We start from the raw sequence: 133,571 nt of genomic DNA, 5'->3' as shown, positions 1-133,571 counted from the left end.
AGAGAACACCAAGATTGGCAAATTCACCACTGGCGCCCTGTGCTCTTCACAGATGGAAGCAGGTTCACACTGAGCACATGTGACAGACGTGACAGAGTCTGGAGACGTTGTGGACGTTCTGCTGCCTGCAACATCCTCCAGCATGACCGGTTTGGCGGTGGGTCAGTCATGGTGTGGGGTGGCATTTCTTTGGGGGGCCGCACAGCCCTCCATGTGCTCGCCAGACTGCCATTAGGTACCGAGATGAGATCCTCAGACCCCTTGTGAGATCATATGCTGGTGCGGTTGGCCCTGGGTTCCTCCTAATGCAAGACAATGCTAGACCTCATGTGGCTGGAGTGTGTCAGCAGTTCCTGCAAGAGGAAGGCATTGATGCTATGGACTGACCCGCCCATTCCCCAGACCTGAATCCAATTGAGCACATCTGGGACATCATGTCTCGCTCCATCCACCAACGCCACGTTGCACCACAGACTGTCCAGGAGTTGGCGGGTGCTTTAGTCCAGGTCTGGGAGGAGATCCCTCAGGAGACCATCCGCCACCTCATCAGGAGCATGCCCAGGCATTGTAGGGAGGTCATACAGGCATGTGGAGGCCATACACACTACTGAACTTAATTTGGATTTTTGTTATAAGGACATTACATCAAAGTTGGATCAGCCTGTAGTGTGGTTTTCCACTTTAATTTTGAGTGTGACTCCAAATCCAGACCTCCATGGGTTGATAAATGTGATTTCCATTGATCATTTTTGTGTGATTTTGTTGTCAGCACATTCAACTATGTAAAAAAAAGTATTTAATAAGAATATTTCATTCATTCAGATCTAGGATGTGTTATTTTAGTGTTCCCTTTATTTTTTTGAACAGATATATATATATTATTTATTTATTTATTTTTACCTTGATTTAACTAAGGCAAGTCAGTTAAGTTAAGAACAAATTCTTATTTTCAATGACGGTCTCGGTACAGTGGGTTAACTGCCTGTTCAGGGGCAGAACGACATCTACCTCAGTAACTTTAAGCATCAGCTGTCTGAGCAGCTTACCGATCACTGTACCTGTACACAGCCAATCTGTAAATAGCACACCTCATCCCGATATTATTACTTACCCCTCTTTCTCTTTTGCACCCCAGTATCTCTACTTGCACATCATCATCTGCACATTTATCACTCCAGTATTAATGCTAAATTGTAATTATTTTTTGCCTCTAGGACCTATTTATTGCCTCCCTCCCTACTCTTCTACATTTTCACACACTGTACATAGATGTTTCTATTTTTATTTTGTGTTATTGACTGTATGTTTGTTTATGTGTAACTCTGGGTTGTTGTTGCACTGCCTTACTTTATCTTGTCCAGGTTGCAGTTGTAAATGAGAACTTGTTCTCAACTGACCTACCTGTTTTAATAAAGGTGAAATAAAAAAATAACGTACAGTCTGTGTCTGCTTGTGGGTTTGTGTCATTTTGTGGGTTTGTGTCAAGTCTGGTACGCTTCTAGTCTAGTAGGCACCACTCTCACCACTTTCCACCCTCCACCTATTGCCCTCTCCCAGGGTTTCATGGAGTACTACTACATGTTCTATGGTTACTATAACAACACCGTGGCAGAGAGCAGTGGCTTCCACTACAACCTGCCCAACCTCCTCACCTCCGTCATCTACTTCGCCTTCTGTCTCATCTGCATCATCGCACGGTACCTTCTGGAATGCCCTACACTTCCATCTGCATAGAAATAAAATGGACATTACCCCTAATGACATACTGACCCCCCCCAACTCTGATTGGTCCCCTATACAGCATGGGAAGTGCACTTTGCATTGCTGTGGCAACAGGCAGAGGTGCTGCCGGCAGTTACAGCAAGATGGTGTTCACTGGCTGGGACTACGGTTGCCAGGGAGACCGGGCCACCAAACTCAAACAAAAGCATCCACTACCAGCTACAGGTAGTCACTGAAGATGCACTCCTCTTTCCCCCCCTCTAATTTCTCTGTATGATATCTCCCCTCTATTCCTCCCATCTCCCCTCCTCTATCTGTCTCCTCCCTCTGTCAGGTGGACCTGGAGGAGGAGGCTACAGAAAATGGCTTTGTCTCTAACCTTAGGTCAGACAGTGGGTCTTTGTTCTCTACGCATCAAACTCATGCTCGTCTCCCTCGCCCTCATTGGAGGAGCTTTCTTTGGCATCTTCAAGGCTACTGTCTTTAGCAAGGTAAATCAAAAACACAAAGAAACCCCCCAAAAATATTGATTTAATTGGCCTTTCATCCTCTCCATGTCATATTGAGTAGGTACAGGGAGGTGGGTAACTCAACAAATGGGAGGCCCATATCTGCATAGACTCATATGGTCAGCATGGGTTATTTCCATGTGTTCAGATTCCTGTACATAACATTCTGACTGTGTTTGTTGCATAAACATTGCTCTCCTCTGTCTCCCTGTCCTGATCGTGTGGTGCTGTGTTACGTAGCAGCTCTAGCCGCAGTCTATGGGAAGAGTGTTGATCTGCTAAAGGCCCAGCTTAAACTGGTAAGTGATGGATGGGGAGAAGTCCTACATGACATGATAATGATGCAAAAAATATATGTTTGAAACAATACCATGTCTATGGCCCATACTCAAGCTTAACCTTGAATAACAGTGTGTTTAACTCTAACAGGAGGGACGTGATAAGCAGTTCCTGATAAGCAGATTGAAGAGCTGAGTAGAGAGATGGGGGTTCCAACAAGGGACCAATTGGACACATTTGACACTGGTGCAGCAAACTGACTCAGACACCAGGCTCAAACCCACGGCCCATATCCCGGCCCAAGGCACTTCTTGCAGATTTGAAAGGCTTAGATAGGTTTTGCATGTGGCAATAGCACAAAGCACATATCTACACCTTCACAAATCACTTTACAATTGTCACTCTCTAGTGTAGGATAGCTACATTTGAGGCAAAGTTGTACTTATTATGATTGAGTGGTGGTTCTCACCTAGCTACGGTATTTTAAGATGAATGCACCAACTGTAAATCCCTCTGGATAAGAGCTTCTGCTAAATGACTAATCTAAATAATCTAATTTAGTTTGTTACCCTATTTCTCTCTCATAATACCTGTAACATCAATTGCCATGTTCATTGCCTTTGCATTCTCTTCCTCACCTCTTGCCTAAACATCAGACTGTGACCGTGTTTACACAATGGTTATTCGGTGTGAAAGAAGTCGCCCTAAAAAAGAGGCAAGTGTCTCTACAAGCCAGAATGTTGAATACAATTATATTTACACTTATCGGTTGTCCGTCCTTTTGACGGTAGGTAGTGGAGATAAAATATCCACAGGAAAGTAATGTTTACCCGACTTTTTGCTGCGACGGTAGGTTCTGTCGCTTGTATTTCAATCTACAGAGGCATTGTTGCACATTATGTAAACTGTAGCCGAACATTGTCGACCGAAGCACGTTCCCTCGCAGTCAGCTGGGTGTAATTTGTGGAACGTCCCAGCAGGAATCTGTTCCAAAAAGTTCGTAAATAACAAGGTTGCCAGCAAACAACGGATACAAAATTGTATAGCGGCAGAATAAGATACCGGGTAGGGAGTGGGATATTTCATTCAGTTTCTCACTCACCACGTTTTTTCCGAAAAATGTCTGTCCTCACTCTGGTAGCCTATCGACAAACATTAAGAATAAGCTACGTGGTGAGTTGATGCCTATTCGGCAGCTAGTTAAATAGGTGAATTTATCACGCTACGTTGAAAACAACATTATACTTTACGAAGTTTTTGGAAACGATTCATGTTGGAACGTTCCACAAATTATACCCACCGATCAGCTTGAAGTGCTTGTGAAATTTGCCAGTTGATTGTGTGGGACATCGTTCAGTCTGTGATTCAGTTAAGCTCGACCATTACTTGCATATTGTGCAAGTGTTTGTCATGTGCCAATACTGAAAATACAAACGAATATGCAGACCAGTCCAGTGTATTGAAAGTCAGGTTAACACTTCCCTGTTGATATTTTGTCTGTTACTTCCCAAAATAAGAACACAATCAGCGGACAACAGGTAAAGCAAGTTGAAATAAAGATGATTCAACATTCGGACTTGTAATGGGACTGTTCGGGAATGCTGAACCTACATGTTCGATACAAGAGTGTAAGTCTTTCACTCTCGGATTCCAAAAGAGGCTACCTCTACCCCACCTTTATAACATTAAATGTGTTTATTTTTCTAAATTGATTTAAATATTGTTTACATATATGTTTAATGTTCTTCAGTTTAACAAGTTCTCTCTCTCATATATATATATATATAGAGAGAGAGATATATAGATCAGTATCTTGTGTATGTAGATCTCTGAAATAAATACAAAATTATAAGGAACAAAATGCTATTATTATTATTTCTGTCATGTGCAACGTGCGCCCCCTGCTGACCCGTGAGAGAACTTCTACAAAATCGATTTAGGTACGTAGACGTTATGACGTAATAATATTTTCGGGTGTATGTTTCCGGTTGTGGTTGAATAGCTCTTTGGTTGCTTGTTTACCTTTCAGATGTGTTAAATATATTTTTCTTTGGTTTTATGCAAATATTTTATTCATTCGGTAACAGCTGTACAAAACCCAGTGTCAGAATTACATCTCTGCGATTGAAATAGCTGTTAAAATGTTGTTGTTTTTACAGGAAACAGGTTGAGGCTAGCTAACGTTAGCTAGCTAGCGAACTGGAGTTACAGTAGAGACTGACTGAATTGCAAACAACAGAAGTCAGGGCATGTTACGTTTTTGACACATTGTTGTTTAACTGTGCAAGCCCTGGTCAAAACAAGCACTCAACTTCAGAAGAATGAATATTCTACCTAAAAAGAGCTGGCATGTTCGCAACAAGGACAACGTCGCGCGCGTGCGCCGGGACGAGGCACAAGCCGCAGAAGAGGAGCGAGAGGTCCAACGCCGTGTGGAGCGAGCAGAGCAGGAGGTAACCATAGCAACGTTGCCTCCCCAAATTGATACATTCCTCATAATTGATTTAGCATGGTCTGAAGTGACAACCAAACTTTGTGTGATACGATGTATGACAGGTGCGATTTTTTTAAAGAGGAGAGATGTAAGAGGCATTGTTATAATAGTATCAAGTCATAAAAGTGCATATAAATGTGTATATATACTTCATTATTGCAATTGAATGTTATGTAGGTAAGTAATCTCTTTGCTGTAGGCGCGAACAGAGCACCTGAGACAGAAGTCAAGAGCTGCACTTCAACAGTCTGGAGCATGGAAGGATGAAGGAGGGGAGAGAGGAGGGGAGGGGAGTGGAGGAGTGGTGGAACACCTCAATCTATTTCCTCTGGAGGAGTCATCTGAGAAGAAAGGAAATGCAGAGTACCTCAAAGACCAGAAAGATGAAAAGGTGACCTTCCTGTCATTCTGTTATGCTTTTCCCCCTTCACCTGTGTAGAAATCAAGTTTCTTTGTGCACATGGCTACTGTTTTTTTCATCCCGCTCTAGGTAACACACTTCAAAGCTTTTCTCTAGTGGATCTAGCCAGCCAATGACAGTGCCTGTTTTATTTAGTCCAGAGACATTTCTAAACAGAGATTGGCCAATTCGGTTTAAGATTTTGAATGTAAATGGGTACCATGTTGGCAATTTGAGAATGCATATTGGAATTTAAATATCATGGAGTGTTCAGTGCTAATATGGAAGATTTTTGAACAGATTTAATGGACTGATGCTTATCACATCAATGGAAGGATCAGAGAATGATCTGTGAATAAATGTATTGAACTTTCCAAATAGTAATAGCTGGTCCTGATTCCTCCCGTCACAGATTATTACTTTGAATGATAATATTCTACTTATTCTAATGCTATGGTGATTCTGTTGTTGTAGGAGCGTGAGGAGCGTGCTATTGGTCTGCTAGTGTCCCTAGGCCCCCAACCTGGGACAGAGGTAACTCCATGGTACATGAAAACAGGTCACGAAGAAGAGAAAGATGAAGAAAAGGAGAAAGAGAAAGACAACAAAGGAAAGAGACTGCCACTCAGTCAAGAGGAGAAGGAGAAGAGAGACAGACGACTGAAAGACATGCTGGACCCCTTGAAAGAGATGAAGAAAGCACTGGCGGTGAAGGATAGAAAAGAACATAAGAGTAAGAAGAAGGAGAAGAGGGATAGAGGGGAGAGGAGAAGCAGTGGTGGAGAAAGGTGAGAAGTTTGAGTCTTTATCAAGACTAGGTGTTTTGTGTGTATGTCTGGGGGTGTTTCTTTGATCAATCATAAGGCCAATTAGCTTTGACCTAAAGGGGCAATCAGCAGTTGCTACATACATTTTTAGAATTCTAAATTAATGATGTGTACCAAATCATTCTTGAAGAATATAAGTTATAAATGCCTCATTAGCTTCGTTTAACTGTCATACCGCATCAGAACTCTGTTTGCAAACCAAGTATATGTAAAGTAATACTATATTGCCCCAACTTTGTTATAACTATAATTGTGTGTATGGTCAGTCCTTGCATCCATAGCTCTGTTTATAATTTTGTCTATGGTCAGTCCTTGCATCCATAGCTCTGTCTATAATTTTGTGTATGGTCAGTCCTTGCATCCATAGCTCTGTCTATGAATTTGAGTAGTAACACTTCTTCAGCTTTTTACCGAAAAGGGCAGGGTGGCTCTTTGTTATTGTTTCAACTCCACTTGGATGCATATCCAAGAGACCAAGTACACTGAGCCAAGTGGACTAGAGCACAACCAAGTGTACTGAGCCTCTGGATAAACATGTATGGTTGATGGTAACCACCTCTTCTCTCTTTTCTAGCTCTATTGAAAGGTTGCGAGCGGAGCGACTGCAGAGAGAGGCGGAGGAGAAGAGCAGAGCCCAGGCCCTGCTGGACCAGAAGAATGGAACCGGGAAAGAGAAGGAGCGACCAAGGGAGACAGAGGAGAGGGAAATGCCGTACAACAGTGCTTATTTCCCAGAGCTGGCCCGCAAGAGGCAGAGGAAAGACCGCAATGCCTGGAGAGATGGCATCTTTTGAAGTCATACATCATGCAGTCTCATTGTTTGGGCAACAGACATAAAACATTGAAGCATTCAAGAAACATTTATTAGTATGTGAAAGACGCCGAAGACTTCGACAAGGACTAGAGAGCCTGGAAGGTTATTCAGTTGTATCCTAAGCAGACTCATTAATGTTTCTTGTCATTGAATGAACAATGCTATTTCTAATGAGGTAGAAAAAGAAAGGAAACCAATCAAGAGATTTGGGACAGCTGAGTGTAGTGTTGGAGTCTGTCTGGCACCCTGCTCAAGTGTGAGAAAATACAGAGATAATTTTGCTCCACAACACAAGACCACTGTTCAAGTTGGAGTGTGTTTGATGTTTTACTATTGATGGCAACATTGTGTCACAATTGTAATTGTGTCAATTCAAGTCTGTCAAGTCTTTTATGTTTCTGATAATAGCATGTGCCAATTTAGGAGGTGTGTGTGTACATGCATCTGTTCTATTTAACTATCTGATGTAGACAGAGTTTAGGGTGGTTGGCCCAACTATTATTGCACATTTTCCATTTCAATTAATTAAATAAAAATGTTAGGCCTGTCAAATAACAAAATCCTGTGTTCTCCGTTATTTAGCTTGTTTTATACATACCCCATATCCATGCACCACCCGAATGATTAACCTAAAACATTTGAATATAGCAATTTCAATAGATTGTGCTACAAAACAGAGTTGCGGCAGTATAATACATTCATTTGTCTAGCAGGTGCACACAGACGCCCAGCACCGCGAAATAAAACGGGCCCGAGACGGTAGAGTGTAGAAGCGAGACACGCACTCGCATGAAACCACGGGCGAACCATGATAATGCAAGCTCACTTTTGTCTGACGTAGCGGATGTTTAACGGGAGATAAATACTACAGTCGCCCTCAAACTGGTGTCGGAGGGGAAAGAGCCGAAACGGGGAAAAATAGCGGATGGTTTGACCTCATTGGGGTTATTTGTTTTTGTGGAGAGACCACTGATGTCACGGTTCTGGATTTGATGGGTTGGGTTGGCAGGACGGGATGCACAAAAGAGCGTCTTTTACACGGTGTTTAGTAGCGGACCTAGGAGAGGGGGATCAAACGGAGGAGGGGAAGAGGGGAACACAACAACAAGGAGACGTTCTTTATTAGCGGGGGAAGACAGCGCCAGACCAGTATACGGTAGCGGAGAGAAGGAGAAGACCGAAAGCGTCGCTCGAATGATTGTGCTGTGGTGGATCCCGCGACGATGCGACGACACTGCTGGGTGATAGTGCTGGCGGGGATGTTGTCGTACTTCAACCCGGAGAGAGCCCTTGGAGCCCCGCAGAGAGAAGGTGAGTGGTGTCGGTGAGCTGGAATGATATTGACGCTGGGAGAAAGAAGAGAGGGGAGGTGGAAAAGGGGATAGATGAGAGGGTTATGAATAGGTACTCGGAAATATTACGGCCAAAACACACCGAGACAGCCTCAACAATAACACGATATATTTTATCTTTCTAAACTGATATGATTAGGCTATGGTAGGCAATATGCCTTTATAACACTGGGGAGGAAATCAGAAAGACAATGGCCACATTATTATCACCAGGTAGCCAGGAGAATTCGGTAGGATCTGCGACCCTATTTCGGTGATATTTATCAATAGCCTCGATGGCATGTCAAAACGGAAATTCGCCCAATGAATATTAAATTAATCGCCACTATATTATTCATGTGTATATCAAATCTATATTGTCCCACTTGGGTTTAATGATAAAAATCTTTGAATTTCCATTTAAAATCCACAAAATCCGTTTTATTTTGTCCTCCTTTTATTAGGCATCGCAGTGTTTTGTTTGTGTATTGTCGTTTGCAGTCATGGTGTTCTGGTGTATTGTTTTGATAAGAGCCGTAAACTGGAGCTGGTGGAATAGGCCCCTGCTATGTGTACCTATTTATATGCAGTGTATGTCTGGACAGCTGTCTAGGGATAGAATAATAGAATTGCCCAGGAATTGTGCATCTATACTGCCGATGGACAGGCTACATAAAATATTATTGTCTTCTACATAGACTTATGTGACAGAGTTTGAATTTCACATAGGCCAACATGTTTTTCCTATTGTAACAGTTTTCAATGTAATTCTACTGCCAGGCCATAGGCTTGCATAGGCTGCAGATTACACATTTATGATGAGCCAATAATTCATGTATCTTTCTCAAATTCATACTCATGATTTTTAGTAGCTTTTCTTACTTAGAATTTACATGTCACTCTTGAATGTGTTAGAATAACATGGACCATTATATTTTTAGGCCTTCGTAGAGGTTTGAGTGTTTTTCTCATAAAACAGCTATTGGAGGATGGAATCATACAACATATGAGCTCAAGACATCCTTAATGCTAATTACAATGTTCAATGTTCGATGATGTTATTTATATATTTTCAAGCAGTGATCAAAGTGCTTCATGAATGTCTTTTTAGGGGTAACTTGCATTTTCCACTCATGAATGATCTCATGAAAATATTCCATTGATCAGAAAAGCCCATTTGTGATTGGATTCCCTTTCGGTGTGTTATTGGACATCTCTGTAAGAATTGTGTACTGTCTAGAGGGAGAGGCAGAGGAGAGGATGTGCCAAAATGGTTCATCACAGTTAAGCTTACACATTGATCTACCAAAAGGGTAAACATCAATTAAAGCCTTTTGTTTGAACTATTATTGGAGTGTTGATGCATCTTCACGCCATGCTTTCAGTAATCAATGAGCTCATGAAATGGATGGGGAAACGGACATTTGGTTTTGCATTATTCATTACTGTGTCCTAATAGTGAGTCAATATCTAGAAGTAGTGATGAATACAGGGCATGATAGATTAGGATGAGCAGGGGAGAACAGAGTAGCTCTAGTACTTGCGTTTTCTGGTTCCAATGACACTGAAAATGCTCACACTGTGGTTGATATTCATAAGTACTGTACTGAATTGGCACTTGACCTGCAAGTGTATTGACAAGTATGTGTACTCAGAGGTTCACCTTCGGGAGTTGGAGAAGTGTTTTTGTAAAATTGTATATGGGGAAAAACAAATAATATTGACAACAAGTTCATTTAGAAATATGCATTTTTGATTGTGGTGATGCTGGTTTTGATTTGAGGGTTTAATATTTAAAGATACAACAAACAAGTAGTAGCCTATTGTTGTGAAGGGTTTTTAACCACCCTGCACTCCCCCTTCTCTTTTTCACAGATGGTTCGCTCCTCACAAACGGCCAAGTTGAGGTACAAATATATTAAAAAAACGCCCCAAACTCCTCCTTCTCACCTAGGTAGCCAACCTCCCTGATTTGAGTGATTCTTTTCCAATTTTCCAACCCTCCCCCGGTAGCAATTTCCCCAAAATGACAACGCCACCCCTCCCTGCTTTTCAACTGTGTTTCCTGGAAGGAATGTTTTTTTTGGTACCCCCCTCCCTCCTCCCCCTCTTTCCTAACTGGAATGGTAGACTTCCCTGATTTTAACTTTAATTCCGATCTCTCCTCTCGTTTATTGATTCCGAAGATGGTTTCCTGACTTTCCTCCAAAGTTGATTTCCTTTTCCTGCTTCTCCCAAAACTCCAATGACAGTTGTTCATTGGGGATCCTCCGCTTTGTCTCAAACGTACCTCTATTGAAACAATTCCAACGGTTTTCCTCCTCAATCTCAATATGTAACAATGACTTTGACCCTTTTCAACCCAATTCTCTGAAGCCTCTCTTTCCCCCACTCACTCATCTACTCACCAACACTTCAACCTAACAACTGTGTGTTTCCTTCAGGAAATATTACCTGGCCGATTAACCGTATTGACCTTTTCCTCTCCTCCTTTTCTCTCCCTCCATATCTCAGTCTCTCAATCCAGGGCTGCGTCTCTCTCTTCTCCGCCCTACGTCGTCATTCTCATCTCTTGCTCGGGGCTCGTCTCCTTTGTTTTACTGCTCTTCACCTGTCTGTGCTGTAAGAAGGGAGGAGTGGGATTCAATGTAAGTCTCCATCATGTAAGAGACTTATTCACACGTCTTGTCTATTGTGTTGCGCTGTCTGCATGCATGTTGTGTACAGTCGAGGCCAAAAGTTTTGAGAATAACACAAATATTCATTTTCACAAAGTCTGCTGCCTCAGTTTGTATGATGGCAATTTGCATATACTCCAGAATGTTATGAAGAGTGATCAGATTAATTGCAAAGTCCCTCTTTGCCATGCAAATGAACTGAATCCCCCAAAAACATTTCCACTACATTTCAGCCCTGCAACAAAAGGACCAGCTGACATCATGTCAGTGATTCTCACTTTAACACAGGTGTGAGTGTTGACGAGGACAAGGCTGGAGATCACTCTGTCATGCTGATTGAGTTTGAATAACAGACTGGAAGCTTCAAAAGGAGGGTGTTGTTGGAATCATTGTTCTTCCTCTGTCAACCATGGTTACCTCAAAGGAAACACGTGCCGCCATCATTGCTTTGCACAAAAAGGGCTTCACAGGCAAGGATATTGCTGCCAGTAAGATTGCACCTAAATCAACCATTTATTGGATCATCAAGAACTTCAAGGAGAGCAGTTCAATTGTTGTGAAGAAGGCTTCAGGGCGCCCAAGAAAGTCCAGCAAGCGCCAGGACCGTCTCCTAAAGTTGATTCAGCTGCGGGATCGGGGCACCACCAGTACAGAGGTTGCTCAGGAATAGCAGCAGGCAAGTGTGAGTGCATCTGCATGCACAGTGAGGCAAAGACTTTTGGAGGATGGCCCGGTGTCAAGAAGGGCAGCAAAGAAGCCACTTCTCTCCAGGAAAAACATCAGGGACAGACTGATATTCTGCAAAAGGTACAGGGATTGGACTGCTGAGGACTGGGGTAAAGTCATTTTCTCTGATGAATCTCCTTTCCGATTGTTTGGGGAATCCAGAAAAAAGCTTCTCCAGAGAAGACAAGGTGAGCACTACCATCAGTCCTGTGTCATGCCAACAGTAAAGCATCCTGAGACCATTCATGTGTGAGGTTGCTTCTCTGCCAAGGGAGTGGGCTCACTCACAATTTTGCCTAAGAACACAGCCATGAATAAATAATGGTACCAACACATCCTCCGAGAACAACTTCTCCCAACCATCCAGCAACAGTTTGGTGACGAACAATGCCTTTTCCAGCATGATGCACCTTGCCATTAGGCAAAAGTGATAACTAAGTGGCTCGGGGAACAAAACATCAATATTTTGGGTCAATGGCCAGGAAACTCCCCAGACCTTAATCCCATTGAGAACTTGTGGTCAATCCTCAAGAGGCAGGTGGACAAACAAAAACCCACAAATTCTGACAACCTCGAGCATTGATTACGCAAGAATGGGCTGCCATCAGTCAGGATGTGGCCCAGAAGTTAATTGACAGCATGCCAGGGCGGGTTGCAGAGGTCTTGAAAAAGAAGGGTCAACACTGCAAACATTGACTCTTTGCATCAACTTCATGTAATTGTCAATAAAAGCCTTTGACACATTATGAAATGCTTGTAATTATAATTCAGTATTCCATAGTAACATCTGACAAAAATATCTAAATACACTGAAGCAGCAAACGTTGTGGAAATTAATATTTGTGTCATTCTCAAAACTTTTGGCCACGACTGTAGATCAATAGATATAGGCATCATATTACACATTGGCCCTTAGGGAAACTCTAAACATTGAGCTGTAACAATGTTAAAGCATATGGGAATGTCCTGATTTGTCATGGAAGGGCCCTGCACCACAGGGGCGGTGGGCATCCACATAATTCAAACCCTCTATGAATCTATTGTCTTTGAATCTGTCATCTTTGGATGGTTCATTGTTTCTTTGGCTGCATGTGCAGCACCACATTTTACCAGAAGTATTACAGATGTTGCATGAGCCAGAAAGCTTAGGGTCTGTTTACATTTAATAGATTTCCTCATATTAAATCCAGATCGGTCTTTCTTTGTGACATTTCAGCCAGCACACTGGGTGCATCTCAATTATCTAAAGTGGCTCCCCTCCTTCATCTTAACTGATGTGAAAACACAGGCAACGAGGGGAAAGTAATATGGTGTCTGCCCACCAGTTATTTGTTTACACTTTTAGAAACGTAAACCACTTTAGGGTATTGACACACCCACTAGAAAAGCGGTCACCAACCTTCATCCTGGAGAGCTTCGGGTGTGTAGGGTTTTGTTCCAGGACAGGCCAGAACTAACACACCGGATTCAACTAATCAACTACGGTAATAAACAAGAGTTTAATAAGCTGAATCAGGTGTGTTGGTGCTGGGCTGGAACAAAAACATACAAGCCCTGTATCTCCCGGACCAGGCTTGGTGATCACTGCTTTTCAAACTTACAATATCTCTAAAGCTTCTACGCTTCCTCTGTTCTTTCCTGTCAAATCAGGAGTTTGACAATGCAGAGGGGGAGGAGTGTTCTGGGGGTTCTAGCCCCGCCCAGGAGGACAGTCTGTCCTCTTGCCCCTCCCTCCCGGAGGTCTACACCCTCCCACTCAGGGACAGGGCTAACTGCCTCGCCCTGCAGGATGGCTCAGGTAACTAAGGCAGACTCTCTGAGGCTGGAGCAGATGGCAGTATATAGCACATGAATATTAGCAAACTTGATGGATATCAGAAAACCACAAATCATGTATCTTTCTCTTTTCATCTCCTCTATTCTGTCTCTAAAGACTCTAAGTCGAAGTACTTCCGTAGGCACACTCTCAACTACCTTCAGGAAATAGGAAATGGCTGGTTTGGAAAGGTGAGATCACCAACTCATACCTCCACCCTCAGTTGTGACGTCATCATGTAATGGTGGTAGCTGGATCTGGCAGTTCTTCCAAATGTCTTTCAACCCCATGTTTCCTCTAAAAGACACATCCTTTTAACAGCTTCTCAGTAAATCTAATATTGGCTTCCTACCAGCTCTCATGAGTTATGTCTTCTTCCTGCACCACTATATTTCTGATCTCTCTCTTTCCCTCTCTTCTCTCCCTCTCTCTCCTTCCTTCTCCTCTCTTTCCCCCTCTCCCCCTCTGTCCCACATCTCTTTCTCCTTCCATCTCTCTCCCCTACCTCTCTCCCTCTCCTCTCCTCTCTCTCTTTCTCTCCCTCTCTCTCCTGTCTGTCTCACATCTCTCTTTCTCCTTACCTCATTTTTCCCTCTCTCTCTCTCTCTCTTTCTCTCCCTCTCTCTCCTGTCTGTCTCACATCTCTCTTTCACCTTACCTAATTTTTCCCTCTCTCTCTCTCTCTCTCTCTTTCTCTCCCTCTCTCTCCTGTCTTTCTCACATCTCTCTTTCTCCTTACCTCATTTTTCCCTCTCTCTCTCTCTCTCTCTCTCTCTCTCTCTTTCTCTCCCTCTCTCTCCTGTCTGTCTCACATCTCTCTTTCTCCTTACCTCATTTTTCCCTCTCTCTCTCTCTCTCTCTCTCTCTCTCTCTCTCTCTTTCTCTCCCTCTCTCTCCTGTCTGTCCCACATCTCTCTTTCTCCTTACCTCCTTCTCCCTCTCTCGCTCTCCTCTTCCCCCCCTCTCTCTCTCCCTCCTTCCCTCTCTCTCTCCCTCCCTCAGGTGATCCTAGCGGAGGTGCTGTGTGACTGCAGCTCCTCCCAGGCCGTGGTGAAGGAGTTGAGGGTCAGTGCCAGCCCTCTGGAGCAGAGGAAGTTCTTGGCTGAGTCTGAGCCATACAGGTCAGAGAAACTGGCATTTTGTGTCATCAGACACTTTTATTTAAGTTATTTGTTTTTGTGTGGTTTCCTGAGTGCACAAAACATTAGGAACACTTACCTAATATTGAGTTGCACCCTCCTTTTCCCTCAGAACAGCCTCAAGTCAGGGTATGGATTCTACAAGGTGTCAAAAGCTTTCCACATGCTGGCCCATGTTGACTCCAATGTGTCCCACAGTTGTATCAAGTTGGCTGGATTTTCCTTTGGGTGGGGGACCATTCTTGATACACACGGGAAATTGTTGAGTGTGAAAAACCCAGCAGCTATGCAGTTCTTGATACACTCAAACCAGTGTGCCTGACACCTACTACCATTCCCCATTCACAGGAACTTAAATCTTCTGTCTTGCCCACTCACCCTCTGAATGGCACACATACACAATCCATGTCTCGATTGTCTGAAGGTTTAAAAATCCTTCTTTAACTTGTCTCTCCCCCTTCATCTACACGGATTGAAGTGGATTTAATAAGTGACATCAATAAAGGATCATAGCTTTCCCCTGGATTCACACCTGGTCTGTCTGTCATGTTACGAGCAGGTGTTCCTAATGTTTTGTTCATTCAGTGTATTATAAATCACAGTTCTTGGGATTAACTTCACAGTTAACTCCCAACCTGTATTTCACTCTGGTTGATTTGGTGCTGTTTGAAAAAGATCTACATGGACCAAGTCACATCAGTAGATGTGTTTAATTGTCGTGTGTCATATTGAGATGCTGGTAGTTAGAGACTGCATGCTGCATACAAGTGGTGCAGTGTTAGAACTGTAACATGGAGTGACAGATGACTACTGGTCTGACCTATTTATTATGCTCAACTTAGATTAAAATGACACTTGGCCCGCCATCTCTCTCTATCTCTCGCTCTCTCTCATACACACAGTTGCCTCTTTCTCTGTCACATATAGAAACACATGTTTCTCTATCATCTCTCTCTCTCGCTCCCCCTCTCTCTAGTTCTGTCTGTTTTCTATCGTCCTCTCCCCCTCTCTCTAGTTCTGTCTGTTTTCTATCATCCTCTTCCCCTCTCTCTAGTTCTGTCTGTTTTCTATCATCCTCTCCCCCTCTCTGTAGTTTTGTCTGTTTTCTTTCATCCTCTCCCCCTCTCTCTTGCTCTGTCTGTTTTCTTTCATCCTCTTCCCCTCTCTCTAGTTCTGTCTGTTTTCTTTTGTCCTCTCCCCCTCTCTCTAGTTCTGTCTGTTTTCTATCGTCCTCTCCCCCTCTCTCTAGTTCTATCAACCTCTCCCCCTCTCTCTAGTTCTGTCTGTTTTCTTTTGTCCTCTCCCCCTCTCTCTAGTTCTGTCTGTTTTCTATCGTCCTCTTCCCCTCTCTCTAGTTCTGTCTGTTTTCTTTTGTCCTCTCCCCCTCTCTCTAGTTCTGTCTGTTTTCTTTTGTCCTCTCCCCCTCTCTCTAGTTCTGTCTGTTTTCTATCGTCCTCTCCCCCTCTCTCTAGTTCTGTCTGTTTTCTATCATCCTCTCCCCCTCTCTCAAGCTCTGTCTGTTTTCTATCATCCTCTTCCCCTCTCTCTAGTTCTGTCTGTTTTCTTTCATCCTCTTCCCCTCTCTCTAGTTCTGTCTGTTTTATTTTGTCCTCTCCCCCCTCTCTAGTTCTGTCTGTTTTCTATCGTCCTCCCCCCTTCTCTCTAGTTCTGTCTGTTTTCTATCGTCCTCCCCCCCTCTCTCTAGTTCTGTCTGTTTTCTATCATCCTCTCCCCCTCTCCAGTTCTGTCTGTTTTCTATCGTCCTCTCCCCCTCTCTCTAGTTCTGTCTGTTTTCTATCGTCCTCCCCCCCTCTCTCTAGTTCTGTCTGTTTTCTATCGTCCTCCCCCCTCTCTCTAGTTCTGTCTGTTTTCTATCGTCCTCTCCCCCTCTCTCTAGTTCTATCATCCTCTCCCCCTCTCTCAAGCTCTGTCTGTTTTCTTTCATCCTCTTCCCCTCTCTCTAGTTCTGTCTGTTTTCTTTCATCCTCTTCCCCTCTCTCTAGTTCTGTCTGTTTTATTTTGTCCTCTCCCCCCTCTCTAGTTCTGTCTGTTTTCTATCGTCCTCTCCCCCTCTCTCTAGTTCTGTCTGTTTTCTATCGTCCTCTCCCCCTCTCTCTAGTTCTGTCTGTTTTCTATCATCCTCTCCCCCTCTCCAGTTCTGTCTGTTTTCTATCATCCTCTCCCCCTCTCTCTAGTTCTGTCTGTTTTCTATCATCCTCTCCCCTCTCCAGTTCTGTCTGTTTTCTATCATCCTCTCCCCCTCTCTCTAGTTCTGTCTGTTTTCTATCATCCTCTCCCCTCTCCAGTTCTGTCTGTTTTCTATCATCCTCTCCCCTCTCTCTAGTTCTGTCTGTTTTCTATCGTCCTCTCCCCCTCTCTCTAGTTCTGTCTGTTTTCTATCATCCTCTCCCCCTCTCCAGTTCTGTCTGTTTTCTATCATCCTCTCCCCCTCTCTCTAGTTCTGTCTGTTTTCTATCCTCCTCTTCCCCCTCTCTAGTTCTGTCTGTTTTCTATCATCCTCTCCCCCTCTCTCTAGTTCTGTCTGTTTTCTATCATCCTCTCCCCCTCTCTCTAGTTCTGTCTGTTTTCTATCATCCTCCCCCCCTCTCTCTAGCTCTGTCTGTTTTCTTTCATCCTCTTCCCCTCTCTCTAGCTCTCTGTTTTCTTTCATCCTCTTCCCCTCTCTCTAGTTCTGTCTGTTTTCTTTTGTCCTCTCCCCCTCTCTCTATTTCTGTCTGTTTTCTATCATCCTCTCCCCCTCTCTCTAGCTCTGTCTGTTTTCTTTCATCCTCTTCCCCTCTCTCTAGTTCTGTCTGTTTTCTATCGTCCACTTCCCCTCTCTCTAGTTCTGTCTGTTTTCTTTTGTCCTCTCCCCCTCTCTCTATTTCTGTCTGTTTTCTATCATCCTCTCCCCCTCTCTCTAGCTCTGTCTGTTTTCTTTCATCCTCTTCCCCTCTCTCTAGTTCTGTCTGTTTTCTTTTGTCCTCTCCCCCTCTCTCTAGTTCTGTCTGTTTTCTATCGTCCTCTCCCCCTCTCTCTAGTTCTGTCTGTTTTCTATCGTCCTCTCCCCCTCTCTCTAGTTCTGTCTGTTTTCTATTGTCCTCTCCCCCTCTCTCTAGTTCTGTCTGTTTTCTTTTGTCCTCTCCCCCTCTCTCTAGTTCTGTCTGTTTGCTATCGTCCTCTCCCCTCTCTCTAGTTCTGTCTGTTTTCTTTTGTCCTCTCCCCCTCTCTCTAGTTCTGTCTGTTTTCTATCGTCCTCTCCCCCTCTCTCTATTTCTGTCTGTTTTCTATCATCCTCTCCCCCTCTCTCTAGCTCTGTCTGTTTTCTTTCATCCTCTTCCCCTCTCTCTAGTTCTGTCTGTTTTCTTTTGTCCTCTCCCCCTCTCTCTAGTTCTGTCTGTTTTCTATTGTCCTCTCCCCCTCTCTCTAGTTCTGTCTGTTTTCTTTTGTCCTCTCCCCCTCTCTCTAGTTCTGTCTGTTTGCTATCGTCCTCTCCCCCTCTCTCTAGTTCTGTCTGTTTTCTTTTGTCCTCTCCCCCTCTCTCTAGTTCTGTCTGTTTTCTATCGTCCTCTCCCCCTCTCTCTAGTTCTGTCTGTTTTCTATCGTCCTCTCCCCCTCTCTCTAGTTCTGTCTGTTTTCTATCGTCCTCTCCCCCTCTCTCTAGTTCTGTCTGTTTTCTATCGTCCTCTCCCCCTCTCTTTAGTACTGTCTGTTTTCTATCGTCCTCTCCCCCTCTCTCTAGCTCTGTCTGTTTTCTTTCGTCCTCTCCACTTTCTCACTAACAAACCCACCTAAGTAAACCTACACAAACAAATGTGCCCAGATGTTATCCCCCTCTCTCCTCTTCCCTTGCTCACTTTAACTGCATATCCTCTGCTGCATTGCCTTTCTCGTTTCATCATCTTTCTCTCTCTCCCCTCTCTCCCTCCCCCCTCTCTCTACCTCTCTATTTTCTTGCCTTCAGGAGTCTCCAACATCCCAACATTCTTCAGTGTTTGGGCCAATGCAGCGAGAGCATTCCCTTCCTGCTGGTCATGGAGTTCTGTCAGTTGGTGAGGGCCATGTTGTTTTAACTACTATTATGGGATGGAGAAGAAGAGGAGGGCACATTGTAGAGGAGATCCAAAGAGAGGCAATTTTGTTTTGGAAAGGATACATTTACTCCCTTCCTCTAGGATTGTTTGCTCTCATCATTGTGTTTCCATCAGAGACTGATTGGACAATGGATGATTCAAATGGATCAATTAAGTGACAAACACCAGACTATAGCTTCCGTACATGGAAACATATGTTTGGTTAGTTTCCTTTCCCCCCATCAAATAACCATGTAAATACTTGGTGATGTGATGTTATGCCAGTTGTTTCCAGCTCCAACACTCAACACCTGCTGCCTCTGTTTGTTTGCTTTCATTCTTGCTCTTTAATCAAAGACCGATTGAGACCTGAAATCCCAAGTGATTGGACTCTCTGGCCAATCAATGACTCAAACAGATCAATGAACGACCAGGGACGGGAGAGAAACAATACCGCAGCCCTTTACCAGAATAACATAAGCTATAAATCCTCTGTACATTGAAACACACATCCCTTTATCATTTGAAGTATCTTATTCTCCTGTCCTACCACCAGTACAACCTCTCTCTCTCTAGTGATATTAACTCATTACCAATTCCCCTTCTGCTTTTGAGGACCTTCGGGTTCAGGAAAACACTTAGGAGAGGGTATTTCTCCAGCATAAATGTACAAATGTACTTGATATATAGCTCAATATGTCTGGTCAAAGTTATAAACTATGTTAATTGTTCTTCTGATTGTTTTAAGTATCACATACTGTACATGATATTGGTAATGCTCATTGATGGTGTAATAAATTAATGATATTGGTAACACTCATTGACGTTTTAATAAATTTATTATATTTGTGATGTGTTACCAGGGCGACCTGAAGAGGTACCTGAGAGCCCAGAGGAAGTCAGATGGGATGACCCCTGACCTTCTGACCCTGGAAATGCTGACCCTGCAGAGGATGGCGTTTGAAATCACCTCTGGCCTGCTGCACCTCCACGAGAACAACTACATCCACAGGTCTGTGAGGTCATATCCTGGCTCTCTCTTGCTCCAGTGGGGTTCCAATAGCTCCAGTGATTGAGTGGTTGGTAATTGAGTGATTGATAGTAAAGGGATTATGATTGTTTTCTCTCCAGTGATCTGGCTTTGAGGAACTGTCTCCTTACCTCTGACCTCACTGTCAGAATCGGAGACTATGGGCTGTCTCACAACCACTACAAGGTATGTTTGAGTGTGTGTGGGGGCGTTCGCGCTTATCCATGTACTTTGCTTGAACCACCACAACCTGTAGACAAGTTATACCACTTTATACCATGGCATTGTTGAATAATCGTTTCTGATAGGCTTGTATGGCATTCTAGAGAGGGCAATATTTCCCTATAATCCACAGTATATTTGGATGATAGAATTCAATGGGTATAGTTATTACATGTTCTATGCTTGAGCTGCATTTGAAAGTAAAAGTTGAACCATTATTGGCATTGTTGGATTCAATTTTCATGCTAGGACTCAAATTTGGTTAGCTAAACTAGCAAGTCTGTTTGTTTGGTTACCATGGCAACTATGGTCTCTATATAGTAAACTTGCTAGGTACTTCAGTGGATGTTGAACACATTTTCTACCTGCAAATGAACACATTTCTAGCTATAAATGTTTTAAATTATAACCATGGGGCTCTATGCGTTCTCTGCAAAATAATGCAACTCCGTGGAAGGTCAGTTCTGCTCCTTTAGCGTGTCATGGAACACACCTTCCAGGTGTTTGATTATCTTCCAGAAAACACATAGCCCCTTGTTGATTATCCCTAACGTATTGGATGTCCCTAATGGCTTATCTTCAAGTCCATGCATCCCTCTGTGTGTGTTTATCTGTGTAGGATGACTATTACCTAACATCAGACAAGCTGTGGATTCCCCTGAGGTGGATAGCGCCAGAGCTTCTGGAGGAGTACAGAGGATCTCTGATCGTCACTGACCAGACCAAGACCAGCAATCTGTGGTACGTACCATAACACAACCTCTAAAATGGACAAATAAACAACTGAATGTTTCAATAAGCTGTATTCTGTATTCCTTATCTAATTTGATTATTTCTCTATCCTCCAACTCTCTCTCTACTCCTATTTTCTCCTATCACTCCCCTCTCTTTCCCCTCTTTATCCCACATCTCTCCCCTCTTTATCCCACATCTTTCCCCTCTTTATCCCACATCTCTCCCCTCTCTTTCCCCTCTTTATCCCACATCTCTCCCCTCTCTTTCCCCTCTTTATCCCACATCTCTCCCCTCTCTTTCCCCTCTTTATCCCACATCTCTCCCCTCTCTTTCCCCTCTTTATCCCACATCTCTCCCCTCTCTTTCCTCTCTTTATCCCACATCTCTCCCCTCTCTTTCCCCTCTTTATCCCACATCTTTCCCCTCTCTTTCCCCTCTTTATCCCACATCTTTCCCCTCTCTTTCCTCTCTTTATCCCACATCTTTCCCCTCTCTTTCCCCTCTTTATTATACTTCTCTCCCCTTTCTCTCCTTTCTCTCCCCTTTCTCTCCTTTCTCTCCCCTCTCTCTCCCCTCTCTCTCCACTTCTCTCCCCTCTCGCTCTCCTCTCTCTCCGACTTCCCTCTCCTCTCTCTCACACTTCTCTCCCCTCTCTCTCCCACTTCTCCCCCACATATTTCCCCTCTCTTTCCCCTCTTTATCCCACATCTCTCCCCTCTCTTTCCCCTCTTTATCCCACATCTTTCCCCTCTCTTTCCCCTCTTTATCCCACATCTCTCCCCTCTCTTTCCCCTCTTTATCCCACATCTTTCCCCTCTTTTTCCCCTCTTTATCCCACATCTTTCCCCTCTCTTTCCCCTCTTTATCCCACATCTTTCCCCTCTCTTTCCCCTCTTTATTATACTTCTCTCCCCTCTCTCTCCTTTCTCTCCCCTCTCTCTCCCCTCTCTCTCTCCTTTCTCTCCCCTCTCTCTCCCACTTCTCCCCCACATATTTCCCCTCTCTTTCCCCTCTTTATCCCACATCTCTCCCCTCTCTTTCCCCTCTTTATCCCACATCTTTCCCCTGTCTTTCCCCTCTTTATCCCACATCTTTCCCCTCTCTTTCCCCTCTTTATTATACTTCTCTCCCCTCTCTCTCCTTTCTCTCCCCTCTCTCTCCCCTCTCTCTCCCTTTCTCTCCCTCTCTCTCCTTTCTCTCCCCTCTCTCTCCCCTCTCTCTCCACTTCTCTCCCCTCTCGCTCTCCTCTCTCTCCGACTTCCCTCTCCTCTCTCACACTTCTCTCCCTCTCTCTCCCACTTCTCTCCCCTCTCTCTCCTTTCTCTCCCCTCTCTCTCCCACTTCTCTCCCCTCTCTCTCCCCTCTCTCTCCACTTCTCTCCCCTCTTGCTCTCCTCTCTCTCCGACTTCCCTCTCCTCTCTCACACTTCTCTCCCCTCTCTCTCCTTTCTCTCCCCTCTCTCTCTCCTTTCTCTCCCCTCTCTCTCCCACTTCTCCCCCACATATTTCCCCTCTCTTTCCCCTCTTTATCCCACATCTCTCCCCTCTCTTTCCCCTCTTTATCCCACATCTTTCCCCTGTCTTTCCCCTCTTTATCCCACATCTTTCCCCTCTCTTTCCCCTCTTTATTATACTTCTCTCCCCTCTCTCTCCTTTCTCTCCCCTCTCTCTCCCCTCTCTCTCTCCTTTCTCTCCCCTCTCTCTCCTTTCTCTCCCCTCTCTCTCCCCTCTCTCTCCACTTCTCTCCCCTCTCGCTCTCCTCTCTCTCCGACTTCCCTCTCCTCTCTCACACTTCTCTCCCCTCTCTCTCCCACTTCTCTCCCCTCTCTCTCCTTTCTCTCCCCTCTCTCTCCCACTTCTCTCCCCTCTCTCTCCCCTCTCTCCACTTCTCTCCCCTCTTGCTCTCCTCTCTCTCCGACTTCCCTCTCCTCTCTCACACTTCTCTCCCCTCTCTCTCCTTTCTCTCCCCTCTCACTCTCCTCTCTCTCCGACTTCCCTCTCCTCTCTCTCACACTTCTCTCCCCTCTCTCTCCCACTTCTCCCCCACATATTTCCCCTCTCTTTCCCCTTTTTATCCCACATCTTTCCCCTCTCTTTCCCCTCTTTATCCCACATCTTTCCCCTCTCTTTCCCCTCTTTATCCCACATCTTTCCCCTCTCTTTCCCCTCTTTATCCCACATCTCTCCCCTCTCTTTCCCCTCTTTATCCCACATCTTTCCCCTCTCTTTCCCCTCTTTATCCCACATCTTTCCCCTCTCTTTCCCCTCTTTATCCCACTTCTCCCCTCTCTCTCTCCTTTCTCTCCCCTCTCTCTCCCCGCTCTCTCCCACTTCTCTCCCCTCTCTCTCCCCTCTCTCTCCACTTCTCTCCCCTCTCGCTCTCCTCTCTCTCCGACTTCCCTCTCCTCTCTCTCCTACTTCTCTCCCACTTCTCTCCCCTCTCTCTCCCCTCTCTCTCCTTTCTCTCCCCTCTCTCTCCCCTCTCTCTCCACTTCTCTCCGACTTCCCTCTCCTCTCTCTCACACTTCTCTCCCCTCTCTCTCCCACTTCTCCCCCACATCTTTCCCCTCTCTTTCCCCTCTTTATCCCACATCTCTCCCCTCTCTTTCCCCTCTTTATCCCACATCTTTCCCCTCTTTTTCCCCTCTTTATCCCACATCTTTCCCCTCTTTCCCCTCTTTATCCCACATCTTTCCCCTCTCTTTCCCCTCTTTATCCCACATCTCTCCCCTCTCTTTCCCCTCTTTATCCCACATCTCTCCCCTCTCTTTCCCCTCTTTATCCCACATCTTTCCCCTCTCTTTCCCCTCTTTATCCCACTTTTCTCCCCTCTCTCTCCACTTCTCTCCCCTCTCGCTCTCCTCTCTCTCCGACTTCCCTCTCCTCTCTCACACTTCTCTCCCCTCTCTCTCTCCTCTCTCTCCGACTTCCCTCTCCTCTCTCACACTTCCCTCTCCTCTCTCACACTTCTATCCCCTCTCTCTCCCACTTCTCTCCCCTCTCTCTCCCCTCTCTCTCCTTTCTCTCCCCTCTCTCTCCCCTCTCTCTCCACTTCTCTCCCCTCTCGCTCTCCTCTCTCTCCGACTTCCCTCTCCTCTCTCTCACACTTCTCTCCCCTCTCTCTCCCACTTCTCCCCCACTCTCCCCTCTCTCCCCCACTTCTCCCCCCACTCTCCCCTCTCTCTCCAACTTCCCTCTCCTCTCTTTCTCCCATTTCTCTCCTCTCTCTCCCACTTCTTTCCCACTCTCTCCCATTTCTCTCCCCTCTCTCTTCCTTTTCTCCCAGGTCTCTTGGGGTGGTGATCTGGGAGCTGTTTGAGTTTGGTTCTCAGCCTCACAGGCACCTGAGTGATGAGGAAGTGTTGACCTTCGTCATCAGAGAGAGACAGATCACCCTGGCCCAGCCACGGCTCAAACTCTCCCACGCTGACTACTGGTCAGTGGGCCATTTCTTGACTTTTGGTTCTCTGATGATATCTGCATATGATGAAGAAATGAGTCGATTACAGATGTGTTACTTTAAAGGCCTACTTTGTCAATAGATCATTAAGGTCATAGCTAATATATGCAATCCCCTCAAACCTATTTTTTGGGGTGGAGGTAGATCAGCTTTAATACTGCAGATAGATTGTAGCTTCCATCAATGTAATTGTCTGCGTCATTTCCAATCCCCCTTATCTTTGTGTTTGTCTTTCCTGTCTTTCCTCTTCCAGGTATGAGATCATGCAGTCCTGCTGGCTCCCTCCTTCCCAACGCCCTTCCATCGCTGAGGTATTCCTCCTCCTCTCCTCCCTTCTGGCTGCTGAGCGAGGGATGTCCCGGAGGAGTGTGGGAGAGGACGAGGAGGATGAGGAGTATGAGGAAGGGAGAGGAAGAAGAGGAGAGAGCGATGAGTCATTTGAAAGACGGTGGGATTCTCTTCGTCCTCCGGCCTTCCAGGCTGCAGCGAGTGAACGACAGAGAGAGAGGGAGTATGGGAGGGATGACAGGGGGAACTCCTACCCTCTACTGGACCCCGTGGGGAACTGCATCACCCCATCCTCCACAGAACTTGATGACATCCTGACAGTCACAGAGACCAGTAAAGGGTTAAATTTTGAGTACTTCTGGGAGAAGGCCCATGCGAAGCGGGGCTACCAACCACTTCCTCCTCCCCAGCCAATCCCGACGGTCAACCCCTCCCACAGACAATCCCTGGACACACCCACTGTTGTCCCTGTGATAAGTGCACGTAGCCCCTCTCTCGCCAGCGAGTACTTTATCCGATTGGAGGAGCACACCCCTCAGGATAAGTCCCCATCTCTTAAAGGGAAAGCGCATTCTTTCTGTTCTGACTCGTTGTGTCCTGGAGATCTGGAGCTAGTGGAGATACGCAGCGGAATGCTGGGCAAAGAACGTCCGCCGTACAGTTCTGATGAGGAGTTCACCGGGCGAGGAGGGAAATCCATCCAGACCATCCGATCCAGCGAGGTCCAGCTAAGGGTCCCCAACACTGGGGTGGCAGAGTTCAAAGACACCTCCAGTAGGGTGACTGACTTCTCTGTGGTGGATTTAGGAGATGAGGAGGAGGAGGAGGGGGGTGAAGGAGACAGTAGGTCATCCATTGGTTCTCAGGCCCCTGTCCTGCCTCCCAAGCCACGTTCTATGTCAACCTCCTCGGGCAACCACCTCCACTCGCGCCCCCTCCCTGCTCCTCCGTTGGGCTACCACCGAGTAGGGCTTGGGCTGGGTCACTATTCCATGAGTGGTAAGATAGAAACGATGGACCCTCTGACGGGCAGCTGCCTGCCATCATCATATGATCACTTAGGGTTCCACCGTCCTCGTCAGACCATGCCCCCCTCCCCGTCACTGTCCCCCTCCCTACCCCAGTCCAGCCACCCCATCTACCCCACTCCCCAAACATGTCCTCCCCCTCTCCCACCCCACTACAAGCCCCAAAGGGGCCTGTATCACAGCTATGGTGTAGGTAGCTACTCCAGATACAGTAAGCCCCAGATGTACTCTCAAAGAGAGCCACTATCCTGTGACGACTCAGACCGACAAGGTGGTGTACGGCGCACAGCATCCTTGCACAACACAAAGGGAACATCCAATTACCGCTCAAAAGACTTTGACTCTCCTGTACGACGTCAGAACGTATTTCGACCTGTTTACCGCAACATCTCCCATTCCGAGTCCGGGGGCCCCAGAATTGAGAGGCACTCGTCCTCCAGTCCCACCTATTCAGATGAGGATGACTCCCCCTTTATGTCCCCTGAGAAACCCAGTGGGGGAGGGACAACCGTCCCGACTTCTAGTTTGTCAGAGGATGCGGATCCGGCCACAGCCGAGCTCTTCTCCAGGGGTATGAAGAGGACCCAGTCGCGCCTCGCCACCATCCTGCCTGCCATCTGGAGGGAGGACGCGGAACTGCAGGCGGATAGCGTAACCGACGCCAAGATATCCCCCATGCACCTGTTTCTGACTGAGATCTCTAGTGTGTCAGAGTCAAATGATGCCAAGTCCAAGGAGGGGTGGACCTCATGGGAGGTTGACACAGAGCGGGAGAAGAAAAGTTATGGGGAGAGGTCAGGGAACTTCCTCCAGCCCTTGAGAGGGGGGATGCGTCGGTCCCGGTCGCTGGCCACAGAGCTGGGTTCTGCAGAACAGACAGACAGACAGAAACACACAGACAGAAACACACAGATGGGGACAGAGGTGGAGAGGGTGAGGAAAGGCTCCATCCAGAGAGATCTATTCCTCACTGAGATCACAAACACAGGAAGGATGGATGCAGGCATGGAGAGAGATCCGGTGAAGTTCCTCCACCCTCCTGGCTCCCGATCTCGTCCCTACACCTACACCTGCACCCCTGGCCTCCCGTCCTACGCTGAGGCCGAGGAGGCATACTCCAGGGGCATGAGGAGATCCCGATCCCTCCTCTCCGAAATCACAGTGGGGAGGCAGGAGTCGGAGTCACAGGAGACCAAGAAGGGACAGATGACCAGAGAGGAGTTCCTGAAGGAGATCCAATCAGCAGAGACCTTTTTGACGGAGATCATATCTAGACAAAATGCAACCGCCTCCAACAAGCATTGCGAGGACTTGTCTCATTCACCCACTCCAATGTCACCAGAATACGAGTCAATATGCATAGATCCTGACTCCTCTCAGACCATCCGTTTCCAATCAGAGAGTTCCATACGTACATCAAACAGAGGCAAAGACGATGTAGCACCGGAGGCCATTTACGCCCAAGTGACTAAACGGGCAAAAAAGAGTGAGATGAAGGTCACTATACGGCCTGAGATTCCAGTACTGCAAATAGGATCAAATAAACAGTCTGTCAAACAGGAAGAGGAATGTCCCACAGACACAACCTGCCTCAAGGACTTACCCAGCTCACTCACAGATCCCACCGCTGACACCAACTCTCACCCAGACTTTCAGCCCCAGCCTGGTGACTTTGTGTTCTCAGAGATAATGCCAAAAGATGGCCTCCTCCTTTACCAAACATTCCCCAGTACCAAAACAGAGGAGGACGTTTCAGAAGGTCCAGCCTTACCTGTAAGAGAAACACAGAGAGTCAGAGAAAGGGTCGCGCTCTCAAGACAAGCTCAAGTTCAGTCTTTATCTCAAGACAGTGTTACTGGAGGAGTGGAAGAATCTGAAAAGAATCCCTGTGATGATGAGTCACCTATTTATGTAGATGAGAAAGAGAGCAGGGGTCAGAATAATGTTGGGGAAAGGAGTTGTGAGAGAATGAAAGGTGATGCTGAGGTCAGAGATACAGGGCAAGGATGTCAGAAGCAGGGAGTTGTTGATGACATTTTACATGACTTAACAACAGAGACATCAGAAACAGATAGAGCATGTCAAATTGAATCTAAAGGTCACAAGGAAGAAGGGTCAGAGAGTTCAAAAGGTTGTGACAGTCAAATGAAGAATGACACATCACATTCAAATCAAATCAAATCAAATTGTTCTAATGCTCAGTCACATGACCCAAATGTTGAAAGCTATTTACAAATCAACAAACAGAATTCACAGATCAACCAAGAAGGAAGGTCAGACCCAAGTCAAAAGAGTCCTGCAGCCGTTCCCACCACCCCAGACTGGGACCCATCCTCTGACCTCTCTCTCTCCACCATGACCCCCTCAGACTCATTCCTTTCATCTTTGACCCCCAGTTCAGCCGACTGTCTGACCCCAGGTGACCCGTGTGTTGGAGGTGAAGGACCAGGTGGTTGGGGGGTGCTGGGGACAGAAACCCCCCACAGAGACTCTGCCTACTTCTCTGACAGTGACTGGGAAGGGGAGGGGCTTGGCAGGAAGAGTAGTGATGGACTGAACGTGACCAGACCCGGCAGTGGACGAGGCGGAGAGAGGGGGACGCTGACAGGAATAGAAGAGAAGACAGAATTAGAGGATGAGGGAGAAACTGGGGGAAAGAGTCCCTTGAAGAGGATTTCAAATAAGGGAATTGACATTGAGAGGGAAAGGGAGACAGTTCTTGAACAGAATGCTCATGTTCAGGATATCTCTCAAAACAGTGATGATGGATATAAAGACATGTTGAGTATTCAGGAGAACGATCTCAGTCTGAAAGAAGTAGAACATAAAACAGGGTTAGAATCAGAACAGAGAGAAGACTCTGGAATGTTCCACAATGAGAGTGGAGAGTCAGATGAAAAGGGCCTAGTCCATCCGGGACTCCTGTCTGATAACTCACAGACCAAGGAGAACAATGAGTTTATAGCTAAGCTGTTCTCTAACTTAGATGATGCACCTCTCAAAGGGTTCTCTTACAATGATGGAACTCAACTTTGTAATCATTACACAGAAGGTGTGATTTCTCATGTGGAGTCGAATGATTTTAGATTCCATGACTCCACAGACAAAGACTTGAAATTGCCTTCTAATAGTACCCCTAAAACAGACTGTTTGAAATTAATATCTGCCATTCAGACAAAGGATAACAAACTTGAGGATGAAGAACTCCCAGGTATTGAAGAGAGAGAAAATGATAATTCCATGAAAGACACTACGGAACCAGTGACAGCATTACATGGCGACCATGATAACAGAGAATCCAGGCTATCTAGGTTCTACGGTATTCAAACCAGCGAGGTCAAACTCAGTGACGATATTCCAGTAGTACTGGATCCCAACGACGGAGAGAGCACCAATGACGAAGAGAGCAAACTGGCCTCTTCTTTCTGGGCCGAGGGGGTCACTGAGGTGTCTGAAAGAGAAGACGGACAAGATCTGGAGATTCAACACACCGACGCCAATGAGCTGGGCCTGAGAAACTTGTGTTACTCAGAGGAAAGCGAAGACGAGAGGGCCAAGGCCAAATCAGAGACAGAGAAACAGCTTGCTGCTGGAGAGCTGTGTAACGCCATGAAGGAGAAATCTCCTCAGAGAGGACCAGTGACGGGGAGCCAGAGTGGGTCTTTGAGCAGGGATGGATCTGCTGAGACTGTGGACAGGGAGTCATCTAAGGATCAGGAGATGAAGGCTAAAGAGCTGTGGAACACTCTGGAGGAGGGGGAGGGGAGAGGGGGAGGAGTGGTGAGGGGCGAGTTCGACTGTCACCGTTTCCAGCAGGGAGACCTGCACCTGTGGCCATCAGAGAACGACCAGTGGGCCTCGCCGGAGAACAGAAGCCAGGAAGCTGAACTCGGATTGGAATTCTTCTCAGCGTTCGGAAAGACCTGGGAGGAGAGGGGGCAGCTGGTGGTAGGCCGGGAATTCTGGGAGGCTGAGGAGAACGATGAACTGGCGGGGAGTGAGCCTCATCCAGCCGTCCTCCAAGATAGTGAAGATACTTCTAATGACGAGAGGCAGGGACGGGTAGCCAACCTGGAAATAAAGGGAGAGTTGTCCCAGAAGCAGGTTCTCTCCAGTAGCATTGACAGTCAGCTATCCCAGGCACTGGATGTACAGCAAGAGGAAAATATAGAAAATCCAGATAGGTTTGATGATGATGATGAGCAAAATGTTGAAGGTGATCAGCTAGTGGTTGAGGTGGAAAACCGAGAAATCCCAGAGCATGAGACCAATGCAAGAGGGAGGGAGCAGTTCAGGTCACTCACTGAGATGGGTGGAGACAGTGGAAGTCAAACTGCATCTCTTCTGAACGACTTGGATGGAAACATTGCTCAAGATGAGGGAAATCAGAACTTCAACAGGTTGAATCATCTCAGTGAAATCCAAATGGAAGAAGGGGCAATGGCCGAAAATAACATAGAAAAAGAACAGGACTTTGAATTAGACAACCATCTTGCTCCCACAGTAAAGAGTAAATATTTGGGTGTATCTATCTGCCTCACTGGAGTACCACAGGTAGATTTGTCAGGATTAAAACATATTGAGCCAAGCATACGCATTGAAGAAGCTGACTCTACTCGCCAGCTTATGGGGGAGGACAGAGAAGGGGGAGTAGACATTGTAACCACAGGTGAGGATTTGAGAGACATATCTCTTCTATGCGACCTGGTGTCTTATCCCAATGATAATGACTTGGAGGATGTAGCCTCTTGTACAGATCTGTCTGGTTCACAAGGAGACAACTTTCAGTTCAGTTCTGTAGACTTTCCCAGCCCTCCTCCTAGCATGGATCTAGATATGCAAGAAGACAGGCTGCAGAGTTTAGATGATTCTTTTCCTAGTCCCCCACCTTCTGTCATAGAAATAGACGACGATCAGGGTCTTATAAACCTTGATTATTTAGGCTCAGATTTTATTACCAGTGCGGAGAGAGACCCAACAATGCCCCCCACTCCTCACACTGATATCCCAGAGCCGCCCCCCTTACCACCCGCCACAACCCACAGCAGAGGGATCTCTGCAAACCTCGACCTTTCACCTGTACATCCAACACTTCCATTATTCTCAGGTGAAAGCCAGAACCAGAGCCGCCTTACATCAAACATATCCGAGGATGACAGAAATAACCTGTCCCAGAAAAACACAACCACCACACTCCCGTCATTCCTCCAGAGTCCCCTCAACACCATCCCAGAGCTGTTGATCTCTGAGTGGAAGGATTTGGACGAGGAGCCTCTGGAAGATTTTGAGAAACTGGAGCAGCTGTGTTGCATATCTGGCGATGAGGAGGACACCCTGGGTGACCTCTTCCTGGGGAATCTGGAGCTGTTGGAGTCTATGAAGAAGACCTCTGAGCAGAAAACTAAGGGTTCTGGAGAGAGCGATAAAGGTGAAGAGACCTGTGGGACCTCCATGCCTGAGGGGAAGAGGAGAGTGGAACAGAAAGAGGAAGTTGACGGAATCTCTGAGAGCGCTGACTGGCTGGCCAGGTCGGTTCCATCGGCGGTCCAGGACGTCCCAACTGGGGCTAAACTTTCACCTCAGGAGGAGAGGCGTGAACTACAGTTCCCATCAGCCCTTTCACCATGTCATTCTCCAGACTCCAAGGACCAGAGGTCGCTTTCAAAGATGCCCACTAAAAATGGCCTAATGATGCAGGTGAGCATTAGCCTTGCATATTAACCCCAAGTTGCACAACTTTGTAGATGTATGAAAGTATAAGCCTACACAATTTACAATATCCATTTTCCTGAATATGTTTAAACATTTATACCCCTATTATCTTCTTCTGTTTCCCTTTCTTCAGGTGTGTGAGGAGAGACTGCAGTTCTCGCTCTGTGAGAACGTTAAAACGAACGTCCTCCGGGTGGCGACAGTGAGCGACAGCGTCATTCTCCGCCCATGGGGAGACCAGCCCTTAGATGGGGGCGGAGACGCAGTCAGTGTGAAGGATGTAGGAAGGTATGCTCTCTCTATCACAGGAGGTTGGTGGCACTTTAATTGGGGAGGAGGGGCTTGTGGTAATGGATGGAACAGAATTGGTGGAATGTCATCAAATACATCAAACACATGGTTTGATGCCAATCCATTGGCTCCGTTTCATCCATTATCATGGGTTGTCCTCCCCTCAGTAACCTCCACTGCCCTCTATGTATTTTGAGATTTATTTAGATTTTAACTGTTGTGTTGAATGATGGCAGGCAGACAGATAATAAAAGAAGAGATCTTTTTTTCTGTTCTTAGCGAAGAGGAGCCGGACACCGAACCCAATTCTGAACCCCAGAGTGAGTCTGATGCGACTGACAGTGAACCACTGACTGTGATCCAGCAGCCAGAAGTTACACCCCCTCAGCCTGTGGCAAACCAAGCAATGAAAGGTACCTCCAGGCCTTTTTTTGTGTGAAAATGTGTATGAATAGGATGCATTGTTGACATTCACCCACTCTGCAGGTGTGTAAATGACATGTTCTAATGGATAGATTGGTGCTTTCTGACACCATCTTTCATGTCTGACTTTATCTATTCCTCTCTTTTCTTTCACAGCCAAACTGGCTCGCCTGTCCCTCTCCCTCTCCCTCCCTCCTCTCCCTCTTGCTCTCCCTCTCTCCTCCAGTCCCAAGGGAGGGTTCAGGGAGGGCGGGCTACACAGAGACAGGAGTGGGAGACGGAGGGGTGCGTCCCCTGGAAGTGACCCCGATGAGGATGAGGAAGAAGAACAGGAAGACGAAGGCTCCAGGAGGGTGATTGTTGTCACTGAAACAGATGTTGGCAAAAGGGTGGGGCTCAGGAGTCTGCTGAAGTCGCCAAGGGAACCGATAGACAAAGAGAAAGACAGAGGGAGAAACGTGTCCTTTTTTGATGATGTCACTGTCTATCTCTTTGATCAGGTGTTTGTTTAGTTTCTCCCCCCCTCATACATTGAGTCCCATGTTACACTTGGGCTTTTAACACTTTCACTATATTGGATGTACATGTACTGTCTCTGCTCCTTTTCAGTCCCTGACTCCTCTCTGTTTCTGAAACAGGAAACTCCAACCAGTGAGCTGAGTAGTTCCACCTGCACCAGTACAGCTCCAGCTCCTAACAAAAGCACTAAATTTGATTTACATGGTACGTACTACGTATGCATGCATGTTGCTATTAGAAACCATATAATGGTCCTGTATATCATTCCCTTCTGAGAGCCAATAAAAAGCTTTTGATGAAATTACTACAATAACAAACACCCATTGGACAGCTCCCATCTGATCCCCACTCACTGAAGTTGAGAACCCCTCACACCAACCCCTTTTCTAAATATGCACCCCCAAAATGTATCTCTTGTAATGATCCCCCACACGCTGTGACATGGGGAATGAAGTGGGGACATAAATCTGGTGCTCAACAATGACCGTCTAAGATGTGTTTTCCACCCTGTCTCCAGCAGCCGTCCGCTCTCAGTCTCTCCCACCGATCGCTTCATTTCACAGAATAATGAGAGTTTTGGCTGATCCCCTCTGGGTGTTTTGAATAGACTGTATATAGAAAGGCATCAACACCAAAATAATCTACTTTCATGATCTCTGTCAGCCTGCAGAGTTGAACAGTTCAAAGCTTTGCAATGAGAGAAAGTTTATTTTTAACTTGGGAGTGTGGGCCTTTTTGTGCTTCGGTTCTACAAGAGGATGTTTGTACACACGTATAGAGTATATTAACTAATGATATACCATTTGTGTAATGTTTTTATCGTACATATATATTTTTAATAACATTTACAGTTGTATGCTTTTGTTTATGTCTTGTGCCGCATGGGTCAATTTGATTTAATGAAATGTGTTAGAATGTATCCCCTGAATTCAAATAGTATTTACTCCAACCCTAGTACAGTGTGTTTGTGTATGGCATAGTTGTAGTGTAGTAATTCCTTAATTCCCTTACTTACACCATGCTCCTGTCTTTCTACCAGGAGCAAACAGCAAAGGCAAAGACTCCAAAAGAAAAGGGGACTTGTCAGTCAAACCGAGGTCGCCCGTGGGGGCCAACCCAGTGACATCCTCGCGTTTTACCGTCAGCCCAGCCGATGACCCCCACTTGGTGTGAGGCAGGGTTCTGGAATCCTCTGAGTTGTTCTGTAACCCTCAGAACAGGGACCTTCTGAGAGTGGCCAGTGGATTCCTCTCCAACCATAACTATTCTCAGAGGCTATTTTTTTATCGATCAGGCAACGGAATGAAAAGACCCCCGTTCTAAAAGCTGGACACATTCCAGGTTTAACCAGCTACCAGTCCTTGTACGAGAAAGGTTGTTGATATAATAACTCCTCCCTTTGCCACTGTAACCTAGGGTCGATTTATAGACACTGGCTGGAAGTGGTTGATGACAAAGGCAGTTTGTCCTAGGCGAAGAACAGTCTGGAGCTTTGTAAAATCTGAAACGGATTGACGGCTATGCAATGGGAGTCATTGTGTACCAGCTTACCTTCTCTTTACCTGCTTCTTTCGGTTGTCTTTACCCAGTATGTACTGGGGGATGCACTTTCTTTTAGTCATGTCTATGTCTATGTGGAAGCTTGGATTGAAATCTTAACTTTGTAAAAACGATTTTCATTGCAGTCAGTCATACTTGTAGGCAGCAGTTGGGGCCAGAAAACAATCTTAACTCCTGTATTTGAGAGTACTCATTCAACATTTGTGTACAAAGATAGTGTATACAATATAATTTTAGAGCTGTTTAATTTAGATGTATTCTTAGACTGCACGAAAAGATGAAAACAAGCTATGTTTCTCTATAATTTTATTCTAAAATACTATGTGTAGCTATTATTTATTTAATTTATTCATTATTTATTTAAAAAAAATATTTCCATGCTTTGTAAATATTGTTTATTTATTTTGGTGCAATTAATTTATCTCTCAGAATTGTTTGGGACAAAATGCATCTAAGTAATAGCTTCTCGATTTAATTATTCTTCATAACAAATAAAGCAAGATATTTTCCCCAACCCCCAAAAAGATTGAGTATAATTTCATGTCTTTATAACTGCCATCCTGTCCTCAACTTGTAGGGTTTCCCAAACTGGGTCCTGGGCCCCCCCTGGGTGCATGTTTTAGTTTTGTCCCAGCACTACACAGCTGATTCAAATAACCAACTCATCATCAAGCTTTGATTATTTTAATCAACTGTGTAGTGCTGGGGAAAAGGGGGTGGCAGGACTGAGTTCGGAAAACCCTGCTCTAATATATATATAACATGTTTCATTATTTTCTAATATGATTCAATGTATAGTTGTCTTGTCATAATTTTACTTTGTTTGAGTACAATTAATGTATCTTAGCATGATAAAACGGAAGCTTCTCATCGGTAAATATCTCCAAAGTTCATGTATTTGTTGATTTACATTCATTTTCTACTAATAGCAACCCATCATGCAGTCAAGCTCCAACTAGTCCCTTTGTTTAGTCTGTTTCAACATCTGTTTAAAACCTGTATTGTTTAAAGAATGGGTTTCATGGGATGCTGTATAAAACCAGGGGAAATGAAAACAACATAAAAACTGTGAAACATTTATTGAACTGTTTGATGAAAATAAATTGTACTGTCTTATATTCTTAAATCAGATTATTCCTTTTGCTGTCAAAGGAGACTGGACTGGTGTTCAATTTTTTTTCTGAAATGAAGGATCAAACTACTGTATTATGTAGCAAACAATGGATGGCTCAAGGGATGTTGCATAACAATAGCTCATCTTATTTCCCATCCCCCATCTCTGGTTATGGAGGCCTGATGCTTATTATGAAATTGGACCAAAGGATGGTCAATAATGGGTGAATAACTAATCTCCAAAATACTCTACCCAAAGTAAATCGCGGAATGTCTAGCCATTGAATATAGAAAGCATTAAGACTGGAAATATGAGTGCGATAAAGACCATTCACATTTATCCAGGTCTGATACTGGCCTATACTACGGATAAAAACAGCAATTCCCATAAAGCCTTGCTGAAGGCTCAACGTTACAAACGTTCGATTATTTATGGTGATGCCTTTCGTCTGCGACTCTCTATAGAGGCGACGTTGATAACGCAAGCAAATATTTTTTAACGTCGAACCCATTTCGAAAGTTGTTGGATTTGTAGTGTTTCTTTTGACGGTAGGAGTTTGGAACTCCGAGGGTAAGTTCTCATAAGTTTGTGCTGTATAATTTCAGCTAACTTGCGAACGTTTCCCTGTTATTTAACTAGCTAGACTTAGCTAGCTAACTGCTGTTATAGCCACGGTTATCCTTCGAGGCCAGCTTTTAATTATTTTTTTAGTCAACCTTTATTTAACTAGGCAAGTCAGTTAAGAACAAATTATTATTTACAATGGCGGCCTAACCGGGACGACGCTGGGCCAATTGTGCACCACCTTATGGGACTCCCAATCACGGCCGGTTGTGATACAGCCTGGACTCAAACCAGGGTCTATAGTGACGCCTCTGGCACTGAGATGCGCCACAGCTAACGTTAGCTAGCTACAAATTAATCAATTAACCATAACCAATTGTTTTATGGTAAAGATTCTAGATTCTCACATTTAGACATTGCACATGTTTTCACTCTAGGTCATTTACACACGTGTGCGTGCTCAGCTGTGGGCTAGTTAGGAATTGACTTCATATCCCTCCCCATGTCACACAGCCTTGTCCCACATTGTTGTTCCTTTCCTGCAGATGTCGTTGGCCGATGAGCTCCTGGCTGATCTGGAGGAGGCGGGGGATGAGGGGGAGGATGGGCTGTACCCGGGGGAAGAGGGGGAGAGTGATGGGGAGGCAGGGGAGGGACAGGTAGAGGGAGGTTTGGAGGACATTCCAGAGGAGATGGAGGTGGACTACAGCGGAGCTGAGAGTGTCTCGTCCATCGCTAAACTGCGCAACAGCAAACAGGTCAGGACAGTGTGTGGAGCTGCTTGCAGTCAATATACTAGAACAGGGTTTCCCAAACTGGGTCCTGGAGCCACCCGTGAGAGCATGTTTTAGTTTTGCCCTAGCACTGATTCAAATAACCAACTCGGCAAGCTTTGATGATTTAGTCAGCTCTGTAGTGCTAAGGTAAAAAACAAAACGTGCTCCCAGGGGGGGCCCAGGACTGGGAAACCCTGTACTCGAACATATAAGCTATTTCCAAGGTTTGTTTTGAAAACCCACGATTTGTTTGTTTACAGTTCTCAGAGATCATGGACAAAATTGCAATCTATGTCGAGAAGCAGCGCAAGAACTCTGAAGGTGATTGTTGACTGTTTCTATGTTTTTGTTGTCACATACAGCGGATAGGGTTGTTTTACTGGGTCAGTTACTTTGCCAATGCTCTAACCTCTAGGCTACATGGCGCCCTATTGAAGACACAGCAGGCTGTTTAGATGTCTCGTTCTGTGGTTGATGTTCCACTCTGAATACAATGGATACTGATTCTACTTCAATGGTTTCTGATCCTCCATCTTGTGGTTTTACTGAATCTCCTCTCTTCCCTTTCTCTTCAGTCTCCGGTCCAGTGGAGGCAGACCCAGAATACAAGCTCATCGTTGCTGCCAATAACCTCACAGTAGAAATTGAGAACGAACTGAGTGAGTCCACTATGTTCATAAGTGATTGTGTCAATATGCTGCTGTAATTTGCTTGCATTGCGTTGTCTAACGGCGTCTTTGTTTGTCTTTGTCAGACATCATTCACAAGTTTGTACGTGACAAGTATTCTAAGAGGTTCCCTGAGTTGGAGTCCCTGGTGCCCAACTCTCTGGATTACGTCCGCACTGTCAAGGTGAGCTGGTGTTAGAGGAGAATTCTCTTCCACATCAAAATGTGTCTACATTGTTTTAAACTGTTGTCTACTATTCATGTCCCTGCTGTTGGGCTGAACACTGTGTGTAGGAGCTGGGGAACAACCTGGACAAGTGTAAGAACAACGAGAATCTGCAGCAGATCCTGACCAACGCCACCATCATGGTGGTCAGCGTCACAGCCTCCACCACACAGGGGTAAGAGCAGGGACACGTCACAGCCTCCACCACACAGGGGTAAGAGCAGGGACACGTCACAGCCTCCACCACACAGGGGTAAGAGCAGGGACACGTCACAGCCTCCACCACACAGGGGTAAGAGCAGGGACACGTCACAGCCTCCACCACACAGGGGTAAGAGCAGGGACACGTCACAGCCTCCACCACACAGGGGTAAGAGCAGGGACACGTCACAGCCTCCACCACACAGGGGTAAGAGCAGGGACACGTCACAGCCTCCACCGCACAGGGGTAAGAGCAGGGACACGTCACAGCCTCCACCACACAGGGGTAAGAGCAGGGACACGTCACAGCCTCCACCACACAGGGGTAAGAGCAGGGACACGTCACAGCCTCCATCGCACAGGGGTAAGCGCAGGGACACATCACAGGAGTAAGAGCAGGGACAGCTGGGTTGATTCAGTTGGAGAGGTCCACCAATGGGACTGAGAACTTATTTGGTGGAGCAGACATTTACAGAATGTTCAAATAGAAATATGATCAATAGACCTTACATTATCTACACAACAGGGAACCGTAACATCCATTTGGTTACAGACCACCTTTCCATCTCAATGATGTTGTAATATCAACATGACTTGTTTCCAGGACGATGCTGGGTGAGGATGAACTGAAGAGGTTGGAGGAGGCCTGTGACATGGCGCTAGAGCTGAACCAATCAAAACACAGGATCTATGAATATGTGGAGTCCAGGATGTCATTCATTGCTCCTAATCTGTCAGTCATCGTTGGAGCCTCGACCGCAGCCAAGATCATGGGTCAGTGATTATAAGGATTTAGTTTTTTATATAATTTACACGATTCTCCCAATCATAAGGTCATCTTCCTCCCTGTGGTGTTAGGTATTGCTGGGGGCCTGACCAACCTGTCTAAGATGCCAGCCTGTAACCTGATGCTACTGGGAACCCAGAAGAGGACCCTGTCAGGGTTCAGCAGCACCGCTGTGCTCCCACACACCGGCTACATCTACCACTGTGATGTGGTCCAGACTCTACCCCCGGTCAGTGCACCACACTTGGCGCTGTGTTCCCAAGAGCTTTGTTTGACTGTGTCTTTACCTAAGCTAACAAGAGTTATCCCTGTGTTGTAGGACCTGAGGAGAAAGGCAGCACGCCTGGTTTCAGCGAAGTGCACCCTGGCATCTCGAGTGGACAGCTTCCACGAGAGTGCAGACGGCAAGGTGAGAACTGGAAGAGGGAAGAAAGGAGTAAATAAACATCTGTTACATATTAACTCTGGTGTTATTCTCTCTGTGCAGGTGGGCTATGACCTGAAAGAGGAGATCGAGAAGAAGTTTGATAAATGGCAGGAGCCTCCACCAGTGAAGACTGTCAAACCCCTGCCAGCACCGTTGGACGGACAGAGGAAGAAGAGAGGAGGGCGGAGGTATTTACTTTAGGGATGTGTAGATAACTGGTCCTGAGTTGTCATTTTTTTTCAAAGTGCAATGTTGAACAGTATTGATGGTCTCATTTATTGTCTGTCCTTGTCCAGGTATCGTAAGATGAAGGAGCGTCTGGGTCTGACAGAGATCAGGAAACACGCCAACAGGATGACCTTCGCAGAGGTCAGAACAGCTGATCTGTCTTTCAAGATATATTTTACTATGTGTAATTACAATAAATCTTTTTAACCAACCACCCTCTGTCTCTGTTTCTCTCAGATTGAGGATGATGCGTACCAGGAGGACCTGGGTTTCAGTCTGGGCCAGCTGGGGAAGTCGGGCAGTGGACGCGTCAGACAGGCTCAGGTCAACGAGGCCACCAAGGCCAGGATATCCAAGTCCCTACAGAGGAAGCTGCAGAAGCAGAACATGACGTACGGCGGCAGGTCCACAGTTGGCGGCAGGTCCACAGTTGGCAGCAGGTCCACAGTCGGCGGGAGGTCCACAGTTGGCGGGAGGTCCTCGGTCAGAGACAACTCCTCAGGAACCAGTTCCAGCGTAGCCTTCACTCCACTACAGGTTGGCCAAATTGGTTTTGTTTTCACATGAAAAAAAGCTACGCTCACATGAAAAAAAGCTATGTATTTGATTTTATGTCAACAAATGAAGCACTTCATCACCAGTAACGATAGCATTTACCAGCAGGGGTGGCCTCCTTGTTTCTGTTTGTTGTGGAATTGAACTTGAACTGAACTCTGTGTTCCTCAGGGACTGGAGATTGTGAACCCGCATGCAGCAGAGAAGAAGGTGGCTGAGGCCAACCAGAAATACTTCTCCAACATGGCAGAGTTCCTCAAGGTCAAGAAGGAGGGAGAGGGAAAGTGAGGAGTACACATCCAATTTATCATACACATCCACACATATACTTACACACAGGAGACTGATATACAGACATACCAACTTGTATTTCAAAATGAAAGCAGATGGAGTGAAATGCATTCACACTGACTGATTGATCAGGTGTCATTGCATAACCATGGGGGAGAAGATCGACCATGACAGTGAAGAAAAATATATTGTTTAGATTGTATATTTGTTTTAGCATGTTGTGCTTTTTGAAAAATGTTTTGACTTGTTCCATTTTAATAAAATTAAACTAATACTTCCTTGTCTCATTACTGAAAAGTGCTTTTGAAAAGTATTGAGACCCCTTGACTTTTCCCACATTTTGTTACGTTACTTATTCTAAAATTGTTTTTCCCCCTCAATTTAATCACTACCCCATAATGACAAAGCAGAAATGGGTTTTTGCAAATGTATGTCTGTGTGTACGCACACACACACAGAGTACCAGTCAAGTTTGGACACCTACTCATTCAAGAGTTTTTCTTTATTTTGACTATTTTCTAACATTGTAGAATAATAGTGAAGACATCAAAACTATGAATTAATACATGGAATCATGTAGTAACCAAAACAGGGTTTAACAAATCAAAATAGATTTTAGATTTGAGATTCTTCAAAGTAGCCACCCTTTCCCTTGATGACAACTGCACACTCTTGGCTACTTTGAAGAATATAAAATGTTTTGATTTTAACTTTTTCATTACTACATGATTCCATATGTGTTATTTCATAGTTTTGATGTCTTCACTATTATACAAAGTAGAAAATAAAGAACAAGTAGGTGTCAGCTTTTGACTGGTACTATATACACTGCTCAAAAAAAAGTGAACACAAAATAACACATCCTAGATCTGAATGAAATATTCTTATAAAATACTTCTTTACATAGTGTGATTTTGTTGTCAGCACATTCAACTATCAATGGAAGTCAAATTTATCAACCCATGGAGGTCTGGATTTGGAGTCACACTCAAAATTAAAGTGGAAAACCAACACTACAGGCTGATCCAACTGATGTAATGTCCTTAAAACAAGTCAAAATGAGGCTCCGTAGTGTATGAGGCATCCACGTGCCTGTATGATCTCCCTACAACGCCTGGGCATGCTCCTGATGAGGTGGCGGATGGTCTCCTGAGGGATCTCCTCCCAGACCTGGACTAAAGCATCTACCAAGTCCCGGACAGTCTGTGGTGCAACGTGGCGTTGGTGGATGGAGCGAGACATGATGTCCCAGATGTGCTCAATTGGATTCAGGTCTGGGGAATGGGCGGGCCAGTCCATAGCATCAATGCCTTCCTCTTGCAGGAACTGCTGACACACTCCAGCCACATGAGGTCTAGCATTGTCTTGCATTAGGAGGAACCCAGGGCCAACCTCACCAGCATATGGTCTCACAAGGGGTCTGAGGATCTCATCTCGCTACCTAATGGCAGTCAGGCTACCTCTGGCGAGCACATAGAGGGCTGTGCGGCCCCCCAAAGAAATGCCACCCCACACCATGACTGACCCACCGCCAAACCGGTCATGCTGGAGGATGTTGCAAACAGCAGAACGTTCTCCGCGGCATCTCCAGACTGTCACGTCTGTCGCATGTGCTCAGTGTGAACCTGCTTCCATCTGTGAAGAGCACAGGGCGCCAGTGGCAAATTTGCCGATCTTGGTGTTCTCTGGCAAATGCCAAACGTCCTGCACGGTGTTGGGCTGCAAGCACAACCCCCACCTGTGGACGTCGGGCCCTTATACCACCCTCATGGAGTCTGTTTCTGACCGTTTGAGCAGACACATGCACATTTGTGGCCTGCTGGAGGTAATTTTGCTGGGCTCTGGCAGTGCTCCTCCTTGCACAAAGGCGGAGATAGCGGTCCTGCTGCTGGGTTGTTGCCCTCCTACGGCCTCCTCCACCTCTCCTGATGTAATGGCCTGTCTCCTGGTCACGCCTCCATGCTCTGGACACGACGCTGACAGACACAGCAAACCTTCTTGCCACAGCTCGCATTGATGTCCCATCCTGGATGAGCTGCACTACCTGAGCCACTTGTGTGGGTTGTAGACTCCGTCTCATGCTACCACTAGAGTGAAAGCACAGCCAGGATTCAAAAGTGACCAAAACATCAGCCAGGAAGCATAGGAACTGAGAAGTGGTCTGTGGTCCCCACCTGCAAAACCACTCCTTTATTGGGGGTGTCTTGCTAATTGCCTATAATTTCCACCTGTTGTCTATTCCATTTGCACAACAGCATGTGAAATTTGTCAATCAGTGTTGCTTCCTAAGTGGACAGTTTGATTTCACAGAAGTGTGATTGACTTGGAGTTACATTGTGTTGTTCAAGTGTACCCTTTATTTTTGAGCAGTGTATAACAAAACTGTTTTTGCTTTGTCTTTATGAGATGTGTGCTGAGTGATAATTTGTATTTAGTCCATTTTAGAATAAGGCTTTAATGTAACAATGTGGAAAATGGGAAGGGGTGTGAATGCTTTCTGAATGCACTGTAGCACTGGATTGCTTTGTTTAAAAAAATGTATTTAACCTTTAACTAGGCAAGTCAATTAACACATTCTTATTTATAATGATGGCCTACCATATGTTGCTTTGAGCAACATCAAAGTGTTTTAGGAATTTGCTATTTATGAAATAGGTTTATGGATCTTCTAATACAAAATAATTGTTACATATTCATAAAAGTATTTTATTGAAATTTTACAATCCTGTTTTTACCCCCACATGACCTCCTATGCATAAACGTGACAATTTAATTTGATAAAACAGCCTGTAAATAGTTTATTTTCTTGAGAAATTCACATTTCAGCCTTCCCTTTCTCAAAAGCCCAAAAATAGAATTTATAAAAGGCAAAACTCAACTTCTCTCGATTCCTTTTTCCAAAAATCTCTTTCAGGAAAGAACTGAAATGTCTATCTCATGGACAACCTCTAAATGAACTAAATCACTGGAGACCGCACATGATAGTTTAACCATACACAATTGATTCATCCATCTAACCAAGTTAAATTCACCAACAGCTTTTTCAGAACATTCTAGGTTGAATGGTTGATGCATGCTTCATATTCTATTAAACAGTATTTCAGTAAACAATTTAACTTGGTATAAACGAGTAGTAAATTGAATGCAGTGTTGCAAATCAGTGAATGAAGCTCTATTCAATCTACCGCTGAAGTGTTGCGAATTGCGCAATAAAAACGTAAAAGTAATTCCGATTGATGCGACATGTACAGCATTTTATCGTGAATGCAGTCTGTCAACGCGGGAACATTACCTTTACATTTTTATTAAACTCTAGCGCTGAACTTCTGAGATACGGATTGAACAGAGCCCTGAATGGCAGAATCAGGCTTTGTTAAAATAACGGTCTTTTGGAAGCGATTTAAAATAACACCGAATAAAATTGAGTTGAACAGATTACTACATGCAAGGCTGAGAACTGTTGACACCCTTTTGAGTAAATATACACCGACTCAAAGGGAATTATCCTATTTCTGTTCTCATCCTTCCACTAGTAGTTATAATTTGAAGGGCAATAGTGGCTGGTGCTTCATGGTATAGAAACCATGAACATCATCAGGCAGACTTCATGTCAACACAACTGCTTCTTTCAGGTACAAATCCTTTATTAGCTAATCTCACAAACATAATGCCCCAATGACGATGTGTTTCCTTTCACAGTTAAACTTTAAAATATTTTATTTGTAAAGAGAGAGGGAGGCAGAGACCAGTTCAATTGCATAGCAATTTAATCCAATGTCCAATAATGCCTCTCTATCCCCATCAAAAGGAAGAGGCCATGTGGTCATTCTCAATCAGAGCGTTTTATCGACCAAGACGACATCAATAAAACTATTGATAATCACTCACTATCTCTAATAGTGAACTTAATCAACAGGCATCATAACATCTTAAAAGGAGCCCTGTCTGCTGGCTAGCTAGACAACTGTATGTCTCCATTCTAAACCACTAATTACAGTCAATTCAAGCAAGATGGGCTTTTTTCACTTGTAACCAAATCCAATGTATGTTTGCTTGTTGTTGTTTAGTCCAAGGCTTCTATACTCCAGTTGGTGGCAGTACAGAGTTTGTTGTTGTTGAAACAGAAAGAAAAACAAAACCAACATGGAACATGCATGGAGCTTCCTAATGTAATGCCACATACTGAGTGCTCAGACAGGCACAGATCTGTGACGACTCCCTACTCCCCCCTAGTACACTACTTCTGACCAGAGCCCGTTATAGGTAGGGGTTCTATTCCCCACTCCTAGGGCTTTGGGCCGGAGTAGTACACTGTGGGGAGTAGGGTGCCTTTAGAGGCTGCCTATACAGACAACATCCTCCATTTTAGGAGCAGGGTTCTACTACACATCACAATCTCTATCCACAGCATGGAGTTAGGTCAGTCTCGGAATGTCAACAGCAGCACGTTTCTCCTCCCTCTGTCACTGCAGGTCTCGGTCTTCCAGGTACCTGTACTCAAAGGTGAACCCCTCCTTCTTCCTCTGACCCCACTTCTCATAGTCAAAGTAGATGTAAGTGCCCTGAGGGAGGAGGACAGTATTAATCACTCACTCATCATTGGCTCATTGTTTTATACAGACCCATGGTGCCTCCAACAATAACAGCACAGGAGGTACCAAGGTTCTACTGTACCTGTTCAAACTCATCAGTGATGGTCTTGGGTTCTTCGTGCCTTTGGAACCACATCATGTACTTGGTGTGGAACCTCCACGACTGCTTCTTCAGAGCCTTGGCTGACAGGTACTGAGCTTTAGTGCCCTGATAGAGAGTAAACGAGAAACACAGAAAGGGGAGACTGAGCAATTGGACCCTACAGTGACAAGGCAAGAGCGGACAGATGGGGGATGGTGTGTGTGTGTTACCTCCAGGTAGTAGAAGATGAAGAAGAGCGTCTCTGTGGACAGTCTCTGGTAGAACTCTATAGAGTCTGAGTGGTGGGGGGGCATCTGATGATGGAATGGCAGGGTGGGGCATGGGTTCCTCATCAGGTATTGCCTACAGGAGAGAGTAGCACAGACATGCATGTTAATATCTCCTCAGAGAAAGCCCAGTGTCTACACCCCAGTATTCCAGCGGACGGCGTTGTTACCTGATCCTCTCGGAGTCTGAGGGGTGCGGCATGTGTGTCCAAGCAGACTCCTGCATGGTCTGCTGGTACACCTGGTCCTTGGAGAGCGGAGTGGGACCCAGGGGACACACCCCCAGGGAAGGGGGGATGCTCACCTCCGACAGGGAGGGCTGGGGGGCCGCGGGCGTTCCGGGGGCAGCCGACGAACCAGAGAAGATGTCTGAGGAGAGGATTGGTTGAGTTACAGCTGGTGTGGATATCATCAACAGACAGACAATTAGAAATGATGTCACCTGCAACTGGCATGTGCCTTGTCAAATTGCATGAATGTTTATTTGTGTAATGCCTTCAAGATGTGATTTGGAACCTGTTAATTGAGTGGATTCTTACCTCTGTCTGTGAGGTGCAGGTTGGGGATCTCTCCATCTAGACCTGATCCTAATGCTGCTCTCTCAGCCATCGCCTTCAGAGAACTCAGAGGCTCCGGGGCCTGAGGGAGGGAGGGAGGAGAGATGGATGGAACAGAGAGAGAGAGTGGGGTGAGGGGGAGTTTGGAAGGACAAGGGGCAAAGATAAAAACAGAATTTATGAAAACCAATACACAATTCAACAGTTCTTCCACCATGAGATACTAGTAGAAGCCTGGTACCAGTCCACCATCCATTCCCTGTATGGTGTGAAGCAACACACTCCTACCTGCAACTAGAACCTCCACGGCCAGCCACAGTGACTGCACCAACAATGACCAAATAAACCTGCCAATTCAAGATCCCACGGAGTCCTTACTAATTCAACACTATACACAATCTTTACAAATACAGGCTCTTCAATCATATATCTTGTATGTTCTTGGTGTGTGGTGTAGGAACTAATCCAGCCACTTGGCAATGTCAATTTCCCCGTGACACAGATGTTTTTTTGGCTAGCACTGATATCTGACTACCTCAACCTTCTTTCTATAATTTTGGTGTGTAAGCGTGTCTGTGTCAGAGTTAGAGATTGTGTGTATTTAAATCTGTGTCATCTTTCTGTTTCCTGTGTTAGTGGCTTTGTGGATGTGTTTAGGAGTGAGTGTGTGTGCAAGTCGAGTATGAATGTGTATATTTCCGTGTGTGTGTGGGTCTCTACCTGACACTGCTTTCTCTTTCGTGTGTTAGTGGCTGTAGCCATGGCCCCTGGTGGCTCTGGGGCCTGCGCTGACATTCTGGTCTCCATCAGTATCTGACGGAGGTCTGTAGGAAGCTGGGGACAGAGGGCAGTCTCTACAGGTTAATCTAACCTTATTACAATGCTATTATACATGTTAATTAACTAACAAATAACAGAAACAAGGTCATTTAGGAGATGCTTCATCATTGGAAATCTCCCGAATAGCTGACAAAATTTGGTGTGAATGGTGTGGGAGTTGATTTCAACAGCACATTTTGTGAATTTCTTTTTCTTTATGTGGAGAAAGTTTTGAAAATTGTGTTAATTTCTAAACTATCAGTATTTTTGTGAGTTTGTTTCCAAGTTGTATTCGTATTATAGACAACCACGGTCAAAATGGCTGCTGTGGAGGTTCTAGTGTTCACCAAATATTGTGTTCTCATACTGTTAAATGGCCAACTGTCTCCATCCCTCTGCTGAACTGTATAAAACCCCTCAGAGCTGAAGGGAAACAGTGGTAGGAGAGGAGGCCATTTAAGAACATCAGGACAAAGTGTTCATCTCTTAGCCTCACATCTGTCTGTCCTTCCCCTCTGTCTCCCCTCACCTTGAGGCCCTCAGAGGCCTGTGTGTAGGAGTGGGGTCCGTTGAGGAGACTCCCTCCACCGGGGATACTGTCAGAAAACGAGGGGGACGGAGAGCTGGGGGGCAAGGTGATGGAGCTGATGAGGCTGGGACCGTTGTCCATACTGAGGGAGAGAGAAGACAGAAGGACATTTTTATCATCTAAAAAATGAACAGGTGATTGTGGTCTTGGATGAATTTGATATCACTTACTGCTGACTGGCTGAGGAGGTCAGCGAGGAAGGCTGGCTGCTCTGTGATTGGCTGGGTGTGCTGAAGGCGGACTCTGCTGTGCTCTCTGCCACCACAGCACTGTAACCTGAGCCATGGGAAAGATGGTGGAAACATTACTACTAATGCTCAATCCCACATCCAGAAAAGGTGCATAAAGAAACAGACAAACCCAGACAGCCACACAGACAGTGAACATACTTGTGCTTCCGTTCTGCTTCAGTCCACTGGGCGGTCTGGCAGGGGCTGCGTTCGACCCAACTACTCCTCCGATTGGCCCCATGCTTCCTCCGTTTCCTCCCATCATCCCCACTGCCCCCCCAGGGACAGCACCGACCGGGCTGAGAGGGATCAGAGGGGGCCCAGGGATCACACTCTGCCCAGGCACCAGGCCCAGGATCCCCCCAGTCAGGGAGCCGTGTGCTGGGCTGGACCCCAGCAGGCCCAGGCCTGTCCCAGCCCCGTTGGTGGTCACTCCACTGGAGCAAGAGGTGGGGATGGAGGAGCTCTCCACTGAGACACTGGATTGGGTAGTGGTACTCAGACCCAGGCCTCCCAACGAGGCTGCCTGTGCGTAAGGGGCATGGGTGGACCCAGAGAGCATGGTGTTCAGAGAGGCAGACATCCCAGTCAGGCCCAGACCAGACATTGAGTTGGCACTGCTTGTCCCAGTCATGCCAACTTTAGCCAGGCCCAACCCAAGGCCTAGGCTGGAGTTGAGGATATGACCAGGCGAGACCTGGGGTAGGGAGTTTTGGGAGGCTGAGATGGGTGTGGTGGGTGTGGGGAGAGAGGGGGCGGTGGAGAGAAGGGGGTGGCTGGGTGGGCTGGGGGTGCAAGGTTTTGTTTGGGGTTGTTGTGGTTGTTGCAGTGGCTGCAGGACTGGTTGCTGTGGAGGTTGAGGCTGATGTTGTTGTACGGCGCTGCTGAAGCTTCCTATTAGACTGTTGCTTGTGGGAACCCCAGGGTTGCCTCCGACAACGGCGGCCATGGAGACAAGAGAGGAGGAAGAAGAGGACCCGGAATTGGCGGACGAGGAAAAGGACAACAAGGAGGAAGCGCCGTTCTTCGCAGGAGACTGAAAATGACACAGCATCAGTTTAGTACAAACAGAACAGGGAAACAGAGAAACTACATTTCTGAAGAAATCCAGTTCTCTATTGAGCTATAAACATATATTGTAGAAGCTCGGTCTCACCTGACTAACGTCCCTGTCTGTCGACCGCCCTCTCTTCTTATCGTCCTCAGAGTTCTCCTGCAGAACCCATGCAGGCACAAACAGTGCATGTGTAAGTATCAATGTACTTTTATGACACTGATCAAGTAAGTGATTGTAGTTTCTATACAAACAACCAATCAGTGAAGGTAGATGTGCTTACAGCAGTGCAGGTGGCCGGGGAGGGAGGGATGGGGGAAGAGGAGGTGGTGGAGGTGGGAGTGCTGCTCGAGTGGAGGAACATCTCATCCTCTATGTTCCCCAAGCCCGTTGGAGAGGTGGCCACCAGCGCTGCAGCTAGAGGGGGAGAGAAAGAGGGAGAGAAAGAGTGAAGGGCATAAATCAGGGAGAAAAGGCTACTGGTTTATTTCAATGATAAGATTTTCAGGGGAACTCTAATATATAAATGTTGTTTTCAACAATCATCAACATCCAGAGCCACAGAAACACCACAGATCAAGCTCTCCTAAACCAACAGTCAACCCAGCTAACAGATGTTGATTAGAGAACATCCATCCACCCAGACCCAACAGACGTTCATGAGGGACCATTCATCCAGACCCACAGCTGATAGCATGAGCATCATCATCATGATCATCCCAGGACTCGTCATCGAGCTCCTGGCTGTCCATGGGCGACTCACGGATGTCCTCCAGATCCAGATCGTCGTAAATGAACTCGTTCTCCTCAAAGTCTGGGTCCTGTGACGACTCCATGTAGTACTCCACGTCGTCCTTGATCTTCTGTATGGAGTCCACCTGCACCGAGTCGTTGTCTAGCATGCGCAGGATGGTCTCCAGCATGCGAATGTGGTACCTATGCCTTTCTATAAACCTCTTTAGCTCCTCAATGCGATCCTGCTTCTACGAGACAGCCAGAGAAACAGGCACACGTGGTTATAAACTGTTCAGGTGACTTTTGTAATGCAGGTAGAAGTCTTTCTTAGGCACAGATGTCAGATCAACTTGCCTTGCCCAAATCCTTTTAGGGGGAAATGCAAGACTGACCTTAGATCAGAGTCTAGGAGCAACATCATCCAACCCAATATATGATTCATTATTATAAACTGGGTGGTTTGAGCCCTGAATGCTGATGGGCTGAGAGCTGTGGTATATCAGACAATATCAGATATATATCAGATGTGTGACAAAACATGTATTTTTACTGTTCTAATTACGTTGGTTACCAGTTTATAATAGCAATAAGGCACCTTGGGGGTTTGGGTTTGTAAGAACAGCCCTTAGCCATGGTATATTGGCCATATACCACACCCCGGGCCTTATTGCTTAATTAGACTACATACACAGAAAAAGTTAATGTATAGGGAATGAGATGGAAGGAGACTGACCTCTTTCTCTCCTTTCTTCTTCCTGGTTTGAATGAAGAGGGATTCCACCTCACTCTCAAACTGGTCCACCTGCATATTTAGAGTGTCTATCGTATTCTGGGGGAGAAAGAGAGAGAATGGGGGAAAAGAAGAACAGATCACCACCCAGAAAACAAGGCAGAGCCAGTGTGAACCATCCACCCGACCCATCGTTCAGGAGACACTACCACTATGCATGAGTCAAAATACCAACGGCCCAGAGGCTGTTACCGTTAGCCAGTTTCCCGTCTCTTCTTTCTCCCTCTGAGCTGGGTCCACTTTCAGGGCGAGCCCCAGGCCTTCTTTAGAGTAGGCCTTCGTCTTTGTCTCCCGCTCTACCACCTTAAACCGCTCCATTTGCTAAGGAGAGAATGGTCAGATGTTATGTCAGACAGGATTACATACCCTCTCCATGAGCACTGAGATGAGTTGAAAGTAGGGCTGTGATGATACCAATAGCACACAATTTTTCCATGGCAAAAATATACAAAACTAAAGCAGACCAAACTCTGGTCAAATCAAATTTTATGTCACATGCGCCGAATACGAGTGTAGACTTTTCATAAAATGCTTGCTTACGGGCCCTTCTCAATGATGCAGAGTTGAAAAATAATAATAAAATAGTAACACAGGAGGAATAAAATACACAAGAATGAAGCTACAGTACATGACCAGAAGTGTGTGGACACCTACTCATTGAACGTCTCATTCCAAAACCATGAGCATTAATATGGAGTTGGTCCCCCCTTTGCTGCTATAACAGCCTCCACTCTTCTGGGAAGGCTTCTCACTAGTGTTGGAACATTGAAGCGGGGACTTGCTCCCATTCAGCCCAAAGGTGGTCGATGGGGTTGAGGTTAGGGCTGTGCAGGCCAGTCAAGTTATTCCACACTGATCTTGACAAACCATTTCTGTACGGACGTTAATTTGTGCAAGGAGTCATTATCTTACTGAAACAGGAAAGGGCCTTCCCCAAACTGTTGCCACAAAGTTGGAAGTCTAGAATGTCATTGTATGCTGTTGTGTTAAGATTTCAATTTACTGGAACTAAGGGGCCAAGCCCAAACCATAAAAACAGCTCAGACCATTATTCCTCCACCATCAAACTTTACAATTGGCACTATGCATTGGGGCAGGTAGCGTTCTCCTGCCATCCGCCAAACTCAGCAGATTAGTCTGTCAGACTGCCAAATGGTGAAGCGTGATTCATCACTTCAGAGAACGTGTTCCACTGCTCCAGAGTCCAATGGCGGCAAGCTTTACCACTCCAGCCAACGCTTAGCATTGCACATAGTGATCTTAGGCTTGTGTGCGGCTGCTTGGCCATGGAAACCCATTTCAAGAAGCTCCAGACGAACAGTTCTTGTGCTGACGTTGCTTCCAGAGGTAGGTTGGAACTTAATAGTTAGTGTTGCAACCAACGACAGACAAGTTTTATGAGCTACGCGCTTTAGCAATTGGCGGTCCCGTTCTGTGAGCTTGTGTGGCCTACCTCTTCACGGCTGAGCAGTTGTTGCTCCTAGACATTGCCACTTCACAATAACACTTACAGTTGCCCGGGGCAGCTCTAGCAGGTCAGAAATGTGACGAACTGACTTGTTGAAATGTCACTGAGCTCGTCAGTAAGGCCATTCTACTGCCAATGTTTGTCTATGGAGATTGCATGGCAGTGTTACACTTTATACACCTATGAGCAGCTGGTGTGGCCGAAATAGCTGAATCCATTTATTTGAATGGGTGTCCAAATACTTTTGTATATATAGTGCATATACAGGGAGTACCAGATCAATGTGCAGGGGTACAGTACAAGGTATTTGAGATAGATGTGTACAGAAAATGCAAAGTGACTAGGCATCAGAATAGATAATAGTAAGAATAATGAACAGCGTAGCAGCAGCAAATTATGAGTGTGAAAGTGTGTTATGTTGGTATGTGTGCGTATGTGAATGTGTTTGGGCTGTGTGAGTGTCAGTGTAGTGTATATACACTGAGTGTACAAAACATTAGGAACAGTTTCTCTTTCCATGACAGACCAGGTGAATGCTATGATCCCTTATTGATGTCACCTGTTAAATCCCCTTGAAATCAGTGTCGATGAAGGGGAGGGAGACAGGTTAAAGCAAGATTTTTAAACCTTGAGACTGATTGTGTATGTGTGCCATTCAGAAGGACAACGGGCAAGACAAAAGCTTTAAGTGCCTTTGAACAGGGTATGGTAGTAAGTGCCAGACGCACCGGTTTGAGTGTGTCAAGAACTGCAACGCTGCTGGGTTTTTCACACTAAAGTTTTTCCTGTGTGTATCAAGAATGGTCCCCCACCCAAAGAACATCCAGCCAACTTGACAACTGTGGGAAGCATTGGAGTCAACATTGGCCAACATCCCTGTGAAACCCTGACACCTTGTAGAGTCCACGCCTGAAAAATTTAGGCTGTTCTGAGGGCAAAAGGGGGTACAACTCAATATTAGGAAGGTGTTCCTAATGTTTTGTACACTCAGTGTATAGTGCGTATATATAGTCTTGTGAGTGTGCATAGTCAGTGCAAGATAATAAGTTAACCAATAGCTACCGTACTATCTGCATTGATCCTTTCGCACTAACTCTTTCGACCCAACACATACGCTGCTGTTACTGTTTATTATATATCCTGTTGCCTAGTCATTCAATAATTTCAAATATTTTACTAAGCTACAGTTCATATAAGGAAATCAGTCAATTGATATGAATTCATTAGGTCCTAAACTATGGATTTCACATGACTGGGCAGTGGTGAAGCCGCGGTTGGGCATAGGCCCACCCACTGGGGAGCCAGGACCAGCCAATCAGAATACGTTTTTCCCCATTAAAGGGCTTCATTAGTGACAGAAATATCCCCCCCCGACTTTGGCGGCAGCTTATGGTAGAGAAATTAATATGAAATTCTCTGGCAACCGCACTGGTGGACATTCCTGCAGTCAGTATGCCAATTGCACGCTTCCACAAAACTTGACATCTGCGGCATTGGGTTGCCATTTATTGTACCCAGCACAAGGTGCACCTGTGTAATCATGCTGTTTAATCAGCCTCTTGATATGCCACACCTGTCAGGAGGATGGATTATCTTGGCAAAGGAGAAAAGCTCACTAACAGGGATATAAACAAATTTGTGCTCAACATTTGAAAGAAATAAGCTTTATGTGCGTATGGAAGATTTGTGGGATTTCTTTATTTCAGCTCATGAAACACGGGACCAACACTTTATATGGTGTATTTATACTTTTGTTCTGTGTATCTGGTTGTACACATACCTCATACCCCTACACATACTCATGTACATAGCTAAGTTATTGTTACCTATTGTGTATTTATCCCTCATGTTATTATTTTTCTACACTGTTAGTCTACACTGATTGTTCACAAAGCATGTGCCAAATAGAATTGGGATTTGAGATGGGGTTAATGCAGATAGTCTATAGAACCATTTAATTAACTATTTAGCAGTCTTATGGCTATGGTCCTTTAAAACCCTACTGTATGTAAAATATTGTGTGCTATAGCTTGGAAAATAAATAAAATGTCCCTCTGGACAACATAATGATATATATATAGATATATATATATTATTTTATCCGCTTCGTGTTTTGTTTCCTTGCCACGGTATCGCAACACTGGTATCGTCCTGGCCCTAGTTGAAAGGTAAACACAATATGTTGGAGACCTAATCGCCCTTTTCTCCTATCAGTGTTAAACAAAGAAGCTATTTTGGAGAGTATTACCGTCTCTATGACCTTGCGATTATCCACGAGCTGCCTTTTGTCTTTGATCTCATTTGATGCCACCCATGTTTTTATCTGATCCCTCAATCGCTGCAGGAGAGATGACAAGAAAACAACAATTAGAACTTAAGTAAAGACCCATAGCTTTATCAGTGTGAGCAGACAACATGGGATATTAAGACAGCTTCATATATTGCTTACTATTAGTAAGCAATTAGTCTTACCTGTAGCTTTTTAATCTCTTTTTTAAGGTCTGCCTCATATTTTTCCTTTTGGTTGGCATTGGCTGCATTGTGAAGCTGTGAAACAAAGTGACAAAGATCAGTTTGTTTGATAGGAGACAAATCATTGTTTCATGCACAGTGAATATGCAATGCATAGTGTTAAGGAGTCCTCACCTTCTGCCAAATGTCTTCAAACTGTTCTACGCCTTCAGCTACCTTTTTCAAACATCTGTCAATTTCACCTGGGGAGAGGAAAGAAAGAGGTCATTATGAAAATATGTCAATATATTTTACAGGACTAACATATTACATTGAATCTCAAAGATTAATCCAATAATTTAAATAACTGATAGTCGAAAGAGTGAGAGGTCAGTCTCCAGTCCATTACGTCCATCATCGCTCTATGCTAGTTACCTTGGAGTTTTCTCTTATCAGCCATGGCTTCACTACGACAATGTCCTCATAACGTCTTTCATTGAGAGGAGATAACAGATTAACGTTAGCTAAAAACAATGCAAACAGACTAAATGAACATTGATTGCATTGGATCTAAATCCCTAGCTAGCTTCATAGCATCTAGTAGCTACAGATTATACAAACACTTGCAGCGAAATGTACCTCGGTTTAGCAAAGAATTAACATGCGGGTAATTTTAGCGTACATCACTATTTTCATCAATCGTAAAACAGTTCTATAGATGTCTAGCTGGAAATGTCAGCAACATTAGCCAGCTAGCTAACGTAGCCAATTCACATGCTGTTTGGCAGGTTTCGACAACTCATTTCAATGCAATTGCTATTCGATGCATTATTATGCATGAAGTGTATATATTGCAATTATATTTTGGGCACAGTTCACGTTGTTGGTAATTGTTATAATGCTAGCAAATGTAGCTAGCTACTGCAATCACAATGCTAGCTAGCTAGCTGGTAATTTATGAAAATAAGGGAAACTGTGTCAACCAGCTAAATTCACATTTGTTTTAGACATTTACCTAGGGTTTGGGCTTTTCGTTTTTCTCTTTCAATTAGAACTCAAAACTATTTCCCCAGTCTTCTTTACTTCCAATTTGTGTTTTCTTTTCGTCAATCTGGCTGTACAGTACACTAAAGATGGACGGTAGATAAATCCCACCCACAAAATGTGGATTCTGGCCTAAACCCTACCTCCAAGCTATGATAGGACCAAATTCTCCACCGTCGTTGGACAACTTCCGCAGGTATACTTTCCTGTGATTGGTTTATCAGATGATTGATGGGTCAATGATAAAATATATAAAAAACTGAATCCTGAAGTTCTGAATAAACATTTTATACGGAACATTTAGTAAGCGTCACGTCGACAAACAATCATAAAACATGTTCAGAGTATCCTGATAAAAGGTTCACATCAATACATGTACTGTCAATGTAACTTCCGCAAGGACCGGACCATGCATTCTCTCCTCGAGCAGAATGGATGGGTGGATTACCATGGTCAAGACCTTCAGCCATTTCCACAGACCATAGTTGGGCATAAATGATAATCTTATCCACTATGTTTTTCATTACAGCCCTGGCTGTATGTGTTTCAGTGACATCACGTCTGGGGAAGTGGGAGTCCAAGCAACAGAATGCTGCTTCATTTCTCCTCCCACTAGCAACCGGCCATTCCCTTGGTCAGTGAGACAAAGTGGTTGGGCTGGGAAAGTCACTGAACTGCGTCTCTGCCAACATGGAGATGTCTGCTTCAGTCTGTGAAGAGGAGTGAAGATGGTGTTAACAGAACCATTGTAGGGAAACAGACTGACAGATCTGTCATCTGCCAGATTGGAGAACGCTGCAGTGCAAACTGTTCCATATGCACAGAATAGAATACGCAATGCACTGTCAGTGTAAAGGAGAAGCCGTCACCTTTCTCTGCACATAGTTGCACAAACATTTCACCATTACAGTCTTTGTTCATTCATTTAGTTTGGGTGTACACGTTAATTTCACACTCAAGGTTTATGAGTGCGTCTCACACACCTGTGGGTCTTTCTCCTGTTTTGGAACTCGATGCCTCTTCTTCTTGGATCCCACTGTGGATTGGAAAGGCACAGAGGGGGAGGAGCTAGGAAGGTCATTCAGCCTATCATCTTCTACTCCAGGGCCGATGTCAAAATGGGCACCAGACTCTTCCTGAAACAACAACAGTATTACTTTTAGTATAAAGATATAGTATGGGTGGGGGGGGGGGGGGGGGAACTCAGTTTCAGAAGAGTTCTCCAGTTTCATGCCAACAGAAAACTGCCCAGTTGACATCTTCTACATCACCATCAAAGTTAATGGTGAAAGATTGAATATCGAATCGTTGTTACATTTCAATATACTTTAACTGTATATCATGGAACTCTACTGGTTTATTATTAAAGAAACACTTTAACTTTCTGAAAATCTCATTCTCACCTCCAGCGATATGGTGAGCTGTGCATTTCTATAGTCATCTCCATGGGCGTCGAGGGTCTTCATTAGGAACCTACAGTAGGGAAGTTCGGTTGCTGTTGTAGTAGAGCTAGCCTGTATTTACAATGGACAGGCCAATAGACCAGACTGAAAAAGACATGAACCAATGAAAGGACAGACAGAGCTTCAGTCCTTTTTTACCTTCTCTCTTTCTTCATGCGACGTGTTAGTCTTTGTACCTGGTGAAGGCGACCAAGGATCTTCTCATTCACCTGCAGAGAAAATGGTGAAAGGATTAGGGGTGCAAAGTTCCTGGAACGGTCAATAAATGCTCTGGTTTGCCCAAAATCCTGGTTGGTGGATTCCCGGAATCAGGAGGGAATAAGCAGGAAATCCAGAAACCATTCAGGATTTCTGGAAAACCAGAAAATGTATTGAAAATGTTGCAACCCTAGAAAGGATTCATTACCATGCATTTCTTTATGCCACATGTGTGCACTGGCATTACCAACAGCAAACTATATGTTCACAGATGCTCATCCATATAACTTGGTTCTTAAATAGAGCACTACCTGAAGATACGATAGTAAAGGCGCAATAAAAATCCACATTGGCAGGGTTGTACAATCACACACACAAATGATTCCCCACAGTCACTTACCTGTTCGATCTCCTTACACCGCTTGATCAAAGCCAGGTACTTCCTCTTCTCCAATTCTCTCCTCTCCTCCTGCTGCTGCTCTGGCCTTGCTCCTGACCCTTGACCTCTGCCCTCTAGCAACTCGCTGACCCCAGGGCCAAGCTCTACCTAATGATAAAAACTGTCATTTAGCACACACCATTTTTGTTTCTTTCATCATTCCCCTTTAAGCAGGGACTGAATTAGACCTTGGACACCTGGGGTGTGCAATTCATTATCAGGTAGAACAAAAAAACAGCAGATTCTGGACATCGTTGAGTAAGAGTTGAATACCCCGGCTCTAGCACCATATTCCATTTCCAACCAACCGAGCCACTGGATTCATAATAGTCTGACTCAGAACTCTTACTTACCTCCCCTGGGCCCAGTTCCACCCCACCTGGCTCCAGCTCTGCTTCCAGGATGTGGCCCCCAAAGAGAGGCGGCAGGGCCAGGCCGGAGAAATCCTCCATAATCTGGGTGAGGGGTGGAAGGAGGAATAAGATCGTTCACCCCCTAGACGGTGTCACGCATCTCCACTACATTTGACAAACAGGTAAGGTTAATTCCTTGACAGCATATTTTCTTTAGCCCTACACTAAAGGACGCCTCGTCCTGTGGGGCTAATCTTTAGGAATGTTATAGCTAGTTACCATAATAACTAATTGCTTGCAGACAGCGTTAGCTAATCAGCTACACCGTCCTCAACTCCAAATAAAACTACATTTAGGTGACCTAAGTTTGATTTGGTTAACGAAATCACAACTCGTTAACGTGAGCTTTTCTTGAAAACGATTAAACCGAGATGACAACACATTCGACTAGCTAATGTTAGCCTAACTTGCTAAAGACGTTACTGAAAAGCATCTAACATGCGCATCATTTTTTTTGAAGATTTACGACTAACTACTGTATCTGGATGGTCTGACTGACACTTTAAACATATGTTTACCCGATCCATTGACCGCAGCGCTCAATGCATCACCGCATATTTCACGCTGTCAAACAACCTTTTTGTGTTGTTGTCACTGGCGCAATAATTATACGATATTATGTAGACTACAGTTCCCATGTTCCCCAGCCCGGCAATACTACAAACAGCAACATGGCAGGTGGGTGAACTTTGCTATTAGCGAGCTAGCTGTTTCGTTTTACGCTTGATCCCTCTGTCAATCAAATACTGGTGTTCTGATAATGCTAGTGTATGATTAATTGTAACTAAATATTGTATTCAACTCTAATTTAGTATGCATAATTTAATTTACCATGCCAAACGAAATGTGTGACCTTGGACCAACATAGTGTTAGCCGATTTGTTTTAGCTGCATGTCGCGTCTCCACTTCATTCTTTACCTAACCTTTTTTTAGGTAAAAGCTCAAATCAGAATGTAGTAGTTTGATCATTAAATATCTCCAATCTGAATCGCTTGCATTCCGCAGTCCACCGCTCTCTTCTGACTGAGCTGAGTGTAAACCTGGGCCACGTTCAGTTGTCGAACTTTGCAGATAGAAATCCCATTAATTAGAGCTGATGTGATTCTTATTCTACATGTCATTGTTGTATATAGCGTATTTCTATCTGAACGTTCCCAAACGTTGTGTCCTGCTTACCCTTGTGTAAACAGAGCAGTTGGATAGGGTTGATCTTCTAGCTTCATCTTCAGTATTTATCTGCGCAATGCTGTCATGTTTACAATACCGTATAGACTCAAACTAATGGGTATATGACATGTAGTTTCGAGTCATATAAGCCCAGCAAGCTATTTGTCTCTAGCTATATCCTTAAAACATTCATCAATCACTGGATCATAGATCATCCATAACACAGTGCATTTGTGCCACTGTAACTTAAATGTCTATCTGCTTCTCCTGCCAGGAATTGGAGCCTTCCTGAAGAATGCATGGAATAAGGAGCCAGTGGTATTGGCCGCCTGTGCAATTGGACTTCTCGGTCAGTACATATCTCAAAGTATACATCACAGGTTGTAATGCTCATATCTTACAATATGCTAAATTCAACTGTAGTTACACCTTATGGATTCTGACATTACATGATACACATAAAATAAACTTGTGTGCACTGCCCTTCAGCCCTCCCTGAATTGAGTTGTGTTCACTTGGTGTAACATATCATTGATATTTCATGTATTTCTTCCCAGCCGTCACTGTTCCATTAGTGAGTCCCTTAACGAAGTACTCAGGTATGATGAATGCAGCTGTGCCATACAACTACCCAGGTAAGCCATTAAACCATTATGAGCAAATCATTAAGTCTGGCCCTAGACAGTTGGTGGCATAAACAAAACCTTTTTCCTCTCTCCCCCAGTCCCTGTGCGAAACAATGGCAAGATGGACGATGTCCCCAGCCACCCTTGTGACCCTAAAGGACCAAACCTGGACTGGATTAAAAGCCTGTAACAGTCCACATTCTCTTCCCTGTACAGACCACAGCCCGTTGTTCCTTTCTCTCTGTGTCTGCTTCAATAAAGATGATCTATTTAATACCACCAACTTTGCTCTTGGATTCTGTTGGGATGTTTGTCAATATGATTTGGCCATTGTTTTGAATATTGTAGCATTTGTATTGTATCTTGAAACACAACACATATTTCCTTTTTAATATAATGACTTATTCAAAAGGTATTCACAACCTCATTGGATTAATACTCCCTTGATTCAATTCAGAAATGAATGTTAGGAAAACTACTAATGTATACTGCATTAACCTATTATGTACATGTATACAATAGGCAACAGACTTCAGAACTACAAGCTACTAGCCCTACACACACTTCAGACATTACACAAGAAATGTCTGGCAGTCAAGTGGATTTGAGATGGTGGATGACCACAAAAAGGGGTGGGAAATTAGAATTTTAAATGTGGCTTTGACGTCCAGAAAATGTATTTAAAAATCAAATCGGATTACAAAGCTCTGATATCATCCCCCATTTTGGAAGTATTGGTTAATTATGGCACCTTTGGTCTGTGCTTTGTGTCCATAAAGCTCTCTGCTCTCTTATCTATTGGTCTCCTGGGGGTGTCTCTGTCTGTGTTCAGGTTACACCTCTTCCTCACAGGGCTGAGGACCCCTTTATTAACCAACCTCAGGTCACTGAGGAACTCACACAACTCTTGGCAACACAGAGAAAGCTTGAAATTAACACTTGCTCCAAATCTAGAATCTCCAATCACTTGTTCTCTTTTCTCCTGGGATATGATGTGGAAAGCAGTGGTACTAGCGTGTATGTGCTGGTGGCTGGGCTGCAGGCGATAGAGTGCCGCTGTGTGGTTGAGAGTTCATTCCAGTGGTCATCTTCACCTGTGGAGGAAGACGGTCACTCAGTGCAGATGAGGCATGCTGCTGGCTGGAGAGGCTTTATCCCAGCTGGCTTATAGCTCAGTGTTTCTAAGTGTTGCACATTTTATTCTAGCCCAGCACTAATACACCAGATGCAGCTAATCAGTGGCTGTAAATGTTTAGTTGAGAAGCTGAATCAGGTGTGTTGGGCTGGAACAGAAGTGGTGCAACTCTGGTGCCTGGAATACAGTATCTGACTGTACCTATTAGTGGAACTGGAATACTGGAATACAGTATCTGACTGTACCTATTAGTGGAACTGGAATACAGTATCTGACTACCTATTAGTGGAACTGGAATACTGGAATACAGTATCTGACTGTACCTATTAGTGGAACTGGAATACTGGAATACAGTATCTGACTGTACCTATTAGTGGAACTGGAATACAGTATCTGACTACCTATTAGTGGAACTGGAATACTGGAATACAGTATCTGACTGTACCTATTACATCCTGTTAGACAGTTAACTGGTGTGATGAAAGAAGTTTGAATGGCGATCCAGCTAGTTTTTAGTTACGGAATTACAGCAATCTTTGAGTTTTGAGCGGCATGAGAAACAGTCAAGATGCTACACTGTATTTCAGGAGACTTCCCTCAAGACCCCTTCAGCTCCCATGACGAGGACTCATCTGAAGGCTGGGACCCAGACTCGGCCCCACAGGGTCCCTTCCAGCAGGCCACCTCCTTGGGGGCCCCTGGCTGGTCCAGAGAGTTCCAGGAGGCTGGGATGTTCAGCAGTCCAGCCCGCACCCTTATCTCAGAGGAGGTGCTGGAGGCTCTTCGTACATCTGACTTTCTATGTTTCCCCACCAGCCACATATATGGCCACACTTATTAAGAATTAAATCTCTTTATAAAATACATGAAATAGATTACATTAGAAAAATGTTATTGTCCATGCAATGTGGAAATGTGCTTTTACACATAAAAACATAATCGTCATCGGAATGCTTTATCATCAAGAACATAGACTACTGGGGGCTCCCGAGTGGTGCAGTGGTCTAGCTTCCTAGCTGTGCCACTAGAGTCCAGGCTCTGTCAGAGCCGGCCGTGACCGGGAGACCCATAGGGCGGCGCACAATTGGCCCAGCGTCGTTCGGGTTAGGAGAGGGTTTGGCCGGCAGAGATGTTCTTGTCCCATTGCGCTCTAGCAACTCCTGTGGCAGGCCGGGCACAATGCAAGGTGCAGTGTTTCCTCCGACACATTGTTGCGGCTGGTTAAGCGGGTAATTGTGACAAGAAACAGTGCGGCTGGGTTGTGTTTCGGAGTCCGTACGGGAGTTGCAGCGATTGGATAAGATTAACTACCAATTGGATACCGTAAAATCAAAAAAAGACTACTGAAACTATTGCCTACAGTAAAATTGTACTAATTATGTGAATTGGGTCTTATGGATTAAGGAGTATAAGGCATTCAATTCCACTGAAGCTGAGGAGATTTTAAATCAAATACCAGCAAAATGGTTTGGTTGTTCAATGCGAAGATGAACACTGGGTATAGTGATTAACATGTTTATTGAAGTATTCATTGGAAACAAATACAATAACAGTGGTATCAGGAATGTGTGTGTATTTGTAAGGTTTTATACTGTGACCATGATTGTTGTGTGTCTCGGAAAGGCAATGCTGTTTTAAAGAGAAAAAAGCTACAGATGAAGTAACAAAACAATTACATAACAAAACAAATTAAAAGACAGAAATAAAAGTAGTGGCAGAGGAAATTGTTTTGTTCTTAAACACGTATTTAAGACAATCCTACTAACAGAGGCATCTGGAATATAAGATCCTGAATAGTCACCACAGCATCATTTTTCTTTTGCCTTCTACAACTGGATCCCATTCTCATATAGCTAGATTGACATTGAAAGGTCATATTTTGAAGAAGGTTAGGACGGTGAAAGGAAAAGGTGCAAGGTTAAGGAATAACAAAGTTAAACAAGATCAAAAACTTTTTTTGTGTGCAATTTGTACAAACATAACTAAACTTCAACTATGTGATTCCACTATACTCAGTATTTAAATGAACAGAAGTGTTTTTTATTGTGTTAGAATTACCATAGCAAGAAAGTCAATCGTTTCACAGGCTAGGTTGGAGATGCAAGTTAATATGATACAGAAACATGAGGAGAGAAGGAACTATACGCTGTAAGGGCCGGAAATCAGAATGAAGATCATACAGAGAAACTCCCAGCCACATATTTCCACCCTGAATCTCTCAACTGCAGTTTTCTAGATGACAGAGACACCAGCGAGATACCAGATGACAGTCTAGAGAGACACCAGACATGGAGAAAGTGAGAGAAAAATACTACTTTCTACATCTAGTTTACCATTGACACTTGCTCATACACTGTTCCACTTTCCAAATACTTTCCTCAACACTTTCAAAGTTAGACTTCATAAACACAATCAGTCTTCGTCCTTTAGATAAGGTTCTGTACGGTTTGCAATTGGTAAACGTGCAGCTAAAATCTGCTAGATGTGAACAATCGGTTGGAGTCGAATTCGAAATTAATGGAGAAGACACTAGTAAAAACAAACGAGCTGAATCCATCTCTTTTCTTATACTTTTATCCCTCAACACAATGCCAATTTCTCAAACCTACTGCCCAGGAAAAGCCATCCTCCAAACCCTCCACTGTTTCTTTCCTCTTCTACCTGTCCAATACAGATAGAAGTACAGTTCACCCCACAGGGATGCTGTTACAGATGTAAGATCTTAATTTTAGCCAGTTGCAGGAAAGTAATCCTGCAGCAACAAGAAATGTAAATTAATCTACATTTTTGTAGGGGTTTATAGACACACTTTAGAAGCTTTTTTAAAACTAAAATACACTACAAGTTTGCATTTCCTGCTATGCAGGGACATTCTCATCAACAAAAGAGTGATCAAATAAAGATCCTACATATGTACGGTTGCTCCTTCTTACTTCTATTAATAAGTTTCTGTCGATAACAGAGACTCTTGAAGGTAAACGTTCAATACAATCTACACATAGCAGCAATAGCTTTGCAATGCAACATATCACATCAATTGCCTTTGTAAATTGATCAGTTGATCTTAAAAATATAATTCCATATACAAATCCTACCGCACATTAAAACAAATGATTTAAAAAATATTGGTGTTTAAACTTATTCCTACCCAGCATTTTGCTGATGACATCAGTAAGCAACATCAATACACTTTTCTTTAAATCTTCATACAGAGAACGTGTAAATTAAGTTGTACAAAGTGATTGGTAGGTCTGCATCTATCGTGGAACTACATCTGCCTAGCTAACAATGTGTTTAAACATATTCTTATTGAATCCCAACAATGAAAAACATTTTATAACAATTCTTCAACATGTTTGGATTTTCCTGGATCCTACACACATATCTCTGCACAACTCTTCTAAAAAACCCTCCTCAATGAAAATACTGATAAAACAGGAGCCTGTCCTTTAAGACAATTCCTAATGGTACAAGTAAAGTATGCTATAATTCATTAAACTATTACCCAACTACAGGCTGCTACCAGGCATCAGTCCCTGAAAGGGTACAGACAAAACAACATAAACATTTTCTACCAAGATTACTTCTAGAAAAGTGTTGTAAAATGAAAATAACATTATAAAATTATCAGTAATGCCCAGGGCTCAAATGTAATGTTGGGCATTCGGACAAAATGTCCCTCACCTGTTTGTGTTTTTACTAACATCACAGAGCTTTTCAAATTCCAACTCACACTCATCTTTTTACTCTATAATTCTCAAATACTATGGTGGATTTTTATTCAAGTTCTCATTTTGTCCAAAGGGTCTTTGACAATTACTGTTATGTCACTCAAATTTCAGCTTTGATTCTTCAATCTTCAAAATAACACCACATAAGTGTCTGTATTTTGACTAAGGCCTGATTAATACACATCTAATCAGCACTTGTAAATAACCAACATGAACAGGAAGGTTTACTTAAGGCTTTCTCTCAAGGCTGAACAGTTGAGAACTCAACCAACACAGTTACTGAACTCTGAGAACAAATTCAAAACACATGAATGTTTCCTATTAACACCTCTCCATTGGATGCCTGTTCAAGGAGACCATGTCCTATTCGATGATGGGTGCAGAGCGATCGTTGGTCACCGTCTTTCTGAGCCGGACATGGGCAAATGGGTTGGTCCTGCCAGGGAGACAATGTGCATATCAGGCATGACAGGAGCTTAGACACGTTTATCCACAGTCATCTATCTAAAGTGGACCAGAGTTGGTGACCACTGCAATGCAGTACATCTACTGTATAAATAATATAATGAATGCATTTACCAGGTTGGGGAGGGTGGAGGAGAGGTGAAGTCTGAGGAGAGCTGTAGTAAAAGTGATGAAGATCCTAGTGTTATTAACCCATTACATATCATATCTACATTATATTCTGTCATTATAAGCCATCTATACCTCTTGCATCAGCACTGACAGAGCCGGTCGGTCAGGGGGCCCTGCCCACTCTACCCCTTCACCTCTGACCTTCGGCCTCAGGCTGACCTGGTTGGAGTCGGCCATGCTGTATGGGCGCGGGCGGAAGGTGCTGACCCTCTGAGGGGGGAATGAGCGCTCCTCCTCAGACTCAGGGGTCAGGGCAGGCAGGCCAGGGGAGACCAGTTTGTCTAACTGACCCGTACTGGTACTGTTGACCTTAGAGAGGAGCGGGGAGCTGGAGAGAAAGTGTCTTGCTCAACTCAATATCCTTAATGACAATCGCAGGCATATTGTTCTGACATTTCAGACTGAGGATAAATGGAGGAAAGTGGTCATGCTAACTCATCAACTGTACTGTTGATCTTGGAGAGCAAAGGGGACCTACGAGGTGGTAGAAGATTAGGACGGAGCTTTAGGTAGATGGAAAGAATGAGGGTCATTCATTCTCTAAAGGCCCGGTCTCTTTGCTTGGCATGGACACATCGAAACGACAATGACACGTAGAGGAAAAGAACAGCATATCTGTGTCAAAGTGTCAGTGATCAGCTTCCTGTGAATAAGCCAAAGTCATCACTGCCAGTTTGTAGACATCATACTGACAGACAATGTTGTTGACAACGCTGCAGCTTGGCTGTTAGATCAGAGTCAATACAGGGAAGGGTGGAGAGCATAGCGGAAGGATTTATAGAGTTACAGTGTCAAGATTGAATCATAACCCTACAAGTTGACTTCCATTTAAGACAATAACATTTTGAGGAATGAAATGACAATATCATAACAGTTTCTTGTTTCTATGGTGACGAACCTGCTGTCGAGGGGATCCAAGGTGTTGGGGTAGGGTTGAGTGTAGGAGAAAGGGAACCAGCCTTTCCTGTAAGGGAGAGAGGGGGGGATTGTTTTGGTATTATCTGTATATAACCTAGAAAACCCATGGATTGCCTGAAGATGTCATTTCAGAACAGTCCTCAGTTGGTGTTTGAAGAATTGTAGGCTTTTGTACAGCTGAATAGTGGGTTCTAACTCTTACCGTCCCGTCCGTTCGTTCTGGCCATAGTGCCACCCGTCCCTGGGCTCAGAGATGAGGAGGCTGAGAGCGTCGCCTGGCAGGAAGTGAAGTAAGCAGGCCCCGCCCACTCCACTGCCCTCTGAACCCCCAGGAGCGTGGGCAAATATGGCTTCCACACGAGACGGGCTGGAGAGAGGCAGAACTCGGTCTCTGGGCAGAGTGGAACCTGGAAGATAGAGAGGGACAGAGGAGAGAGGGAATGTGAAATTAATTAAATAGACATCACATTGGGAAAGAAATGGACAAGATGGCAAATAATAAGTGAAGGGGGGTAGCAAAACCTACCCATAAACCCTCCCACCCGGGCCTCGCTGACTGGTTTCCTCGGCAACGGCAGTGTAGACGTTCCATACATCTCTGCTGCCTTCATCAGCATGGGATTATGGGACCGCAGTGGTGTGTTCCCTCCTCCTAGCACTCCCTGGTGATGCAGCGAGGGGGTTATGGCTCTGGAGAGAGGTGCACTGTGGGGTAGTGGAGGACTGTGAGGGGCACTGAGGGACAACTGCAGGGCCAGGCCCTGTAGGGAGGAGTAGGATGGGGAACCCTGGCTGAGAGAAAGCACAGTGGAGGGGATCAGACTTGGAGAAAGGCTGGAGGTGCTGGTGGCCAGGAGAAGAGAGGTCTGCTGGGCTTGGTTGGAGCCAACCGTGGAGGAGGTGGATGAAGTGGTGGGAGTGTCAGCACTAGTGATAGCATTAGCACTTGTGTTGTTGTTAGCATTGGGGCTAGCTGAGGCACTAATAAGTGTGCTGGTCTGCTGAGGGGAGCCTGCCCCACTCCCTCCAATAGCCCCTCCAGTGGCAGCAAGGGAGCGGAAGGTCTGGGGTCCGGGGGAATGTTGGGGAGGGGGGATGTCACTCTGGGAAGAAGAGGGGATGGGTCTCTGCTGCTTGGAGCCACCATTCAACAAGGGAGGCACCTCCTGTACTGACAGCCTCTGAAAGAGAGAAATGGTAAGAGAGAGAGAGATAAGACAGAGAGCTGAGAAGAAACAATGGAATTTTGCTAAATGACAGAAAACCATCTGAATGCTGTCTAAATAACAGAATACCCTAATCTTATAATAACTTCACTTTATCTTCTGAAATACATGTAATTCAGACATTTGTCTGTGAATTCCTACTAATGAACTGAAACCCCTTGCCCTCACCTGTTCTGGCTGTGCAGCACCCAGCTTGGCCTGTCGGAGGAGCTCAGCTATACCAGATGCCCCAGAGCCCTGAGGGGCGGTGTGACGCAGCAGGTTGAGCGCCCGTTCAGGTAGTCTGGTTGGCTGGGAGCATGACTGTTGCCATGAGGACAGCTTCTGTGACAGGAGCTCTCTCACCTGGACACAGGGAGGAAGGAGAGGCAGGTTGGCAGTTGGATGGGGGCCAGGGAACGTGAGTGTGTGTGTGTGTGTGTGTGTGTGTGTATGTGTACCTTGCAGTGGTAGTTGATGAGCAGCTTGGTGACTGAACACTGGCGGTCCACAAGGAAGCAGTATCGTCTCCTCTCCTCCGTCAGCGCCGAGCGGTAACCCACAGCAACCAGCGTGTCCAGCTCAGCCTGACGACGACTCATTAGCTCCACATACTGACAGAGGTTAGTAAACACACACATAAAAACAAATGCAGCATACCAGAGAAAGGCTCTGGAGCAACGAACCGCCCTTGCTGTCTCTGCCTGGCCGGTTCCCCTCTCTCCACTGGGATTCTCTGCCTCTAACCCTATTACAGGGGCTGAGTCACTGGCTTACTGGTGCTCTTCCATGCCATCCCTAGGAGGGGCGCGTCACTTGAGTGGGTTGAGTCACTGACGTGATCTTCCGGTCTGGGTTGGCGCCCCCCCTTGGGTTGTGCCATGGCGGAGATCTTTGTGGGCTGTACTCGGCCTTGTCTCAGGATGGTAAGTTGGTGGTTGAAGATATCCCTCTAGTGGTGTGGGGGCTGTGCTTTGGCAAAGTGGGTGGGGTTATATCCTTCCTGTTTGGCCCTGTCATCGGATGGAGCCACAGTGTCTCCTGACCCCTCCTGTCTCAGCCTCCAGTATTTATGCTGCAGTAGTTTATGTGTCGGGGGGCTTAGTGTCAGTTTGTTATATCTGGAGTACTTCTGCTGTCTTATCCGGTGTTCTGTGTGGATTTAAGTAATTCTCTAATTCTTTCTTTCTCTCGGAGGAGGACCTGAGCCCTAGGACCATGCCTCAGGAATACCTGGTATGATGACTCCTTGCTGTCCCCAGTCCACCTGGCCGTGCGGCTGCTCCAGTTTCAACTGTTCTGCCTGCGGCTATGGCATCCTGACCTGTTCACCAGACGTGCTACCTGTCCCAGACCTCCTGTTTTCAACTCTCTAAAGACAGCAGGAGTGGTAGAGATACTCTCAATGATCGGCTATGAAAAAGCCAACTGACATTTAGTCCTGAGGTGCTGACTTGCTGCACCCTCGACAACTACTGTGATTATTATTATTTGACCATGCTAGTCATTTATGAACATTTGAACATCTTGGCCATGTTCTGTTATAATCTCTACCCGGCACAGCCAGAAGAGGACTGGCCACCCCTCATAGCCTGGCTCCTCTCTAGGTTTCTTCCTAGGTTTTGACCTTTCTAGGAAGTTTTCCTAGCCATCTTGCTTCTACACCTGCATTGCTTGCTGTTTGGTGTTTTAGGCTGGGTTTCTGTACAGCACTTTGAGATATCAGCTGATGTACGAAGGGCTATATAAATAAATTTGATTTGAACAGAGGCAGAGGAGTAGGAGATACAGTGCCTTGCGAAAGTATTTGGCACCCTTGAACTTTGCGACCAAGTGCCTTTTGCCACATTTCAGGCTTCAAACATAAAGATATAAAACTGTATTTTTTTGTGAAGAATCAACAACAAGTGGGACACAATCATGAAGTGGAACGACATTTATTGGATATTTCAAACTTTTTTAACAAATCAAAAACTGAAAAGTTGGGCGTGCAAAATTATTCAGCCCCCTTAAGTTAATACTTTGTAGTGCCACCTTTTGCTGCGATTACAGCTGTAAGTCGCTTGGGGTATGTCTCTATCAGTTTTGCACATCGAGAGACTGAAATTTTTTTCCCATTCCTCCTTGCAAAAAACAGCTCGAGCTCAGTGAGGTTGGATGGAGAGCATTTGTGAACAGCAGTTTTCAGTTCTTTCCACAGATTCTCGATTGGATTCAGGTCTGGACTTTGACTTGGCCATTCTAACACCTGGATATGTTTATTTTTGAACCATTCCATTGTAGATGTTGCTTTATGTTTTGGATCATTGTCTTGTTGGAAGACAAATCTCCGTCCCAGTCTCAGGTCTTTTGCAGACTCCATCAGGTTCTCTTCCAGAATGGTTCTGTATTTGGCTCCATCCATCTTCCCATCATTGTTGCCAAAAAGTTCAATTTTGGTTTCATCTGACCAGAGCACCTTCTTCCACATGTTTGGTGTGTCTCCCAGGTGGCTTGTGGCAAACTTTAAACAACACTTTTTATGGATATCTTTAAGAAATGGCTTTCTTCTTGCCACTCTTCCATAAAGGCCAGATTTGTGCAATATACGACTGATTGTTGTCCTATGGACAGAGTCTCCCACCTCAGCTGTAGATCTCTGCAGTTCATCCAGAGTGATCATGGGCCTCTTGGCTGCATCTCTGATCAGTCTTCTCCTTGTATGAGCTGAAAGTTTAGAGGGACGGCCAGGTCTTGGTAGATTTGCAGTGGTTTGATACTCCTTCCATTTCAATATTATCGCTTGCACAGTGCTCCTTGGGATGTTTAAAGCTTGGGAAATCTTTTTGTATCCAAATCCGGCTTTAAACTTCTTCACAACAGTATCTCGGACCTGCCTGGTGTGTTCCTTGTTCTTCATGATGCTCTCTGCGCTTTTAACGGACCTCTGAGACTATCACAGTGCAGGTGCATTTATACGGAGACTTGATTACACACAGGTGGATTGTATTTATCATCATTAGTCATTTAGGTCAACATTGGATCATTCAGAGATCCTCACTGAACTTCTGGAAAGAGTTTGCTGCACTGAAAGTAAAGGGGCTGAATAATTTTGCACGCCCAATTTTTCAGTTTTTGAAATATCCAATAAATGTCGTTCCACTTCATGATTGTGTCCCACTTGTTGTTGATTCTTCACAAAAAAATACAGTTTTATATCTTCATGTTTGAAGCCTGAAATGTGGCAAAAGGTCGCAAAGTTCAAGGGGGGCGAATACTTTCGCAAGGCACTGTATGTGACCTTTATAATACACTGTAGGGAGAGAGGCTCATCGGAGGGACCAAAAGGAAGAGTGACATCATATCCTGTCTGCTGAGCAGCGATAAACAAAATCCTAATCACAAAATATTATCCCTCACCTTCCTTAACCTTTTCTTCCATTGTCCACCCTTCTTATTTCCTGTTTTCTCATTCCTAAGATTTCTCCTCTTTCTCTTCCCTATCCCCATTTTTTTTACCTCAGTAAGGACTGGAAGCCAAATCAGCTGAGCCAGATTGCTGTTTAATCTCATCCATACTTCCGCACACAGGCTGTACATACAAACACAAACACTTGACTGTGCCTTGTAATGCTGAGTAAGATGATTTAGTCTGGTGGTGTTTCCAAGAAAATCCCACACAAATCTCAAGTGTCAAAACACAATTGTAAGTGTTTCAAAAATACTCAAATGCATTGTTGAAACCTTACACTCAAAGCACTACTGACTCAAAATGGTGTTGCTGGATGCTAGTTACCTGCATCTCCCTATCTCCATACTTGTTGGGGTGGCGACTGCCCTGGCTCTTCCTGCGCAGCTTCTTGAGCTGTGATTGGCAGGACTCGATAGATTCCGACTTCAACTTGCGCTCACTCTGATATTTCTTCAACGTGGCCTGAGATCGAGAGAGAACGGGAGCGAGAAAACCCGATTGAGAGAGAGAGACAGAGCAACAGATAGAAAAATAGTTAGTCAGAAAAGTGGTTGCACTGTAGAGAGAAGGAAATATGTTAACGTAAAATGCATAGATAAACTCACGGTAAGATATTTAATGTCCAACTCCAGCTTTTGCTCCAACTGGGACAGCAGCTCAGAATGGAACAGCTTCAACTGTAGATCATATTCCACCATCATTCATACAGCATCACAATAGTTAACAATCATATCACCACACACACGGTAAACACTCACCACGTCCTCCAGTTGAACCTGAATCTGCCTGTGCACCTCGGCCATCTGGAATAACGTGTCTCCTGGAATCCCCAAGAAGACACAGGGATACAGAGAATACGTCATCAACACAGGATACAGAGAATACGTCATCAACACAGGATACAGAGAATACGTCATCAACACAGGATACAGAGAATACGTCATCAACACAGGGATACAGAGAATACGTCATCAACACAGGATACAGAGAATACGTCATCAACACAGGGATACAGAGAATACGTCATCAACACAGGATACAGAGAATACGTCATCAGCACAGGATACAGAGAATACGTCATCAACACAGGATACAGAGAATACGTCATCAACACAGGATACAGAGAATACGTCATCAACACAGGGTACAGAGAATACGTCATCAACACAGGATACAGAGAATACGTCATCAACACAGGATACAGAGAATACGTCATCAACACAGGGATACAGAGGATACGTCATCATCACAGGATACAGAGAATACGTCATCAACACAGGACACAGAGTATACGTCATCAACACAGGATACGTCATCAACACAGGGATACAGAGGATACGTCATCATCACAGGATACAGAGATTACGTCATCAACACAGGGATACAGAGAATACGTCATCAACACAGGATACAGAGAATACGTCATCAACACAGGATACAGAGGATACGTCATCAACACAGGATACAGAGAATACGTCATCAACACAGGGATACAGAGAATACGTCATCAACACAGGATACGTCATCAACACAGGATACAGAGAATACGTCATCAACACAGGATACAGAGAATACGTCATCAACACAGGGATACAGAGAATACGTCATCAACACAGGATACAGAGAATACGTCATCAACACAGGATACAGAGAATACGTCATCAACACAGGATACAGAGAATACGTCATCAACACAGGATACAGAGGATACGTCACCAACACAGGATACAGAGAATACGTCACCAACACAGGATACAGAGAATACGTCATCAACACAGGATACAGAGAATACGTCATCAACACAGGGATACAGAGAATACGTCATCAACACAGGGATACAGAGATACGTCATCAACACAGGGATACAGAGAATACGTCATCAACACAGGATACAGAGAATACGTCATCAACACAGGATACAGAGAATACGTCATCAACACAGGGATACAGAGAATACGTCATCAACACAGGATACAGAGAATACGTCATCAACACAGGATACAGAGAATACATCATCATCACAGGATACAGAGAATACGTCATCAACACAGGATACGTCATCAACACAGGGATACAGAGGATACGTCATCAACACAGGATACGTCATCAACACAGGATACAGAGAATACGTCATCAACACAGGATACAGAGAATATGTCATCAACACAGGGATACAGAGGATACGTCATCAACACAGGATACAGAGAATACGTCATCAACACAGGATACAGAGAATACGTCATCAACACAGGATACAGAGAATACGTCATCAACACAGGATACAGAGAATACGTCATCAACACAGGATACAGAGAATACGTCATCAACACAGGGATACAGAGAATACGTCATCAACACAGGATACAGAGAATACGTCATCAACACAGGGATACAGAGAATACGTCATCAACACAGGATACAGAGAATACGTCATCAGCACAGGATACAGAGAATACGTCATCAACACAGGATACAGAGAATACGTCATCAACACAGGATACAGAGAATACGTCATCAACACAGGGTACAGAGAATACGTCATCAACACAGGATACAGAGAATACGTCATCAACACAGGATACAGAGAATACGTCATCAACACAGGGATACAGAGGATACGTCATCATCACAGGATACAGAGAATACGTCATCAACACAGGACACAGAGTATACGTCATCAACACAGGATACGTCATCAACACAGGGATACAGAGGATACGTCATCATCACAGGATACAGAGATTACGTCATCAACACAGGGATACAGAGAATACGTCATCAACACAGGATACAGAGAATACGTCATCAACACAGGATACAGAGGATACGTCATCAACACAGGATACAGAGAATACGTCATCAACACAGGGATACAGAGAATACGTCATCAACACAGGATACGTCATCAACACAGGATACAGAGAATACGTCATCAACACAGGATACAGAGAATACGTCATCAACACAGGGATACAGAGAATACGTCATCAACACAGGATACAGAGAATACGTCATCAACACAGGATACAGAGAATACGTCATCAACACAGGATACAGAGAATACGTCATCAACACAGGATACAGAGGATACGTCACCAACACAGGATACAGAGAATACGTCACCAACACAGGATACAGAGAATACGTCATCAACACAGGATACAGAGAATACGTCATCAACACAGGGATACAGAGAATACGTCATCAACACAGGGATACAGAGATACGTCATCAACACAGGGATACAGAGAATACGTCATCAACACAGGATACAGAGAATACGTCATCAACACAGGATACAGAGAATACGTCATCAACACAGGGATACAGAGAATACGTCATCAACACAGGATACAGAGAATACGTCATCAACACAGGATACAGAGAATACATCATCATCACAGGATACAGAGAATACGTCATCAACACAGGATACGTCATCAACACAGGGATACAGAGGATACGTCATCAACACAGGATACGTCATCAACACAGGATACAGAGAATACGTCATCAACACAGGATACAGAGAATATGTCATCAACACAGGGATACAGAGGATACGTCATCAACACAGGATACAGAGAATACGTCATCAACACAGGATACAGAGAATACGTCATCAACACAGGATACAGAGGATACGTCATCAACACAGGATACAGAGGATACGTCATCAACACAGGATACAGAGAATACGTCATCAACACAGGGATACAGAGAATACGTCATCATCACAGGATACAGAGTATACGTCATGATCACAGGATACAGAGAATCCGTTATCAACACAGGATACAGAGAATACGTCATCAACACAGGATACGTCATCAACACAGGGATACAGAGAATACGTTATCAACACATGATACAGAGAATACGTCATCATCACAGGATTCAGAGAATACGTCATCATCACAGGATTCAGAGAATACGTCATCAACACAGGATACAGAGAATACGTCATCAACACAGGATACAGAGAATACGTCATCAACACAGGATACAGAAAATACGTCATCAACACAGGGATACAGAGAATACGTCATCAACACAGGATACAGAGAATACGTCATCAACACAGGATACAGAGAATACATCATCAACACAGGATACAGAGAATACGTCATCAACACAGGATACAGAATATACGTCATCAACACAGGATACAGAGAATACGTCATCAACACAGGATACAGAGAATACGTCATCAACACAGGATACAGAGAATACGTCATCATCACAGGATTCAGAGAATACGTCATCAACACAGGATACAGAGAATACGTCATCAACACAGGATACAGAGAATACGTCATCAACACAGGATACAGAAAATACGTCATCAACACAGGGATACAGAGAATACGTCATCAACACAGGATACAGAGAATACGTCATCAACACAGGATACAGAGAATACATCATCAACACAGGATACAGAGAATACGTCATCAACACAGGATACAGAATATACGTCATCAACACAGGATACAGAGAATACGTCATCAACACAGGATACAGAGAATACGTCATCAACACAGGATACAGAGAATACGTCATCAACACAGGGATACAGAGAATACTCAACACAGGATACAGAGAATACGTCATCAACACAGGAATACAGAGAATACGTCATCAACACAGGATACAGAGGATACGTCATCAACACAGGATACAGAGAATACGTCATCAACACAGGATACAGAGAATACGTCATCAACACAGGATACAGAGAATACGTCATCAACACAGGATACGTCATCAACACAGGGATACAGAGAATACGTCATCAACACAGGGATACAGAGATACATCATCAACACAGGGATACAGAGAATACGTCATCAACACAGGATACAGAGAATACGTCATCATCACAGGATACAGAGAATACGTCATCAACACAGGATACAGAGAATACGTCATCAACACAGGATACAGAGAATATGTCATCAACACAGGGATACAGAGGATACGTCATCAACACAGGATACAGAGAATACGTCATCAACACAGGATACAGAGAATACGTCATCAACACAGGATACAGAGGATACGTCATCAACACAGGATACAGAGAATACGTCATCAACACAGGGATACAGAGAATACGTCATCATCACAGGATACAGAGTATACGTCATGATCACAGGATACAGAGAATCCGTTATCAACACAGGATACAGAGAATACGTCATCAACACAGGATACGTCATCAACACAGGGATACAGAGAATACGTCATCATCACAGGATACAGAGAATACGTCATCAGCACAGGGATACAGAGAATACGTCATCAACACAGGATACAGAGAATACGTCATCAACACAGGGATACAGAGAATACGTTATCAACACATGATACAGAGAATACGTCATCATCACAGGATTCAGAGAATACGTCATCAACACAGGATACAGAGAATACGTCATCAACACAGGATACAGAGAATACGTCATCAACACAGGATACAGAAAATACGTCATCAACACAGGGATACAGAGAATACGTCATCAACACAGGATACAGAGAATACGTCATCAACACAGGATACAGAGAATACGTCATCAACACAGGATACAGAGAATACGTCATCAACACAGGATACAGAGTATACGTCATCTACACAGGATACAGAGAATACGTCATCAACACAGGATACAGAGAATACGTCATCAACACAGGATACGTCATCAACACAGGATACAGAGAATATGTCATCAACACAGGGATACAGAGAATACGTCATCAACACAGGATACAGATAATACGTCATCAACACAGGATACAGAGAATACGTCATCAACACAGGATACAGAGAATACGTCATCAACACAGGGATACAGAGAATACTCAACACAGGATACAGAGAATACGTCATCAACACAGGAATACAGAGAATACGTCATCAACACAGGATACAGAGGAAACGTCATCAACACAGGATACAGAGAATACGTCATCAACACAGGATACAGAGAATACGTCATCAACACAGGATACGTCATCAACACAGGGATACAGAGAATACATCATCAACACAGGGATACAGAGATACGTCATCAACACAGGGATACAGAGAATACGTCATCAACACAGGATACAGAGAATACGTCATCATCACAGGATACAGAGAATACGTCATCAACACAGGATACAGAGAATACGTCATCAACACAGGATACAGAGAATACGTCATCAACACAGGGATACAGAGAATACGTCATCAACACAGGATACAGAGAATACGTCATCAACACAGGATACAGAGAATACGTCATCAACACAGGATACAGAGTATACGTCATCAACACAGGATACAGAGAATACGTCATCAACACAGGATACAGAGAATACGTCATCAACACAGGATACGTCATCAACACAGGATACAGAGAATATGTCATCAACACAGGGATACAGAGAATACGTCATCAACACAGGATACAGATAATACGTCATCAACACAGGATACAGAGAATACGTCATCAACACAGGATACAGAGAATACGTCATCAACACAGGGATACAGAGAATACTCAACACAGGATACAGAGAATACGTCATCAACACAGGAATACAGAGAATACGTCATCAACACAGGATACAGAGGATACGTCATCAACACAGGATACAGAGAATACGTCATCAACACAGGATACAGAGAATACGTCATCAACACAGGATACGTCATCAACACAGGGATACAGAGAATACGTCATCAACACAGGGATACAGAGATACGTCATCAACACAGGGATACAGAGAATACGTCATCAACACAGGATACAGAGAATACGTCATCATCACAGGATACAGAGAATACGTCATCAACACAGGATACAGAGAATACGTCATCAACACAGGATACAGAGAATACGTCATCAACACAGGGATACAGAGAATACGTCATCAACACAGGATACAGAGAATACGTCATCAACACAGGATACAGAGAATACGTCATCATCACAGGATACAGAGAATACGTCATCAACACAGGATACGTCATCAACACAGGGATACAGAGAATATGTCATCAACACAGGGATACAGAGAATACGTCATCAACACAGGATACAGATAATACGTCATCAACACAGGATACAGAGAATACGTCATCAACACAGGATACAGAGAATACGTCATCAACACAGGGATACAGAGAATACTCAACACAGGATACAGAGAATACGTCATCAACACAGGAATACAGAGAACACGTCATCAACACAGGATACAGAGGATACGTCATCAACACAGGATACAGAGAATACGTCATCAACACAGGATACAGAGAATACGTCATCAACACAGGATACGTCATCAACACAGGATACAGAGAATATGTCATCAACACAGGGATACAGAGAATACGTCATCAACACAGGATACAGAGAATACGTCATCATCACAGGATACAGAGAATACGTCATCAGCACAGGGATACAGAGAATACGTCATCAACACAGGATACAGAGAATACGTCATCAACACAGGGATACAGAGAATACGTTATCAACACATGATACAGAGAATACGTCATCATCACAGGGATACAGAGAATACGTCATCATCACAGGATACAGAGAATACGTCATCAGCACAGGGATACAGAGAATACGTCATCAACACAGGATACAGAGAATACGTCATCAACACAGGGATACAGAGAATACGTTATCAACACATGATACAGAGAATACGTCATCATCACAGGATACAGAGAATACGTCATCAACACAGGATACAGAGAATACGTCATCAACACAGGATACAGAGAATATGTCATCAACACAGGATACAGAGAATACGTCATCAACACAGGGATACAGAGAATACGTCATCAACACAGGATACAGAGAATATGTCATCAACACAGGATACAGAGAATACGTCATCAACACAGGATACAGAGAATACGTCATCAACACAGGATACAGAGAATACGTCATCAACACAGGATACAGAGAATACGTCATCAACACAGGATACAGAGAATACGTCATCAACACAGGATACGTCATCAACACAGGATACAGAGAATATGTCATCAACACAGGGATACAGAGAATACGTCATCAACACAGGATACAGAGAATACGTCATCAACACAGGATACAGAGAATACGTCATCAACACAGGGATACAGAGAATACTCAACACAGGATACAGAGAATACGTCATCAACACAGGAATACAGAGAATACGTCATCAACACAGGATACAGAGGAAACGTCATCAACACAGGATACAGAGAATACGTCATCAACACAGGATACAGAGAATACGTCATCAACACAGGATACGTCATCAACACAGGGATACAGAGAATACGTCATCAACACAGGGATACAGAGATACGTCATCAACACAGGGATACAGAGAATACGTCATCAACACAGGATACAGAGAATACGTCATCATCACAGGATACAGAGAATACGTCATCAACACAGGATACAGAGAATACGTCATCAACACAGGATACAGAGAATACGTCATCAACACAGGGATACAGAGAATACGTCATCAACACAGGATACAGAGAATACGTCATCAACACAGGATACAGAGAATACGTCATCAACACAGGATACAGAGTATACGTCATCAACACAGGATACAGAGAATACGTCATCAACACAGGATACAGAGAATACGTCATCAACACAGGATACGTCATCAACACAGGATACAGAGAATATGTCATCAACACAGGGATACAGAGAATACGTCATCAACACAGGATACAGATAATACGTCATCAACACAGGATACAGAGAATACGTCATCAACACAGGATACAGAGAATACGTCATCAACACAGGGATACAGAGAATACTCAACACAGGATACAGAGAATACGTCATCAACACAGGAATACAGAGAATACGTCATCAACACAGGATACAGAGGATACGTCATCAACACAGGATACAGAGAATACGTCATCAACACAGGATACAGAGAATACGTCATCAACACAGGATACGTCATCAACACAGGGATACAGAGAATACGTCATCAACACAGGGATACAGAGATACGTCATCAACACAGGGATACAGAGAATACGTCATCAACACAGGATACAGAGAATACGTCATCATCACAGGATACAGAGAATACGTCATCAACACAGGATACAGAGAATACGTCATCAACACAGGATACAGAGAATACGTCATCAACACAGGGATACAGAGAATACGTCATCAACACAGGATACAGAGAATACGTCATCAACACAGGATACAGAGAATACGTCATCATCACAGGATACAGAGAATACGTCATCAACACAGGATACGTCATCAACACAGGGATACAGAGAATATGTCATCAACACAGGGATACAGAGAATACGTCATCAACACAGGATACAGATAATACGTCATCAACACAGGATACAGAGAATACGTCATCAACACAGGATACAGAGAATACGTCATCAACACAGGGATACAGAGAATACTCAACACAGGATACAGAGAATACGTCATCAACACAGGAATACAGAGAATACGTCATCAACACAGGATACAGAGGATACGTCATCAACACAGGATACAGAGAATACGTCATCAACACAGGATACAGAGAATACGTCATCAACACAGGATACGTCATCAACACAGGATACAGAGAATATGTCATCAACACAGGGATACAGAGAATACGTCATCAACACAGGATACAGAGAATACGTCATCATCACAGGATACAGAGAATACGTCATCAGCACAGGGATACAGAGAATACGTCATCAACACAGGATACAGAGAATACGTCATCAACACAGGGATACAGAGAATACGTTATCAACACATGATACAGAGAATACGTCATCATCACAGGGATACAGAGAATACGTCATCATCACAGGATACAGAGAATACGTCATCAGCACAGGGATACAGAGAATACGTCATCAACACAGGATACAGAGAATACGTCATCAACACAGGGATACAGAGAATACGTTATCAACACATGATACAGAGAATACGTCATCATCACAGGATACAGAGAATACGTCATCAACACAGGATACAGAGAATACGTCATCAACACAGGATACAGAGAATATGTCATCAACACAGGATACAGAGAATACGTCATCAACACAGGGATACAGAGAATACGTCATCAACACAGGATACAGAGAATATGTCATCAACACAGGATACAGAGAATACGTCATCAACACAGGATACAGAGAATACGTCATCAACACAGGATACAGAGAATACGTCATCAACACAGGATACAGAGAATACGTCATCAACACAGGATACAGAGAATACGTCATCAACACAGGATACGTCATCAACACAGGATACAGAGAATATGTCATCAACACAGGGATACAGAGAATACGTCATCAACACAGGATACAGAGAATACGTCATCAACACAGGATACAGAGAATACGTCATCAACACAGGGATACAGAGAATACTCAACACAGGATACAGAGAATACGTCATCAACACAGGAATACAGAGAATACGTCATCAACACATGATACAGAGGATACGTCATCAACACAGGATACAGAGAATACGTCATCAACACAGGATACAGAGAATACGTCATCAACACAGGGATACAGAGATACGTCATCAACACAGGGATACAGAGAATACGTCATCAACACAGGATACAGAGAATACGTCATCATCACAGGATACAGAGAATACGTCATCAACACAGGATACAGAGAATACGTCATCAACACAGGATACAGAGAATACGTCATCAACACAGGGATACAGAGAATACGTCATCAACACAGGATACAGAGAATACGTCATCAACACAGGATACAGAGAATACGTCATCATCACAGGATACAGAGAATACGTCATCAACACAGGATACGTCATCAACACAGGGATACAGAGAATACGTCATCAACACAGGATACGTCATCAACACAGGATACAGAGAATACGTCATCAACACAGGATACAGAGAATATGTCATCAACACAGGGATACAGAGGATACGTCATCAACACAGGATACAGAGAATACGTCATCAACACAGGATACAGAGAATACGTCATCAACACAGGATACAGAGAATACGTCATCAACACAGGATACAGAGGATACGTCATCAACACAGGATACGTCATCAACACAGGGATACAGAGAATACGTCATCAACACAGGGATACAGAGAATACGTCATCAACACAGGATACGTCATCAACACAGGGATACAGAGAATACGTCATCAACACAGGGATACAGAGATACGTCATCAACACAGGGATACAGAGAATACGTCATCAACACAGGATACAGAGAATACGTCATCATCACAGGATACAGAGAATACGTCATCAACACAGGATACAGAGAATACGTCATCAACACAGGATACAGAGAATACGTCATCAACACAGGGATACAGAGAATACGTCATCAACACAGGATACAGAGAATACATCATCAACACAGGATACAGAGAATACGTCATCATCACAGGATACAGAGAATACGTCATCAACACAGGATACGTCATCAACACAGGGATACAGAGAATACGTCATCAACACAGGATACGTCATCAACACAGGATACAGAGAATACGTCATCAACACAGGATACAGAGAATATGTCATCAACACAGGGATACAGAGGATACGTCATCAACACAGGATACAGAGAATACGTCATCAACACAGGATACAGAGAATACGTCATCAACACAGGATACAGAGAATATGTCATCAACACAGGATACAGAGAATACGTCATCAACACAGGGATACAGAGAATACGTCATCAACACAGGATACAGAGAATATGTCATCAACACAGGATACAGAGAATACGTCATCAACACAGGATACAGAGAATACGTCATCAACACAGGATACAGAGAATACGTCATCAACACAGGATACAGAGAATACGTCATCAACACAGGATACAGAGAATACGTCATCAACACAGGATACGTCATCAACACAGGATACAGAGAATATGTCATCAACACAGGGATACAGAGAATACGTCATCAACACAGGATACAGAGAATACGTCATCAACACAGGATACAGAGAATACGTCATCAACACAGGGATACAGAGAATACTCAACACAGGATACAGAGAATACGTCATCAACACAGGAATACAGAGAATACGTCATCAACACAGGATACAGAGGAAACGTCATCAACACAGGATACAGAGAATACGTCATCAACACAGGATACAGAGAATACGTCATCAACACAGGATACGTCATCAACACAGGGATACAGAGAATACGTCATCAACACAGGGATACAGAGATACGTCATCAACACAGGGATACAGAGAATACGTCATCAACACAGGATACAGAGAATACGTCATCATCACAGGATACAGAGAATACGTCATCAACACAGGATACAGAGAATACGTCATCAACACAGGATACAGAGAATACGTCATCAACACAGGGATACAGAGAATACGTCATCAACACAGGATACAGAGAATACGTCATCAACACAGGATACAGAGAATACGTCATCAACACAGGATACAGAGTATACGTCATCAACACAGGATACAGAGAATACGTCATCAACACAGGATACAGAGAATACGTCATCAACACAGGATACGTCATCAACACAGGATACAGAGAATATGTCATCAACACAGGGATACAGAGAATACGTCATCAACACAGGATACAGATAATACGTCATCAACACAGGATACAGAGAATACGTCATCAACACAGGATACAGAGAATACGTCATCAACACAGGGATACAGAGAATACTCAACACAGGATACAGAGAATACGTCATCAACACAGGAATACAGAGAATACGTCATCAACACAGGATACAGAGGATACGTCATCAACACAGGATACAGAGAATACGTCATCAACACAGGATACAGAGAATACGTCATCAACACAGGATACGTCATCAACACAGGGATACAGAGAATACGTCATCAACACAGGGATACAGAGATACGTCATCAACACAGGGATACAGAGAATACGTCATCAACACAGGATACAGAGAATACGTCATCATCACAGGATACAGAGAATACGTCATCAACACAGGATACAGAGAATACGTCATCAACACAGGATACAGAGAATACGTCATCAACACAGGGATACAGAGAATACGTCATCAACACAGGATACAGAGAATACGTCATCAACACAGGATACAGAGAATACGTCATCATCACAGGATACAGAGAATACGTCATCAACACAGGATACGTCATCAACACAGGGATACAGAGAATATGTCATCAACACAGGGATACAGAGAATACGTCATCAACACAGGATACAGATAATACGTCATCAACACAGGATACAGAGAATACGTCATCAAACCAGGATACAGAGAATACGTCATCAACACAGGGATACAGAGAATACTCAACACAGGATACAGAGAATACGTCATCAACACAGGAATACAGAGAATACGTCATCAACACAGGATACAGAGGATACGTCATCAACACAGGATACAGAGAATACGTCATCAACACAGGATACAGAGAATACGTCATCAACACAGGATACGTCATCAACACAGGATACAGAGAATATGTCATCAACACAGGGATACAGAGAATACGTCATCAACACAGGATACAGAGAATACGTCATCATCACAGGATACAGAGAATACGTCATCAGCACAGGGATACAGAGAATACGTCATCAACACAGGATACAGAGAATACGTCATCAACACAGGGATACAGAGAATACGTTATCAACACATGATACAGAGAATACGTCATCATCACAGGGATACAGAGAATACGTCATCATCACAGGATACAGAGAATACGTCATCAGCACAGGGATACAGAGAATACGTCATCAACACAGGATACAGAGAATACGTCATCAACACAGGGATACAGAGAATACGTTATCAACACATGATACAGAGAATACGTCATCATCACAGGATACAGAGAATACGTCATCAACACAGGATACAGAGAATACGTCATCAACACAGGATACAGAGAATATGTCATCAACACAGGATACAGAGAATACGTCATCAACACAGGGATACAGAGAATACGTGATCAACACAGGATACAGAGAATATGTCATCAACACAGGATACAGAGAATACGTCATCAACACAGGATACAGAGAATACGTCATCAACACAGGATACAGAGAATACGTCATCAACACAGGATACAGAGAATACGTCATCAACACAGGATACAGAGAATACGTCATCAACACAGGATACGTCATCAACACAGGATACAGAGAATATGTCATCAACACAGGGATACAGAGAATACGTCATCAACACAGGATACAGAGAATACGTCATCAACACAGGATACAGAGAATACGTCATCAACACAGGGATACAGAGAATACTCAACACAGGATACAGAGAATACGTCATCAACACAGGAATACAGAGAATACGTCATCAACACATGATACAGAGGATACGTCATCAACACAGGATACAGAGAATACGTCATCAACACAGGATACAGAGAATACGTCATCAACACAGGGATACAGAGATACGTCATCAACACAGGGATACAGAGAATACGTCATCAACACAGGATACAGAGAATACGTCATCATCACAGGATACAGAGAATACGTCATCAACACAGGATACAGAGAATACGTCATCAACACAGGATACAGAGAATACGTCATCAACACAGGGATACAGAGAATACGTCATCAACACAGGATACAGAGAATACGTCATCAACACAGGATACAGAGAATACGTCATCATCACAGGATACAGAGAATACGTCATCAACACAGGATACGTCATCAACACAGGGATACAGAGAATACGTCATCAACACAGGATACGTCATCAACACAGGATACAGAGAATACGTCATCAACACAGGATACAGAGAATATGTCATCAACACAGGGATACAGAGGATACGTCATCAACACAGGATACAGAGAATACGTCATCAACACAGGATACAGAGAATACGTCATCAACACAGGATACAGAGAATACGTCATCAACACAGGATACAGAGGATACGTCATCAACACAGGATACGTCATCAACACAGGGATACAGAGAATACGTCATCAACACAGGGATACAGAGAATACGTCATCAACACAGGATACAGAGAATACGTCATCATCACAGGATACAGAGAATACGTCATCAGCACAGGGATACAGAGAATACGTCATCAACACAGGATACAGAGAATACGTCATCAACACAGGGATACAGAGAATACGTTATCAACACATGATACAGAGAATACGTCATCATCACAGGGATACAGAGAATACGTCATCATCACAGGATACAGAGAATACGTCATCAGCACAGGGATACAGAGAATACGTCATCAACACAGGATACAGAGAATACGTCATCAACACAGGGATACAGAGAATACGTTATCAACACATGATACAGAGAATACGTCATCATCACAGGATACAGAGAATACGTCATCAACACAGGATACAGAGAATACGTCATCAACACAGGATACAGAGAATATGTCATCAACACAGGATACAGAGAATACGTCATCAACACAGGGATACAGAGAATACGTGATCAACACAGGATACAGAGAATATGTCATCAACACAGGATACAGAGAATACGTCATCAACACAGGATACAGAGAATACGTCATCAACACAGGATACAGAGAATACGTCATCAACACAGGATACAGAGAATACGTCATCAACACAGGATACAGAGAATACGTCATCAACACAGGATACGTCATCAACACAGGATACAGAGAATATGTCATCAACACAGGGATACAGAGAATACGTCATCAACACAGGATACAGAGAATACGTCATCAACACAGGATACAGAGAATACGTCATCAACACAGGGATACAGAGAATACTCAACACAGGATACAGAGAATACGTCATCAACACAGGAATACAGAGAATACGTCATCAACACATGATACAGAGGATACGTCATCAACACAGGATACAGAGAATACGTCATCAACACAGGATACAGAGAATACGTCATCAACACAGGGATACAGAGATACGTCATCAACACAGGGATACAGAGAATACGTCATCAACACAGGATACAGAGAATACGTCATCATCACAGGATACAGAGAATACGTCATCAACACAGGATACAGAGAATACGTCATCAACACAGGATACAGAGAATACGTCATCAACACAGGGATACAGAGAATACGTCATCAACACAGGATACAGAGAATACGTCATCAACACAGGATACAGAGAATACGTCATCATCACAGGATACAGAGAATACGTCATCAACACAGGATACGTCATCAACACAGGGATACAGAGAATACGTCATCAACACAGGATACGTCATCAACACAGGATACAGAGAATACGTCATCAACACAGGATACAGAGAATATGTCATCAACACAGGGATACAGAGGATACGTCATCAACACAGGATACAGAGAATACGTCATCAACACAGGATACAGAGAATACGTCATCAACACAGGATACAGAGAATACGTCATCAACACAGGATACAGAGGATACGTCATCAACACAGGATACGTCATCAACACAGGGATACAGAGAATACGTCATCAACACAGGGATACAGAGAATACGTCATCAACACAGGATACGTCATCAACACAGGGATACAGAGAATACGTCATCAACACAGGGATACAGAGATACGTCATCAACACAGGATACAGAGAATACGTCATCAACACAGGGATACAGAGAATACTCAACACAGGATACAGAGAATACGTCATCAACACAGGAATACAGAGAATACGTCATCAACACAGGATACAGAGGATACGTCATCAACACAGGATACAGAGAATACGTCATCAACACAGGATACAGAGAATACGTCATCAACACAGGATACGTCATCAACACAGGATACAGAGAATATGTCATCAACACAGGGATACAGAGAATACGTCATCAACACAGGATACAGAGAATACGTCATCATCACAGGATACAGAGAATACGTCATCAGCACAGGGATACAGAGAATACGTCATCAACACAGGATACAGAGAATACGTCATCAACACAGGGATACAGAGAATACGTTATCAACACATGATACAGAGAATACGTCATCATCACAGGGATACAGAGAATACGTCATCATCACAGGATACAGAGAATACGTCATCAGCACAGGGATACAGAGAATACGTCATCAACACAGGATACAGAGAATACGTCATCAACACAGGGATACAGAGAATACGTTATCAACACATGATACAGAGAATACGTCATCATCACAGGATACAGAGAATACGTCATCAACACAGGATACAGAGAATACGTCATCAACACAGGATACAGAGAATATGTCATCAACACAGGATACAGAGAATACGTCATCAACACAGGGATACAGAGAATACGTCATCAACACAGGATACAGAGAATATGTCATCAACACAGGATACAGAGAATACGTCATCAACACAGGATACAGAGAATACGTCATCAACACAGGATACAGAGAATACGTCATCAACACAGGATACAGAGAATACGTCATCAACACAGGATACAGAGAATACGTCATCAACACAGGATACGTCATCAACACAGGATACAGAGAATATGTCATCAACACAGGGATACAGAGAATACGTCATCAACACAGGATACAGAGAATACGTCATCAACACAGGATACAGAGAATACGTCATCAACACAGGGATACAGAGAATACTCAACACAGGATACAGAGAATACGTCATCAACACAGGAATACAGAGAATACGTCATCAACACATGATACAGAGGATACGTCATCAACACAGGATACAGAGAATACGTCATCAACACAGGATACAGAGAATACGTCATCAACACAGGGATACAGAGATACGTCATCAACACAGGGATACAGAGAATACGTCATCAACACAGGATACAGAGAATACGTCATCATCACAGGATACAGAGAATACGTCATCAACACAGGATACAGAGAATACGTCATCAACACAGGATACAGAGAATACGTCATCAACACAGGGATACAGAGAATACGTCATCAACACAGGATACAGAGAATACGTCATCAACACAGGATACAGAGAATACGTCATCATCACAGGATACAGAGAATACGTCATCAACACAGGATACGTCATCAACACAGGGATACAGAGAATACGTCATCAACACAGGATACGTCATCAACACAGGATACAGAGAATACGTCATCAACACAGGATACAGAGAATATGTCATCAACACAGGGATACAGAGGATACGTCATCAACACAGGATACAGAGAATACGTCATCAACACAGGATACAGAGAATACGTCATCAACACAGGATACAGAGAATACGTCATCAACACAGGATACAGAGGATACGTCATCAACACAGGATACGTCATCAACACAGGGATACAGAGAATACGTCATCAACACAGGGATACAGAGCATACGTCATCAACACAGGATACGTCATCAACACAGGGATACAGAGAATACGTCATCAACACAGGGATACAGAGATACGTCATCAACACAGGGATACAGAGAATACGTCATCAACACAGGATACAGAGAATACGTCATCATCACAGGATACAGAGAATACGTCATCAACACAGGATACAGAGAATACGTCATCAACACAGGATACAGAGAATACGTCATCAACACAGGGATACAGAGAATACGTCATCAACACAGGATACAGAGAATACATCATCAACACAGGATACAGAGAATACGTCATCATCACAGGATACAGAGAATACGTCATCAACACAGGATACGTCATCAACACAGGGATACAGAGAATACGTCATCAACACAGGATACGTCATCAACACAGGATACAGAGAATACGTCATCAACACAGGATACAGAGAATATGTCATCAACACAGGGATACAGAGGATACGTCATCAACACAGGATACAGAGAATACGTCATCAACACAGGATACAGAGAATACGTCATCAACACAGGATACAGAGAATACGTCATCAACACAGGATACAGAGTATACGTCATCAACACAGGATACAGAGAATACGTCATCAACACAGGGATACAGAGAATACGTCATCATCACAGGATACAGAGTATACGTCATGATCACAGGATACAGAGAATACGTTATCAACACAGGATACAGAGAATACGTCATCAACACAGGATACGTCATCAACACAGGGATACAGAGAATACGTCATCAACACAGGGATACAGAGAATACGTCATCAACACAGGATACAGAGAATACGTCATCAACACAGGATACAGAGAATACGTCATCAACACAGGATACAGAGAATACGTCATCAACACAGGATATAGAGAATACGTCATCAACACAGGATACAGAGAATACGTTATCAACACAGGATACAGAGAATACGTCATCAACACAGGGATACAGAGAATACGTCATCAACACAGGGATACAGAGAATACGTCATCACCACAGGGATACAGAGAATACGTTATCAACACAGGATACAGAGAATACGTCATCAACACAGGGATACAGAGAATACGTTATCAACACATGATACAGAGAATACGTCATCATCACAGGATACAGAGAATACGTCATCAACACAGGATACATAGAATATGTCATCAACACAGGATACAGAGAATACGTCATCAACACAGGGATACAGAGAATACTCAACACAGGATACAGAGAATACGTCATCAACACAGGAATACAGAGAATACGTCATCAACACAGGATACAGAGAATATGTCATCAACACAGGGATACAGAGAATACGTCATCAACACAGGATACAGAGGATACGTCATCAACACAGGATACAGAGAATACGTCATCAACACAGGATACAGAGAATACGTCATCAACACAGGATACGTCATCAACACAGGATACAGAGAATACGTCATCAACACAGGGATACAGAGAATACGTCATCAACACAGGATACAGAGAACACGTCATCAACACAGGATACAGAGAATATGTCATCAACACAGGGATACAGAGAATACGTCATCAACACAGGATACAGAGAATACGTCATCAACACAGGGATACAGAGAATACGTCATCAACACAGGATACAGAGAATACGTCATCAACACAGGATACAGAGAATACGTCATCAACACAGGATACAGAGAATACGTCATCAACACAGGGATACAGAGAATACGTCATCAACACAGGGATACAGAGAATACGTCATCAACACAGGATACAGAGAATACGTCATCAACACAGGATACAGAGAATACGTGATCAACACAGGATACAGAGGATACGTTATCAACACAGGATACAGAGAATACGTCATCAACACAGGATACAGAGAATACATCATCAACACAGGATACAGAGAATACATCATCAACACAGGATACAGAGAATACATCATCAACACAGGATACAGAGAATACGTCATCAACACAGGATACAGAGGATACGTCATCAACACAGGATACAGAGAATACGTCATCAACACAGGATACAGAGAATACGTCATCAACACAGGGATACAGAGGATACGTCATCAACACAGGATACAGAGAATACGTCATCAACACAGGATACAGAGAATACATCATCAACACAGGATACAGAGAATACGTTATCAACACAGGATACAGAGAATACGTCATCAACACAGGATACAGAGAATACGTCATCAACACAGGATACAGAGAATACGTCATCAACACAGGATACGTCATCAACACAGGGATACAGAGAATACGTCATCAACACAGGGATACAGAGAATACGTCATCAACACAGGATACAGAGAATACGTCATCATCACAGGATACAGAGAATACGTCATCAACACAGGATACAGAGAATACGTCATCAACACAGGATACAGAGAATACGTCATCAACACAGGATACAGAGAATACGTCATCATCACAGGATACAGAGAATATGTCATCAACACAGGATACGTCATCAACACAGGGATACAGAGAATAAGTCATCAACACAGGATACGTCATCAACACAGGATACAGAGAATACGTCATCAACACAGGATACAGAGAATATGTCATCAACACAGGGATACAGAGGATACGTCATCAACACAGGATACAGAGAATACGTCATCAACACAGGATACAGAGAATACGTCATCAACACAGGATACAGAGAATACGTCATCAACACAGGATACAGAGGATACGTCATCAACACAGGATACAGAGAATACGTCATCAACACAGGGATAGAGAGAATACGTCATCATCACAGGATACAGAGTATACGTCATGATCACAGGATACAGAGAATACGTTATCAACACAGGATACAGAGAATACGTCATCAACACAGGATACGTCATCAACACAGGGATACAGAGAATACGTCATCAACACAGGGATACAGAGAATACGTCATCAACACAGGGATACAGAGAATACGTCATCAACACAGGATACAGAGAATACGTCATCAACACAGGATACAGAGAATACGTCATCAACACAGGATACAGAGAATACGTCATCAACACAGGATATAGAGAATACGTCATCAACACAGGATACAGAGAATACGTTATCAACACAGGATACAGAGAATACGTCATCAACACAGGGATACAGAGAATACGTCATCAACACAGGGATACAGAGAATACGTCATCAGCACAGGGATACAGAGAATACGTTATCAACACAGGATACAGAGAATACGTCATCAACACAGGGATACAGAGAATACGTTATCAACACATGATACAGAGAATACGTCATCATCACAGGATACAGAGAATACGTCATCAACACAGGATACATAGAATATGTCATCAACACAGGATACAGAGAATACGTCATCAACACAGGGATACAGAGAATACGTCATCAACACAGGATACAGAGAATACGTCATCAACACAGGATACAGAGAATACGTCATCAACACAGGATACAGAGAATACGTCATCAACACAGGGATACAGAGAATACGTCATCAACACAGGGATACAGAGAATACGTCATCAACACAGGATACAGAGAATACGTCATCAACACAGGATACAGAGAATACGTCATCAACACAGGATACAGAGAATACGTTATCAACACAGGATACAGAGAATACGTCATCAACACAGGATACAGAGAATACATCATCAACACAGGATACAGAGAATACATCATCAACACAGGATACAGAGAATACATCATCAACACAGGATACAGAGAATACGTCATCAACACAGGATACAGAGAATACGTCATCAACACAGGATACAGAGAATACGTCAACAACACAGGATACAGAGAATACGTCATCAACACAGGGATACAGAGGATACGTCATCAACACAGGATACAGAGAATACGTCATCAACACAGGATACAGAGAATACGTCATCAACACAGGGATACAGAGGATACGTCATCAACACAGGATACAGAGAATACATCATCAACACAGGATACAGAGAATACGTTATCAACACAGGATACAGAGAATACGTCATCAACACAGGATACAGAGAATACATCATCAACACAGGATACAGAGAATACGTCATCAACACAGGATACAGAGAATACGTCATCAACACAGGATACAGAGAATATGTCATCAACACAGGATACAGAGAATACGTCATCAACACAGGATACAGAGAATACATCATCAACACAGGATACAGAGAATACGTTATCAACACAGGATACAGAGAATACATCATAAACACAGGATACAGAGAATACATCATCAACACAGGATACAGAGAATACGTCATCAACACAGGATACAGAGAATACGTCATCAACACAGGATACAGAGAATACGTCATCAACACAGGATACAGAGAATACGTCATCAACACAGGATACAGAGAATACGTCATCAACACAGGATACAGAGTGGGATAAAAGGGCTGGGGAAAAAACACTTCACATTGTCTGTATGTGCAATATTGTGTCTGAGATGTCGGATCAATAAAGTAGTATCTTATCTCACCTGGAGCTGTTAACTGACTGAATGATTGTATCTCTCAACTTCTCAGTCTATGATGTCAGCTGTGAGTCTGCCAATGTGGTAAAAGCTGTGTGTGTCTCTCTCCCACAGCACAGTAGTTTGTGGTGTCTGGCATCTCTCCCTCCCTCCCCGACTGTTTGCAGCATTACAATGAGATCATGTGGTGTTGTTAATCTCTCAACAATCACCCCACTCTCTCCCTCTGCCTCAGTTCCCTCACGCTCGCTCTCACTCTCAGCTCCCTCCCTCATTCCCTACTTTCTCTCGTTCCTCCACTCTCTAGCTCGCTTCTTCTCCCATAGTCCCTTAGTGTTTCTCACCCCACCCCCGGTCTCTCTCTCTCTCTCTCTCTGTCTCTCCCACCCACCCAGTCACTCACCCAGTCACTCACCCAGTCACTCACCCAGTCACTCACCCAGTAACTCACCCAGTCACCCACCCAGTCACTCACCCAGTCACCCACCCAGTCACCCACCCAGTCACCCACTCAGTCACTCACCCAGTCACCCACCCAGTCACTCACCCAGTCACTCACCCAGTCACCCACCCAGTCACCCACCCAGTCACTCAACCAGTCACTCACCCAGTTCTTTGGACCCTTGGCTGTCGCTGGCCAGTTCTCCCAGTTTGACCAGACCATCGAAGTATCCCTTGGCTGCTACCGTCACTCCTGAGAGGAAAACACCTTTCAGTGAGGGGCACCATGTAACAAAGACCCTCTAAATGGGCTTCAGGATTGGGCCTGGGTGGAATGCAGCTTCTATGCCAGACACCAGAGAGCAATCATTAAAATGTCCAAACAAACATGCCCTACCAACTTGCCCACCCAACGCCACTAGATATGCTATAGCACACATTATACAGTATACTGTGTGCACACCACTCTCTCTCACCTGTCAGGGCTTTCTCATAGTGTTTCCCCATGGTCACAAAGTTCTTCAGACTGGGGTTGAACTGGTCCAGAATCCCCTACAAAACACATGACAACAAGAGACAATATTCATGTCTCCTCTTCAACTTACCACTTAGTCACAGTCTGTGATCATTGCTGCTAGCAGACTGAGTTTCAACAAAAGTGTTATGTAGGGCACTCGCCTGACTACATCTACAGACTAATTCATTGCTCTTGGAGACAACAAACCTACACACACTGTACCTTATACACGTTTTCTGTCATCTTGTTGACCTCGTCTGAACGAGACATGGTGTTTCAGAATGTTTATATATTGTAATCTCCTCCCCTGTATCTGAGGGTATTAGGCTTTACAACAGCAGACTGAAGTCCCCTGGAAACACAAAGATGGAGAAAAACAAGTGTTGGCAGGTGGCCTAGCGGGTAAGAGTGTTGGGTCAGTAACCAAAAGGCTTCTGGTTCAAATCCCAGAACAGGCTAGGTGAAGAATCTGCTGATGTGCCCTTGAGCAAGGCACTTATCCATAGGAACAATTAGGGTTGAGTGTCTGTTAAATGACTGAAATGTACAATTAATTCAAGTATAAAGAACTTCTATGAAAGGTCTAACCAGACAACCAAGAGAGGTATTCAGGCTGAGGTGTTTGGAGGTAATCTGGCAAATCACACTCACCCATACAGAGTGAGATGGAGGGTTTCATCAGTGGTCTATGATCCATACAGGAGGCAATGACCAGACAGCTTATCCCTAAACTACCACCCAACATGCTTGTGCTGTGACCCATCTTTTAGAGTTGTTTGGGACTGTGTTAAGTCTCTTCCCAAGACTTCTAGCAGTCCTATGCCGTGACCCAAGAGGAATAAACCACAGCCCACCTGTGGGTCCGGAGCCAGTCTTTGTGAACCCCAGCTGCTCCTCATCAAGAGGGTGACCTTCCAGAGCTAACGACTGGAAATGTTGACTTTATGTCCTGCTCCATTATCCGATATGGGTCAACATTTTTCATGTAATCTCTGCAGGATAACAAAGATGGGCTGTAGGGGAAAAGCGGAGTTGAGAGTGACTTTAGCCATCCAGGGGGGAATTCTGTCACCAAACAGCTTGGTCAGTTCAGCAACGGTTCTCTCTCTGTGGTCCAATGTTTATTCAGTGCCATGACACTTGTGCCTTGTGTTGGAAAAGTCCATTGTTCTTATCTGAGGGGTTATGAATGGTCTGAAACAAACTGATAGCAGAAACATTTGGGTTGCCCTAATGTAGGGCAGTGATGAAGTAATTGGTGAACTCAATCGAAAAAGTTAAGAAGTGCCGTGCTATTCACATCCTTATGGAAGCAGGAGATACAACCTCAGAGCCTGGAATCAAAGGAGGGTCTGACTGCTGTTTTAAGACACATTTTGGTAATAATGTTTTATGGGGGGGGGGGGGACGCAGAAGTAATAACAGACGTCCAGATGCATCACAGATCACATGACCTAAGCAAAATACACCAGGGTATCACTCTATAATACATGGTGTCTGCAGTGGTGGAGCACCTACTGGAAAAACAGCATTTCTTACTCTAACATATAATCCAATCAAATCAAAGTATTTGTCACAAGCACAGGATACAGCACGTTTAAACAGTACAGTGAAATGCTTACCTGCAAGCTACAGCACACTGAGGAACAGGCCATTCAAACTCTTCCACTATAATGCCTAACTATAATGCCTAACTTTACATGACACAATCAGAAGATTGGTAATATAGACCACTTTAGGCCATACTTGTGTCATGCTTATGACACTTCATTACATGGGTTGGTGGAAATAGAGCGGGCAGAATAGAAGTAGTTCTGATTCGGTATTATAGAACGTCTCAGAAATAATTCTAGTCATTCAAGTTCTACTCTGTAAACCTACAGTACTCTAGCCATGATGAATGTACAGTGGCGCTCACACAAGCCTCTTCTCTCTAGTGTTACAGCACGGTGGTCCTCATGTGGGACAACACACACACATCTGACCTCACTCTACACTAAGGCTCACACATACTCCTTTCAGACAACATCCTGTGTGTGTTGCATTCTGCAGCATGTCATGCATTGGCTCACTTGTTGATGTCAGTGGATGGTCATTGGGCAGACACGTGTTGGGTAACACTGACCGGTCAGGCTGCTGTTGAATAGACCTGACGACATCATTTGATTCCACAGATGTATGGGTTACAGCCCTGTACAGTACAACTGACCTCCTATAGACTTGTTGCATTGTTACCTATGTTCAAGGAGGCTCTGAGCTTGTTAAAGACTTCCTCTAGCAATTTGACATTTTCCTGTTGAATATCCCAAGTATAAATACAGTAATGTACACACACAGGAGGTTCATTTTTGGGGAGCAAAATAGTGTTTTTTTAGACACAACTGCAAACATCAAGGAGTTATTACCCTTACAGAAAAAAACACATGTAAAATCTTGATTTCAAGTGAAATTTCACATACGAAATCATGTGAAAATGTGTTTTTGGAACACTTCAAATGTGATCACGTTTTCACATGTATAGTTTCATGTTATCACATATTGCTTTCCATGTTATCACATTAACTTCACAATTCACATGTGAAATTCATGTGGTTTTTCCTGTAAGGGTTGGTCTGAAGGTCTGAGGTGATGTCATTGGCCTCCCCCCTTGTTTGAGGAGCAATAGAGAACCAAAGAGGAAAGGCCCACACCCCACTTGTGCCATGTTATACCTGGACCACCTATTGAGATGTGCCTTTTGGTAAGTAAATCGGGTGTGTGAGGGGAGAAGGAGACTGGAGTAAGACTAATTGGGTAAGCAGAAGTGCACAAAGAACTGTTATTAATATCTAAAGAAATCCAATGAAGAATTTCCTTGATCAATATCCTATCATTGACGGGGCAGAAACACGTTTTTTGGGGTGTCAGGTAGCCTAGTGGTTGGAGCATTGGGCCAGTAACCGAAAGAGTTGCTGGATCGAATCCTGGGCTGACAAGGTAAAAATCAGTCTTTCTGCCCCTGAACAAGGCAGTTATTAACCCACTGTTCCCTGGTAGGCTGTCATTGTAAATAAGAATTTGTTCTTAACTGACTTGCCTAGTTAAATAAAGGTTCAATTAAAAACCCAGTACTTCTTTCTAGCCAACTCAACACACTACCTCTGGTTCCCCATGAGAGCTGATCTACAATCAGTTATGCTTGTTATGTCCTGATGGTTAAGATTGGGGTTTGGTAAACTGACCGTTAATCTGCAGATTGAGACACATTCTCAAGGTCCAATTTAAGTGGTTAATTAATTTCTTGTTATTCAAACCAGGTTGGTCAATTGGGAACCAATTTTCATGCGCAATGACAACATAGCCAAATATAGAATTACACAGCAAAACTATAATCAATGTACTAAAACACAAATGACCTGAAACGGCTTTTGTAATATAGGTATTGAAATACAATTTTTACATTTAGTTGCCAAAGATGTTTCAGAAACAGCTACTAGGCCTACATAACTTCAACAACTGAAAACTGTTGACAAGCTCTGCATGAGTTTAAGTGATTACACTGGTATTTGGCAACAATTACAAATGTGACAGAAATGTAACATCATAGGTGAAAAATATCATAAACAAATGTCTGTGAAACAGGAACGTTATAAACAGATTGGAGGTTGTGGTTATCACTTTGACTCTTATTGGCATACATAACTAAAATACGAAACATCTTCTCGAAACCAAGTTAAACGAATTATCGAGATGTGAGACATTACTCTCTTAGCAAATCGGTATTATCAGTCTATAGCCTTAATTCAGCAACACCTGTTGATCTCTAGGCCGACATATAAAACTCAGCGCAATTCATTCAAAGTTAGATAAGCAGCAAAATAGTTGATACAAAGTGGAATTGTACCTTTTCTGAGATCATTGTTGGGAGAAAAAAACAGATGACCGAAACGCCGTTTGCCTTTTGTATTTCTTTTCTTTTCTTCTATTGCTTTCCCCTTCGTTAGTGGGGGGTTGTTTCACCCAGCAGTGCACTAACTCTCAATCTCCCGCCGCCGTCTCTCTCTCTCCCTTTTTTAATTATTACTCACACGAATCGGCGTCAGACTTTTGGTGCGGTTCTGTACCTCTACTCACTGTTTATCCGATTAGCAACATGCCTTCACGCACCACCCCCGACAGAAGATTCACCCCGACCGCTGCATCAAACTCCCTACCGTTAGAAGCCTCAGGTCTCTTCCGTTCTCTGTCTCTCTTTACCACTCTCCTTTTCTCTCACAATGTCCTCACTCCCGTTCACTCTCTCGCTCACTATCCCTCTCTCATTCACTCACTCACTCACTCACTCACTCGGGCAGAATAACAATGAGCAAACGGGACCCGGGATGAATAGCGGTAGAGAGAATAATGACTTGAAACTTTTTAAAGCAAGGATGGCAGACCCCGCAGTCACGTATCATTGGCCTACATCCGCCACCCCCTTCTCACATTCCCTCCATTCATTCTCTTAAGTGGGCAGTAGCCCTTTGGTTTATTATTCACATAATATTACATATGTTGCCTATAGCCTATTACTTTAAACATGTTTTTGGGTGAGAGTGATAAATCAATAGGAGTAAAAAATATTTGGCTAAAACGTTATAACATTTTTAAAAATGTTTTTACAAAAACATGTAATACTTTTCAGGTGATTCATCTATTTGGTATGTCAAGGGGTTGAGCCAGGGTTGAAGATCGGTCTAAAGCAAAGGTTAGTGTTAGGGTTATGCCAAGATTATGGTTAGAGTTAGGGTTACGCAAGGCTTGGGGAGGGATCCCATTTCCCTGTGCTGCCCTCAGGAGGTAATTTCTCGAGTGAAATCCATGGTAAAAAAAAAGTGAATCATTATGCCAAAATTAGGGTTATGGTTATACCAAAATGGGTTAGTGTTAGGGTTGTGGTTGAGGCTAGGGTTAAACATATAGTTTTGGGTCAGTTTCATTGGGTTGTAGTAGCTACCACTGACCAGCAGATGGCTGGATGGTTGTGTGACGATAATCAGTGCAGTGCAACAAGCAGAACAGAAGCTGCTGATGAATTGGTCCCTTTGGTAACTACAGTGGGAATAGATGTGAAACTGGGTTTGTGGTTCTGTGTCATTAGGTCTAGCTCTATGGAGGTTTTGGCCTGCTAGTAAAGGTGGTTGATTGTCTGGTCTCGTGAGCCAGTGCCCTGGCACCTTGTATCTGAGCTGTAAAGCGGTTTGTCTCTGTTCACTTCCTCAGGCCTACTTTAAGACTGATTGACGCACAACATATTGACAAACGGCAGCACTAGTGGCCTAATAAACACCAGAATAACTCATCTAGATCTCTCTTTCTCTCAAGGTCTCTCACAGTCTTTCTCTCTCTGTCCTTTTCTTCCTCTTTCTACCTCTGTCTGTTTCTTATTCAATTCAGTTCAAAGGGCTTTATTGGCATTGGAAACACATACTTACATTGCCAAAGCAGGTGAATTAGATAATAAACAAAAGTGAAATAAACAATATAAAACGAACAGTAAATATTACACCCACAAAGGTTCCAAAGGAATAGAAACATTTCAAATGTCATATTATGTCTATATACAGTGTTGTAATGATGTGCAAATAGTTAAAGTACAAAAAGGAAAATAAATAAACATAAATATGGGTTGTATTTACAATGGTGTTTGTTCTTCATTGGTTGCCCTTTTCTTGTGGCAACAGGTCCACAAATCTCACTGCTGTGATGGCACACTGTGGTATTTCACTCAATAGATATGGGAGTTTATCAAAATTGGATTTGCTTTTGAATTCTTTGCGGGTCTGAGTATGTCTCTCTCTCTATCTAGCTCTTACTAGCTTGTAATAATTAAGTCTCCCTCAGTCCCTCTCTCAGTCACATCCTGATTGCATACATCCGCTGCATCAGTGTCACGTTCTACTGAGGCTGACTTCTTTCTTCTTTCTTGTTTTCCGGGACAATGTCCCAGTGTGTCAAATGTGCACCTAAGGCCTAACTCAGGTCTCTTGGATAAAACAGTCAATTATTATAAAGCGGGGGAGGGGGGGGGGGGGGGGGGGTCAAACCAAAGCAGGGGGGGACTCCACATGATTATTGTATTTCCATTCTGGGTTTCTTACGGTATGTTGTGTTGACATTCAACAGCAGCAAGGCATCACATGATCATGCATAGTGTTGACGTCAGACAGAAGGACCAAGGACACAGATGGTAAATACATGATCCTGCCAGTGTCTGTCAGTGCTGTTGAGTATCTTCGAATAAAATGTTAGACTCAACGTTCCTATTTGTTGATAATATTGGCGTCAGACTGCTGAAGGCACATGGACACATGGCACATGGACAGCGATGGTTGCTGTTATCGTTTCCTTTAACTTCCTGGTGTTTACAGAACACTGGTGCTGTGAGATCAGATACCAGGGCCGGCTTAGAGAAGAAGTTGTAGCAGTGGTACTTCTATCCTTGAGGTGTTCTTTTCTATTAATGTTCTGTATTATGTCATGTTTCATGTTTTGTGTGGAGCCCAGGAAGAGTAGCTGCTGCTTTAGCAAGTGATCCTAATAAAAAATACTTAATACTCATTATATCACACAATCACCAGTATGTCTGACCCGGGGTGAGAGTTGTATCGAAGGACATGATCTAACAGTCTGTTATTACACGGTGGAGGGTAAAGAAGACCAAAACAAACACAGGGCCAAATGTAGCACCTCAGACACTATAAATACCACACAGGCCTCAGATTGTGAATTTGACTTACAGGTCAATGTCACCTAGTGTCAAGATGCAGTAGATGGTATAGAGTACAGTATATACATATGAGGTGAGTAATATATTGTATGTAAATATTATATAAAGTGGCATTGTTTAAAGTGACTAGTGATACATTTATTACATCAATTTTTTTATTATTAAAGTGGCTAGAGATTTGAGTCAGTATGTTGGACGCAGCCACTCAATGTTAGTGATGGCTGTTTAACAGTCTGATGGCCTTGAGATAGAAGCTGTTTTTAAGTCTCTCGGTCCCAGCTTTGATGCACCTGTACTGACCTCGCCTTATGGATGGTAGCGGGGTGAACAGGCAGTGGCTCGGGTGGTTGTTGTCCTTGATGATCTTTTTGGCCTTCCTGTGACATCGGGTGGTGTAGGTGTCCTAGAGGGCAGGTAGTTTGCCCCCGGTGATGCGTTGTGCAGACCTCACTAACCTCTGGAGAGCTTTATGGTTGTGGGCGGAGCAGTTGCCGTACCAGGCGGTGATACAGCCCGACAGGATGCTCTCGGTTGTGCATCTGTAAAAGTTTGTGAATGTTTTTGGTGACAAGCCAAATTTCTTCAGCCTCCTGAGGTTGAAGAGGCGCTGTTGCGTCTTCTTCACCACACTGTCTGTGTGGGTGGACCATTTCAGTTTGTCCGTGATGTGTACGCCGAGGAACTGAAAACTTTCCACCTTCTCCACTACTGTCCCGTCGATGTGGATAGGGGGTGCTCCCTCTGCTGTTTCCTGCAGTCCACAATCATCTCCTTTGTTTTGTTGACATTGAGTATCTGTAAGTATGTAACCAGGTATTCATCTCTCATTATGTAAGGAGATCAGAGTGACTTATCGCTTCACACTGGAACTGACTCATTGGGTTATATGTACGAAGTTCTATGACAGAATTCCACCAGGGATATTTTATGGCAGAATTGTCATGGTGTTCCAGAATTCTCATGATGTTCTTTGGCAGAATTGTCATGATGTTCTATGCCAGAATTGTCATGGTGTTCCAGAATTCTCATGATGTTCTATGGCAGAAATGATATCATGTGCTTATAGGTGTGTGTGTCTCTCTTTTTCGGTTACAGTCCTCTGTGACAGTGCAGTGTCGTGTGTGTGCCTGTTTACAGTGCAATGTCTTTGTCTGTCTGTGACAGTGCAGAGTGTGAGGTATTTCCTGAACAGTCACCCTGAGTGTGCCATGTGTTGGAGGATAATAAAAGCTAACCAGGTTGTTCACCACCTCTCAGAGAGGGATTCTGCTTCAATCTGCCTAATCTGATCAAATGGGATATGATTAAGTGTGAGCGCTGGCACGGTGTCTCAACGCCAGCTGGCCTGACCAGATGGCATCTTATATAGTAAGGCATCTACAGAATTCTACTTTCATGTGGATCAAACTCTGTAATTATTAGATACAATTCAACCTTGGTCTCACTTGGAAATGTGAAATGTGAATTCAGTTTGATTAAAGCACCTCTCCAATTCTATGATTAATTATCATTATAGTTCAATTCTACTCTATTATGTATTCCAGTGAATGACAGCAGTCGGGGCAGTCAGGACGTCAACATCATCATCAGTTAGAACTCTAATAAATGTTTACTTGTTGAAGACTAATCTCGGTTAACCCAGAGTTAAAATCTTGCGTAATTTGGTCAAATGCACAGTTTATGTTTAGTCTGTCCACAAGAGATTAGTTGAAGACCAAGAGTTTAACATGGCCAGGGTGCTAGTTGAGTGTATAGACTCTTGTATTTAACTCCAGTGCATTTGGAAAGTATTCAGAACCCTTGATATTTTCCACATTTTGTTACGTTACAGCCTTATTCTAAAACATATTAATAAAACAATGTCCCTCATCAATCTACACACAAAACCCATAGCAAAAAAATAAAAAACAGAAATTCCTTATTTACACAAGTATTCAGATCCTTTACAATGAAACTCGAAATTGAGCTCCTGTGCATCCTGTTTCCATTGATTCTCCTTGAGATGTTTCTACAACTTGATTGGAGTCCATCTATGGTAAATGTAATTGATTGGACATGATTTGGAAAGGTACACACCTGTCTATATAAGGGCTCACAGTTGACACTGCATGTCAGAGCAAAAACCAATCCATGAGGTTAAAGGAATTGTCCGTAGAGCTCCGAGACAGGATTGTGTCGAGGCACAGATCTGGGGAAGGGTACCAAAAAAATGTCTGCAGCATTGAAGATCCCCAAGAACACAGTGGCCTTCATCATTCTTAAAATGGAAGAAGTTTGGATCCACCAATACTCTTCCTAGAGCTGGTAGCCTGGCCAAACTAAGCAATCGAGTGAGAAGGGCCTTGGTCAGGGAGGTGACCAAGAACCTGATGGTCACTCTGACAGAGCTCCAGAGTTCCTCTGTGGAGATGGGAGAACCTTCGAGAAGGACATCCTTCTCTGCAGCACTCCACCAATCAGGCCTTTATGGTAGAGTGGCCAGACGGAAGCTACTCCTCAATAAAAGGCACATGACAGCCCGCTTGGAGTATGTGGGAACTCCTTCAAGACTGTTGGAAAAGCATTCCAGGTGAATCTAGTTGAGAGAATGCCAAGAGTGTGCAAAGCTGTCATTAGGGCAAAGGGTGGCTACTTTGAAGAATCTCAGATCTAAAATACATTTTGATTTGTCAACCCTTTTTTGGTTACTACATGATTCCATATCTGTTATTTAATAGTTTTTATGTCTTCACTATTATTTTACAGTTAAAAAAATAGTAAAATGAAGAAAAACCCTTGTCCAAACTTTTGACTGGTACTGTAAGTAGTAATTTAAATTATTTTTACTTAAGTACTTTACACCACTGGATTTTATTTGGTTTGAGTGTATATCTGGCCTGTGCCTGAGTCTTGTTTGTGTGTGCTGAGCGTGTTCCTCTAATTGACCTGAATACAAGCAGCCATCTGTTGGTCTGAAGGCTCTGTGCTGGACAGGGCTGGGCTATAGGCTATGGGCTATAGGTGCCAGTCAGACTGTCTGGAGTATACAGGCAGATTAATCAGGCCAATTATCCTGTTAAGATGTAGGTGAACCACCGCGTGTGGCAGTGAAAATAGTAGAGTGTGTGTATGTGTTAGTGTTTGTGGATGAGTACATGGTCAATTTCACGGATTGACTATCTGTAAAGTTGACAGCGGGAAATGAGAAATGCAGCAGGTGTCTTCTGAGCATAATGCAATGTATCACCAGTGTTGTTGGGGTTATTTCCATTTCAACTACAAAAGTTCACTAAATTAATCGTAATTCAATTCCTAAATTGAAAATCCATGTTGATTAATTAAATGTAATTGCCTTTTCAATTACTGGTATGAACTTTCCAGAATTGACAGAATCGAAATGGAATTGATCCCAACCTTGCAGCATGTAGTATAGCCTACAGAGAAAGAGACTGTGGAAAGGTTGGGGTGAGCAGAGAGAGAGAGAGAGAGAGAGAGAGAGAGAGAGAGAGAGATGTGTTAACACACTCCCCTGGAGTAAATCTCCCAATCTGATCAGTGTATGTGGTGAGGTGGATTAGCTAACTGTCCAACAGAACAGAAGCAGGACACGCAGGTTCTCAGGTAAGGACACTTTCTTTCTATTCAACAATGTGTAGATTATGACCATTCACGTTGGATTTATTGACTTTCATTCCAAGATGAATTAGATTATTTCAAGTTCAGTTTGATGTTAGATACAGGTGTATTTCTCTCCAAGGTGATGCTTTCTATCCATTACTTCAAGCATTTCTATGGGTCTCTGTCATTACATTCTGACTGACCAAGGGGTCATCTACAAACTTTGTAAACCTGTCTAGTGAAATTCAACTCAATTGATATGAATTTTACCCATTTATTAGATATACTCACTCTGGTTGTGCTGTGTAGAGGCCAGGATTGGGGTCAATTGTTCTTCAATCTAGGAGATGACTGGAATTCAATTTTTTTTAAATCCTCAATTCGATTGTAATTGACAACCCATCCCTGGAAATGATATTGTCATGCTTCAGTGGTCTCCTTCTGGCTTTGGTAAACTCTACTTAATTGCAAACGTAGCCACCATATGAGCAGATATTAGGTTTTTGTTGGTCAGCCCTTTTCTAATTAGTGTTAAATGTGCCCGTCAGCTTTAAATGTATCAGTAATCACTGACTTCAATGCCCACTTAAACCATATGGTGCCCGTAGGCCTACTATAAAGTAAAGCCCCCCCCCCCCACCACCACCACACACACACACACACACACACACACACACACACACACACACACACACACACACACACACACACACACACACACACACACAGCAGAGGAAAACGTTCTTGTCTCTCGACTCTGTCAGCCTAATATGTATCTGTAATTAGGTTAATTGGAAGATCTGTGAAAGATAATAAAGGTAGGGCTAAAAAGGCCAAAGAATTGAGATTGGGTGAAACAGGGTTGTGTGGCTCGACAATCTGGCTCTCCTCTAAGCCAGTGTTTCCCAAACTCGGTCCTGGGGCCGCCCCTGGGTACATGTTTTGGTTTTTGCCCTAGCACTACACAGCTGATTCAAGTCACAAACTCATCTTCAAGCTTATATTATATTAGATATTATCTCTCTTTCTCTTTATGGCCATATGAATGACTGTCAGTTGAACTCTGCAGTTGAACTGGGTCAAACAATGTCTGGATTGGGAGCGACAGGTGGCCATCACGGTTTTAACTGACACCCCACGTGCCCACACATCTTTATTTACGGTACTGTAAAAATACATCCAATGGTGATTAGATGTTATTAGGAGTGTCTGATTGCTATGGTAGACCGTAACACCACAATAGATCATTGCCAACCTTTCCCCTTGCGAGGGAAGTGGCGTAGAAAACTGTAGATCGGGCTAATCATAGAAATAAGAGCAGCAGATGCTTGAACTTACATGACAAGGTGTGAGTGATCATCAAGAGATTTCTTAAGCAGCCAGTAAAAACAACATTTTAATTTCAGAACATACTCTATTCTTAATAATGTGAAGGCTTAGATGCTCACTTTATTTCTTACTGATATACTTATTTTTGTGTGTTTTTGTTATGATAATCTGGTGTGTGTGCTATCGGTCCTCTGTGATTTTGTTTTATTCCAGGCCAATCCCTTGATTAATCTCTCAAAAAGCCAATGAATGCATCAACCCTGCAGATTGAATACTGCACTACAGTCAGGCATGTGCGTGTAAAAAAATAAAAAACAATGACTCTTTTATTTCATTTAGTCTATTCTCTCTCTTGTAACTTCAAATGCAACGAATTGCCTATCGGTTTACAATGAGTACCGCCAGTAGTTGGTTAGTAGCACGTATCTGTAATCACTGACTTCAATGCCCACTTAAACCATATGGTGCCCATAGGCCTACTAAGGTGCCCGTAGGCCCTATCCCTACCCTCACGGTCAGGGACAGGGACAGGGAAGGGACAGGGAAGGGGGTGACTGCAGTTTGACTGTTTGTTAGCCGAACAAATTCAAATCAAGTAAAGACTAGCTTGTTTTGACAGCATAGCCTAGCTAACTAGCTGATCCATCTAGTCTACATCAGCAATTATCAGATACTATATAGACCGTGGTAGTGGTTCTAGCAAGATAATCAACTAACTTCCTTTCATCTTTGAGCTGGCTTAGTCTACAATGTATGATGAGTGAGTGTGTTGTGGTAGAAAAGTAAAGCCTATGTTAAAACAAATCATGGAGAATTTGGCTACAGGAGCAGTAGAAAAATATAAATGGAATGACGGTCATTTTGGAAGGGGGCACCCTTTTTCTCACTTTGAGACCACTAAAGATCTGTGTACGGCCCTGCCTAGAGTACAGTACTGGCTTCCATACCTACAACTGCAGCCTTGTAGTCTTCCAAACAGCATTCACAGCAATAGAAGGGGAACTACCGGTCCCTGCTACTTCGTGTGCTGTCCTAGACCAAAAGTTACTCAGCTGCATTCTAAACCTCATACTTTTCTTGCAGGTGCTTTCCACAACAGCTCTGGTTCTCCCACACCATAAAATAAGAAACTTTCAGAGGTATCAGACTACAGAGCTATTGGAAAATAGCTTTTCTGGGACATGCTGCTTTTAATTCAAAAGAGTTAAACTTACTCACATCAGACAGGTTGAAGTCTATTTATTCAACCTCAAACCATACTCAAAGAGTGCTGAAAATGGGACACAAGTGCACCTCTAAACCCTCACCGTTTTTTCAAACACTCATCCTCCTCTTCATCTCCCCTACCGCTGCCATGCCAGGGCCTGACTATGGAGGCCACCCGCGGTTCATCTGCATTCCCGTCCCTGCTGATACCGACCCTGCCTGCTTCCCCTCTGGGGGGCCAGTCATGGGGCCTAGCGGGGCAGGGCACCACGGGCCTCCTGTAGGGCCCCCGAACAATAATGGCTGGTGGGGAATGACAGAGGAGGCTAAAACCAGTATTTTACACCTGAGAGAGAGCCTGGTGCAGCAGAAAGAGACCATCCTGGATATGAGAGAGACCATCAGGGAGCTTACCGCCAAGCTCACCCTCTGTGAGGGCTCTGGGCCAGGCATCGGGGGTCACAACGACCACCATGGACCTCCATCTCATCACGGAGGGGCTGTCAGCCAACTGCCTTACGCTGACAACAGTCACCATGGCAACCAGCAGGGTCACCATGGAAACAACAACCATGCCTTGGATGCAGCCGGACACTACCCTGGGAATGGGGAGCACCGGTCAGACAGTGGGCATAACAACAGGGGGAAGGATAAACACGCAACACCAGAGGATATGATATCATCAAAATCGCCGGAGGAACTGGGCAGGATGCTGCAGGCCCTTAAAGAGAGAATGGATAACCTGCAGGTGAGAGAAAGTTCCGTTTAGTACAGAAAAGAGATAATAGAGATAGGATGGGGTCATGAGGAAAGAGATAAAAGAATGACAGAGGGATGAGAGACAGATACTAAAATTAGGATTAAGGGATTACTTTAAATTGTTTTGGATAAAAGCATCTGCTAAATAGCAGATTACTATATTATAATGCGAGAGAGAGCGAGAGAGAGAGAGAGAGAGAAGAAGTGGGGTGTAATATGTTTCCACGTGTCACTCCCTTGTCTTGTCTCAGGTCAGGTGATGCACATGCCATTGGATTGTTTGGTCAAATAAACAAATCAAGCTGAATAAGAGCTCGGGATATTTACATCTGTTAATCAGTTAATCACATGAAAGTACCACCCTGCCATGCGAGACAGAATTCTACATCTTGTTTTCTGGCATCAAAATCCTTTATTTGTAAAAACAATCCAGGAACACCATTGTCCCTTTCCTATGCTACACTGCCAGTCCTGTCTGACTGTCTGGAGCAGAACAGTGGGGTTGGATGATCACCCTGTCTAAGTCAAAATGGGCACACTAGACAAGGTTATTGAGCACTGACGGTTTAAATGGATTCTGCTTGAGTACGCTTGGTAGGGTTTGGTATGGTTGGGTGGCTTTGAGATGAGCAGGGCAGAGCTAGATGGGTGAGTTTAAGATTGGTAGAGAGAGTTAGGTTAGCTTGGTAGATGGGTAAAATTAGTGTAGCTGGATGGAGCTGGGCAGGGCAGATCATTCCTACCTGTTCTCTCTCTCTTGCTTTCTCTCGTAATTCAGGCTTTGTCGTCCAGGTTTGTGGCCTGATTATCAGGCTGTAAGTGGAGATCATGATAATTGACACTGATCTCAGATCTGTACCCTCTGCTGCCTGTGCCATCTGTCTATCGCCACTGTCTCACAGAGAGACCACAAATCAACGGTGTAAAAACGGTCAAATAGCAATACTTATCTCTCAATCTGTTTCTCAATCACAACCATAATAAAAAAAAGAATGTACGTACTGTAGTCAACAGTAAATAAGGGTAGTGTTTGTGTCTCCCTCCCCAGCAGTCAAGGAACACCTCCACCACCTACTCCAGCTCTCTGAAGGAGCTCCTCCAGAGGAAGATCAGTGCTCTGGAGCAGCAGATGCACCACACCGCTGCTGCCCTCAGCAGCAGCCCCAATCACCATGACGACAGCGATCACCATGATGACGGGCACCATGAAGACCACGACGATGACGGGCATCACGACGACAGTCACCATGACAATCACCATGACAATGACGGGCATCACGACGACAGTCACCATGACGACCACCCCGATGATCACCATGACGATGGGCAACACGACAACGAGGCAGATAGCCATGGTTACCTGCAGAGAACGGGTTATCGCATACCAGGGCCCAGGGCTGGCCTGCACTCCAACAACAAACTGGACTCTCTACTGAATAACCTGCACCACACAGGTACCAACAGCAGGAAGAAGACCAAGACCCCTGATGCCTTCCAGATCGGCTTCCCCATGAGAACCAACTACATGTACGGGAAGGTGAAGATGACCCTTCTCCACGAGATCTTTGCCCTCACCCTGTGTCTGTGGATAAAGGGGGGTGCAGGCCCTGGGCTGGGGACCCCCTTCTCCTACTCTGTACCAGGACAGGCCAACGAACTGGTGCTGATTGAGTGGGGCAACAACCCCATGGAGCTGTTGGTGGATGACAAGGTGAGATGGGGAGAGAGAGCGTTGAGTAGAGAGTGGCCATGTCTGAATACCCATCCTAGTGTATTACATACCTAAACTGCATACTTATTTTGGTGTTTGGTCTAGTGGAATTCAATCGCCTTTTCATCTTTTCCAACGTGTTTGACAACAGCTGAGAATCAGAGAAATTGACGTGCTGTACCAAAATGCAGTGTCAGTCTATTTATAAAACTATATATTTTTCTGCATACTATTTACATAGAACAAAAATATAAACGCAACGTGTAAAGTGTTGGTCCCATGTTTCATGAGATGAAATAAAAGATACCCATACATTTTCCACTCACAAAAAGCTTATTTCTCTCAACTTTTGTGCAGAAATTTGTTTACATCCCTGTTAGTGAGAATCTTTCCTTTGCAAAGATCATTCATCCACCTGACAGGTGTAGCTTAACAAGAAGCTGATTAAACAGCATGATCATTACACAGGTGCACCTTGTGCTAGGGACAATACAAGGCCACTCTAAAATGTGCAGTTTTGTCACACAACACAATGCCACAGATGTCTCAAGTTTAGAGGGAGCATGCAATTGGCATGCTGACTGCAGGATAGTCCACCTGAGCTGTTGCCAGATAATTGAATGTTAATTTCTCTACCATAAGCCGCCTCTAACATTGTTTTAAAGAATTTGGCAGTACCTCCAACCGGCCTCACAACCACAGACCACATGTATGGCATTGTGTGGGCGAGCAGTTTTCTGATGTCAACGATGTGAACAGAGTGCCCCCTTGGTGGTGGTGGGGTTATGGTATGGGCAGGCAGAAGCTACAGACAACAAACACAATTGCATTTTATTAATGGCAATTTGAATGCACAGAGATACCATGACGAGATCCTGAGGCCCATTGTCGTGCCATTCATCCGCAGCCAAGGATCTGTACACAATTCCTGGTAGCTGAAAATGTTCCAGTTCTTCCATGGCCTGCATACTCACCAGACATGTCACCCATTGAGCATGTTTGGGATGCTCTGCATCGATGTTTACGACAGCGTGTTCCAGTTCCTGCCAATATTCAGCAACTTCGCACAGCCATTGAAGAGGAGAGGGACAACATTCCACAAGGCCACAATCAACTGTCTGATCACCTCTATGCAAAGGAGATGTCGCCCTGGATGAGGCAAATGGTGGTCACACCAGATACTGACTGGTTTTCTAATCCACACCCCTACCTTTTTTTAAAGGTATCTGTGACCAACAGATGCATATCTGTATTCCCAGTTGTGAAATCCATAGATTAGGGCCTAATGAATTCATTTCAATTGACTGATTTCCTTACATGAACTGTAAATCAGTAAAATAATTAAAATTGTTGCATGTTGTGTTTATATTTTTGTTCAGTATAGTACGCTAGAACGGGTATTCGGAGATGGGCAGATTGGATGCTATATAACTCTCTTGGCTTTAACACTTCAGCTGTGAGGATAAAAGCCACGTAAGCCACGTCTCTGTAGCCAAAGGTTTAGCCCAGAAGACCTGTTGGACTCAGTAGCTCAGAAGCTCAGTATATAATAACTAGGCTACAATGAAGAGCATTGTAACTCCGAAGGTTAACCGAGTGGACTTTCTGACACCAGTGATCCGTCTTAATGGCGTGACGTTGACGTCAGAGAGCAGCTTACTTAAACAGCAGGTGGAGAGAGTCTCAGCCAGAGTGTGAATTACACCATGGTTTTCGTGGGTCTCTATCAATAAAATAAAAATGTATGTGACTAATATTAAAGACATCATTTAAACTGTAAAACATTTATTACCTTTTAATGTGGCATTAACACAACCAGTCATTATATTTTCATCTGATTGTCAAACAAATCACTTCAATAAGTAGGCTACCTATGCGTGTTCATCCACTCCAAAATAATTCCAGCATCCAAACTGCATGTACAGTTGAAGTCAGAAGTTTCCATACACCTTAGCCAAATGCATTTAAACTCAGTTTTTCATAATTCCTGACATTTAATCCTAGTAAAAATTCCCTGTCTTAGGTCAGTTAGGATCACCACTTTATTTTAAGAATGTGAAATGTCAGAATAATAGTAGAGAATGATTTATTTCAGCGTTTATTTCTTTCATTACATTCCCAGTGAGTCAGAAATGTACATACACTCAATTAGTATTTGGTAGCATTGCCTTTAAATTGTTTAACTTGGGTTAAACGTTTCGGGTAGCCTTCCACAAGCTTCCCACAATAACTTGGATGAATTTTGGCCCATTCCTCCTGACAGAGCTGGTGTAACTGAGTCAGGTTTGTAGGCCTCCTTGCTCACACACGCTTTTTCAGTTCTGCCCACAAATTTTCTATAGCATTGAGGTCAGGGCTTTGTGATGGCCACTCCAATACCTTGACTTTGTTGTCCTTAAGCCATTTTGCCACAACTTTGGAAGTATGCTTGGGGTCATCGTCCATTTGGAAGATCCATTTGCGATCAAGCCTTAACTTCCTGACTGATGTCTTAAGATGTTGCTTCAATAATATATCCACATAATTTTCCATCTTCATGATGCCATCTATTTTGTGAAGTGCACCAGTCCCACCTGCAGCAAAGCACCCCCACACATGATGCTGCCACCCCCGTGTTTCACAGTTGGGATGGTGTTCTTTGTCTTGCAAGCCTCCCTCTTTTTCCTCCAAGCATAATGATGGTCATCATGGCCAAACAGTTCTATTTTTGTTTCATCAGACCAGAGGACATTTCCCCAAAAATTACAATCTTTGTCCCCATGTGCAGTTGCAAACCGTCATCTGGCTTTTTTATTGTGGTTTTGGAGCAGTGGCTTATTCCTTGCTGAGCGGCCTTTCAGGTTATGTCGATATAGGACTTTTACAGTTGATATAGATACTTTTGTACCGGTTTCCTCCAGCATCTTCACACGGTCCTTTGCTGTTGTTCTGGGATTGACTTGCACTTTTCGCACCAAAGTACTTTCATCTCTAGGAGACAGAACGCGTCTCCTTCCTCAGCGGTATGACGGCTGCGTGGTCCCATTGTGTTTATACTTGTGTACTATTGTTTGTACAGATGAACATGGTACTTTCAGACGTTTGGAAATTGCTTCCAAGGATGAACCAGACTTGTGGAGGTCTGCAATTTTCTTTCTGAGGTCGTGGCTGATTTCTTTTGATTTTCCCATGATGTCAAGTAAAGAGGCACGGAGTTTGAAGGTAGGCCTTGAAATACATCCACAGGTACACCTCTGATTGACTCAAATGATGTCAATTAGAAGCTTCTAAAGCCATGATATAATTTTCTGGAATTTTCCAAGCTGTTTAAAGGCACAGTCAACTTATGTGTATGTAAACTTCTGATCCACTGGAATTGTGATACAGTGAATTATGTGAAAGTGAAATAATCTGTCTGTAAACAATTGTTAGAAAAAATATCTGTGCAAGAAGTAGATGTCCTAACCGACTTGCCAATGTATGTAAACTTCCGACTTCAACTGTATACTCGTGCCACTTGATGAATGGAAATAGACATGTGTTACAAAACACCAAGAAGTGTGCCTATTGAAATTCAGCCATTGCCATTGATTAGGCCTACATTAATTAATGCTTCTTGCTGACAAATGGACCTTTTTTGTAGCCTGAAAAGTCTGGACACCTGATAAACAGGATGGTCTGGTCATCCTAACACACAGTGAACTTACCAGACTAGGCGACAACGTGTAAGCCTATTACCATGAACTTCAAATAGATCTACCGGTAGACAGTTATGTCGTGTTTTATCTTTATTGCCGGTCACAAAAAAATTAAAAAGTAATGCCCCCTATACATTCAGTTGCTTTTATCTTCCAGTAGGCTTACATCACTTCTGTTAGCCTACCTTTTATCTTCCAGTAGGCTTACATCACTTCTGTTAGCCTACCTTTTACCTTCCCGTAGGCTTACATCACTTCTGTTAGCCTACCTTTTACCTTCCAGTAGGCTTACATCACTTCTGTTAGCCTACCTTTTACCTTCCAGTAGGCTTACATCACTTCTGTTAGCCTACCTTTTACCTTCCAGTAGGCTTACATCACTTCTGTTAGCCTACCTTTTACCTTCCAGTAGGCTTACATCACTTCTGTTAGCCTACCTTTTACCTTCCAGTAGGCTTACATCACTTCTGTTAGCCTACCTTTTACCTTCCAGTAGGCTTACATCACTTCTGTTAGCCTACCTTTTACCTTCCAGTAGGCTTACATCACTTCTGTTAGCCTACCTTTTACCTTCCAGTAGGCTTACATCACTTCTGTTAGCCTACCTTTTACCTTCCAGTAGGCTTACATCACTTCTGTTAGCCTACCTTTTACCTTCCTGTACGCTTACATCACTTCTGTTAGCCTACCTTTTACCTTCCAGTAGGCTTACATCACTTCTGTTAGCCTACCTTTTACCTTCCAGTAGGCTTACATCACTTCTGTTAGCCTACCTTTTACCTTCCTTTCTGTCCTTACATTGATGAAAATGATGACAGTGTTATTTATCATTATTAAGCATTTAACAATTGAATTAGAACATTGAACATTAATCATTTATCCTCTTCTAACCAAAGAGTCACCTTGTAGGCCTACTGTCATTAACGTATAGCCTACTTGTTGGATGGATTGGATGCACATTGGTGTCTATCTGGAGACTAGTTGTCTTGTGATATTGTCTACCATCATCAGTTGATCCAGGAAAGAAAACAAATATTGATAGAAATAATAAAGCAAAATAAATGGTCTACTATATTTGGCCACGGATGGCACAGAGAAACCGAGGTAAAGACAGTTTCAAGTTGAATATTCAAGGGATATTTGTGCTTCCAAACCTCAATAGCTTTCAAACCACTTGAGCCACAGACTCCAAATAAGTATCATGATGTTGGAAAAATTGCGCACAACATTGCGCATGTCTTATTTTCACGATTCGGATATTAATTCGCTTTCCAAAGCTCATAAAGTGGAGATGTGAACAGCATTTTGTATTCCTAGTTGAATTAGTTAGGGAGCATAAACAAAGTACAAACTTTTTTCAGAATTCAGTGGCCCTACACATTGCACACCCTTTAGTTTATCCATTTTCCTCGCTCGATTTTTACATAAATGTCTCAAACTTTCTCATTTCAATAGCTCCTTGGTCATGTGACCTACTGGACTCAAACAAGGTTCAGAATGTCCACTGACTACCCTTCTATTTTGCACACACTTTGGTTTGTCTGTTTTCATCTCACACGTTTTTACATTAATTTAGTAAACTTTTGAATTTCAATAGCTCCTTGGTCATGTGACCTACTGACCTCAAACAAGGTTCAGAATGTCCACTCGGTGGGCCTACACATTGCACACCCTTTAGTTTGTAATTTTCATCTCACAAGATTTTGCATACATTTTTCAAACTTTCTAATTTGTTACCTACTGACCTCAAACTACTTTCAGAATGTCCACGGACTGGCGGAGACGGGCGCCGCGAGGCGTCCAGTGCGGTAACGCAACCGATCCCGGAGAAGCTGGCGGGAGCCCCGGGGAGAGTTTTATTTTCTTTGTGAAGGGCAAGACGCCCTGGAATGGGATCGACCCAAGAGATGGGCCCTGGAAAGCATTGCGGTTCCGGCGTCGTCCGGTGAGCTCTCGCTGGCCCTTGAAAATCCGGGGGAGAGGGTGTAAATCTGGCGCCGCGCCGTACCCATATCAGTAGCAGGTCTCCAAGGTGGACAGCCTCTGGCATGTTAAAACAATGTAGGTCAGGGAAGTCGGCAAGTCAGATCCGTAACTTAGGGATAAGGATTGGCTCTAAGGGCTGTGTCGGTCGGGCTGGAGTGCGAAGTGGGGTTCAAGCCGCGGCTGGGGGAGCAGTTGCTCCGTCGCCCTCCTCTAGCCACCGTTGGAAGTTCGTTATGCGGCCCATCTCGCAGTCTCTCGTGCGTGGTCTCGCAAGGGTCTGCGTGAGGGGCTTCATCGGGTGGTGTCTGTCGGCAGGCCAAAGGCGGACCTGTGGGGGATTGGGTCCGGCAGTTGGTGGCGACAACTCTGGACGCGTCCTGGGCCCTTCTCGCGGATCTCCCCAGCTACAGCGCTCGCCGGCCCTGTTTGCGCTGGGTCTCCGGCGGGTCGCATCAGCCGGCGCCTAGCAGCTGACTTAGAACTGGTGCGGACCAGGGAAATCCGACTGTTTAATTAAAACAAAGCATTGCGAAGGCCCGTGTTGACGTGATGTGATTTCTGCCCAGTGCTCAGAATGTCAAAGTGAAGAAATTCAATGAAGCACGAGTAAACGGCGGGAGTAACAATGACTCTCTTAAAGAGTCCTTAGCCTTAGTAAGGGAGATTTCTAGCCTTCTAGCAGGGCTCTTCCAATCCTTCCCTGTATGTCACCTGTTTTCAGGTGTCGCTAACGATGCAAACCAAACGGGAGTTACCTCGGTACTAGTCCGTACACAAAGAGAGTCCTGCAGATGGTGATGGCTGTTGATCGTTAACGGAAGGCGGCAGACGGTCCTGGAATATGGGGCTTTTGGTCAAGCATGAAAATGTGAGGGCAGTTCCACCAAACTCAATGATTTGCTGCGGGGCTCTTGTAAACAAATTATGACCTTGACAGGAAGCCAATCGGAGAATGACGGCTCGAACGCATCCCTGGCTTTGGCTGGGAGGGGGGAGTTATGTCCTGGGAGAAGGCTGATGAAAGTGTACTACTCGCATCAGTCTGATCAGAGAGCGGCTATGGTGAAACATTTAAACCCACGTCCCCCGTATACTTAGCTAACTGTAAACCGCAACGGTTTGAATCGAACGCTGGCTTCGGCTGGATATTCTAACACCAGTTTGAGGGTTGTAGGTCACATGAAAAAGGAGCTATTGACATTTGAAAGTAATCTTAGTATGTAAAATCGTTTGACACGAGAATGGAAAAACAAAAGGGTGTGCAATATATTAGGCTCATCAGTTGATATTCTGACAGCAGTTTGAGGGTTGTAGGTCACTTGACCAGAGAGCTATTGAAATTCGAAACAATGAAAAACAGAACAATTCATTTAAAATCACCTGAGATGAAAATGGATGAACTAAAGGGTGTGCAATATATAAGGCTAGTGACTGGATGTTCTGACAGCAGTTTGAGGGTTGTAGGTCACATGACCAGAGAGCTATTGAAATTAGAAACATTGAAAAACATTGAAAATATATGTAAAATTGTGTGAGATGAAAATGTACAAACAAAAGGTTGTGCTACATATAAGGCTATTCGGTGGATATTCTGAAAGTAGTTTGAGGGTTGTAGGTCATAAGACTAAGAGAAGCTATTGAAATTTGACTCTTTAAAATATTCTTGTGAAATCTCATAAGATGCAAATGGACAAACAAAAGGGTGTGCAATGTGTAGGCCCACTGAGTGTACATTATAAACCCTGTTTGAGGTTAATATAAATACATTAAAAGAAATCATTTTAAATGGTGTGAGATATAAACCGACAAAAAAAAAGTGTGTGCAATGTGTGTCTATGCCATGGAGTTAGCTACAACCCGTTTTGAAAGTTTTAGGAGAAATGGTTAAAGAGCTATTGAAATTTGAAAAATGTGATTTGTCACTATGTTGATGGTCTCTAACTACTATTAGTGGATGTAAGGAAAATGACAGGCAAATATCCATTGAATATCCAACATGAATCTGTTTTTACCTCGGTCACAGAGAACACCAGTACCCACACGCACCTGAAAAACAACGAATGAGCCTCTAAACAGCTGACTGACAAAAGCAAACAATGATCAACGGATAAATCTAACGATTGGAATAAAGGCCATTTTTTTATCAAGGACGCATGGCAAACAAATGGCGTAAATTAGGAAGTACAAAGGAAAATCTATGTGTAAAGGAACTTAGGCCGAAATTCAGCACGACTGAGTGGACAGTACTGCCACATATAAATAAATGGTTTAAACCACGACAGAGAGGTGGGGGTATTTGTTTCATTTGGAAACATTTATTTACATATTTACCACTGTAAAACATATTTACCACTACATTTTAAACAAACAGGAGAGTAGTTAATTTGCATAATTTAGAGCCCCCCCCAGTAATTCACAACCTTGGTCTCAGCCCTCATGAAAAAATACTACGGAGTTACTACTCAGCAATACTACACAAGATCTACACAACCCTACTGGTTTTACTGTTTGATTGCTGTTGAGATGGGTAGTAAACCAGTAGTGATTAATGTAGTCATTTAAATAGTAAATGAGTGACAAATTGGGACCTTTCATCACTGGTGAACAATGCATATTTCCTATTTAAATCACTTCTGTGTAACTTCTGATCTTTTGGGTATTTACTACTTAAAACCTACACATACCTACACAATTCCTACATGTTCACTATTGAATTACTACACAAAGCCTACTTCTGTATGCCTACTCAATCCCTATTGAATTTCTACTGCCATTTGTGCGTGTTGTGTCACCACTGATCACTACTGAATTTCTCCTGATCCTTTTTCATTTCCTGTTTTCATGTTATATAAACGGCTAAACAACGACATGGAAGTATTCATAACACTTAAAGGACCTGGTGTCAGCATGAGGGCTAACTATGAAAGACAGGACGACGAAGGACAGAAGAGGATTACATCCAGGATGGGCAAAAACAGTAGCTAGCTAACAACAGCCAACTACTTCCTGTCTTGTCTTTGGTGGTCACGAAATGCCGGTGTTGTCTTCCTGTAGTGTGACCACTTATTTACTACCAACATCAAGTAGTAAAAATCCTACTTGACTACTATTGACAAGCCTGTGTAGTAAAGCTGTAGTGTTTTAACTACTTATTTACTACCAACATCAAGTCATCAAGTAGTACAAATCTTTACCTGTTTACTACTGGAAACACACAAGTTATCTCCTTGTGCTGTCAACTTGGTGGTACTCAATCCCTACTCTCCTCCCTTCCCCCCAGGCAGTGACTCTGCCCCTTTCTATCAGCGATGGAAAGTGGCACCATGTGTGTGTGACGTGGTCGACGAGGGACGGTGAGTGGGAGGCGTACCAGGACGGGGTGAAGAGGGGCTCTGGGGAGAACCTGTCCGCATGGCATCCCATCAAACCTGGAGGGGTCTTCATCCTCGGACAGGAACAGGTCATCTTCAAATTCTTTCAGTTGGTTATTGAGTGTCTACAAAAAGCTTATGCATTACACAAGACAAAAAAAAGTGCACACTAAGCCATTTTCCCTGCGACCTCACTCATTAACCCCTTGAGCAAGGCAGTTAACAACAACAAACTGCTCCCAGGCAGCCCATCGTGCTTCTCTGATTCAGAGGGTTGGGTTAAATGTGGAAGCCACATTTCAGTTGAATGCATTCAGTTGTGCAACTGATTAGGTATCACCCTTTCCCTTCCTTCCTTCCCTCCTCAGCCCATAATTTCACCTATTATTGACTGAGTCCCTTATCCTAGTATAGCCTCCCTTTATGTATCACGCCACGACTGTCTAGAACTCTAAGGCTATGTTTACACAGGCACACCAATTCTGATCTTCTTTTTTTTAACTACTAATTGGTCTTTTCAGCTATTTACAATAATTGGGCAATATATCAGAATTGGGCAACCAGTGTAAACAAAGCCCAAGCAGAGGGACTGTTGTGCACTCTCCCTTAACCAACCACAAAAGCAGTCACTTCGCTAGCCTGGGCTTTCTCTCAGAAACAGTGATCGTGGTTGGGGTTAAGGTCAGAGTCATTAATGTGTAATCCTGGCCTCTGACCTCTGAACCCTGACCATGTCTCGTTTAGAGCAGCAGATAGGTTTGTCATATAATGAAGGCAGACTATCACCTACTACTACACACCATACATACAACGCACAGGAGGTTGGGGAGGACAGGCTCATGGTAATGGCTGGAGCGGAATAGGTGGAATGGTATCAACTACATCAAACACATGCCATTCCATTAGCTCCGTTCCGGACATTATTGTACCTCATTACCTCATTATTTAGTTTAAATGCATTTATGGCTCCTTTCTTAAGTCCAAATCCTAACTTTAGAATGTGCCTAACATTACCTTGTCTCTCTCCTCCAGGACACTCTGGGAGGTCGTTTCGACGCCACACAGGCGTTTATGGGGGACATCTCTGACCTCCAGATGTGGGCTAATGTCCTCACGGCCCATGACATCTACAGCCTGGCCTCCTGCAACAGCCACCTCAGCGGGGACGTCATCACCTGGTCCGAGAACGTGGTGGAGCTCCACGGAGGGGTCACCAAGTACCCCTTCGACCCCTGTCACTAAGGGCAACCAACTATTATGACATTACCAATGGATCCATATCACACACATACTTAAAAGTACTCCGATCGAAGAAGGATTTTTTTCCGATCCAGAGGGGGTATGAGATCACACAGGATAGAGAATCCACTCCACTTAATATTACCACCTGACTAAAACTATGCCTTCCTTTTAGTCTGAAAGACTGAAGAGCCCCATTCTCAGAGACTGTGTTATGACTATTATGGAATTCAAATGTTTTGATAATGAAATGGACTATATATACAGTGCCTTCAGAAAGTATTCATACCCCTTGACTTATTCCACATTTTGTTGTGTTACAGCCTGAATTCCAAATGGGTTAAATTATAACAAACGTTCACCCATCTACACATAATACCCCATAATGACAAAGTGAAAACATGTTTTTACATGTATTGAAAATAAAACCCAGAAATAACCATTTACACAAGTATTCACACCCCTGAGTTAATTCTTTGTAGAAGCAACTTTGGCAGTGATTACAGCGATGAGTCTTTCTGGGTAAGTCTCTAAGTGCTTTCCAGACCTGGATTGTGCAATAATTCTTCAAGCTCTGTCAAATTGGTTGTTGATCATAGACAGCCATTTTCCGGTCTTACCATAGATTTTCAAGTAGAGTTAAGTCAAAACCATAAATTGACCACTCAGGAACATTCCAATCTGGTTGGTAAGCAACTCCAGTGTAGATTTGGTCTTGTGTTTTAGGTTATTGTTCTGTTGAAATGTGAATTAATCTCCCAGTGTCTGTTGGAAAGCAGACTGAAACAAGTTTTCCTCTAGGATATTGCCTGTGCTTAGATCTATTCCATATATTTTTTATCCTGAAAAACTCCCCAGTCCTTAACGATTACAAGCATACCCATAACATGATGCAGCCACCACTGTGCTTGAAAATATGGATAGTGGTAACGTTCTGTATTGGATTTGCTCCAAACATAACACTTTATATTCAGGACAACAAGTTAATTGCTTTGCAACATTTTTTTCAGTATTACTTTAGTGTCTTGTTCCAAAGAGGATTTATGTTTTGGAATATTTTTATTCTGTACAGGCTTCCTTCTTTTCACTCTGTCAATTAGATTTGCATTGTGGTGTAACTACAATGTTGTTGATCCATCCTCAATTTTCTCCTATCACAGCCAAATTCACTGCTTGACTGTGAGGGATCTTACAGATAATTGTTTGTGTCGGGAACAGAGATGAGGTAGTCATTCAAAAATAACGTTAAACACTTTTATTGCACACAAAGTCCATGCAACTTATGTGACTTTTTAAGCAAAATTGTACTCCTGAACTTATTTTAACTTGCCATAACAAAGGAGTTGAATATTGATTGACTTAAGACATTTCAGCTTTTCATTTTTAATTAATTTTACATTATTGTGTATTGTGTGTAGGCCAGTGACAAAAAATCTAACTGTAATAAATGTTTTATTCAGGCTGTAACACAACAAATGTAGAATAAGTCAAGTGGTGTGAATATTTCTAAAGGCTCTGTATATGTATCTATTTTTCTAGCTTCTATTTGACCCTTTATTAGTGTTATTAAAATGTTACTGCTGTTTTAATGTCACAACAAGGATAATATGATATATTGTCATATAGTTGATAAAGATCAATAGATATTGTTGTTACGGTACACAGCATCCTTATAGTAGGCCCATATAATTGACTTCGAAAGTAGAAGGAGAGCGTGAGGTTGACCAATGGATTCTCTTTGAAAGAATATCCATTGAAACATACAGCTACTATACCAAAGAAAAGTTAGACTAATTAATTTGTTTAATCTTTTTTTTTTCATGTTTTCCTGTGATATAAGTACATTGAGTACATTTTCTTAAAGCCGGGGTCGTTAGTTGTTACATCCATTTTTGGACTTATAAATTAATTACATATACCCATTGATTCTTGAAGAATATAACTTAGAAATGAATCATGCGCTTAGTTCAAATGTCATACCATATCAGAACCCAAAATATAAGCTTGTTTTACTCCAATATTTGTAAACAATGCGAATGTAAACTAACACTGTATAGCCTCCAAACATGGTTAAAACTGATAATGTTGATATCATGGGTGGTCAGTCTTTGCATCCACAGCTCTGTCTATAAATTTAAGAGTGGTTACATTTCTCCAGGCCCATATCTCAGCTTTATACCAAAACAGAGGTGGGGTGACCTCTTTGTTATGGTTTCAATTCAGGATTCTAGCTTTGTGTTATTGTTTTAATTTCAGATTTTTTTTTCAATGATTTACCTGAGACATGAATTCACCTGGGAATTTACCTGAGACATGAATTCACCTGGGAATTTACCTGATACATGAATTCACCTGGGAATTTACCTGAGACATGAATTCACCTGGGAATTTACCTGAGACATGAATTCACCTGGGAATTTACCTGAGACATGAATTCACCTGGGAATTTACCTGAGACATGAATTCACCTGGGAATTTACCTGAGACATGAATTCCCAGCAAAGAAATGTGCTTTATGAGCCTTTATATGTATACTGAACAAAAATATAAATGCAACATGCAACAATTTCAAAGATTTTACTGAGTTACAGTGTATATAAGGAAATCAGTCAATTGAAAGAAATTAATTACGCCCTAATCTATGGATTTCACATGACTGAGCAGGGGCGCAGCCATGGGCCCACCCACTTGGGAGTCAGGTCCGCCCACTGGGGAGCCAAGCACAGCCAATCAGAATGAGTTTTTCCCCACAAAAAGGCTTTATTTCAGACAGAAATACTCCTCAGCCCTCAGCGACTTATGGTAGAGAAACTAACATTCAATTATCTGGCAACAGCTCTGTTGGACATTCCTGCAGTCAACATGCCAATTGCATGCTCCCTCAAAACTTGAGAGATCTGTGGCATTGTGTTGTGACAAAACTGTACATTTTAGAGTGACCTTTTATTGTCCCCAGCACAAGGTGTACCTGTGTAATGATCATGCTGTTTAATCAGTTTCCATCCACCTGCCACACCTGTCAGGTGGGTGGATTATCTTGGCAAAGGGGAAATGCTCACTAACAGTGATGTAAAAAAATGTGTGGACAAAATTTGAGAGAAAAAGCTTTTTGTGTGTATTGAACATTTCTGGGATATTTTATTTCAGCTCATGAAACATGGGACCAACACTTTACATGTTGAGTTCATATTTTTGTTCAGTACACATACAACACATTTTAAAGCTTGATTTAATGTATTATGAATCATGCTACGTAGGGGAGTGAAAATGTAAGGGAGTTACCCCACATTTCTCTTTATCTCTCTTTTTAATGTAGGAGTCAGGTTTCACCCCTGGACCAAGAATCAGACAAGCAACAGATTTATGATTTTATTTACAATGCACTTTGTATTTAGCAGGGAAGAAAGTTCCACTGAAATTGAGTTCTTGTTATTTACTGATATTGAACAGAAGTGTGTGTTCATTTGTACTACTTTATTTGTCAATGTATGTACCTTTTTATTTGAAATCGTGTTGTTGTTTAATGGCCAAATGTATAAACATTTCTCAAATTCCTTTTTTATTCAAAAGTTATATTAGGCTAATGTAACATTTGCTGTAATAACATTGTGGCTTTGGAAATGTTTGATCTGGCTGTGTTTCTATCAGTAGACGTTGTCTGTGGATACTGCACACGTATCAGAAACGATTTGATACTATTTGTAAATAAAAACCTTGATGTTTCTGTTTGAATGTTTATTTACTAATCAATATATGTTCTTGAGGGTATAATACATACTCATCTCATATGTATATACTGTACTCGATACCATCTACTGTATCTTGCCTATGCTGCTCTGTACCATCACTCATTCATATATCCTTATGTATCCTTATGTACATATTCTTTATCCCCTTACACTGTGTATAAGACAGTAGTTTAGGAATTGTTAGTTAGATTACTTGTTGGTTATTACTGCATTGTCGGAACTAGAAGCACAAGCATTTCGCTACACTCGCATTAACATCTGCTAACCATGTGTATGTGACAAATAAAATTTGATTTGATTTATGAGTGGGTAACAATTAGGGTTTCAAAATTCCAGGAACTTTCAATAAATTCCTTGGTGTTCCATAAATCCTTGTTGGATTTCCTGCTTATTCTGGGAAATCTCCAAACAGAATTTTAGGAAAACCAGGGAATTTATTGAAAGTTCCCAGAATTTTGCAACCCTAGTCACAATGGAATAAAGGTCTGGGGAATAATGTTCACTGTAATAAAAACATTTAGAATTTGATCTGCAGACATCTGTAAACTAAGTCTAATAATAATCACTCAAACACACAGGAGTATTGTCTCAGTTCACGTTTTATTGTTTCACAACAGTTGACTGGCACCCGTGTACCGTGGTTTTGTTTAAGCTACATATAGCACAGATGACCTATCCATCTTTACATTGCTGTAAAACAAAAATAAATAATAAATCAAAACACTATCCCAGGTAGTAGTGGTGGTGGGGTTTGGGGGACAGAAGTAGTGATGTTGGGGTCTGGGGGACAGAAATATTCATTAGTGTCCTTTCTCACAAAAGTCTGTCTCTTTGTTGAGTTGGAACAGTGTGACATCCCAACTCCATTTTGGCAACTTTGCACTTCAAGAATACCCAGACAAGTCTACTGTGTTTCAGTGTCGTGTAGTGTACAGCAGCCCTGCCTGTAGGTTGGCTCGCTGCTGTGTGTCTGTCACACCAAACACTCAGAGTATAACTAGAGAAGATTAAGAGATCATTTTTTTGTACCTAGACATTCCTATGTAAACAACATTTAGAGTAAAACTTCCATAGTTGTCAGAGCTGGAAGTGATCAAAATATGGACTTGTGAAGCCTTCATCACAACCAGTGAGGATGATGCAGGACAGCCTGGCCACCACTGGAGGCTACTACATATGCAGTTAGTATTGCCAATCTAAAAGTTACAGCTCTTTAAAGCCTGTATAATGCTTCAATATTGATAAAGTGCAGCAGACAATCCTAATTCTGCATTTTCCATATTCAGTCTAATGAAATGTTAATCCAATGACAAACTAATGCAAATATCTACGAGTCAATTCAGGCATAATGTATCATTAGACATGTATCCTTAACATTGTTATTCATTCAATACATTTGAATATTTCAGCGATTACATAATATTGAAAGATATTAGTGCTCCATGTTTGTTGTCCTTTTCAATTCAATCACATGAAGAGGAATCTGATGCCTTTTCCTGGTTTTCTGATGATTCAACTTCAGAACCATCCTTTCAGTTCTCATAATAGACAGGTCATTTCAGACTTATCATAGGGTGATGTCCCAATAACCCCCCATAGCTTGCTTTCCTTTTAGGTCACAGATCTGACAGGATTGGATGGGCATCAGTATTATGAAGGACACCTATCCAGCCCTTTCATATATCCATGATGGTTATGGTGGAAAGAAAGCCATTACACGTATCTGGGACACGTTTGTGCTTCAGTGAGCCTCATTCATTCAGGCTCTTAGAGGATTTGAGGTTCCTTCAGGACAGTGCAACATTATCAACAGTACAGATAGAAATAGAATGTATAGAACTGACAGGATTCCCTGTTCCATACCACACAGAACCATGCCTTTTCTATACTAAACATTTCTATCCAAAATATTTTGTGATGTCATCACTCTCCTGTCCTGAATATTCTAAATGTTCCAATTGGAGGTTGATTCTATTGTGTCAACAGGGAACACTAACAATCTTTCTCAAATGTACCCAACACTAACACAAGTCTGGTCCATCTGGGTGTATGGAGGATTAACCCTCATGTCCACATGCAGTTCTACAGTAGCTCTTACAAAACAAAAGATGTAACAAACAAAAATAAACAATAAATTAAATCTATGTGTGTTGTAAACAATATCTTAACAAGTATTTACAAAAAAATGAAGTATACGTTGTAATAAGCTGCCGTTGTAACTTCTTAAAACCCACTGTAGCGTATTATAGAGTTGGGTTTAACAGTTTACGCGTCTGTATGAGGGAGTTTATTAACAGTCTTGTGAAGGAAACGCCAGTGGTCATTGACAAGAGTCGTCGTCTTTTAGTGTTCACTGCTCAATTGTTGCCTTATTGGTCAGTTTTTCTGGGAACATTTCCCGTAGATGGTTGATCATAACAAATTTAACATGAGAATGACATTTTTATGGTCTAAGCAGTAAGGACCAGCGTTATCTCCTTCACAGATGCTACAGTATTAAAGTGGGACTTTGATAATGCTGATATAGACATGCTAACCTGGAGCCAAGATGTTAGAGTAAAGCACAGCAGACAACTAGGGCTGCATCTTAACAGGTTAAAGTGGCTTCCTCAGCTGCCGGGCATTCTGTCCTTCACACAGTGACCGGTTAGAACTGGTCCGTTGCCCCAATGTTAGATCAGTTACAGATGGAGAGGAAGTCACTTCAGACTGATGAGTTGCAGCCTGTTTGTGATGGAAGGTTCAGTGGCCCTGCTTGCTACCCTGAATAAAATACATATTTATTTCACAGTTCACTTCTGAACTGCCTGTTTGTGCTGGCCAGTCTCTTAAACAGGATAGCAACAAATCCTCCTCACAAAGAAAGAGGGGAAAAAAGTGAGGAATGGAATGAATCTAGGGAGGAGAGAAAAGCTTGTGTCCCTTGTTGGAATGAGAGATGAAGAGGTGGAGGAGGGGATGAAGAGGAGAGAGGAAGAAGGGAATGTTCTACGGTTGTTCCTCATTCTTCTTTAACGATATGCGTTTCTTCCTGGCAGCCAGCATCTCATAGAAGGGGTCTACGCTGACCGCAGAGCTGGAGAGAGGGATGGAAGAAACAGAATAGAAGAATGTTCGTCTGATGCATTTCTGAAATGTATCCATCCATACACCCTACTCTCCCTTCATGCCTGCCTGCCTGCCTCCCTACGTACTTGATGTGGTGGATCCATTCGTCTTTCTCCTCAGGTGTGGGGGCAGAGATGCGGTACACGTTGTGGTTCCCCTCCACCACTCTGCCGTCTGCCTCCGTCTTACAGGCCTTGATCAGCTGACCACGGTTGTTGGGGATGTACAGCTCAAAGCAGTTCTGGGAGGGAAGAGCGGGAGTCAGGAGAAATGGTGCAGTGATAATGTCCTATGTTGACATTCTAAATGTATTGATAACAAACTCACAGGTTTCCTGGGGTCTTCAACCTCCCGGATACTCAGGTTCTCTAGGGGAATGATACCTCTGGGCTCCTTATCCTGAACACACACATTATCCACACTGTAGTACAGAACACTGATCCACGTTACAATGTTCTGTTACATAGCTCTTTACCCTCTCTGTAATGGATTAAATTTCCATCACATTGCTCTACAGTGGCACTTTGGCAGCTATAATGTTGACTCACTGTAGTATACTCAAAGTAGTAAAGGCAGTTGTCTGTGAGAATGAACCATCTTCTTTTCCAGGTCTTCACCCGTCCTCCTGAAATACGAACAGACCAATAGAGGCATGAGACAGGGTGGTATCTGGAGGTCAGCAGAATCCCCACTGGACTGGAGAAACTCATTCCACTTGACTGCTCCACATACTGAAGCAAATATTCCATTACTACACATCACCTTCAGTATATTACAGTTATTCAGACAGCTTGTATAGCCTTACATGTCCAATGCCTTTGTATGCCAATTCATCTCACACGGTAATATGTGACGTCTAATGTCTGAGAAAAGGCATATGTGGACAATAACTTTTCTTCTATATGCCTGTTGGCCATTTTGGTTCCATAAGAATGATATTGTTTCTCATGGACCCATTCTCCCAGTACATACCTCCTGAGAAACAAGCGGCAGCAGCAGAGTGTGGAAATCACAGGGAGAAGCAGAGACAACAGGGACCAGAGGTTTTGGGGTCGGGAGGGAGAAGACGGCAGAGATATTAGTGACAAACAGATCACAGACCCCACCATGCGAGAGGAGACGGTTCAGACTGCCATGATGCAAGAGGGTGAGGTACTGAGGGAAGCTCCATGTAGAAGTCGCTCATAGACACATATCTAGGATCAGTTTACTGTGCCCCAATCCTAATCTTAACATAGCGGAGAAAACACAAACTGATCTTATATGAGAATCCAAGGGCAGCTCCCTCAGTATGGACAATTCTGTCTATTTACCCATCAAGCAATGGCAGTCTTGAGATCATAATACATGGACGATGTTTTAGGCAACATTGCTGGACAACAAGTCTGGCAATATTGCCTCAGAACATTGGCGGTGTATCATTATCTTTAGTGTAAACTTGAGAGAGAAGGAAGCAGGCACATAACAGCACAAAGCCTTAGGAGAGAGAACACACACGTTTACGCTCACTATCCAAAAACCCTGGGGCTGATCAGGACCGTTACAGACATTACAGAATGTTAATGTTTTTAAGCCATCCAAATAATCCATATTTGGTTTTGAAACTACCTTGAGGTGATCGGCAGAGAGAAGCTGCAGTACCCCCTCCCACCACCCAGCGTTGCCACGGCCAACTCACCTAGTTTGAGGAGCCAGCCCTCTCTGTCAGGGTTGAAGAAGGTGTGTGTCAGGTCGTTCCCATCATCCTCAGGGATCTTGAAGGGCTCGTTCTTGATGCTGTCATAAAGATTCTATGGTAGACAGAGACATTCCAGAGGGGTTGGGTTAAATGCAAAAGACAGATTTCAGTTGAATGCATTCAGTTGTACAACTGATTAGGTATCCCCCTTTCCTTTCCATTGAGGAGACACAAACAGCAGGGAGATTCACTATAACACACTGATATTTTATCTGAACTAGAGCTTCATTCTGAACCCCTCCAAACTGATGAAAAAAAGATCAACAATCACTCAGTCAACGACACCTCACTTCCACAGAAACTCCCCTAGCCCCTCCCCATAGCTCCTAGGTTCCCCTCCCTCACTCACTCTGAGCAGGTCCTCTGGCAGGTCTCCACCCTCGTTGATGCCTCTGTTCATGGAGATGAAGCGGTCCAATCCAGGCTTGTCTCTCACGTTGGGGTTGTGGAGGCTGGTGTTCAGCATGATGATAGCAAACGACAGCACATAGCACGTATCTGAGGAGAGAGCGGAACCATAGGATGAGAAGTGGCTAGTAGACCTCTGTGTTGTAACAACGGTAAGTGTGTGTACCAGTGCTCTGGAAGACCCCAGGGTTGCAGTGACAGTATCTCTGGGCAAAGGCCTCCATCATCCTGTCAATCTTTTGAGCCTCGCCAGGCAGACGGAAACTCCACAGGAACTGCCTGCAGGGGTCACACAAAGGTCAGAGGTCAAAAGGTCAGAGAGAGCACTGGCTGCCACGGTAACAAAGTTGCTGATGTAGTGTTTTTATCCTCTAGAATTTGAAATTGATGTACTGTTTTTTATTAAAAGTCAGAGCTTATCTTAGAGGACACCCCAGCTTACCTGAGAGCCTGGACCAGGTTGAGATCAGTGAACTCATGAAGGTCAACAAACGCCTGCAGAACCTTGAGATTAAAGTCCTCCCTACAGGAGAGAAGAGGAACCTAGACTTCTGATGCTGTTCAGCCCAACAATAACAAAGACAATAGCAAGGTAGAAAGAGGGAATGGTTACCTCTCTCCCAGGTAGTCTCCTATAGCAGTCTTGTTGAGTCCCTCTCCTTTGTACAGGAACTGGGCAACATCCTCTTGAGTGTGTCTGAGCAACTCATTCTCCACCAGGAACACAATACCCTACACACACACACAGACAGAGAGAGAGGATAACTACAATCAAAAGAGAGTAAACGCTCAAGAGATTGATGAGAAGACAGACAGTAAAAGAGAGGGGCTGGGGGGGGGGGGGGGGCTGGGTGTAGAGTGAAGATCAGATTTATGTATCCATTCCATGTCCCCTTTTCACCTTTTTGGGGTCCATGTTAAACTTCTTCCTTCCCATGGCCACATGCCTGTTCTTCTGTAGAGTTTTACTGCAGGGAGGAAAGACAAGGAGTGGATCTCATTCAACACAATACCTCTCCATCAATTATACATACAGTTAGAGGGTAATGGAGAGGACAGGGTTGGGAAGACAAACTAAAATAGCTCTTAGAAATGCTATATTGCCTGAAAACACAATCTCATTTTCAGCTATGAACCTGGGGAAGTTACCAGGGAGAGGAGAATAGTCTAAGAAACCAATAGGAAGCTATATATTTTTACATAAACTTCAAAGTGAAATTGCCATAGATGCAATATTGAGTAAATGCAGAGGTAACCTGAATGCATAGGAAGTTATTTTGGGAAACACGGCTGTCACATGGACTCTCTCTAATCATCCCATTATAATTCAACTTCAGATACACTAGGGGGGAGGGACTGTGCTACACACTGAATAATGGAACTAAAATATTCAGGGGACCATCTGTGTGTTTTTCTCACCTGCCCTCTGTGCTGGTCTCCAGTCCCTCCACCTCTATGATGGCCTCTCTGAGCTCGTCTCTGAGCCTCTGGATCTCCTGCAGCAGAGCTCCCTTCCTCCGACGGATGTCCTCCAGCTCAGAGCGCTCCTCTGGACTCAGGTCTACCGGGACTGTAGGGAAGGAGGGAGAAGAGGGGTGAGAGAATAAAGAGATGGATGAGGATAGAAAAAAAGGGAGCATGGAAATGGGAGACAATGGAAAAATGTGTGGGGACAGAGGGAACAAGTTCAAATTGACCTGAAACATGACAGTATTCAAAGTCTGTTTGCTACTGTGCATTTCCAAGATGCTTTAAGTTTCTTACTGAAAACAATAAGAAGTTTGAGTAAAAGCCGTGTTTTCCAAAACACAAAACTAATCATATCCAATCCCATGTGCCAAACCATTGTTCAATTTCCTCTGTCTCTCCCCTCTCTATTCTTGCTTGTTTCGCCACTCACTGACCTGTACCTAATTCCTCCATTTTTCTTGTCTAGTCAAATGGAAACGTGTGGAAAATCAGGCGGTTGATGACGTGTGTCTCATTGCAGCCTTGATATACTGGAGCACTCAACCTTACAGCCTATTCATCGATAAAGAAAAGTTCTTAGAGCTCAGAAAACCAACTAGTCTTGCACAGAAGTAGCCTATCCACACAGAACAGAAGTACTGTAGATAAGAGGAAAAACAAGTTTAAAATCAAATAAGACGAAAAACTGGCTTCAGGGCTTTCATTCCGAAACATTCCATGGAATCCTGACAATCTCTAATGTGACAGCGGGAGTGGTTAGACATGACAAATACTAGTTGAGGACAGAGATAAGAGATCTGCATAAAAAAATGGTGTTTACTGTTGGCGCTGCATGTGAATTATGCAGGACAATTTGTAAAAAAAAAAACGTATTCATTCCAAATGACACTTCTCTCTAGCTACTGTCAATCCTCAGATGTTTTCAACTAAAGTAACTAAATGGATTAGGCGTGTTATCAGTGCTGCACTGATTTTTGTAGCCTCTTCGCTCAGAGGATTTTTTTTTCTAACACAGCACTCACTAACACACCTGTTTCGACTAATCATCAAGCCACTATCTAATTAGTTGTATCAGGTCAGGTGTGTTAGTGCTGGAACAACGATGTGCAGCCCTCTGGGTCCCCAGCCTGGACTGGAGTTAAACAAATAGAGGCGACAGTATCGCTGCAAACCACAGTACTACCTCGGTAGAGTGACCAGCCACTACAGTGCCACGATCAGGTTAATGTGTTTAGGCTGCTAAATGACATCTGCAAGTCAACAACCCCGTCCCTCCGAATGAGGTGAATAACTAACGAGCTAGCTCAGTTATTCAATGTTTTGATTCTTGACGGACAGTGGGTAGGTTTAACGTGAAATAGTAACCAATACTGTAATGAATAACGTTAGCTAGCTATTTGGATGAGTGGTCAAACTACAAGAAGTAGTTAGCTACAACTAGTTACCCAGTAAGCCTAAAAAGAGTTTGCTAGCGAGCTAACGTTAGCCAGTACTGTATTATTAGCTTACGTCGACTGCGGTTGTATGGGACTCTCGTATGAGAAATATTGTATAACAAACAAAGATGACAACCATGTAGTACATTATAATGCATACAACGTTAATATTGTTTAGTGACAACTGTGTTCTAATTGTGTAGTGTAATACCTGCTGTTATAACTAGCTGGTTAGCTGAGTGTGTTATTATACGCGAAGCGTTAGCGTAGCGATACTTACTGTAGTCCAGGTCATCCATTTTTGGCGCTTTGCTTTTAGGCATAAATATTTCAGAGTCGACTGTCATTCAATAAATGAAAAAGTAATGGATATATATGAAAATATATCCTCAAAATAAAAAGGAAATAAATAAATAACCAGCCTTGCGTACCGAAACCTGGGGCACAAAGGAGGTGGTGGTACAGGAAGTGACGCTAACTTTTTGTTATAAATAAACACGTCCTCACTTTCGACCATGTTTGTAAGGAACTTTTGAACCCAGAAGGCATTTTCATCTGTGACACAAACATCTGAGGTTGTTTGGCCAATATAGTAGAACTTGGTTTCTTTCCCAATAACTGCCTGGAAAAGGGGTCACTGTATGTTTTTTAATTAAAGGTTCAATGCAGCCGATTTGATCTCAATATCAAATTTAAATCAAAATGACACATACACATTTGTAGCAGATTTTATTGTGGGTGTAGCGAAATGCTTGTGTTCCTAGCTCCAACAGTGCAGTAGTATCTAACAATTCACAACAATACACTCAAATCTTAAAGTAAAATAATGAAATTAAGAAATATATAAATATTTGATCGAGCAATGTTGAAGTGGCATTGACTAAATTACAGTAGAATAGAATACAGTATATACAAATGAGATTAGTATATTAAGTGGTTTACTGTGATTATTTTAGATCATTTTAATTGAAAACAAACTAAAATAACTTTTTAGCAAAGAGTAATTTCACAAACAAGAATTTTGCTTGGACTGTCTGGAAGGGGTCTGAGTGGGGCAGAATAAAAAAAAAACTTGCTGTTATTGGCAAAAATGTTTGGAACTCTCTTTCTTATATATCTTTCTTGTTAAGATTGAATCCTACTACACCGCACGTCGGATGTGGTAGGACTTGAAAACTATTACGGACTACAAAGGTAAACCCAGACGCGAGCTGCCCAGTGACGCAAGACTACCAGACGAGCTAAATGCCTTTTATGCTTGCTTCGAGGCAAGCAACACTGAAGCAAGCACGAGAGCACCAGCTGTTCTGGACGACTGTATGATAACGCTCTCGATAGCCGATGTGTGCAAGACCTTTAAACAGGTCAACATTCTCAAAGCCACGGGGCCAGACGGATTACTAGGACGTGTACTCATAGAATGCGCAGACCAACTGGCAAGTGTCTTCACTGACATTTTCAAACTCTCCCTGACCGAGTCTGTAATACCTACATGTTTCAAGCAGACCACCATAGTCCCTGTGCCCAGGAAGAGAAGGTAACCTGCCTAAATGATTACCACCCCGTAGCACCCACATTAGTAGCCATGAAGTGTTTTAAAAGGCTGGTCATAGCTCACATCAACAGCATCCTCCCGGATACCCAAGACCTACTCCAATTCGCATACCACCCCAATTGCACTCCACAATGCCCTTTCCCACCTGGACAAAAGGAACACCTATTTGAGAATGCTGTTCATTGTCTACAGCTCAGTGTTCAACACCATAGTGCCCACAAAGCTCATCACTAAGCTAAGGACCCTGGGACTAAACATCTCCCTCTGCCACACTGATCCTCAACACTGGGGCCCCTCAGGGGTGTGTACTTAGTCCCCTCCTGTACTCCCTGTTCACCCACGACTGCTTGGCCAAGCACGACTCCAACACCATCATTAAGTTTGCTGACGACACAACAGTGGTAGGCCTGATCACCGACAACGATGAGACAGCCTATAAGGAGGTCAGAGACCTGGCAGTGTGGTGCCAGGACAACAACCTCTCCCTCAAT

The 133,571-nt window shown here is 43.6% G+C and overlaps 9 protein-coding genes across 20 annotated transcripts; 5 read left to right on the top strand and 4 right to left on the bottom strand.

Annotated features, from left to right (window-relative positions):
* Nucleotides 1–4,430: 4,430 nt before the first annotated feature.
* Nucleotides 4,431–7,605, top strand: LOC135521842 (leukocyte receptor cluster member 1 homolog). Its single transcript, XM_064947613.1, has 4 exons — nucleotides 4,431–4,963; nucleotides 5,204–5,395; nucleotides 5,879–6,192; nucleotides 6,806–7,605. The coding sequence occupies exons 1-4, from the start codon at nucleotides 4,832–4,834 to the stop codon at nucleotides 7,023–7,025; spliced, it is 858 nt and encodes a 285-aa protein (XP_064803685.1). The 5' UTR covers nucleotides 4,431–4,831; the 3' UTR covers nucleotides 7,026–7,605.
* Nucleotides 7,606–12,756: 5,151 nt separating this feature from the next.
* Nucleotides 12,757–35,195, top strand: LOC135523005 (uncharacterized). Its single transcript, XM_064949737.1, has 15 exons — nucleotides 12,757–12,783; nucleotides 13,431–13,578; nucleotides 13,714–13,787; nucleotides 14,599–14,717; nucleotides 18,700–18,787; nucleotides 19,672–19,820; nucleotides 19,940–20,024; nucleotides 20,680–20,801; nucleotides 24,081–24,230; nucleotides 24,508–31,267; nucleotides 31,416–31,570; nucleotides 31,853–31,986; nucleotides 32,153–32,496; nucleotides 32,635–32,719; nucleotides 33,555–35,195. Exons 1-15 carry the CDS (start codon nucleotides 12,757–12,759, stop codon nucleotides 33,686–33,688), a joined length of 8,574 nt encoding a protein of 2,857 aa, XP_064805809.1. The 3' UTR covers nucleotides 33,689–35,195.
* A 439-nt stretch (nucleotides 35,196–35,634) lies between these two features.
* On the top strand, nucleotides 35,635–40,186 carry LOC135521841 (U4/U6 small nuclear ribonucleoprotein Prp31). The gene is made up of 13 exons (XM_064947612.1): nucleotides 35,635–35,759; nucleotides 36,299–36,511; nucleotides 36,790–36,850; nucleotides 37,105–37,188; nucleotides 37,284–37,381; nucleotides 37,492–37,598; nucleotides 38,229–38,398; nucleotides 38,483–38,640; nucleotides 38,731–38,820; nucleotides 38,899–39,026; nucleotides 39,135–39,207; nucleotides 39,304–39,603; nucleotides 39,793–40,186. The coding sequence occupies exons 2-13, from the start codon at nucleotides 36,299–36,301 to the stop codon at nucleotides 39,907–39,909; spliced, it is 1,599 nt and encodes a 532-aa protein (XP_064803684.1). The 5' UTR covers nucleotides 35,635–35,759; the 3' UTR covers nucleotides 39,910–40,186.
* A 2,422-nt stretch (nucleotides 40,187–42,608) lies between these two features.
* LOC135521838 (CCR4-NOT transcription complex subunit 3-like) lies at nucleotides 42,609–54,792 on the bottom strand. 5 transcript variants are annotated; one of them, XM_064947602.1, is made up of 19 exons: nucleotides 54,582–54,792; nucleotides 54,002–54,056; nucleotides 53,762–53,829; nucleotides 53,588–53,662; nucleotides 53,364–53,453; nucleotides 49,840–49,968; nucleotides 49,591–49,686; nucleotides 48,808–49,105; nucleotides 48,406–48,539; nucleotides 48,225–48,281; nucleotides 47,228–48,104; nucleotides 47,009–47,114; nucleotides 46,779–46,920; nucleotides 46,151–46,264; nucleotides 45,413–45,512; nucleotides 45,044–45,242; nucleotides 44,817–44,949; nucleotides 44,587–44,712; nucleotides 42,609–44,474 (listed from the first exon to the last, which is right to left on the bottom strand). In XM_064947602.1, exons 2-19 carry the CDS (start codon nucleotides 54,024–54,026, stop codon nucleotides 44,376–44,378), a joined length of 2,868 nt encoding a protein of 955 aa, XP_064803674.1. In that variant the 5' UTR covers nucleotides 54,027–54,056; nucleotides 54,582–54,792; the 3' UTR covers nucleotides 42,609–44,375. The 5 variants fall into 5 exon arrangements, with proteins under 5 accessions (XP_064803674.1, XP_064803676.1, XP_064803675.1 ...); XM_064947604.1 differs by having other exon boundaries at nucleotides 48,886–49,105; XM_064947603.1 differs by having other exon boundaries at nucleotides 48,808–49,099.
* An 85-nt stretch (nucleotides 54,793–54,877) lies between these two features.
* Nucleotides 54,878–58,391, bottom strand: LOC135521839 (TCF3 fusion partner homolog). 4 transcript variants are annotated; one of them, XM_064947609.1, is made up of 7 exons: nucleotides 58,301–58,391; nucleotides 57,064–57,165; nucleotides 56,672–56,818; nucleotides 56,212–56,282; nucleotides 56,014–56,083; nucleotides 55,594–55,746; nucleotides 54,878–55,320 (listed from the first exon to the last, which is right to left on the bottom strand). In XM_064947609.1, exons 2-7 carry the CDS (start codon nucleotides 57,160–57,162, stop codon nucleotides 55,246–55,248), a joined length of 615 nt encoding a protein of 204 aa, XP_064803681.1. In that variant the 5' UTR covers nucleotides 57,163–57,165; nucleotides 58,301–58,391; the 3' UTR covers nucleotides 54,878–55,245. The 4 variants fall into 4 exon arrangements, with proteins under 4 accessions (XP_064803681.1, XP_064803679.1, XP_064803682.1 ...); XM_064947607.1 differs by lacking the exon at nucleotides 58,301–58,391 and adding an exon at nucleotides 57,642–57,731; XM_064947610.1 differs by lacking the exon at nucleotides 58,301–58,391 and adding an exon at nucleotides 57,700–57,712.
* LOC135521840 (NADH dehydrogenase [ubiquinone] 1 alpha subcomplex subunit 3-like) lies at nucleotides 57,651–59,196 on the top strand. The gene is made up of 4 exons (XM_064947611.1): nucleotides 57,651–57,801; nucleotides 58,566–58,640; nucleotides 58,849–58,926; nucleotides 59,016–59,196. The coding sequence occupies exons 1-4, from the start codon at nucleotides 57,666–57,668 to the stop codon at nucleotides 59,105–59,107; spliced, it is 381 nt and encodes a 126-aa protein (XP_064803683.1). The 5' UTR covers nucleotides 57,651–57,665; the 3' UTR covers nucleotides 59,108–59,196.
* Nucleotides 59,197–61,551: 2,355 nt separating this feature from the next.
* Nucleotides 61,552–98,455, bottom strand: LOC135521836 (brain-specific angiogenesis inhibitor 1-associated protein 2-like). Of its 4 annotated transcripts, XM_064947599.1 has the most exons (16): nucleotides 97,877–98,454; nucleotides 94,848–95,006; nucleotides 94,216–94,345; nucleotides 93,953–94,028; nucleotides 93,643–93,729; nucleotides 70,752–70,813; nucleotides 70,599–70,670; nucleotides 70,318–70,455; nucleotides 67,004–67,156; nucleotides 66,732–66,908; nucleotides 65,864–66,518; nucleotides 65,540–65,744; nucleotides 65,318–65,383; nucleotides 64,492–64,747; nucleotides 64,363–64,403; nucleotides 61,552–64,219 (listed from the first exon to the last, which is right to left on the bottom strand). In XM_064947599.1, the coding sequence occupies exons 3-16, from the start codon at nucleotides 94,261–94,263 to the stop codon at nucleotides 64,147–64,149; spliced, it is 2,109 nt and encodes a 702-aa protein (XP_064803671.1). In that variant the 5' UTR covers nucleotides 94,264–94,345; nucleotides 94,848–95,006; nucleotides 97,877–98,454; the 3' UTR covers nucleotides 61,552–64,146. The 4 variants fall into 4 exon arrangements, with proteins under 4 accessions (XP_064803671.1, XP_064803672.1, XP_064803670.1 ...); XM_064947600.1 differs by lacking the exon at nucleotides 94,848–95,006 and having other exon boundaries at nucleotides 67,004–67,129; nucleotides 97,877–98,455; XM_064947598.1 differs by lacking the exon at nucleotides 94,848–95,006.
* Nucleotides 98,456–101,431: 2,976 nt separating this feature from the next.
* LOC135521835 (neuronal pentraxin-1-like) lies at nucleotides 101,432–120,983 on the top strand. 2 transcript variants are annotated; one of them, XM_064947596.1, is made up of 5 exons: nucleotides 101,432–101,538; nucleotides 106,751–107,621; nucleotides 108,684–109,343; nucleotides 118,287–118,466; nucleotides 119,410–120,983. In XM_064947596.1, exons 2-5 carry the CDS (start codon nucleotides 106,944–106,946, stop codon nucleotides 119,617–119,619), a joined length of 1,728 nt encoding a protein of 575 aa, XP_064803668.1. In that variant the 5' UTR covers nucleotides 101,432–101,538; nucleotides 106,751–106,943; the 3' UTR covers nucleotides 119,620–120,983. The 2 variants fall into 2 exon arrangements, with proteins under 2 accessions (XP_064803668.1, XP_064803669.1); XM_064947597.1 differs by having other exon boundaries at nucleotides 108,681–109,343.
* Nucleotides 120,984–123,946: 2,963 nt separating this feature from the next.
* Nucleotides 123,947–131,983, bottom strand: LOC135521834 (cytohesin-2). The gene is made up of 12 exons (XM_064947595.1): nucleotides 131,806–131,983; nucleotides 130,039–130,189; nucleotides 129,521–129,587; nucleotides 129,233–129,351; nucleotides 129,062–129,142; nucleotides 128,786–128,898; nucleotides 128,561–128,709; nucleotides 128,152–128,263; nucleotides 127,022–127,098; nucleotides 126,801–126,872; nucleotides 126,560–126,714; nucleotides 123,947–126,441 (listed from the first exon to the last, which is right to left on the bottom strand). The coding sequence occupies exons 1-12, from the start codon at nucleotides 131,870–131,872 to the stop codon at nucleotides 126,354–126,356; spliced, it is 1,251 nt and encodes a 416-aa protein (XP_064803667.1). The 5' UTR covers nucleotides 131,873–131,983; the 3' UTR covers nucleotides 123,947–126,353.
* Nucleotides 131,984–133,571: the final 1,588 nt, after the last annotated feature.

This window comes from Oncorhynchus masou, chromosome 30 (assembly GCF_036934945.1).
Source record: "Oncorhynchus masou masou isolate Uvic2021 chromosome 30, UVic_Omas_1.1, whole genome shotgun sequence".
In the NCBI taxonomy this organism is placed as follows: domain Eukaryota; kingdom Metazoa; phylum Chordata; class Actinopteri; order Salmoniformes; family Salmonidae; genus Oncorhynchus; species Oncorhynchus masou.
This window is presented reverse-complemented; position numbering and strand designations above follow the sequence as displayed.

Excerpts from the sequence above, each read along its gene's own strand:
- LOC135521840 (XM_064947611.1), top strand. The coding sequence starts at position 57,666 with ATGCATCACCGCATATTTCACGCTGTCAAACAACCTTTTTGTGTTGTT. Across the intron at positions 57,802-58,565 it reads TACAAACAGCAACATGGCAG|GAATTGGAGCCTTCCTGAAG; the intron begins GTGGGTGAACTT and ends TTCTCCTGCCAG. Across the intron at positions 58,641-58,848 it reads CTGTGCAATTGGACTTCTCG|CCGTCACTGTTCCATTAGTG; the intron begins GTCAGTACATAT and ends ATTTCTTCCCAG.
- LOC135521839 (XM_064947607.1), bottom strand. Across the intron at positions 56,084-56,211 it reads CGCATGAAGAAAGAGAGAAG|GTTCCTAATGAAGACCCTCG; the intron begins GTAAAAAAGGAC and ends TCCCTACTGTAG. Across the intron at positions 55,321-55,593 it reads AACAGGAGAAAGACCCACAG|ACTGAAGCAGACATCTCCAT; the intron begins GTGTGTGAGACG and ends TCCTCTTCACAG.
- LOC135521835 (XM_064947597.1), top strand. The coding sequence starts at position 106,944 with ATGGGACACAAGTGCACCTCTAAACCCTCACCGTTTTTTCAAACACTC. Across the intron at positions 107,622-108,680 it reads AGAGAATGGATAACCTGCAG|CAGTCAAGGAACACCTCCAC; the intron begins GTGAGAGAAAGT and ends CTCCCTCCCCAG. Across the intron at positions 118,467-119,409 it reads TCATCCTCGGACAGGAACAG|GACACTCTGGGAGGTCGTTT; the intron begins GTCATCTTCAAA and ends TCTCTCCTCCAG.
- LOC135521842 (XM_064947613.1), top strand. The coding sequence starts at position 4,832 with ATGAATATTCTACCTAAAAAGAGCTGGCATGTTCGCAACAAGGACAAC. Across the intron at positions 5,396-5,878 it reads AAGACCAGAAAGATGAAAAG|GAGCGTGAGGAGCGTGCTAT; the intron begins GTGACCTTCCTG and ends CTGTTGTTGTAG. Across the intron at positions 6,193-6,805 it reads AGAAGCAGTGGTGGAGAAAG|CTCTATTGAAAGGTTGCGAG; the intron begins GTGAGAAGTTTG and ends TCTCTTTTCTAG.
- LOC135521836 (XM_064947599.1), bottom strand. The coding sequence starts at position 94,263 with ATGTCTCGTTCAGACGAGGTCAACAAGATGACAGAAAACGTGTATAAG. Across the intron at positions 65,745-65,863 it reads CCGGGTGGGAGGGTTTATGG|GTTCCACTCTGCCCAGAGAC; the intron begins GTAGGTTTTGCT and ends TCTATCTTCCAG. Across the intron at positions 64,220-64,362 it reads CCTCCACCCTCCCCAACCTG|GACCAACCCATTTGCCCATG; the intron begins GTAAATGCATTC and ends TCTCCCTGGCAG.
- LOC135521834 (XM_064947595.1), bottom strand. The coding sequence starts at position 131,872 with ATGACAGTCGACTCTGAAATATTTATGCCTAAAAGCAAAGCGCCAAAA. Across the intron at positions 127,099-128,151 it reads GGGCTGGCTCCTCAAACTAG|GAGGACGGGTGAAGACCTGG; the intron begins GTGAGTTGGCCG and ends TTCGTATTTCAG. Across the intron at positions 126,873-127,021 it reads ACTACTTTGAGTATACTACA|GATAAGGAGCCCAGAGGTAT; the intron begins GTGAGTCAACAT and ends GTGTGTGTTCAG.
- LOC135523005 (XM_064949737.1), top strand. The coding sequence starts at position 12,757 with ATGGAAGGGCCCTGCACCACAGGGGCG. Across the intron at positions 24,231-24,507 it reads CTCTCCCACGCTGACTACTG|GTATGAGATCATGCAGTCCT; the intron begins GTCAGTGGGCCA and ends TTCCTCTTCCAG. Across the intron at positions 31,268-31,415 it reads AAAATGGCCTAATGATGCAG|GTGTGTGAGGAGAGACTGCA; the intron begins GTGAGCATTAGC and ends CCCTTTCTTCAG.
- LOC135521838 (XM_064947602.1), bottom strand. The coding sequence starts at position 54,026 with ATGGCTGATAAGAGAAAACTCCAAG. Across the intron at positions 53,830-54,001 it reads TGATAAGAGAAAACTCCAAG|GTGAAATTGACAGATGTTTG; the intron begins GTAACTAGCATA and ends TCCTCTCCCCAG. Across the intron at positions 48,540-48,807 it reads TGATGCTCATGCTATCAGCT|CTGCAGCGCTGGTGGCCACC; the intron begins GTGGGTCTGGAT and ends CTCCCCCTCTAG.
- LOC135521841 (XM_064947612.1), top strand. The coding sequence starts at position 36,299 with ATGTCGTTGGCCGATGAGCTCCTGGCTGATCTGGAGGAGGCGGGGGAT. Across the intron at positions 37,382-37,491 it reads ATTACGTCCGCACTGTCAAG|GAGCTGGGGAACAACCTGGA; the intron begins GTGAGCTGGTGT and ends CACTGTGTGTAG. Across the intron at positions 38,821-38,898 it reads ACGAGAGTGCAGACGGCAAG|GTGGGCTATGACCTGAAAGA; the intron begins GTGAGAACTGGA and ends CTCTCTGTGCAG.